This window comes from Rhinoderma darwinii, chromosome 6 (assembly GCF_050947455.1).
Source record: "Rhinoderma darwinii isolate aRhiDar2 chromosome 6, aRhiDar2.hap1, whole genome shotgun sequence".
NCBI lineage: Eukaryota > Metazoa > Chordata > Amphibia > Anura > Rhinodermatidae > Rhinoderma > Rhinoderma darwinii.
The window spans coordinates 32,856,216-32,984,872 of NC_134692.1; the positions used below are offsets into that span (position 1 = coordinate 32,856,216).

General features: G+C 44.4%; 1 protein-coding gene across 5 annotated transcripts; it reads left to right on the plus strand.

Annotated features, from left to right (window-relative positions):
• The first annotated feature begins 48,701 nt into the window (after positions 1 to 48,701).
• Positions 48,702 to 121,162, plus strand: ITGA6 (integrin subunit alpha 6). 5 transcript variants are annotated; one of them, XM_075829463.1, is made up of 26 exons: positions 48,702 to 48,976; positions 83,669 to 83,793; positions 84,968 to 85,047; positions 85,404 to 85,659; positions 86,984 to 87,115; positions 87,359 to 87,475; positions 88,670 to 88,883; positions 91,524 to 91,720; positions 92,674 to 92,765; positions 94,547 to 94,674; positions 94,764 to 94,859; positions 95,294 to 95,355; positions 95,446 to 95,594; positions 96,518 to 96,664; positions 97,935 to 98,047; positions 99,589 to 99,778; positions 99,868 to 99,951; positions 100,459 to 100,538; positions 101,475 to 101,552; positions 109,345 to 109,447; positions 111,399 to 111,572; positions 112,872 to 112,970; positions 115,332 to 115,439; positions 115,525 to 115,623; positions 116,740 to 116,865; positions 120,290 to 121,162. In XM_075829463.1, the coding sequence occupies exons 1-26, from the start codon at positions 48,795 to 48,797 to the stop codon at positions 120,449 to 120,451; spliced, it is 3,393 nt and encodes a 1,130-aa protein (XP_075685578.1). In that variant the 5' UTR covers positions 48,702 to 48,794; the 3' UTR covers positions 120,452 to 121,162. The 5 variants fall into 5 exon arrangements, with proteins under 5 accessions (XP_075685578.1, XP_075685577.1, XP_075685579.1 ...); XM_075829462.1 differs by lacking the exon at positions 87,359 to 87,475 and adding an exon at positions 118,968 to 119,098 and having other exon boundaries at positions 120,290 to 120,377; XM_075829464.1 differs by lacking the exon at positions 86,984 to 87,115 and adding an exon at positions 118,968 to 119,098 and having other exon boundaries at positions 120,290 to 120,377.
• Positions 121,163 to 128,657: the final 7,495 nt, after the last annotated feature.

Here is a 128,657-nt window from a genome sequence, read left to right on the forward strand (position 1 = left end):
AACATTTCATTCCATGTGCCTGCTGCAGCCTGTGATTGACTGCAGCAGTCACATGGTGACGCAGGAGCAGAGAGTTCTGGGTAAGTATAAGATTTTTATTTTTCCTAGTCCCAATTTTTGCAGTGGAACAGCAGCTTTTCCGCCACAAAAATCGCAAGATCTGCTATTTGTTGTGGGTATTACCTCCCTATTGAATTCAATGGGGAAAACTCGCAACATAAAAACTGGCAGCCAAGTGTACCGTAGGACAAAAATTACCTCTATATCTTTAAATATTTTCTGCAAAAATTCTATTTCAACGTATCATCTGGGCCATTTTTATTTGACCTTCATAAAGATATGTTATTAGCACTCCCTTAATTCAAGGCAAGCAATTGCACTTTGAAATTTAGTAGGCGGAACAGATACAGGCCTTATTGTACCGGATGAAATGTATACTATTATTTAGTGGCAATGATTTACTGCAGGCTGCAAATATATGTGATGGAGGAAGGCAAGACTTTACTACCCAATAAGAATTGATTGATGCAACGTATGATGGACGCTTGAGTGTTTACGGTTACACCAGCCTTTTAAAATGCCTGTCTGACAGGTGTAGAAGAAACAGCCCAATCTGTGCCGTCTGCCAGGACTACCTCACTTAGCACACAACATCATACAGTACACACTACTCGGGGCTATGTCTTTTCAAGTAGAGACAAGCCACAAAAAATCTGGGTGTTGGCTTAAAACAAGTCATGGGAGAGAAATTTTCCTTTAAGTCAATTACTTGTATCATTCTTGAGGCCATCAGTTTAAACACGTATTTCTGCGTTTATACTAGATCCCTGATAAAGAATGGTGCTTGAAAGATTTCATATGTATACAACGGGTATCCTTGGTGACAAAACAGTGGATCAGCTGAAGCATGCCATGTCTATAGATGTTCTAGTGTCATCGTGTAGAGGATCCCGCATGATTATATGGTGTTTAATGGGGAGAACCCTCTTTATATACCTGCAGCAAATGTGATATTAGTGCTGTTTTTTTTTGTCAAATAGTGGCCCAAATATGTCAAGGCTTCTTAGCGGCAGACACTGCAGAGAGTAGATGATATATTCAGATCCATGTATGTCACACTCTAAATGCTAGTAAAGAGCTGGTGGAGAATACTGATATGAGCCACCAGAAGTTCTGCCCCCAGCAATGCAGAAACAATAATGCCTACTGGCCCCTAAACTGGATGAGCAGTTCCCTAGGTAAGCAATTTTTGGGGATTTATTTTTGAATAAATCATGAACAAGGGGCAGCATGGACTTCATATCTTGCTGTTCTGTACAGGCTGCATTTACCACATAGGAAAACTAGACACAGGCCAACATCTTCATGTAGTCGGAATTACTAAGAGTGTACACTAAGAGGGGAGCCATAACAAATGGGGCCTTCCCCAGGGTGCCCAGGCATGCCTCGTATAGAGATCAGCAACTCTGTGGGTGATGTTCAGTAAGGGCAGCGGAATTGATGCAGATTTTCAGTGCAAATTCCGCACTGAAAATCCACAGCAATTTACAGTGCCAGAAGAGGTTTAAATGTAGCAAAAAAATATTTGAGCGGACATGAGGGCATGCTGCAGATTTTCTAATCCGCAGCATGACCATTCTGTTGTCAATTTTCACAGTCGTTTTACAAAGCATAGGGTTAAATCCCCGTTAAAATTACATGCAGATCTCACACTGTAGTAGGAAAGCCCCCAGCGTATACAGGATGTTAAACGTAACCATAGGTATATGTTGGTATACATTCTTTCTGCTATATGGAATACCCTAAAATGGTGGATTAGAGGCAGAGGGGCACAACTGGAGGACACCAGGTAATATTACTCCATGTGCACCATCATATTTAAAATGTTGTCCCAGGACCAGAGGGTCACTTTACTGCAGTAATAATATTTTATGTATTATAATAAATCCAGTCCTTTGTAATATGTTGTGTGTATATATATATATATATATATATATATATATATATATATATATATATATATATATATATATTAATATTTTTTAATTATTATTTTTTTGTATTTATTTTTTTGTTAGATGTTTGATAGAATATAAGACTCTTGTTCTGCCTTGTTTTTTTCTCTTCCTATTTGATTCCATCTGTCTTTGCACTGTGGTATTTCAGAGCAATGTATGGTATGAATAACTAAAATATGTCAAGCACTGCAATGACAAATGTCTGTGAATTAACTATTCATCTGAACAATGTCCCATTTTTGATTCACTGCTAAGATCCCACGCACTTAATGTATTTCTGAGCTCATTAAAAGGGTTGTTAAAAATGCAAACATGAAATGAAAAATCAGAATAGAAGCTCAGCTTGAATGAGCTTTTACCCACAAGTACTTTGCTGAGATTTTCAAAGTCAGTGGCAGAGGCTTACACAAAAGATAGAGGGACCTATAGCGAAAATCAAAATAGGCCCCCCCCCCCCCCATCATGGTGCTGGGTTTTGCCACCCAGGACAGAAGAGCCTTCTGTTTATTTCCCCCTCCACACCCTTTCTATGACTCTTAGGCCAATTATCTATTCCTTTGCTTGCTAACCATGCAGTTCTTCTGAAGAAGCGAGTCCTGCACAGGTTTTCACCACCCACTAGCACAGGGGATAGTCGGCCTCTATGGTATGTACTTACTTGGTCAATGGTATTCAAAAATCTTACAATAAAACCAAGAAATTTATTTAGCAATGATCCACTCTGTCAACTTCCGTTGTCTTTGACCTAATATAGTCTTTTTAGGACCAAATTTAGATAGACGCCCATAAGCTGACTACAAATTTATTCAGTCTATAATTGGAGGAGGAAAGGAGAACGCCAAATTCAGTAATTTCACATAGCTCTATTTTCAAAAAGTTGCATTTTTGTAAAAATAATATACTAGGAAATTGCTGTAGAAGCAATTCCCTAAAAACAAGTCAAAATGTAGTTCTAAATACTGGCATCCCTGCAATGTCTATACCGGAAGTTCTCAGACTTTACATGTTGAGTTGGCAGAAAACTGGTGTGATGAGCAGAATAGCCAAGAGGGCACTGGTGAACAGTTGTAACTGGCGAGGCCATCATCTCCCATTGGACGCAGGGGCCCTTTATGCTAATGAAACTTCTTGCAATTTCATATGAGCTCGTCTACATTTCCCAAACTGCCCTGCTTGGAGATATTTACTATTACCCTAATCAGTTTTGGTAAAATTCTCTTTTTATGCTCTTAGTGTAAATGTCAGTCATTGTACAGCTCATAATATAGTGTAAGCATGTTCTGAGGACATGACATTTAGAAGACACTTGACTCCCCCCCCCCCCCCCCCCGGATCACTATTTGCTGACAGATGGGATAGTAATGATATCTTTGCCTTCTGTCTTCTGGTCCTGTGGGGTTTTACATCCCCTGTAAAATTCTCACAATATAAAAGCTCTATATGGCCCTTAAGGCTACATAATGCGTGTATTGATAGCAAAAGATGGTCCCACGTGAGAGGCGAAGTCTAGTAATAGTGGTACTGAATTGGTAAATGACATGGTGCTCAGGGCTCGTTGCATATGAATGTTATGCAAAATTTATGTAGACATGTCAACATTTCTATTAACACAATGTAACATCCAAAATACAGATTATAGAAATGTTATAGAAAATGTGACTACTTATAAAAGAAGACAAATGAGAAGAGGGTGCTTTGCTCACATCATCCAGACTGATTATTTTGTCAGCTCTTTCTATCCTAAGATGGGGGGTGAGGTGGCATGAACATGCATCTGGAGTGCCAGAGCCACCCTCAGGGCAATACAGGTGGTACTGCTATCAGGGGCCCAGGCAAACAAAGGGCCCAGACTCATCTGTGTGCTGCCACTCACTTGCTACCCATGGGACTTACGAAGATTCATTTACAAAATAAAAGGGCCCTATTTAATAGGTGGCGATGGGTAAACCTGGTGTGTCTAGGGGATGTGTGCTTGTGTGCGTCTAGGGGATGTGTGCTTGTGTGCGTCTAGGGGATGTGTGCTTGTGTGCGTCTAGGGGATGTGTGCTTGTGTGCGTCTAGGGGATGTGTGCTTGTGTGCGTCTAGGGGATGTGTGCTTGTGTGCGTCTAGGGGATGTGTGCTTGTGTGTTTCTAGGGGATGTGTGCTTGTGTGCATTTAGGGGATGTGTGCTTGTGTGTTTCTAGGGGATGTGTGATTGTGTGAGTCTAGGGGATGTGTGATTGGAGTGTGTCTAGGGGATGTGTGCTGGAGTGTGTCTAGGGGATGTGTGCTGGAGTGTGTCTAGGGGATGTGTGCTGGAGTGTGTCTAGGGGATGTGTGCTGGAGTGTGTCTAGGGGATGTGTGCTGGAGTGTGTCTAGGGGATGTGTGCTGGAGTGTGTCTAGGGGATGTGTGCTGGAGTGTGTCTAGGGGATGTGTGCTGGAGTGTGTCTAGGGGATGTGTACTGGAGTGTGTCTAGGGGATGTGTGCTCGAGTGCGTCTAGGGGATGTGTGCTCGAGTGCGTCTAGGGGATGTGTGCTCGTGTGCGTCTAGGGGATGTGTGCTCGTGTGCGTCTAGGAGATGTGTGCTTGTGTGCGTCTAGGGGATGTGTGCTCGTGTGCGTCTAGGAGATGTGTGCTTGTGTGCGTCTAGGGGATGTGTGCTTGTGTGCGTCTAGGGGATGTGTGCTTGTGTGTGTCTAGGGGATGTGTGCCTGTGTGCGTCTAGGGGATGTGTGCCTGTGTGCGTCTAGGGGATGTGTGACTGTGTGCGCCTAGGGGATGTGTGCTTGTGTGCGTCTAGGGGATGTGTGCACGAGTGTCTAGGGGATGTGTGCTTGTGTGCGTCTAAGCGATGTGTGCATTGTGTGTGTTCACGGCTGTGTCTAGTTTAGCATAGCAATGTATGGATCATGGTTATAGATTGAAGCTGTACCAACTATACTGTGAGTGTGTCCATCTTGTCTGTGGGCATACGCTGTACGCCTATCGTCCTGGGCATTCAGAAGTACCATTGAGGGGAGCAATCTGCTATAGATCCCTCCTTACCATGCTGTTTCTGCTGACAGGCACACCCATTAGCCTTCCCTGAAGTTGCTCGCTGTTCCTAGCCACATTGATTCCAGCCATATAATCCAACAGGACCAAAAGGGGATGATAGTGGAATAATTTGTGCATTTTGTTAATACTTTGAGTTACAAAAACATGCCTTTCTTTATACTCAAAATGTCTCCTAAAAGTGGAGGGGCATTTTAAGCCAATTTGAAGTCAATGTCCAGTGTAGTCGGGCTCCATGTACATCCAGGATGTCTCTAATCCACCATTGTCTAGGGAAATTGTGCTCTATACTCATGCCATGTAGAGGTGCTTCACCTATCTCCAGTATAGCGGACCTTCATGTATGTCCATGGTGGCCGGATGATATAGAAATACACCACACATTATTTTTGTGCTGTGTGTTTGGTAGCGGTGTGGTTTGTGCCGGTTAAAATGTGTTTCTGGGGCAGCTGTGTGTTGGCTACAGCATGTGCGTATTAGAAAGCTGTTCTCTGTGTGCTCTTAGGTAGCTGTGCAATTTGTGAGTGCTGGGTAGCTACAGTATGTGCTGTGTGTCTATGTGCTGTGTGTCTATGTGTTGGGTGGCTTTGTTCTTCGTGAATGATCAGTGGCTGTGTGCTGAGTTTTCACCTTGTTGACTTCGCACATTTGCTCAGGTAGTTGAATAAGCATAAAATACTGTACGTGGAGGGGCGTGGCCAGCTATGGGAGAGTGAAGACGTGCTCTCTCCAGCTCCTCTCTTAGCGTTCCCGAAATCGGCTGACATCCGCTCCCAGCTATGGGGAAGAATTCAAAAAAAACGAAGGCAGCAGCCCCTACATGCCCCTCATCGCCCCAGCGCGATATCGGGGATTATTTTGGGCGACAGCCCCAGATGCAGCTGCGGGCTGCGACGCGGGCCGAGGCCGGTGGTCAAGATGGCCGCCCGACCTCTACATCCCCAACGGACCAGTGCACAGGGGTGCCGGAGATGGCAGCAGGACACGTCCACTCACCCTCTGAGGTGCAGATCTTGAAGGTCCCCGGTCCTCTGTCTCCTTCCCGGGCTGTGATGTATCCTGCGGCACGGCCGACAGCGCCTGCCGATCTCCAAGATGGCCGCCGGGACCATGAGGCGTGCGGATGCGGGCCTGCTCTGGAGAGCACGGCCCTCCTCTCAGCTGCTCCGGAAGAGAGTGTGCCAACGCAGAAGGTACCAGACCCAGAGGCACCAGATCCCCGGTCTAGCTGGGAGGCATTAGGGGCCCCTGTAGCGGCGGACGCCGTTCCCCTGTCACAGGACCATGTGGCCTCTCAAGATGGCGGCCGGCTTTCTCCGGAGGGCCTGCGCATGCCAGGACACCACCCTCCCCCGTCACTGCTCTCATGGCCTGCGGGCCCTCTCCTTCCGAGACCCGACAGCGGCCTACTACCATCCCCGGGAGTGAGAGACACCACACCTGCCCTGCCTGCAGTGCTGCAGTTGGAGGAGATAGCTAGGAGGCACAGTGAGTACCGAGGCCCTGAGCCTCCCATCACCCAGCTCACCTCACACGCTGTGGGACTGATAGCTCCAGATCTTCCCCTCCCACCCAGGGACCCTGGGCTGGCGGGGGCCTCTCCCTCTTGGTCCTCTGGCTCCGCATGGCACAGCTTCCCCAATGCCCCAACAACCATAGCCTCGACCCTGCCTATGGGAGCTCCCCAGCACCCTGGGGCTATGCCTGCACTACCTGCAAGTGGCCAAGGTCCTCAATTGCACCCACTCCCGTCGCCTGAAGTGGACACCCCAGCCAGTAGGGGATTAAGTTTTACTGACCCGTCGTCTGGATCTATATGTGAAAATCGGCCGGCGACTCTCTCAGATATCCGCCAGCTTGTTCAATTGTTGCCTACTAGGGCTGATATGACGTCCTTTGCCAGACAGATCGTTGAAGAATGCAAGCTGGAGTTTACACAGTTTCGTGCTGAACTTTCCTCACTTTCTACGAGGGTGGACACTCTTACGCAGGACCGGGTTGCTGATAATGCCACTATTGCAGATATCCAATCCACTATTCAGCAGCACTCAGCTCAGTTGTTCACTTTGCAGCAGCACCTTGATGATATTGAAAACCGTAATAGGAGGAACAACCTACGTGTTCGAGGATTGCCCGAATCTGTTCCTGCGTCTGAGCTGTTTTCGACTCTCTCCACCATCTTCAATACTTTACTAGGCCGTCCGCCGAATACCCATATAGAGATCGACCGGGCACATAGAGCTCTCCGCCCTGTAAGTGTTGATGATCCTCGGCCGAGGGATGTCATCTGCCGAATCCATTTTTACGCAATCAAGGACTCTATCCTCCAAAAAATCCGACGGCAGCCCATCATTCTCCACCAAGGCACGCAGTTGCGTATTTTGCCGGATTTATCTCGACACACGCTGGCGCAAAGAGCTGCTCTCAAACCCCTGCTGGAGGTGCTCCGGAACCGGGACATCATCTACAGGTGGGGCTTCCCGTTTGCCCTGATGGTTCGACAGGAGGGCCGTACCTATACTGTGCGATCCCCGGCCGACCTGCCTGGTTTCTTGCGGGACTTGAACCTTCCTCATGTTGCATTACCGGAGTGGCCCTCGTTGTTATCCTCTGCTGGCGGGGGATCGCGGGGGAGACGCCCGTTCTCTGGGCCCCTAGCTGTGGCGGAGGGTCGTCCTCCGCGTGGACCTCGCAGACGATCTAGACGCCGACAAGAACGTGACCCTACTCCACCCATGGAGACCGCCCGTTCGGCATGATGATCCGGACTGTCGCTCCTGGAATTCCTCCTTTTACTTACTTACTTGATGTCTGATTTCAAGATTGCTTGTTGCTCTGAGTATTACCTTCAGATGCCTTCCAATGTCTTCCTCTCTCGTTATTTAAAGTGTGCAAATGATGTTAAGCTGTTAATACTTATATTATTGTACGCTAGGGAGTGCGGATAACTCTTATGCATAGTTGTCACCTTCCCCCTGTAGGTTTTGGACCGAATTTTTGGTCTTCCGCAATTGTGCGCTTAGTTTGTGCGGCAGTTGTTTTCGTACTGCCTTTTTTGTTTGATTTTATGTCTGTGTTTTTCTCTAATGCTCTGTTCTTTACTCCTAGCTTGTTTCCCTCCTCTGCTTCCCTCCTGGTGATCCTGGACTCCGATCCTTCGTGCGCTACCCGGCATACCTCAGTGAGCCGTTTAGTCTGCATCCATGGCTGACCTTAATATTGCCTCCTTCAACGTGAAGGGGCTGAATGTTCCTGAAAAGCGGGCGCAAATCTTACACCATCTACACAAGCGTAAGGTACACATCGCATGCTTCCAGGAGACACATTTTAAGGAGGGACATGCCCCTACTATCAAGCACAAACACTACACTACGTGGCATTTCAGTAATAATCCCCTTTCCAGATCGTGTGGAGTTGCCATAGCCCTCCACAAGTCTCTCCCCCATCAGGTTGTCAATCTTGTTGTGGATCCCGAGGCGAGATACCTCATCTTAGTGCTTAATATTGGTGGGAGGGAATTCACGGTGATTAACGCTTATGCTCCTAACCAGGGTCAGGTGCCCTTCATTCTTCAACTTATAGAAACCGCCCTTCCGGTGGTCCGGGGGACTGTGGTGCTGTGCGGAGACTTTAACCTTACTCTGGATCCGACGGTGGATAATTCTACTGGTCGTTCTAGTGTTGCATACGGTGCTATTAGGCGGGCGAGGCGAGCTCTCCTACAACTTCAACTGTGTGATGCATGGCGCATTCAACATCCCACGGATAAGGATTATAGTTTTTACTCCCATCCGCATGGCACCTACAGTCGCTTGGATTACATTTTCCTTCAGCAACATGCTCTCCCCTGGGTAGCCTCTACGTCCATTGGCAGTATCCTGTGGTCTGACCATGCCCCGGTATATTGTACTTTACATCTCCCCTTCATCACTAAAGGCCCCTGGACTTGGAGACTGAATGAGTCCCTGCTCCTGGATGGGGTGTGCCATGCTGATTTGCTTCAAACTGTGGAACATTTCACACTTGATCATGCCCAGGATGACACGTCCCCCTTGGTTCGTTGGGAAGCCCTTAAATGCGTTCTCAGGGGGGTCCTCATAAAACACGGGGCGCGCCTTAAAAGAGAAAGGGCCCACTCCCTTAAAATTGCTCTCCAAAAAATTAGCGCTCTTGAACTGGCTCACAAACGTGCGCTGTCTCTTCCGATTTTACGGGAGTTACAGGTTGCCCGACAGGACGCCAGACGGCTGTTGGACTCTGCCCAGCAGCGCGCTCTCCAAGTCTGTCGCAGTAAATTCTACGAGTTTGGCAATAAGAGCGGACGTATGTTGGCCAGAGCTGTAAAAACTAGAATTGCCCAGTCACACATCCCAAATACTAAGGCTCCTTCTGGCCAAGTTGTTCACACGACCCCAGAGATAGCGGAGTGCTTCCATAGCTTTTTCTCTGATCTTTACAACCTTGACCCTCCCACCCCCGCCCCCTCCCATCCGCCGGACCGGGATTCTTTCTCATCCCCCTTCACACCGTTGTCTGGGGAGATAGCTGAGGAACTTGACTCGGACTTCACTTCCTCGGAACTCCTCAGGGTTATAACCGATCTTCCAGGGGGGAAGAGTCCTGGCCCGGATGGCTACACTGCCAAGTTCTACAAGGTGTTGGCGGACCGGTTGCTACCGCTTTTGTTGTTAGCTTTTAACTCTATTTCCCCGGAGGTCCTGTTTCCTCCTAGTTCCACCTTGGCTCATGTCGTAGTGATCCCTAAGCCGGGTAAGGACCCTCAATTATGCTCCAGTTATCGTCCCATCTCCTTGCTAAATGTAGACCTAAAAATGTACGCTAAATTGCTCGCCAATAGATTGAATAAATACCTGCCTGAACTAATCCACCCGGACCAGGTGGGGTTTGTGCCTGGTCGGGAGGCCCGTGACAACACCCTTAAAACCTTCGATATCATTCACCACGCCCAGACTAACCGAATCCCGCTCATGATCCTGTCCCTGGATGCTGAAAAGGCATTTGACAGAATATCGTGGCCTGCCCTTTACCAAACCCTTCGGCATGTGGGAATAGGACCTTCTCTCTTGGCAAAAATTATGGCATTGTATCGCACGCCTTCGGCCCAAATAAAAATAAATGGCTCCCTCTCGGCACCTTTCCCTATTTACAATGGCACACGACAGGGCTGTCCCCTATCCCCCCTGTTGTATGTCCTGGTTATGGAACACCTCATGGCCTCCATTCGGAGCAACACGGATATTAAGGGTATTAACATTGGAGGGAAGGAATACAAGTGCTCGGCATTTGCTGATGACCTATTGGTCTATCTCACAGACCCTCATGTCTCTCTTCCTTCACTGATGTCCGAGTTGTCTCGTTTTGGAACATGGTCTAATTTCAAAATCAATTTCTCTAAGTCTGAGGCGTTAAATGTTTCTCTTCCAGGCCCGTTAGTATCGCTTCTCCAAAGTAATTTCCCCTTTTCATGGCCCTCCAGGGGTATTACATATTTGGGTGCCCGTATAAGTGGGGACCTTACACAATTGTTTACAAATAATTTTATCCCCCTACTGGCCAAGTTTCGCACTGATCTTAATTCCTGGCATAAGACTGAGTTTTCCTGGTTTGGTCGTATCAATATTATTAAGATGTCTCTCCTCCCCCGCTTACTTTATCTCCTGCAGACGATCCCCATCTCTATTCCATCCTCCTATTGGTTGCGGCTTCAGCGATGCTTCGGCTCCTTCATTTGGCCGACTGGTCGTCCACGTCTGAGCCGGGCTCTGCTGACTCGTTCCAGGGGTACGGGTGGGGTTGGTCTGCCGGATTGTCGGCTCTACTATATGGCATCAACTCACGCACGTGTTTTAGATTTTTTTCATAACCGAGAATCAAAACTATGGGTCCGTTTGGCTCAACAACTATGTCCCAGTACCCTATCATCCCTGCCGTGGATCCTGCCCGGGAACAGACCGACTCAAGCCTCCTTTGTTGTTTACCATACCCTCATGGCGTTGAGGTCCTTAGGGCCTGGATGTTCGCTTATAGACCCCCTGGGTCCTTTAACTCCTATCACAGATAATCCAGCCTTTCCTGCTGGTAAGGCTGGTCGCTCCTTCCTAGGCAGGCCGCCCACCGGCCCCATGTATTTTGCTCAGGTCCTCTCCGCTTCCTCTCTTCTCCCCCTAACCTCCATCTGCCCCGATGCCGTGCCCCTCACTCGCCATATATATGAATATGCCCAGTTAAAACATTTTTATGGAACAGTTAACCGACGCGCACACCTTCACAGGTTGTTGACGGACTTTGAGCGCCTATGTGTCTCCTCCCAGCCACCTACCCATACCATATCCACAATATATAAATTACTCCTTTCACAGCGTTCCCAACAACTACCCTCCTTCTGCGGGGCCTGGGAGAGAGAATTACATACTACATTTACTGACGCACAGTGGAAGCGGTGTTTCTCCCTCTCACAAAAAGCCTCTATAGCCATTAGGGCCCAGGAAACTAGTTACAAAATTGTCTCTAGATGGTATAGGGTCCCGGCTGCGCTTCATAAATGGTATCCGTCTGTGCCTGACAATTGTTGGCGTTGTGGTGCTGTAGGAGGTTCTATGTCTCATGTTTGGTGGAGTTGCCCCTTGTTGAGGAGTTTTTGGGATGCGGTGCTTAAATTAATATTGGAGGTTACTGGAGTCTATGTCCCCAACTCTCCGGAAGCAGCTCTTTTATTCATGTTCCCGATGCCAATACACGTTTATAAAAGCTCCCTAACTAGACATCTCCTTCAGGCGGCAAAGTCAGTGATCCCGCGCAGGTGGAAAACGGCCATACCCCCAACATTAGATGAGTGGTTTCGGGAAGTTGCCTTGATACAGCGAATGGAACACTTGGTGGCCCACTCCCCGGCATCTGTGGTAAAATACACGTCTACATGGTCTCCTTGGATAGTGTTTCTTTCTTCTCCTTCCTACCTCACGGCGGTAACCTGAGTCGGCCTATACCCCTGTGAAATGTACTATGGCTTTTGCGCGCTGCTGATTTTCATTCATAATACGCCAGAACTGGAGTCCAGGATCCCCTTGTCCTCTCCCCTCCCTCCTATCCCTCCCTCTCTTGGGGCCTTTTTCTATACTTTCTCTTCCCCGTCTAGGGTAATGTGCCTCTTCTTCTCTGTTTGAATTAAGTGGTCTCGTTGTACATTCTGTTGTTATGCCTCTAGGATTACTCATGCTACTGTTGTATACCGACCATTCTTTTTCATGTTGAGATGTGTTGCACATTATTGATTTTCCTTTTGGTGTTTTGTTTGTTTTTTCTTTGGTCCACTGACCTTGTTTGTTTTTATTTAAGGTGTGGAGGCCTTCCCTCCACTATGTTTTGTAAATTTTGTGTTCTGAAACTCAATAAAAATTTTGAATAAGAAAAAAAAAAAATACTGTACGTGGTGTGCAACGTAATCCGCTCCACTGAAAGTTTCATAAAGGAGTCCAACACTGGATGCTGTCCGCTGCCTCCTCACAGGTTAATTGTTGGTGTCTACGAGGATACCAGCAGTTTGCTGCAAGCCACATGTTATAAATCGATCAAAGGGGATGAAAATACTTGCATATTACATATTACAGAAGTGGAGCATTTTAAGCTGTCATGGTGTGAATATGTTAAATGTGGTCAGGCTCCATGTACATGCAGTTTGCTTCCACTCCATTGCTCGGGTCCATGGTCATGCAAGGCTGTCAGGTCCATAGTAGCTAAGTTCTGGGTATGACTGGGGTGGCTGTACACCATGTGTATCCAGGGTGGCTGCAATAAATGTACATCCAAAATGGCTGGATGATCTCCACCCTATGTCTTGAAGTTCCTGATGGCAGATGGAACTGAGAGTAAAACATTATAGTGCTTACTTGATAACAGCAATTTGCTACTAGTACCAGAGAAATTGGGAATGACCGCAAAATGTCTTCTTCCTATATATTATAAAATGGCCTTTTTTTTTTATATATTTCCCCAGATTTTGGACGAAAGCTGATGAGAAGTGGAGATTCATGTTTTTTTGTTCATGTGTTTTGTGCTTTTGGTGTTTAGCCCTGCTGTGCACTGTGAGTGCAGGACAGCAGTGCACTGTGAGTTTAGGATAGCAGAGCACTGTGAGTTTAGGATAGCAGTGCACTGTGAGTTTAGGATAGCAGAGCACTGTGAGTGCAGGACAGCATTGCACTGTGAGTTTAGGATAGCAGAGCACTGTGAGTTTAGGATAGCAGTGCACTGTGAGTTTAGGATAGCAGAGCACTGTGAGTGCAGGACAGCAGTGCACTGTGAGTTTAGGATAGCAATGCGCTGAGAGCGCAAGGTAGCAGAGCGCTGTGTGTAGGGTAGCCGTGCGCTGTGAGTGCAGGATAGCAGTACGCTGAGAGTGCAGGGTAGAACTGTGTGTTGTGAGTGCAGGGTAGCAGAGGGCTGTGTGTAGTGTAGCAGAGCTTTGTGTGTAGGGTAGTAGTATGCTGAGAGTGCAGGGTAGCACTGTGTGTTGTGAGTGCAGGGTAGCAGAAGCCTTAGGTTATGTTCACATGGAGTGTTTTCAGCTGTTTTTCGGGCCGTAAACGTCCTGAAAAACGGCTGAAAAATCGGAAGCACAACGCCTCCAAATATCTGCCCATCGATTTCAATGGGAAAAACGGTGTTCTGTTCTGATGGGGCGTTTTTTATGCGGCTGTTTTTCAAAACGGTCGCGTAAAAAAACGGCCGCGAAAAAGAAGTGCATGTTACTTCTTCAGCTGTTTTTGGAGCTGTTTTTCATAGACTCTATAGAAAAACAGCTCCAAAAACGGCCGTGAAAAACGCGAGTATGATTAAAAAACGTCTGAAAATCAAGAGCTGTTTTCCCTTTGAATACAGCTTCGTATTTTGAGATGTTTTTTATTTTGTGTGTGCACATACCCCAAGTCACAAAACTAAACCAAAAGTAGCATGCCTTCTCTATTAGAAAATGTAACATTTGACTAATTTGTTGCAAAGTCAAAGAAACAAAAAACACAAATAAAAAATGAGAATGTCAATATTGAGACAATGTGTTTTTATAATGATGATGATGCTGGTAGCTATGGTAGTAATCTCACCCATGTTTCTTAGGCCCTATTCACACGAACGTATTATACATCCATGCTACGCGCGTGATTTTCACGCGCGTCGCACGGACCTATGTTAGTGAATGGGGCCATTCAGACTGTCAGTGATTTCCACGCAGCGTATGTGCGCTGCGTGAAACTCACAACATGTCCTATATCTGACCGTGTTTCGCGCAGCACGCACCCATTGAAGTTAATGGGTGCGTGCAAATCTCGCACGGCACACAGAAGCACTTCCGGGTGCCGCCGTGATGCGCACTACAGTAGTAAAATAAATGAATGAAAACAGAAAAGCACCTCGTGCTTTTCTGTTTGTAAACATAAAAACAGAGTGTCAGGGCAGATTCAGACGAACGTTGCGTTTTTGCGCGCGCAAACAACGCAGCGTTTTGCGCGCGCAAAAACCATTTGACAGCTGCGTGTGTCATCCGTGTATGATGCGCGGCTGCGTGATTTTCGCCCAGCCGCCATCATAGAGATGAGGCTAGTCGACGCCCGTCACTGTCCAAGGTGCTGAAAGAGCTAACTGATCGGCAGTAACTCTTTCAGCACCCTCGACAGTGAATGCCGAACACAATATCGAGAAACCTGTTAAAAAAAAAGAAAAAGTTCGTACTTACCGAGAACTTCCCTCCCGGCCGTTGCCTTGGTGACGCGCCTCTCTTGACATCGGGCCCCACCTCCCTGGATGACGCGGCAGTCCATGTGACCGCTGCAGCCTGTGCTTGGCTTGTGATTGGCTGCAGCTGTCACTTGGACTGAATTGTCATCCCGGGAGGTCAGACTGGAGGAAGAAGCCGGGAGTTATCGGTAAGTCAGAACTTCGTTTTTTTTTACAGGTTCATGTTTATTGGGATCGGTAGTCACTGTCCATTGTGCTGAAACAGTTTAACTCTTTCAGCACCCTGGACAGTGACTATCTCCTGACGTCGCGTACCGGGTTCGGCCAAAACGAGTTCGGTTCGATTGTCCGGGTTCGCTCATCTCAAAGACACTCCATTTGGATGTTTGGAAAGAGAAAAGCACGTGGTGCTTTTCTGGTTACATTCATCCTTTTGACAGCTGGTGCGCAGTCTTCCGTGCGACCTGCGTGGTTTTCACGCACCCATTGATTTCAATGGGTGCGTGATGCGCGAAATACGCGGAGATATTGAACCTGTCGCGTTTTGTACGCAGCGAACAAACGCTGCGCACAAATCACGCACGGTTTGAACTGCCCCATTGACTTCTATAGGGCTGTGCGTGGCGCGCAAAAAATACGCGGCCTGCACGCACGAAAATCACGCTCGTGTGAATACCCCCTCATAATGATGCCGGCTGCGCGAAAATCACGCAGCCACGCACCATATGCTGATGACACACGGAGCTTTTGTGCGCGCAAAACGCAGCATTTTTTGTGCACGAAAAACAGACACGTCCGTGTGAATAAGGCCTTAATGTGACTCAGGAATTCTGACATATATTTGTTTGTCTGGAAAGTCTAAGTCCCTGTTCACACAGTTTTTTGACACGTTTTGTAACGTCCAAAAATGCCTCCCATTGATTTCAATGGGAGGCGAAGTCGATTTTTTCCCGCAAGCGGAAAAAAACGCTTGCGGGAAAAAGAAGCGACATGCCCTATCTTGTGTCATTTAGGTCTCTGACCTCCCATGAACATCAATGGGAGGCAGAGAAAGCATATTTCGCTGCGTTTTTGCCCGTGGCACTCAATGGGCGCGAGCGAAAAACGCAGCAAACGGCGTGCAGGCAGATCAAAATCTGCCTCAAAATTCCAAACGGAGTATTGAGGCATAAATTTCTGCCAGCAAAAAACTGTGTGAACAGGGCCTAAATCCACCAGATTGTGGGGGCCCACTCAGATGTGTTTCGTCCCCCCCCCCCCGTACTAAACCCCTAGCTACGCCTCTGCTGCGGAAAACAGAGCAGGAAAAATTGCCTTCACTAACTTTGCCATAGATACACGTCTATCGTCTCAGTGCAGCTCGCCCTGCTTTGATGACACTGCAGCCCATGTGACCGCCACAACCTGTTATTGGCTGCAGCAGTCACATGGAATGAAACGTCACCGCAGGAGGCCAGCAGCACAGAGAACAGCCAGGGGAACAAGGAACCGTCGCTATGACAATGCCAGCAAAGTAAGTATTGACTGTCCAGTCCCTAAAAATTTATGGCCTAACCCCAGGATAGGCCATCAATGGCTGATGGGTCGGGGTCCGACTCCTTCAACCCCCGCCGATCAGCGAGTTTTACTTCTCCTTCATTTCTACTTGCTCACTGTGAATCGTCGACATGCACTTAGCAGCGATTCACAGGCATTGCAGCTTTCTTCTCCCCTTCACTTCCATGGGAGAAGGTTCCTCTACCTGTGAATCGCCGCTACATGTGCGTCGGAAATTCACAGTGAGCAAGTACAAACAGCTGATCAGTGGGGTCCCGGGAGTCAGACCCCAACTCATCAGCTATTGATGGCTTATCCTGAGGATAGACCATCAATTTTTTTAGTTAAACAAGATTTTTGTGGTTGAATTACAGCTTTTCTGCCACAAAAATCACATCTGCTATTTATTTTGCGTCTTTTACCTCCCAAGTGAATTCAATGGGGAAAAAACGCAACAAAAGTGCAACGATTCCGCAGTGTAAATCGACATGATGCGGCTTAAAGAACCGCTCCGCATGTCAATTTATGAACATTTTCTCAGCTGATTTTTTTCCGCTGCGTGTGGATGAGATTTGTTGAAATCTCATCCACTTTGCTGCTACGGTAATAAGCTGCAGATTATCTGCAATGAAATCCGTTGCGGAAAATCCGCAGCTAATCCGCTCAGTGTGCACATATCCAAATTAGGATTTCAGGCACTTAGTAAAGAAACCTAGAAGCTAAATGGAAAACTGTCGAGTAAATGTTCCACTTCCCATGTCGTATCACATGAATGTGTCATTCACAGCTCGCATTCCTGCTGCCAATATCAACCAAATAGTATTTAGCAAAGGTAAACTGTGTTTTAGGCAGGAGCACTGAGCTTCCTTTAACACCACACAAGTATCAGTGCTGAAAGCAATGTATATATCACCTCTTACTAGAATTACTCTATTCTCAATACATGGTTGACCTAATAGGAGCAATGTCATTTCTGCATAATTATGAGCCTTCACAGGCTGGCTGGCGGCTTTATGACTTTTCAGCCATATTAATGTTTTCCTATCTGCTCATATTTTATTGAAAGGTCGTCCAAGATGGAAAGCGATATGTTAACAAGAAATGCGTCTTCAAGTTTTAAAGAGAAAGTGTCTGACATAGCAAAATAATGAAACCAATAAGGGTACGTTCACACGCAGTAGCAAAATATGTCTGAAATTGCTTAAAGAGGCTCTGTCACCAGATTTTGCAACCCCTATCTCCTATTGCAGCAGATCGGCGCTGCAATGTAGATAAGAGTAACGTTTTTATTTTTAAAAAACAAGCATTTTTGGCAAAGTTATGACCATTTTTGTATTTATGTAAATGAGGCTTGCTAAAGTCCAACTGGGCGTGTTTAAAGTAAGTGTATGTTCACACGGCCTATTTACGGACGTAATTCGGGCGTTTTTGCCCCGAATTACGTCTGAAAATAGCGCCTCAATAGCGCTGACAAACATCTGCCCATTGAAAGCAATGGGCAGACGTTTGTCTGTTCACACGAGGCGTATATTTACGCGCCGCTGTCAAATGACGGCGCGTAAATAGACGCCCGCGTCAAAGAAGTGACCTGTCACTTCTTTGGCCGTAATTGGAGCCGTTATTCATTGACTCCAATGAATAGCAGCGCTAATTACGGCCGTAATGGACGCGGCGTTCAAGCGCCTGCACATGCCGGTACGGCTGAAATTACGGGGATGTTTTCAGGCTGAAACATCCCCGTAATTTCAGCCGTAACGGACGCCCTCGTGTGAACATACCCTAAAAGTACAACTGGGCGTGTATTGTGTTCGTTACATCTGGGCGTTTTTACTTCTTTTACTAGCTGGGCGTTGTGTATAGAAGTATCATCCACTTCTCTTCAGAACGCCCAGCTTCTGGCAGTGCAGACACACAGCGTGTTCTCGAGAGATCACGCTGTGATGTCACTCACTTCCTGCCCCAGGTCCTGCATCGTGTCGGACGTGCGAGGACACATCGGCACCAGAGGCTAGAGTTGATTCTGCAGCAGCATCAACGTTTGCAGGTAAGTAGCTACATCGACTTACCTGCAAACGCTGATGCTGCTGCAGAATCATCTGTAGCCTCTGGTGCCGATGTGTCCTCGCACGTCCGACACGATGCAGGACCTGGGGCAGGAAGTGAGTGACATCACAGCGTGATCTCTCGAGAACACGCTGTGTGTCTGCACTGCCAGAAGCTGGGTGTTAACGAACAGAAGTGGATGATGCTGATTCGTCAGCATCATACACTCCCATTCCTAACGCCCAGCTAGTAAAAGAAGTAAAAACGCCCCGATGTACGCACATAATACACGCCCAGTTGGGCTTTTACTTTAAACACGCCCAGTTGTACTTTTGCAAGCCTCATTTGCATAAATACAAAAATGGTCATAACTTGGCCAAAAATGCTCGTTTTTAAAAAATAAAAACGTTACTCTTATCTCCATTGCAGCGCCTATCTGCTGCTATAGCAGATAGGGGTTGCAAAATCTGGTGACAGAGCCTCTTTAACGCATCTGTCACCCATAGGCTATAATGGAATTTATTTAACAGATACATCATGAAAAGTGATTGAAAAATCCATGATAAATATGTTAAACGGATGCCTGTGACGTATACCATACAGTGGCATACATCACCCATAGGCTACCAAGCGGTATATATTGTTTTGCTGGATGCATAATTAACTAAGCTATTCCAGCCAGCAAAAAATATGGTATAAACTATATATACCACCCGACGGAGGTCAGAAGAACACTCGGTATAATGGAAGCCTATGATTACATTTGACGTATGCTAGTCGACTTTGCTTTCGATACAACTGTATGCAAAAAAAAAAAGTTTATACTGCGTGGCATACGTTTTGTTTTTTAGAATGGCAGTCAGTGGCAGATAAATGCACAGTTACATACCTTAGGCCCATAAATTTAGTGTATAGGTTGGGAGCATTTTCTGATTTATATGCCAAATGGTGGGAAAAACAAGTGCCCCTAAGCAGAACAAAATTAACAAATTTCATGCTGATAGTTTGTTAGAAAAAGACATAACAGTCGGTGTCCCCTAATTATACGATTGGCTCTGCATACAAATATTTTGTCGCTGTACAAAAGTCATGTGACCACAATCTGCCTCATTTATGAAAATGAGTACAAATAAGAGCTGGAGGTCTTGTCCACAGCAACCAATCAGATTTCAGCTTTTACTTTTACACAGCAGATCTGCCCGATTCTACAGCACGTTACTATATGGATTGTGCACGTGATTCTGGATCAGATCTAGAGCTTTGCAGTAATATAAACCTGATCGCAGCAGTTTGGTGCCTCCCGCATCCCATCTGCATGTTGCACAGAATCCTCTAAAATCAGTATTTCTGGTTAGATACGTGTCTACCCTCCAACATGACTACTCTGTCCCATTCACAGTAGTAGGTCATGGGTACAGCAATCGCACCTCTGTGTGAGAAGGGCTGAGCCGCCAGCAGACTGGCTATCTGAGGAATCACACCACACAGCAAGTTTTCTTCAACACCCGGACTCACCGTTTTATATACAGCACCTTAGTTTTTATCCAGTGTGTTATAACAATGTCTTACCAAATACAACTTTTACCCCTTATAATCTGGCCTATTTTTGGCCTTAAAGGGGTTGTCCACTTTCTGAAAACTGAAGACCTATCCACCGGATAGGTCATCAGTATATGATCGGTGCATGTCCGACATGCAGACCCCGCACCGATTCGCAACTCCGGCTGCCTCCGTGCGCCGGATGTTTGAAACGGGATGCAGTAGTTGGAGCCGGAAGCAGACAACTGCTTCGACCACTGCATAGCAGCCGTTCGGCAGAACTGCAGCTCTGCTCCTATTCACTTGAATAAGTTGAATAGGAGCAGTGCTGCAATACTGCAGCTCGGCCGCTATTCTTTGACCAAAGCCATCTGCTTCCGGGTAAAATCGTCCGGCGCTTGGAGGCAGCCGGAGTGGCGGATCGGTGCGGGGTCTGGGTGGATAGGTCATCAGTTGTCAGAAAGTTGAAAACCCCTTTAAGGACAAAGACCAAACGTTTTTTGTTGTTTTTTTTGTTTGTTTTTTCATCGGCGCATGGTAGCACAAACCCCACAATACTCAATCAAAATGAAATAAAACATGACAACAGTTTCTTTGGATAAAAATGGCCACGGTGTTTATTAAGGGTAACCTAAGATAAAATAATTCGAAGAGAATAACCATAAATAATCGAATAAATAATAAAATATAAATATTTTGACCAATAAAAACCAAGTCCGCCCAGCATTAGCTGGGTGACAAACCCCTCTAACAAACAACGTGACGTGAAGGAATTTAAGAACAATAGGGCGGGAGGGTGGGCGACGGTCCAATCTTCAAAAACTGGCTGCTTGACCACGATGAACTGCTCCTTTTATGTCCAATTTTCCCGCCTTTAGGATTTTATCAATGACCAATCAGCTGGCCTTCCACAAAACTGCCTGGAGATAGAATCTGCCAGAACCTGCTCATGCAATTGCACAGCTGACCTAGGTCCAATCAGCTGGGACCAACTCCAAACTGCCCAGAGACAGAAACATCTGGAAACCGGCTCGTGCCACCAGCACAGCTTACCCGGGGGACACCACGATGGTAAGTACCATTCTAATATAAAATAACAAATGGAGAAAAGAGGGAAAGGGGGAGAGAAAAACATACCAAGCAAAAAAACATATTTTATTAACAACTTATGGGGGGCCGTGCGACCATGTGTCCCCCAGGCAATAGCCTGGGGGGCCCCTGACATTCTAAGAGCCATAACTCATTGGGGGAGATTCATGAAAGCGATCTAACAGAAAAACTTTCTTTGTTGCCCATAGCAACCAATCACAGCGCAGCTTTTATTTCCCATAGTGCTCTTGAAAAAGTAAAGCTGCGCTGGGGACTGGTTGCTATGGGCAACAAAGACAGTTTTCATGAATCTTCCCCTTTATTTTTCAGTGGACGTAGTCGTATATCGACTTTATTCTACAGGTCGTTACGTTTGCGATGATTTTAAATGTGTATTTTTTTATTTAGGGGGAGACTTTTTTTTCTTTACTAAACTTTATTAAACTTGATTTTATTTATTTTTTGTCATTCTAGGGGACTTGAAGCTGGGTTCATTTGATGGCTTACCTAGTGATTTGGAAGTGTCTGTCAGTGTTAGGGTATGAACATACCACACAAACGTAAAATACGTCTGAAATTCCGGAGCTATTTTCAGGCGAAAACAGCTCCTGAATTTCAGATGTTTTTGCAAGTGCACTCGTTTTTCGCGGCGTCCATTACGTACGTAATTGGAGCTGTTTTTCAATGGAGTCAATGAAAAAGGCTCCAACTACGTCCCAAGAAGTGACATGCACTTCTTTGAGGTGGCCATCATTTTACGCGCCGTCTTTTGACAGCGGCGCGTAAAAAAAAGCCCGTCTGCACAGAACACCGTAAGACCCATTGAAATCAATGGGCAGATGTTTGCCGACAGTTTGGAGCTGTTTTAACGGCCGTAATTCCAGGCGAAAAACACCTGAATTACGTCCGTAAATAGGGCGTGTGAACATACCCTTAGGGTATGTTCACACGGCCTATTTTCGGTAGTTTTTCGGGCCGTAAACGCCCCAAAAACGTCTGGAAAATCGGAAACAGAATGCCTCCAAACATCTGCCCATTGATTGCAGTGGGAAAAACGGCGTTCTGTTGCGATGGGCCGTTTTTACGTGGCCGTTTTGACTCTATGGCAAACCGCTCCAAAAACGGGCGTAAAATAATTCAGCGAAAAACGGCGTGAAAATCGCTAGTGGCTTAAAAACCATCTGAAAATCAGGAGCTGTTTTCCCTTGAAAACAGATCCGTATGTTCAAATGTTTTTGAGTTTGCGTGTGAACATACCCTTAGACCCTTTTCACACAGAGTTTTTGCAGGCAGAATGAATCTGCCTAATTTTGAGGCAGATTTTGACCTGCCTGCGCTTTTTTGACGCTGTTTTCACAAAGTTTTTCGCCCACGGTCATTAAAGCTCATGCAAGGACCAAGGGCAAAAAAACGCTGCAAAAAAGCTCAGAAACTAGCGGCGTGTGTTTTTTCTGCCTCCCATTTATTTTAGTGGGAGGTCACAGGCAGAACCGACAAGAAGGGACATGTCGCTTTTTTCCCCCACGAGCGGCTAAAAGCCACCCGGGGGGAAAAAATGCCTCTGTCTCTCATTGAAGTCAATGGGGGGCGATTTCGGTGTTTTTTAGGCGTTAAGACACTGTTTCCACGCGGTTTCCACATCAAAATTAGTGCCAAAAAACTGGGCCTTACACTGACAGCCTTTCCTATGGGAGACCTGGGGGCTTTTGTTAGGATCTTAGCTGCCATGGAAACCCATCAGCCGATGGACATACAGAGGGGGCCCCCTTCCTGTGTCAGGCTCCTTAGATGCTGCGGGCACTATTGATTGCAGCACCTAAGGGGTTAAACAACCGGGATCAGAGGTTCTCTAGGTAAGACGTAATTTATGATGCACGTTTACATCATGGTGCCTTGGGGAGTTAAAGGACTAGGAATGGTATGGCACATCGCTAGCACATGCCATAACATTCTGATCGGTGTAGGTCCAACCTCTGGGACCCCCGCAAATGCAGAAAATGAAGGGACTGGGGTCCCTTTGGCTTTTTTTTTTGGCTCCCAGCCATCCACAGTGCAGGGAACTGCCACAGAGCTCCATTCAGGTAAAAACCAAGAGACTTGATATATATACCAGTGAAAGTGAAATATGTAGCTGTATAATGTGAGCAGAGTCATAGACGTGTGTAACATTTGTGAGATGAATGTTGTACAGGATGTGACTAATGCCAAGTGATTATCATATGGGTTGTTCCTACAGCAGGATCGTACAAATGCATCCTGGACATGAATAGAGACTTGAAATCATAATAGGTCACATATGAAGAAAGTCTAAGGTCAATGTAAAATAATTTGTTCTGCTATCACGGAAATCACTGCAATATCCTATTTTTTTTTCCTTCTTTGCCACTGAACCTCATTGTCATGCTAGTTTAGGTTGTGGTCACAAAAAGTTCAATTGGCAATTTGGCACATACACTATTCACATTAGTTTCAAGCAGTAGCGTTATCCATGCGGTAGCAAACATCACAATAGATCATGGTGATGCTCAGCGCAAAATCATATAAGGATGTCAGGGGCGCACGCAGGGGGGGGGGGGGGTACCCAGTTCCTTTTTTTTTTTAAACGCAGAATGTTTTAGGTAGGATTTTTTCTTTTCTAGCATTTTTCTATAGGCTTCTCTATAGGACTGCAAAAACGTCTGTACAAAATGACACTAAAGAAACCACCATAAGTGAATGTAAAAAAAAGGGCAAAAAAAATACACACTTAAAGAGGCTCTGTCACCAGATTTTGCAGCCCCTATCTGCTATTGCAGCAGATCGGCGCTGCAATGTAGATTACAGTAACGTTTTTATTTTAAAAAAACGAGCATTTTTGGCCAAGTTATGGCCATTTTTGTATTTATGCAAATGAGGCTTGCAAAAGTACAACTGGGCGTGTTGAAAAGTAAAAGTACAACTGGGCGTGTTGAAAAGTAAAAGTACAACTGGGCGTGTATTATGCGCGTACATCGGGGCGTGTTTACTACTTTTACTAGCTGGGCGCTCTGAAGAGAAGTAACATCCTCTTCTCTTCACAACGCCCAGCTTCTGGCAGTGCAGATCTGTGACGTCACTCACAGGTCCTGCATCGTGTTGGCCACATCGGCACCAGAGGCTACAGTTGATTCTGCAGCAGCATCAGCGTTTGCAGGTAAGTAGCTACATCGACTTACCTGCAAACGCTGATGCTGCTGCAGAATCAACTGTAGCCTCTGGTGCCGGTGTCCTCGCTCGTCTGACACGATGCAGGACCTGTGAGTGACGTCACAGATCTGCACTGCCAGAAGCTGGGCGTTCTGAAGAGAAGTGGATGATACTTCTCATCAGAACGCCCAGCTAGTAAAAGTAGTAAACACGCCCCGATGTACGCACATAATACACGCCCAGTTGTACTTTTACTTTTCAACACGCCCAGTTGGACTTTTGCAAGCCTCATTTGCATAAATACAAAAATGGTCATAACTTGGCCAAAAATGCTGTAATCTACATTGCATCGCCTATCTGCTGCAATAGCAGATAGGGGTTGCAAAATCTGGTGACAGAGCCTCTTTAAGTCATTTTTTACATGCGTTTTAAAACACTGGGGGAAAAAAGTGTGTGAAGGAGGTCTTAAAGGGACACGATCTAAAGGGGGAAAAAATTAAAGCAAATATAAATCTGTCCGCAAACTTCTTAAATAAAATATAACACAAAGAAGAGAGGGACCGGTCTCCTTCTAAAACCCTGCATCTGGATTGGACAATAATAAGAGGGCGAACAGACCAGTCATGAGGGTTCCTGATGCAGCAACCTATTTTACAGCCAGAGATTGGTCTGATTTGATGTCAATGAGATGAAGAGGGAAACGCAATTTTCACAGACTGTTTAGATTATGGAAAGGTACAGGGAATACGTACCAAAGAAACAGTCAATGCAGCTGCTATGGGTCCTGGTGGAAGGGGCACCCTGCCATGAGCGACCTGTCCTAAAAGGTACTGGAAAATGTACTTTAGTCATAAAAATAGGATGGGGGGCACCAGAACCTCATCTTGTGGGTGATTAGGGGTGTGGTGGTATCAAGCAGTGTCTGAAAGAGGCCTAGTTTTATCATTGATATGGGGCCCCTAGTTCTTTATGTACACAACTGTTTAGAGGAGGAGGATATTATGATGTTTTTACATTTAGTGTCCCCTTAAAGGGAAGGTGTCCTGTTTTGTTTTTTAAGTTTTTATCATATTGCTTTTAATATAATATTTTCAAGATTTTTATTTAATTGTGTTCTCATGTTTTACTTTTTAATGTATTCTTACTTTTACTTCTCTATGGGGGCTGACATTTTTTTTTTCATCTCTGTATGTGTCGATTAACGGCACATACAACCCCATAGAGAATGCGTACGGGAGCCGTTCCATTCTCAGTTGCGTGCGCCGTCTGTGTGGGAACGGCACATGCGCCGCTCCCACACAGACGAAAACAAAGCTCGTTCGTAGAGCAAAATCAGGCGATATTTTCATGTGGACCGGAAGCCTCTGCCGGACAGTAAGATGACGACTTCCAGCCGCGGCTTCCAGCCATATGTTCAACGAAGCGAAGGCGCAAGGAAGAAGAGTGTAGACCAGCGGAGGCGGCGGCAGGAGCAGGTAATTTATGCTCGTGTATGATGTGTGTATTATGTTCGTGTATGATGTGTGTATTATATTCGTGTATGTTCGTGTATGATGTGTGTATTATATTCGTGAATGTTCGTATATGATGTGTGTATTATATTCGTGTATGTTCGTGTGATACTGTCTGCTGAGCCCTGTATCTAATCGTCCTAGCACTGTGCAGACGCTCAGAAAATGGCGGCACACAGTGTAGTAGGTTTGAAGACATTGAAACCCTTCCTTCTCCTGGCACTAGCCAGAAGAAGGCAGGGGGTATTGTGTGAGGACACTAGAGCGAGTGTGTCCACCCCAACTTTGCAGCATAAATCAATGAGGTTGCTTTACCACACTGACCATGCTGCAATTTTATAACATGGAAATGTTATAAATTAGAATTAGAATCTAATTTATAATATTTCCTGACTTGTGAAAAAATAAAAAAAAATAAAACAATGTGTAATCACTTAAATACTAATTGTTTAACTGAAATTTTTTTTATAATTTCTAGCGACACATTCCCTTTAAAGCTGCCGTAGATAGGCAGATACCAGCGCAACCAGTAACAAGCATTTACATCCATAATCTGTAAATAACTAAATAATGGTTTCCAGACAATGAATGTCCTTTACATTTTTTGGACCATTTTAGTGTCCTAATGTATTTCTTTTTCTGCACAAGGTCATTATTGTGAACTCAAACTATGAACACCATTTAGCCTTAACATTAAAACCACTGATAGGTGAAGTGATTATCTTGTTACAATGGAGCCTGACAAAAAGTGAGGATATATGAGGCAGCATCAGTCAGTTCTTGAAGTTGATGAAAGCAAGAAAAATGGGCAAGCATAAGGACCTGAGGGCCAAATTGTGATGACTAGACGACTGGATCCTTTAATGGCAGTGGTCTCTTTCAGCAGGATAATGCGCCCTGCCACCATGCCACACTGCCAAAATTGTTCAGGAATGGGCTGAGGAGCATAACAAAGAGTTCAAGATGGCCTCCAAATTCCCCAGATCTTAATCTGATCAAGTATCTGTGGGATGTGCTGGAAAAACAAGTCTGATCTATGGAGGCCCCATCTCGCACCTTACAGGTCTTAAAAGATCTGCTGCTATCGTCTTGATGCCAGATACCACAGGACACCATCAGAGATCTTGTGGAGTCCATGCCTCGATGGGTCAGAGCTGTTTTGACCTTCACAAAATTAGGCAAGTGGTTTTAAGAGTGTAATCACACAGTGCGGTTTTGCCGCGGTTTACGTGTTAACTGCAAAATCGCAGCAAATCATGGTAAAACTGCAATAGTTTTTTTCAGTGAGGTTTTCGCCAAAACCGCACCGTGTGATTACACCCTAATGTTATGGCTGAATGGTGTAAATGGTGATCTGTTAATAACTTCCTATATGAGAAATGCAAGGATCATAGTCCATACACTTTATGGCAGGAAAAGCATAGAGTAAGATCTTCGTACTTTATTTATACAGAAGTTCTTCTGATAGTGAAAAAAATAGATTGTTATAAGGAGGGAGTGTTTTTCCCCATTAATCCCTCTATTCTATAAGATTTAAATGAACTTCCATGTTACATTTTATTGCAAAAACCACTTGTCTTACGGACATGTCATATCCGATCATTGGTAAACGAAAGCTCTTGAATTATCAAATATATGAATACATATAGCAAATATGGAGCAGCTGGGTGACGCAAGGTTTGACCAGGCACATTATCTCCTCTATACCCTCATGAAGGTTCCACATAAGCTGAAACCAGACAGGGCGAGCTCAGCCATTTACACATTTAAGTGTGAATTCATTGCAGATGATTGGTACTGGAGCAGGCTCATGACCCAGGGTATAGATTCAGTTTGTTGCCCTAGCCCTCTATCTAAATACATTGGTCGAGTCAGTGTGTCTTGTTGGTGCCCCTCCTGACATGATGTGCACCCCTCTTAAAAAAAAATGGGCGCATCTCTGGCAGAAAAATCAAATCTTTTCCAGCTATGCGTTTTCTGGCGTAAAATACAGTAAATTTATTGTGGCGCAATGGTCCCGCCCCAACCACTAAGTCCTGTACCCTCTTTTGAAAGTGGCAGAGGCGGCGTAGTAATAGAATCTTGTGCAAATAGTAACTTTTTGATCAAAATGCGGCTTTTCTATACCAGAAAACTGGGGTGGAGGGCTTCGTAAATTTTCCCCTAGAATTCTGCCATATAGTATTTCACTGATTCTTCAATATACCTAGAAGAGGCTTAACTTGAAGCTCCTGGTCCCCAGGAGAAATGTAAAACAGAGAAATGTAAAAATGATGATAGAGAAAAATGAATATATCAGAATAGGTTGTTTAGTTTTTTAACTTACACATCGCTTTAAAGCAGATCTGCTAAGTCATATATGCTGCCCTATCATAGGAAAGAGGGGGTCCGAGTCCGGCTTATGTTTGCCTAGAATCACCGATTTGAGCCCGCAAGTCTGGATTTCTCAAATCTCACACAATGATTGACATCTGTCCATGTTCACGTGGGCGGGGAATGTTTTTTTGACAAATCAGCTTCTCTATGCCTTATTTCCACTTGACCAGTTACTTAAAAGTCCATATATATTTTTGCAATCTAGTCTTCTATAGAGTCCATAGACCTAGTACCAAGGCTTTTGGTGGATTTAAGGGATCATGCACATGGCAATATTATGACTCCGTATAACCTCCGAGTTGTATAGAGCTATAATATGACACCCATAGACTTCTATGGGGCCCTACTATACATGCGGCCTTATTATGGAGGAGTCATTTTTCTAGTGCAGCCATACTGAGGCATTATACAGCCTATGGCTCTGCCATGTGCATGAGACCTAAAGCTGCAGGAAAGTATACATTTGCCTTATACAGAAATTACTGTAATCACAGTTACAATTACAGATCACACTTTGCGTAAATACTGAAGATTTTCTGTAACGGAATTCATTGCGGAAAATCCGCAGCATAATACAGTAGCAGCAACGTGGATGAGACAAAACAAATCTCATCCACACGCTGCATAAATACTGAGCGGAAAAAACACTCCAAAATTGACATGTGGTGCGGTTTTTTAATCCACAGCATGTCAATTGTATTTGAGTAAATGCTGCTTATTTGTCGCCGATTTTCCCTATCGAATTTAATGGGAGGTAAAACCCGCAACAAATAGCAGATGTTGCCGTTTTTTGCGGAGGAATCGCAGCAATTCTGCTGCAAAAAACTGAACTCAAGAAAAATAAAATGTGATACTTACCCAGAAGTCTGTGTTTCTTCCTCCAGGCCTTCCTCCTGGGATGACGTTTCATCCCATGTAACCGCTGCAGCCAATCACAGGCTGTGGCATGTAGGATATGATTTGATTGACGTTTCATCCCTTGTGACTGCCGCTGCAGCCAGTCACAGGCTGCAGCGGTCTTGAAACGTCCACAGGATAGGTCCTCATTATACAATCGGTGGGGGTCCGGCACTTGGTCCCTGCACGGGAGATATTTAGGGGTCGGTGTTGGAAGTAGAAGGCTTTTACCATTGTATAGCGACCATACTGCAGTACTGCAGCTCTGCTCCTATTCAAGTGAATCTCAGCAGAGCTGAAATAATCCAGCATGGACGCTATACAGTGTTCGGAGTCTTCTGCTTTCGTCACGGACCCCTGCATAGCTCCTGGTGCCCGCAGGCAGCTGGAACAGCTGATCGGTGTAGGGTCTGGGTGTGGGGACCACCCCCCCCCCCCGGGCCAGATTAAGGCTGCCAGCAGTAGGGTTCTCCACGACAATGGCATTTGAAGCTTAGTACAACCTATTATAAACTCAGCCCCACAAAATAGAAACCAGAGAGCTTGAGAGATTATAAACAAAGTCTACAAAGTTAAACATTAAAGGCAGTGACTTACATTTGATGCCCATCATTCTTCGCTCTGTACCCATAGATTGTGGGTGGCATGTAGTGAGTGTAGCTTCGACTTTGCTAAGTGATAAAAAGAAATGCAGATAACATTACACTCATTGCAGGATAGGCCGGTCGCTCTCATGAAACATAAGCATGATTAAACCAGGGGTCTTATAAAGAACACGCTATGCTAGAGGTCACCGAGACATCAGTGACCAAATGTAAAATGTACATTATATATAAAATATGTATAATTAAAGATGTTTTCTCATCTCATACATTTATGGCATATCCACAGGATAGCACAATGAGCTACACTGTTTTCGTAACTCGGGAGTCTTATACATTATCTCATACATTTATGGTATATCCACAGAATAGCTTGTTATTCTATTTGTTTAACCCAATTGACTTCTATTGGAGTTATGCAAACAGCTAGTTCTAACTAGTTCTGTACCTCCCATCCACTTTAGAAGACTTGACAGGTGTCAGGAGATCTGCGTTCTAGAGATAGTTGCGGGTCCCAGAAGTGGTTCCTGCATCTATCAGACATTTATAGCATATCATGGGGATATACCATGAAATTATGAGATGGGATTCAAAAAACCCATTTCATTACTGCAATATTTCTTATAAGCAAACAGTGAGGTTCGTGGCACACAGTTTAGTCAATGGTGGGTGATCTGATGACCAAAAGTAATACCCCCCCCCCCATAAACGCTAATATAGCGACTAAGTAAGAGAATAAGAAAACATATGTTAAATTAGTTTTAAATACTTTTTTAAATACTATAATATTACAAGTACACCTGTAAAATAGACAGTTATAAACACCAATTATAGGCATCAATTAAAGAATCCTTCTGTAATGGCAGGAAGGAGGTGAAGGGAAAGTGAGCCCTAATCTACCCACCGCCCTGTCCCTGCCTACTTGCAACGACCCGCCCTAGGCGACGAGGTACAACTGGGCGGCGGTCCCTACGCTGTCTAAGTGCACAGGAAAACAAACAGGGAACACGCAAGGGAAGGGGCAGTAGCCACGGAACGCCACGAGGAAACGGAGCGGCGAACGGACAGTCAGGACCAGGACGAAGTGAGTACCCCCAAGCGGGTAAGGAGACAGAAGCAAGCCAGGGGCAAAGCAAGCAGGTCAAGCAGAACTGCAGCAAGGCAGAAGCACGGCAGAAGCAGGCTGGAGCAAGCAGCAGTGGGACCAGGAATCCAAAAGAATTACAAGCACTGAGGGAGAGAACAGGGCAGGTAATAAAGGACAGGGGGCGGAGCTAACTCCGACAGACCAGGCCGCGATAGGCTCTCCCACTCCTGAGCCTGCCACCCTGGTTGGTGGGAGATGGTGTCAGTCGAACAGGTCTGGCCTCAGGTGTGGATTGATTAATCCCAGGAGTATACCTAGATGAAGTACCTGGCAGATCCCTAACAGTACTCCCCCTTTTATGAGGGGCCACCGGACCCTTACTAAGGGGGCCCGGTTTAGTGGGGAAGAGAAGGTGGAACCTCCTGATCAATACCCCAGCGTGAACATCACGGGCAGGTACCCAAGTCCTCTCCTCCGGCCCGTATCCTCTCCAATGGACCAGGTACTGGAGGGAGCCCTGGACCATCCTACTGTCCATAATCTTGGCCACCTCGAATTCCACCCCCTCAGGGGTGAGAACGGGAACAGGAGGTATCCTCGAGGGGGACCAGGACGGGGAGCAGCGTTTAAGGAGGGAGGCATGGAAGACGTCATGTATGCGAAATGATGGGGGGAGCTCCAGACGGAAGGATACAGGGTTGAGGACTTCAATGATCTTATAAGGTCCAATAAATCGGGGAGCAAACTTCCTGGACGGGACCTTAAGGCGCAAGTTCCTGGACGACAACCAGACCAAATCCCCGACGACAAACCGGGGGTTAGCAGAACGTCTACTATCCGCCTGAATCTTTTGTGCGCTCTGGGACGCCTCTAGGTTCTTCTGAACCTGGGCCCAGACAGTGCACAGTTCCCGATGAACATCCTCTACCTCAGGATTATTGGAACAACCAGGGGAGACGGAGGAGAATCTTGGGTTAAACCCGAAATTACAGAAAAACGGGGAGACCCCTGACGAGTTACTGACCCGGTTATTCAAGGAAAATTCAGCAAGGGGAAGGAATGAGACCCAATCGAATTGACAGTCAGAGATGAAACACCTTAAATATTGTTCCAGGGATTGGTTGGTCCTTTCCGTTTGGCCATTAGTTTCGGGATGGAAGGCGGAGGAGAAGGACAGATCAATCTCCAACTTTTTACAAAAAGCTCTCCAAAATAAGGAAACAAATTGTACCCCTCTGTCAGAAACGATATTGACTGGGGCCCCATGGAGATGCAGGATGTGTTTCACAAACAAAGAAGCTAACGTCTTGGCGTTAGGTAGCTTCTTAAGGGGCACAAAGTGGCACATCTTGCTGAAGCGGTCGACTACCACCCACACCACCGACTTGCCCTGAGATGGAGGCAAATCGGTGATAAAATCCATGGAGATATGGGTCCAAGGTCTCTGGGGAATGGGCAAGGAACGTAGTAGGCCCGCAGGTCGGGACCTAGGGGTTTTGGACCTAGCGCAAACCTCACAAGCGGCGACGTAAGCCCTAACGTCTTTAGGCAACCCAGGCCACCAATAGTTTCTGGTAATGAGGTGTTTGGTGCCCAAGATGCCAGGATGACCAGATAGAGCGGAGTCATGGTTTTCCCTGAGTACCCTCAGCCGGTATTGCAGGGGAACAAACAGTTTGTCCCCAGGGACGTTCCCGGGAGCTGCACCCTGATCAGCCGCGATATCAGAAGCTAAATCAGAATCCGTGGCAGAGACGATTATACCAGGGGGTAAAATACAAGCAGGATCCTTCTCGGAAGGAGGATTGGCCATGAAACTACGTGACAGAGCATCAGCCTTAATATTCTTGGACCCAGCCCTATAGGTAACCAAGAAATTAAATCTGGTAAAGAATAGTGCCCACCGAGCTTGTCTAGGATTAAGCCTCCGGGCCGATTCTAGGAAAACCAGATTCTTGTGATCCGTAAGGACCGTTACCTGGTGTCTGGCCCCCTCCAGGAAGTGCCGCCACTCCTCAAAGGCCCATTTAATGACTAGAAGTTCGCGGTTGCCAATATCATAGTTACTCTCCGTGGGCGAAAACTTCCTAGAGAAGTAAGCACAGGGGCGGAGATGGGTGAGGGAGCTGGTACCCTGGGACAAGACGGCCCCCACTCCCACCTCGGAAGCGTCAACCTCCACAATAAATGGCTCCTCTTGGTTGGGCTGAATCAGCACGGGGGCCGAGATAAAGCACTTCTTGAGGGTCTCAAAGGCCTGGACGGCCTCAGGGGGCCAATGGAGGACATCAGCACCCTTGCGGGTAAGGTCCGTAAGAGGCTTAGCGACGACCGAGAAGTTGGCAATAAATCTCCTGTAATAGTTGGCGAACCCTAAAAAACACTGTAACGCCTTAAGGGAGGCAGGTTGGACCCATTCCGCCACAGCCTGAACCTTGGCAGGGTCCATGCGGAATTCATGAGGAGTGAGGATTTGCCCTAAAAATGGTATCTCCTGTACCCCAAAGACACATTTTTCAGTCTTAGCAAACAGATTATTCTCCCGAAGGACCTGGAGCACCTTCCTGACATGCTCCACGTGGGAGGACCAGTCCTTGGAAAACACCAGTATGTCATCAAGGTACACAACAAGAAAATTACCCAGGTACTCTCTCAGGATTTCATTAATAAAATTCTGGAAGACAGCAGGGGCATTACACAACCCAAAGGGCATGACCAGGTATTCGAAATGACCCTCGGGTGTGTTGAACGCAGTTTTCCACTCATCCCCCTCTTTGATGCGGATAAGGTTATATGCCCCCCGTAGATCGAACTTAGAAAACCATTGGGCTCCCTGAACCTGATTAAAAAGATCCGGAATCAAAGGAAGTGGGTACTGGTTCCTTACGGTGACCTTATTCAGGTTACGATAATCAATGCACGGCCTAAGACCACCATCCTTCTTCCCCACGAAGAAGAAGCCAGCACCTACAGGAGAAGTCGAGGGGCGAATGAAACCCTTGGCCAGGCATTCTTGGATATACACCCTCATGGCTTCATGTTCAGGACATGAAAGATTAAATATCCTACCCTTAGGAAGCTTGGCACCAGGCACCAAATCGATAGCGCAATCGTAATCTCTATGGGGGGGCAACACCTCGGAGGCCTCCTTAGAAAACACATCGGCGAAGTCCTGAACAAACTCAGGAAGCGTGTTTACCTCCTCCCGGGGAGAAATAGTGTTAACAGAAAGACATGACATAAGACATTCATTACCCCATTTGGTGAGATCCCCAGTATTCCAATCAAACGTGGGATTATGCAACTGCAACCAGGGAAGGCCTAAAACCAGATCAGACGATAATCCCTGCATCACCAGTACAGAGCACTGCTCCAAATGCATGGAGCCAACCAGGAGTTCAAAAACAGGAGTATGCTGAGTAAAATAACCATTAGCAAGGGGAGTTGAGTCGATTCCTACTACAGGGATAGGATAAGGTAAATCAATACAAGGCATCTTTAGAGACATAGCAAATTCCACAGACATGATATTAGCAGATGAGCCAGAATCCACGAAAGCACTGCCCGTGGCAGACCGGCCAGCAAACGAGACCTGAAAGGGAAGCAAAATTTTATTGCGTTTCACATTAACGGGAAATACCTGTGCGCCCAAGTGACCTCCCCGATGATCACTTAGGCGCGGAAGTTTTCCGGCTTCTTATTCTTGCGCCTGGGACAGGTGTTCAGTAGATGCTTGTCGTCCCCACAGTAGAAGCAGAGACCATTCATTCTGCGAAACTCCCTACGTTGTCGAGGGGACATGGAGGCCCCGAGTTGCATAGGTACCTCCGAGTCCTCCGTGGAGGGGCGAGGAGACGGGACCTCGGGGGGGGGATCGCAGAAAAGTCAGAGGGGAGCACACTGAAGCGTTCTAGCTGACGTTCCCTGAGACGTCGGTCAAGTCGTACTGCTAGGGCCATAACCTGGTCAAGGGAGTCAGACGAGGGGTAGCTAACCAGCAGATCCTTCAGGGCGTCAGATAATCCTAACCTAAACTGGCACCTTAGGGCCGGATCGTTCCACTGAGAAGCTACGCACCACTTCCTAAAATCAGAACAGTATTCCTCAACAGGTCTCCTACCCTGACGTAAGGTCACCAGCTGACTCTCGGCTAAAGCAGTCCTGTCAGTCTCGTCGTAAATGAGTCCGAGGGCAGAGAAAAAACGATCAACAGAGGAAAGTTCAGGGGCGTCAGGAGCCAAGGAGAAGGCCCACTCTTGGGGCCATTCCTGGAGTCGGGATATGATGATACCCACCCGCTGGTTCTCGGAACCTGAGGAGTGGGGCTTTAGGCGGAAATACAGTCTGCAACTCTCCCGGAAGGAGAGAAACGTCTTACGGTCCCCTGAGAACCGGTCAGGTAACTTGAGGTCGGGTTCTAGAGGTGAGGTGAGGGGTACTACTAAAGCAGCGTCACCCTGATTGACCCTTTGGGCCAGGGCCTGGACCTGTAGGGAGAGGCCCTGCATCTGCTGGGTCAGGGTCTCAAGGGGGTCCATGATAGCGTCAGCGTAGGAGAAATGGTAGACTAGGTAATGGCTTGTAATTATGTAATGGCAGGAAGGAGGTGAAGGGAAAGTGAGCCCTAATCTACCCACCGCCCTGTCCCTGCCTACTTGCAACGACCCGACCTAGGCGACGAGGTACAACTGGGCGGCGGTCCCTACGCTGTCTAAGTGCACAGGAAAACAAACAGGGAACACGCAAGGGAAGGGGCAGTAGCCACGGAACGCCACGAGGAAACGGAGCGGCGAACGGACAGTCGGGACCAGGACGAAGTGAGTACCCCCAAGCGGGTAAGGAGACAGAAGCAAGCCAGGGGCAAAGCAAGCAGGTCAAGCAGAACTGCAGCAAGGCAGAAGCACGGCAGAAGCAGGCTGGAGCAAGCAGCAGTGGTGTAATGGCAGGAAGGAGGTGAAGGGAAAGTGAGCCCTAATCTACCCACCGCCCTGTCCCTGCCTACTTGCAACGACCCGCCCTAGGCGACGAGGTACAACTGGGCGGCGGTCCCTACGCTGTCTAAGTGCACAGGAAAACAAACAGGGAACATGCAAGGGAAGGGGCAGTAGCCACGGAACGCCACGAGGAAACGGAGCGGCGAACGGACAGTCAGGACCAGGACGAAGTGAGAACACCCAAGCGGGCAAGGAGACAGAAGCAAGCCAGGGGCAAAGCAAGCAGGTCAAGCAGAACTGCAGCAAGGCAGAAGCACGGCAGAAGCAGGCTGGAGCAAGCAGCAGTGGGGCCAGGAATCCAAAAGAATTACAAGCACTGAGGGAGAGAACAGGGCAGGTAATAAAGGACAGGGGGCGGAGCTAACTCCGACAGACCAGGCCGCGATAGGCTCTCCCACTCCTGAGCCTGCCACCCTGGTTGGTGGGAGATGGTGTCAGTCGAACAGGTCTGGCCTCAGGTGTGGATTGATTAATCCCAGGAGTATACCTAGATGAAGTACCTGGCAGATCCCTAACAGTACTCCCCCTTTTATGAGGGGCCACCGGACCCTTACTAAGGGGACCCGGTTTAGTGGGGAAGAGAAGGTGGAACCTCCTGATCAATACCCCAGCGTGAACATCACGGGCAGGTACCCAAGTCCTCTCCTCCGGCCCGTATCCTCTCCAATGGACCAGGTACTGGAGGGAGCCCTGGACCATCCTACTGTCCATAATCTTGGCCACCTCGAATTCCACCCCCTCAGGGGTGAGAACGGGAACAGGAGGTTTCCTCGAGGGGGACCAGGACGGGGAGCAGCGTTTAAGGAGGGAGGCATGGAAGACGTCATGTATGCGAAATGATGGGGGGAGCTCCAGACGGAAGGATACAGGGTTGAGGACTTCAATGATCTTATAAGGTCCAATAAATCGGGGAGCAAACTTCCTGGACGGGACCTTAAGGCGCAAGTTCCTGGACGACAACCAGACCAAATCCCCGACGACAAACCGGGGGTTAGCAGAACGTCTACTATCCGCCTGAATCTTTTGTGCGCTCTGGGACGCCTCTAGGTTCTTCTGAACCTGGGCCCAGACAGTGCACAGTTCCCGATGAACATCCTCTACCTCAGGATTATTGGAACAACCAGGGGAGACGGAGGAGAATCTTGGGTTAAACCCGAAATTACAGAAAAACGGGGAGACCCCTGACGAGTTACTGACCCGGTTATTCAAGGAAAATTCAGCAAGGGGAAGGAATGAGACCCAATCGAATTGACAGTCAGAGATGAAACACCTTAAATATTGTTCCAGGGATTGGTTGGTCCTTTCCGTTTGGCCATTAGTTTCGGGATGGAAGGCGGAGGAGAAGGACAGATCAATCTCCAACTTTTTACAAAAAGCTCTCCAAAATAAGGAAACAAATTGTACCCCTCTGTCCGAAACGATATTGACTGGGGCCCCATGGAGACGCAGGATGTGTTTCACAAACAAAGAAGCTAACGTCTTGGCGTTAGGTAGCTTCTTAAGGGGCACAAAGTGGCACATCTTGCTGAAGCGGTCGACTACCACCCACACCACTGACTTGCCCTGAGATGGAGGCAAATCGGTGATAAAATCCATGGAGATATGGGTCCAAGGTCTCTGGGGAATGGGCAAGGAACGTAGTAGGCCCGCAGGTCGGGACCTAGGGGTTTTGGACCTAGCGCAAACCTCACAAGCGGTGACGTAAGCCCTAACGTCTTTAGGCAACCCAGGCCACCAATAGTTTCTGGTAATGAGGTGTTTGGTGCCCAAGATGCCAGGATGACCAGATAGAGCGGAGTCATGGTTTTCCCTGAGTACCCTCAGCCGGTATTGCAGGGGAACAAACAGTTTGTCCCCAGGGACGTTCCCGGGAGCTGCACCCTGATCAGCCGCGATATCAGAAGCTAAATCAGAATCCGTGGCAGAGACGATTATACCAGGGGGTAAAATACAAGCAGGATCCTTCTCAGAAGGAGGATTGGCCATGAAACTACGTGACAGAGCATCAGCCTTAATATTCTTGGACCCAGCCCTATAGGTAACCAAGAAATTAAATCTGGTAAAGAATAGTGCCCACCGAGCTTGTCTAGGATTAAGCCTCCGGGCCGATTCTAGGAAAACCAGATTCTTGTGATCCGTAAGGACCGTTACCTGGTGTCTGGCCCCCTCCAGGAAGTGCCGCCACTCCTCAAAAGCCCATTTAATGGCTAGAAGTTCGCGGTTGCCAATATCATAGTTACTCTCCGTGGGCGAAAACTTCCTAGAGAAGTAAGCACAGGGGCGGAGATGGGTGAGGGAGCTGGTACCCTGGGACAAGACGGCCCCCACTCCCACCTCGGAAGCGTCAACCTCCACAATAAATGGCTCCTCTTGGTTGGGCTGAATCAGCACGGGGGCCGAGATAAAGCACTTCTTGAGGGTCTCAAAGGCCTGGACGGCCTGAGGGGGCCAATGGAGGACATCAGCACCCTTGCGGGTAAGGTCCGTAAGAGGCTTAGCGACGACAGAGAAGTTGGCAATAAATCTCCTGTAATAGTTGGCGAACCCTAAAAAACACTGTAACGCCTTAAGGGAGGCAGGTTGGACCCATTCCGCCACAGCCTGAACCTTGGCAGGGTCCATGCGGAATTCATGAGGAGTGAGGATTTGCCCTAAAAATGGTATCTCCTGTACCCCAAAGACACATTTTTCAGTCTTAGCAAACAGATTATTCTCCCGAAGGACCTGGAGCACCTTCCTGACATGCTCCACGTGGGAGGACCAGTCCTTGGAAAACACCAGTATGTCATCAAGGTACACAACAAGAAAATTACCCAGGTACTCTCTCAGGATTTCATTAATAAAATTCTGGAAGACAGCAGGGGCATTACACAACCCAAAGGGCATGACCAGGTATTCGAAATGACCCTCGGGTGTGTTGAACGCAGTTTTCCACTCATCCCCCTCTTTGATGCGGATAAGGTTATATGCCCCCCGTAGATCGAACTTAGAAAACCATTGGGCTCCCTGAACCTGATTAAAAAGATCCGGAATCAAAGGAAGTGGGTACTGGTTCCTTACGGTGACCTTATTCAGGTTACGATAATCAATGCACGGCCTAAGACCACCATCCTTCTTCCCCACGAAGAAGAAACCAGCACCTACAGGAGAAGTCGAGGGGCGAATGAAACCCTTGGCCAGGCATTCTTGGATATACACCCTCATGGCTTCACGTTCAGGACATGAAAGATTAAATATCCTACCCTTAGGAAGCTTGGCACCAGGCACCAAATTGATAGCGCAATCGTAATCTCTATGGGGGGGCAACACCTCGGAGGCCTCCTTAGAAAACACATCGGCGAAGTCCTGAACAAACTCAGGAAGCGTGTTTACCTCCTCCCGGGGAGAAATAGAGTTAACAGAAAGACATGACATAAGACATTCATTACCCCATTTGGTGAGATCCCCAGTATTCCAATCAAACGTGGGATTATGCAACTGCAACCAGGGAAGGCCTAAAACCAGATCAGACGATAATCCCTGCATCACCAGTACAGAGCACTGCTCCAAATGCATGGAGCCAACCAGGAGTTCAAAAACAGGAGTATGCTGAGTAAAATAACCATTAGCAAGGGGAGTTGAGTCGATTCCTACTACAGGGATAGGATAAGGTAAATCAATACAAGGCATCTTTAGAGACATAGCAAATTCCACAGACATGATATTAGCAGATGAGCGTGAATCCATGAAAGCACTGCCCGTGGCAGCCCGGCCAGCAAACGAGACCTGAAAGGGAAGCAAAATTTTATTGCGTTTCACATTAACGGGAAATACCTGTGCGCCCAAGTGACCTCCCCGATGATGACTTAGGCGCGGAAGTTTTCCGGCTTCTTATTCTTGCGCCTGGGACAGGTGTTCAGTAGATGCTTGTCGTCCCCACAGTAGAAGCAGAGACCATTCATTCTGCGAAACTCCCTACGTTGTCGAAGGGACATGGAGGCCCCGAGTTGCATAGGTACCTCCGAGTCCTCCGTGGAGGGGCGAGGAGACGGGACCTCGGGGGGGATCGCAGAAAAGTCAGAGGGGAGCACACTGAAGCGTTCTAGCTGACGTTCCCTGAGACGTCGGTCAAGTCGTACTGCTAGGGCCATAACCTGGTCAAGGGAGTCAGACGAGGGGTAGCTAACCAGCAGATCCTTCAGGGCGTCAGATAATCCTAACCTAAACTGGCACCTTAGGCCCGGATCGTTCCACTGAGAAGCTACGCACCACCTCCTAAAATCAGAACAGTATTCCTCAACCGGTCTCCTACCCTGACGTAAGGTCACCAGCTGACTCTCGGCTAAAGCAGTCCTGTCAGTCTCGTCGTAAATGAGTCCGAGGGCAGAGAAAAAACGATCAACAGAGGAAAGTTCAGGGGCGTCAGGAGCCAAGGAGAAGGCCCACTCTTGGGGCCCTTCCTGGAGTCGGGATATGATGATACCCACCCGCTGGTTCTCGGAACCTGAGGAGTGGGGCTTTAGGCGGAAATACAGTCTGCAACTCTCCCGGAAGGAGAGAAACGTCTTACGGTCCCCTGAGAACCGGTCAGGTAACTTGAGGTCGGGTTCTAGAGGTGAGGTGAGGGGTACTACTAAAGCAGCGTCACCCTGATTGACCCTTTGGGCCAGGGCCTGGACCTGTAGGGAGAGGCCCTGCATCTGCTGGGTCAGGGTCTCAAGGGGGTCCATGATAGCGTCAGCGTAGGAGAAATGGTAGACTAGGTAAGGGCTTGTAATTATGTAATGGCAGGAAGGAGGTGAAGGGAAAGTGAGCCCTAATCTACCCACCGCCCTGTCCCTGCCTACTTGCAACGACCCGCCCTAGGCGACGAGGTACAACTGGGCGGCGGTCCCTACGCTGTCTAAGTGCACAGGAAAACAAACAGGGAACATGCAAGGGAAGGGGCAGTAGCCACGGAACGCCACGAGGAAACGGAGCGGCGAACGGACAGTCAGGACCAGGACGAAGTGAGAACACCCAAGCGGGCAAGGAGACAGAAGCAAGCCAGGGGCAAAGCAAGCAGGTCAAGCAGAACTGCAGCAAGGCAGAAGCACGGCAGAAGCAGGCTGGAGCAAGCAGCAGTGGGGCCAGGAATCCAAAAGAATTACAAGCACTGAGGGAGAGAACAGGGCAGGTAATAAAGGACAGGGGGCGGAGCTAACTCCGACAGACCAGGCCGCGATAGGCTCTCCCACTCCTGAGCCTGCCACCCTGGTTGGTGGGAGATGGTGTCAGTCGAACAGGTCTGGCCTCAGGTGTGGATTGATTAATCCCAGGAGTATACCTAGATGAAGTACCTGGCAGATCCCTAACAAGTGGGGCCAGGAATCCAAAAGAATTACAAGCACTGAGGGAGAGAACAGGGCAGGTAATAAAGGACAGGGGGCGGAGCTAACTCCGACAGACCAGGCCGCGATAGGCTCTCCCACTCCTGAGCCTGCCACCCTGGTTGGTGGGAGATGGTGTCAGTCGAACAGGTCTGGCCTCAGGTGTGGATTGATTAATCCCAGGAGTATACCTAGATGAAGTACCTGGCAGATCCCTAACACCTTCATTACACCACTGCCCCTATAGATAGCGCCACACAGACCCCCTGTAGATAGAGTCACACAGACCCCCTGTAGATAGCGTCACACAGACCCCCCTATAGATAGCGCCACACAGACCCCCCTGTAGATAGCGTCACACAGACCCCCTGTAGATAGCGCCACACAGACCCACATCTAGATAGCGCCACACAGACCCCCTGTATATATCGCCACACAGACCCCCCTGTAGATTGCGCCACACAGCCCCATGTAGATATTACCCCATGTTGATACTGTATATACTGCCACACAGACCCCCATGTATATACTGTCACACAGCTCCCTTGTATATACTGCCACACAGACCCCCATATATACTGCCACACAGACCCCCATATATACTGCCACACAAACCCCCATATATACTCCCACACAGCCACCCCTTGTATATACTGCAACACAGCCCCCCTTGTATGTACTGCCACACAGACCCTTGTATATACTGCCACACACAGCCCCCACTTGTAGATAGCCACACACAGCCCCCATTGTAGATAGCCATACACAGCCCCCCTTGTCGATAGCCACACTGCCCCCTTGAAGATAGCCACACAGCCCCCCTTGTAGATAGCCACACACAGCCCCCCTTGTAGATAGCCACACACAGCCCCCCTTGTAGATAGCCACACACAGCCCCCCTTGTCGATAGCCACACTGCCCCCTTGTAGATAGCCACACAGCCCCCCTTGTAGATAGCCACACACAGCCCCCCTAGTAGATAGCCACACACAGCCCCCCATTTAGATAGCTACACACAGCCCCCCTGTAGTTAGCCACACACAGCCCCCCTTCTGGATAGCACCCCCATTCCCTTGTAAGTAGCGCCGCACAACCGCCCCCCTTCCCTTGTACTTAGTGCAAACAGAGTGGAGAGTGGTAGCCTACCGCTACAACTCTCCGCTCTGCCTGACACGACTCACCGTCAGGACGAGGAGGAGGTGGTCATGCGGCGAAGATCGGATCACTTTTGTTTGAGGTCGTTGACGGCACAGGACTGGACCAGTTCAGTCTCATGTCAGGTGACTGGATTGGTCCACTCCCGGCACCGACCTCACTTGTCAGCGGAGATTGAGAAACTTCCGCCCGCCGCACTGACAGTACCCAGGCTTAAAAGTTCAGTGAGCGGGGGGGGGGGGGGCCGTGGAAGGTGCACGGCCGCGCATCCGCGCACCTTTTAGGGGACATTGGCTGCAGGCCACTCAGTTTAGCGAATAGCGGACAAGGGAGCCAGCTCCCTGCAGTTCCGCCATTGTATTCAATTGCATCTGCGCCCTGACGCAAATACAATTGAACATGGAAGTCGCCGGGGGCCTGGGGCCCCCCTTGAGCAGGGGGGGGACGCGGGGCCTGGAGCTGGAGCTCCAAGATCTCCAATGATAATCCGGCCCTGCCCCCCCTGATCGTATACTGATGACCTAAACTGTGGAGAGGTCATCAGTATAAAGAACAGCCCCAAAACTGAACAATCTCTTAACCCCTTAATGACCAGCCTATTTTAAACCTTAATGACCAAGCCATTTTTTATGTTTTTCCATCGTCGCATTCCAAGAGCTATAACCTTTTTATTTTTGCGTCGACATAGCTGTCTTGTTTTTTGCGGGACAAGTTGTATTTTTTAATACCACCATTTTGGGGGACATATTATTTATTGATTAACTTTTATTAACTTTTTTTTGGGAGGGAATAGAAAAAAACCTGAAATTTCGCCACACTTTTTCGCGTCTTAAATCAACGCCGTTTACCGTGTGATATAAATAATACAATAACTTTATTCAGCGGGTTGTTAGGATTGCAACGATACCAAATTTGTATAGTTTTTGTATGTTTTACTACTTTTACACAGTAAAAACGCTTTGTTTTCAAAATTATTTGTTTTTGTGTCTCCATATTTGAAGAGCCGTAACGTTTTTATTTTTTCGCCAATGCGGTTGTATGAGGGCTTTTTTTTTGCGGAAAGACTTGTAGTTTTTATTGGTACCATTTTGGAGTAGATGCGACTTTCTGATCACTTTTTATCACATTTTTTTTAAGTCAGGATTCACAGAAAACAGCAATTTTTCCATAGTTTTTTATTAAATTTTTTACGGCGTTCACCGTGCGGGTTAAATAATGTAATAGATTTATAGTCGGGGTCGTTACGGACGCGGCGATACCAAACATGTGTAACTTTTTAACTTGATTTTGTTTTTTTAATAGTAAATCATTTTGTAAGGGGAAAAGGTGGGTTTTTCATTTTTTTTCAAATTTTTTTTTAAATTAACTCTATTAAACTTTTATTTTTATTTTTTTACTAGTCCCACTAGGGGACTTTAATATGCGATTCTGCGATCGCTATTATAATACACTGCAATACTTTTGTATTGCAGTGTATTACTGCCTGTCCGTTTAACACGGACAGGCATCTGCTAGGTCATGCCTCTGGCATGATCTAACAGGCATTCGCTCCAGGCAGACCTGGGGGCCTTTATTAGGCCCCCGGCTGCCATTGAAGACACAGACACTCGGCGATCGTATCGCCGGGTGTCGGTGGGAGAGAGAGGGAGCTCCCTCCCTCTCTCCAAAACCGCTCAGATGCGGTGCACGCTATTGTGCACCGCATCTGAGGGGTTAAACGAGTGAGATTGATACTTATATCGATCTCACACGGCAGCTGAGAGCAGGGAGATTTGACGGCTCCCTGCTCTGTTTACTCATCCTGATGCAGTGCCGTAAAAAGGCATATGCATCAGAATAAAGCCCGTTAGTGGCCGCCGTTAAAAGGCGTATTGGCGGTCACTAACGGGTTAAAATCTCCTGACCAAATACCCGGTTTCTCAATAACACCACTCGGTGTCTTCGAAGATTTGCAACAATGCCTTTAGGTTTGCATCCTATGTCCCCTGTGCTTTCTATACATGTAAACTAGGGACAGTCAGATGATTTGTTCCTGTAGGTTTTTGTTTCTGACAATGGTCGGATTCTAATTTGCATCTTCTGAAAAGAAGGTTTTGTTCACTTTTATTTAGTTGTCCAAGATGATGTATTTTCTTTAAAGCAGTTGGAAGACTTTGACCCATTGATTTAGCATTCCTACAGTGACAGACATTGGGGGAGATTTACTTAGACTGGTGTTTCATGTGCCAGTCTTAGGATGGATTCACACGGCACAGAAATGTTGCAGATTTTCCATGTAGAATTTCCGTGAGGAAAATCCGGGGCGAATTACAGTCCCATGTAGGATAAGATTTGCATAAGATTTGAAGAAATCTCATCCACATGTTGCGGAACATTTTTCAAACCACATCATGATCACTCTGTTCTGGATCTTCACTGCGGATTTCAGCCTTTTCAATGTAGAAAAGGTGAAACACGCAGCAAAATACGCACATAAAACCTGCCGATTTTGCTGCAGAAACACTGCGGAAATGCTGCAGATATGCTGTGAAAAATCTGCAGTACTTCCGTCCTGTGTGTATCTAGCGTAAGAATGATCGGTGCTGGAGTCTTAAACAATTTGACGCATCTTCGGATGTCCGTGCGCCAAAAAGGGAAATCTTTGCCAGCTATGAACTGGCATTGATAGTTTCTGGTGAAAACTATATTAAATGATCCTGCCCGTACAGCTAAGCCCCACCTGCTTTTTGGAAAAGTGGTAGAGGCACTGGAAAAAGCAAAAAGTCGCAACATTTTTGCACAAAAAACAAATTGCGACTTTTTTATGCCAGAAAACTGGCATATGTTGCTTAATAAATTTCCTCCATTATCTTTCGGAACTAACTAAAGGGCAGGCATTATAAGGGTATGTTCACACGGCCTATTTACGGACGTAATTCGGACGTTTTTGCCCCGAATTACGTCTGAAAATAGCGCCTCAATAGCGCTGACAAACATCTGCCCATTGAAAGCAATGGGCAGACGTTTGTCTGTTCACACGAGGCGTATATTTACGCGCCGCTGTCAAATGACGGCGCGTAAATAGACGCCCGCGTAGAAGAAGTGACCTGTCACTTCTTTGGCCGTAATTGGAGCCGCTATACATTGACTCCAATGAATAGCAGCGCTAATTACGGCCGTAATTGACGCGGCGTTCAAGCGCCTGCACATGCCGGTACGGCTGAAATTACGGGGATGTTTTCAGGCTGAAACATCCCCGTAATTTCAGCCGTTACGGACCCCCGCCGTGTGAACATACCCTAAGGGTTAATAGTAAAATCCGATACTTATAGCCTCCTGTTGTGGAACTCTTCATAATGACGAATGATACATTTTTCTTCAGAGTACTGTATTTTCCCACAAGTTCAACTCGTCACCCAGATTTGGGTGAACTTTGGCTATGTTCACACGGAGTATTTTGGGGGAGGAATATCTGCCTCAAAATTCCGTTTGGAACTTTGAGGCAGATATTCCTCTCCCTGCTCGCCGATTTTCGCGGCGATTATCGTGCCGTTTTTTGCCCGCGGCCATTGAGCGCCGCGGGCATAAAACAGCGAGGAATACCCTTTCTCCTGCCTCCCATTGAAGTCAATGGGAGGTCAGAGGCGGAAGCGCCCGAAGATAGGGCATGTCGCTTCTTTTTCCCGCGAGGCAGTTTTACTGCTCGCGGGAAAAAGACGCCGACGCCTTCCATTGAAATCAATGGAAGGCGTTCTCGGGCCGTTTTTGCCGAGTTTTGCGACGCGGTTTCCGCGTCAAAAAACTCGGCAAACTACCCCGTGTGAACATAGCCTTAAAGTGCAGCTACTCGCTAGTTCAAATATTTCACTTTAGGGCGCATTCACACTAACGTTGCGAACCTCGGACGTGAAAAACAAATGTTTTTCACGTCGGAGGTGCATCCGTGCTGTACTCGGCGGGTCACGTTATCACGCATCCCCCATAGACTAGAGTCTGTCCTATTTTCTCACGGACACTTCGCAAGGTCCGTTGAAACAACGGCCGTGTGAACGGCCCCATTGAATTACATAGGTCCGCTTGACGGCCGTTGTTTTAACGGCCGTCACACGGACGTATAACACGTTCATATGAATAAGGCCTTAAAGTGACTGCCCAGGATTCTTTCTGGACTTTTCCTTGGCAGTGATACTAAAGAACACTACAGTTAGCCTCTCCTCCAACTTGAACTGGCTGATAACAGTGAACAGCAACATATTGTATTCAAGCTGCACATCGTATTGGTGCAAAATACTCTTACTATGACATCATCCGTCACAGATTGTAATAAAAATAACACTAAAAAAAGTTAAAAGTCTTGTCCAGTACCTTGTAATTGAGGCGTATTCACCATATAGTGAAAAGTTATCCAACTTTCTAATATACTTTGTATTTCAATTTCTCACCATTTTCCAGATTTTTTTTGCTGCCAGTGAATTCGGAGGTTGAATACAGACCTGGTCCTTCTTTCACAAAGCTGCAGTTTGTTACAATATATCCAGTCATGGCACTCCCTACTGAGCTAAACACTCTGAACTCTGATACATTTTACCTACACTGATACATTGTAGCAAACTGTCAGAGCTGGAGAGAGATTTGTACAGCTGATATATCTAGCTTACATAGACAGTATTACATAGAATAGATACACTGTAACAAACCTCCAGATGTGAGAAGTAGGAGGTTTGTATCGTTTTTTTCAGTCTCCGGATATAAATAAGAATGTGTTCCTTTGCTCACAACAAACAGAGATCTTAGAAATGGTGAAGAATTGAACCCCAGTGGGGCACATTTCTCATAACACATAAAATTAGGCCAGATATGTAAATTAGCAAACTGACCAAAAAATCCTTGACACAACTCAGAACACACTAAACCGCCTCATGGCTGTCATAAAAATGTTGCAAATCTATAATAAATTTGGCAACAATCACAAATTGCTTTCCCACGCTTTTTTTATTTTGAACATTTTTATTTATTTTTTGTCCAAAAAAATGCTGCGGCCAGATGTTTAAAAAAAATCTATAGTATTAGATGTAAATGCCTACATGCACAGCATTTCGGTTTATAGCGTATTTGTTCCTCATTATCACAAAGTTGCAGAACTTTTCATTACAGTTATTAAAGGGGAACTCCATAGACATTTATGGCATATGCATAGGATATGTCTCGCATCTAATGCAAAATGTCTCCCTTCCCATGTGGGACCCCCATCAACAGCCTAACTAACTCATGGACCCCAATGCAAAATATGTAACAAAGCCCTCCTATGTATATGCCATAAGTGTCTATGGTTAGAATACCCCTTTAACACGTTATTAAAAATGTGCCTTACATGTACGGCGGTAGTCGAAGGGGAAGTATTAAGCGGGCTTAGGAGGTGATGCCCACTCCATATGCAGCGGGTGTAAGCTGTATATTACAGTTCACACCCTGCTCTAGGGGCTAACTCTGATCCCGGACATTTAGCTGAGGGTAAATAGCGACCGTAGCATCTAAGCCGATCGCCACAGCGATTTAGTGGGACTACAAAAATGTTATAAAAGGTTAATAAATAAACATTAAAAGTTCAAAAAATTCCCCTTTTCCCATTTTTTATGTAAAAAAATGTAAACAATAAAAAAAGTGCTGTTTTTCGGGTCACTTAGCTTCCAAAATAAAATTGAATACAAAGTGATCAAAAAGTCGTATGAATCCAAAAATTATACAAAAAAAACTACGATGCGGCCCCCGCAAAAAAATTGATGGAAAACGAAAAAATTTCAGACTATAGCGACACAAAACTTGTTTCAACAAATAGTTTTTATTATGCAAAAGTAGTAAAACCTAAAAAAAACACTTGGGTATTGCGTAATCGTAACGTGTCATTTTTAGCGCACAGTGAATGCCTTAAAAACGAAGCCCAAAACAATGGAGGAATCACCCAAAAAAAAATAATTATTTCAAGTTTCCCAGTACATTATTCGGTACAATAAATGGTGCCATAAAAAACGACAACCTGTCCCGCAAAAACCAAGCCCTACTACGGCTTTACCGATGGAAAAATAAAAAGTTATGGCTTTCGGAATGTGAGGAGGAAAAAACAAATATAAAAAAAATGCGGAGGGAAGGGGTTAAAACTAGTGATCACAATATAAATCCTACTACTGCAAATCCTTCTCCATCTTCATAGATACAATGTAATATTCACAGTAAATGTGTGCAGAATGCCCACACCCTGCTGCTCTACCTGTGGCACATGGGCATGACTTGGTGAAGCAGCCCAGCCTGGCTCTCTGCCCACATTTCCTGGCTGTGCCTGTGCATTGTGCAGCCCCTCCCTAGGACAGTACATAGTATTATCAGTCAGCCCTCACAGTCAAAGCACCTGCTGTAGTGCCCGGAAACTGGGCAGAGTCTGAGAGAAGTGGGCAGGGCAGGGAAACCCTGGAGAAGAAGAAGAGACCTTACCCCCAGGCTGCAGACAAGACGGGCGGGGTCTGCCTGCTCCTATAAAAGCCCCATCTCTCCAGAGAACAACGACAGCATTGAGCTGCAGAGTGGGACGGGGAAAGGGCACAGGGAGGGGGGCAGGAATAAAAAGTCACAGGGTGAGAAATACCACAGGACTTGGATACTTGGCACACACATGGCGACTCAGGGGAGGATGGCATGGCTTTACCTGCTCTGCTCTGCTGTTCTGCTTGGCACTGGGATCAATGCCTTTAACCTGGATACTGACAATGTCATCCTGAAGCAAGGAGAAGAGGGCAGTTTCTTTGGCTTCTCATTGGCCATGCACCGGCAACTGGAACCTGAGGACAAGAGGCTGTAAGTGCAACATTGCGTTCTGCTCTGGAGGTCCGGAAACTTTCTGCTACCTGTGATCATGTTGTATGTAATATCAGGGATGGAGATCTCTTCTGGAGGATATTAGGGTCATGATCACTGCTCCTGAGGTGATAGGCAGCAATGGGAGCCACAAAAATTATTTAAAGGGACAGTGATGTCAAAGTCTGTCTTGGTTGCTGTTGAATGCAATGTTATTATTTTCTGTTGTCAGCGATCTCAGACTGGGGGAGCTGACTGTAGGGTTATTCAATTTGGATTACTGATCTGAGGTCCAGAAAAATGTCTGCCCCCTTGATCACTACTTTATCTCACATAAGAACCTGAGATATTTGCATACACGTCTGATGTCAGGGGTCTGGCTGCTGGAACCCCTGGCGATCAACTGTTTATAGCCACCAGCACATTTACCATGTCAGAAGTCCACAAGACCAATAGTCAATAATTTGGCTAATAAAAGGGGTCCAAATCTGGCATATGGATGTCCTGAGGGATCAACCCTATTTAGACTAGATTCACACAAGCAGTTTTGGTGCAGTTTTTCATGCAGTGTTTTTTAAGATAAAACAAAATATCAGTTTTTCCTCTAGAATTTTCCTTCGTTTTGTATCCACTTATGGCTTTGGCTCCAAAAACGGCACCAAAAACTGCATGTGTGAGAATAGCTCTCTTTGTAAGCTGCAGAATTTGGGGCAGAATGAGAGTCCAGAATGAATCCAGTGTTTTCATGGTTGAATCTTCTGTAAAATTCCACCTTGTAGGACGAGACGTTCCAAACGGTTTCCTAAGCAGTTTATACGGTGACCCGCAGCTGAGCTCAGTACATGCTTTGTGTTCACTGTATATAAGACCATGATCACACACACAGTTTTTGATGCAGTTTTTGGCTCAGATTTTTGAGTCCAAGCCAGTGGATCCAAAATGAATGAAAACTATAAAGAAAAGACTGATGAATCTCCTTTCTTTTGTATCCACTTCTGTGTTTGGCTAAAAAAAAACAGAGCCAAAAACTGCCACAAAAGCTGCATCAAAACTGTGTGTGTGATCGTGGCTTTAGGGAATGACACAGATTACTGATTCACAGCACTTTTTGCCCAGTGCCTAGAATGTATTGGTGTATAGAGTTGTCGCCATTGTCTTTGAACATCTGCTTAGGTGAGTGGACTTTGTAACTGCGGAGTAAATGATTAAACTGGTGAATAATATATTAAACATTGCCCTTTATGACTTTTTCAAATCTCTATTCTTCATGTTATTCCAGAAAGACTGGAAAAATGTGTTATAAGTGAAACCTACAGAGCAAAATGACTTCATAGTATGCAATGAATGGGTCAGTTAGGACCATAGGAACTAAACTGTATTTCTATTGACTACAATCCTCATCATCTTGCTGCAGCTCAGTTTGCACAATAGCTTAAAAGCCACAGGTTACCCCAGTCTGAAGAGCATTTACCCCAAAATAAAAATCATATCGATTCTTGGGTTGTCCGCTTTTTTGTTAAAAATTCTACTTAGCAATTTTATTTTTTTGTTATCTTCATATGTGAGAAGACTGGGTGACAACAAATTATACCATATATCCAGCGATTCTGCGTAGTTTCCCTCCGGCGTGGTACAGAAACTGATGCCGGAACCGATCCCATTCTTTAACATAGGAGCAGTTCTGGTATCAGTTGCGTCCGTTTTTAACACCGGATGTCTACCTTCGCCAGACAGAAAAATGTTGCATGCAACTTTTTCATCTCCGACTTTTTTATCGCCGGATCGGTGCACGAAATTTAATCAGTTGTGTCCGACCCAGGCTAAAAACAACTGGCCAGACGCAACTGATACTGTATGTGAACCCAGCCTTACAGCTGACAGAGGAGTTGTCACTCAGCTGCCTCACGCTGCCGACCAGTAAACCTGCCTAGTTATGTAGTAATGCAGGAGTGTGTCAATGCATAACTAGTCAGATTCGCCATTAATCCGTCAGTTGGGTGTAACCCTGTGGGAGCTGTATTGGCCGCTATATTGGTTGTCACCCAAGTTTCCCAGGAAGCGCTATAATAAAAAATACTGATAAAATTTTTTTTTTAAGAAGGGCTTATTTACACAAGCATGTCGGATTTGCGTCTGCAAAAAAGAACAGTTTTTCATCCATATTAATGTCCGTGTCTGTGTGGTTTCCGCGTGTCATCCGTTTTTTTCCTCCGTTTTCTCTGCAAGCACTATCTAGGTCACTTTTCTTCTGCATTTCTTAGCAGATGATCCGTGAAAACGGACAACACGTGGATGTCGTCCTTGTGCTGTGTTTTTTTTTATCATGCACCCATAGACTCCAACGGGCGAGTTTCTCACAAGGGACACACACGCCATTAAAAAAACACCAGATGTATGATTAGCCCCATTGACTTGTATAGGTCAGTGTGCTGCCCGTTGTTATAACAGACAGCATACAAGCCAGAAATACGTTCGTGTGAATAAGGCGTAAGTTGATAGAAAACGACAACTTAATGATATAAAGGGATTTTCCAACTGTTTTTTTTTTTTGCAAAACCTGTAAGGGTATGTTCACGCTGCATATTTTCGGAACGCCTCCAAACATCTGCCCATTGATTTCAATGGGAAAAATGGTGTCCTGTTCCGATTGAAAAACGGCCGCGAAAAAGAAGTGCAGGTCACTTCTTGAGACGTTTTTGGAGTCGTTTTTCATTGACTCTATAGAAAAACAGCTCCAAAAACAGACGTAACAAACGCAGCAAAAACCGCAAGTGGCTTAAAAAACGTCTGAAAATCAGGAGCTGTTTTCCCTTGAAAACAGCTCCGTATTTTGAGACGTTTGTGTGTGAACATTACCCTAAGAATTAGCGGGGGAAAACTTTTCCTGTCACTTATTCACTAGGCCTCTGTAACATTATGGATAGTCATTGGATGACACAGTCATGTGATGTTATATCACTATGGACACAATGTCACTGAGGCCTAGTGGATTCACAGGCCCGATAGAGACTAGAGGTGGAAATTTTGTTCTGAACCAAGAATCACAGCAAAAAAATTTGCATTTTTTAAATTTACTCAAGGAAAATGCCGTTTTTTATGTTCTGTAAGGCCTTTTTGTACTGTTTGTATTACTTTTTTCTGTAATCTTTTTTTTTTTTTACGCATAAAAGTCAGGGTGCCCTGAACACATTCTACATTTTCCTGTCCAGTCACAGGTAGAAACTTGAAGCTGTGTTTTTCACACAAAATATAAATGGAAAAATAACTGGGGTGAAAAAAGCATTCGTGTGAACGAGCCGTAATGGGGATTTTTTAAATTAGATTTTTAGTTGGGGAAAATGTTGTAAAGAAGGGTGTCAGTCAGGGGAGCTGAGTCACCCATCACGCTGCACCCTAAATCCTGATCTTGCACCATCTGCTAAAGTCGGGTAACTTCATCCTGAGATCCATAAGAGAAGGGGTGGAAACTCTATAGGTAGAAGTTTTAATACATACATTTTGTTGGACCTCATCCTTAGCACAGTAATTATATTCACATTTGAAGGGTTAATTGCCCCCCATAACCCCTGCCCCCACTTGTAGTTTGTCCCTGTGGGAATTCTTTAGAGACTCTCTCTCCCCCATCCACTAATGTTTGCATTGTTCAATGTGCTTGCTTTGGCTTTTCACACCCCAATGACTTCTCTATGTGCTGACTGTCAGCTCTCTAATAAAACATCACTGTAAGATTAGAATAGAAATTTCAAGGCGGTCCGGAAACGACAGAATTTTTTTTGTGAAACCGCAGGTCTGTTGTGGCTTTGATGTACATTGTACATTCTTCATGTTTATTATTAGTCTTTGCTAAAGATTTATTTTCAACAGGGAATTAACATCAATTTATTTAAACTTTGGTTAAATAGGCCATTAATGTGTCACGAGTGTGGGTCCGACCCGCACTATCAGCGACGCAACCCCATCGCACATTGATGTAATAGAAAGCCAATTAAAGGGGGTTTACACTGGTTGATTATCTGGCAGACAATCGTTCAGGGTATGTTCACACGCTGAGCCAAAAACGTCTGAAAATACGGAGCTGTTTTCAAGGGAAAACAGCACATGATTTTCAGACGTTTTTTGAGCAACTCACGTTTTTCGCTGCGTTTTTCGTGGCGTTTTTCGTGCCGTTTTATCGACCGTTTTTGGAGCTGTTTTCAATAGAGTCTATGAGAAAACGGCTCCAAAAACGTCCCAAGAAGTGCCCTGCACTTCTTTTGACGAGGCTGTAATTTTACGCGTCGTCTTTTGACAGCGGTCAAACGACGACGCGTTAATTACAGGTCGTCTGCACAGTACGTCGGCAAACCCATTCAAATGAATGGGCAGATGTTTGCCGACGTATTGGAGCCGTATTTTCAGACGTAAAACAAGGCATAATACGCCTCGTTTACGTCTGAAAATAGGTTTGTTTGAACCCAGCCTTAGGGTATGTGCACACGCTAGCTGTCATTTACGTGTGAAAAGACAGGCTGTTTTCAAGAGAAAACAGCTGCCTCGTTTCACACGTAAATGCTCCTCCTCGCATTTTGCGAGCCGTCTGAGACGCTCGTAAATCTTGAGCTGTGCTTCATTGAGTTCAATGAAGAACAGCTCAAATTACGTGGCAAAGAAGTGCCCTGCACTTCTTTGCCGAGGCAGTCCATTTAGGCTGGGTTCACACGACCTATTTTCAGACGTAAACGAGGCATATTATGCCTCGTTTTACGTCTGAAAATAAGGCTACAATACGTCGGCAAACATCTGCCCATTCATTTGAATGGGTTTGCCGACGTACTGTGCAGACGACCTGTAATTTACGCGTCGTCGTTTGACAGCTGTCAAACGACGACGCGTAAATGGACTGCCTCGGCAAAGAAGTGCAGGGCACTTCTTTGCCACATAATTTGAGCTGTTCTTCATTGAACTCAATGAAGCACAGCTCAAGACTTACGAGCGTCTCAGACAGCTCGCAAAATGCGAGGAGGAGCATTTACGTGTGAAACGAGCCAGCTGTTAACAGTCTGTCTTTTCACACGTAAATGCCTCTCATCGTGTGAACATACCCTTACGCGTCGTCGTTTGACAGCTGTCAAACGACGACGCGTAAATTACAGGTCGTCTGCACAATACGTCGGCAAACCCATTCAAATGAATGGGCAGATGTTTGCCGACGTATTGGAGCCCTATTTTCAGACGTAAAACGAGGCATAATACGCCTCGTTTACGTCTGAAAATAGGTCGTGTGAACCCAGCCTTACAGAACGCTCATTGACAATAATTGCCCTGGGTAAACAGGGCAGCGATCAGCAGATGAACGAGCAAACGCTCCATCATCTGCTGATTGTATCGTTTTCAAAAAGTAAAATATTATCGTTGTCGGCAGCACATGTCGCTGTGTAAACAGGGAGACGCGCTGCCGACATGATAATAATGGATGGGGACGAGCGATCGGAGTAACGACCGCTCGTCCCCATCCATAGCTCCGTGTGAAAGGAGCAAGCGAGCACCGATCAACGATGTCTCGTTGATCGGCGCTCACTGCACCGGCCTATTGTCGGCCAGTGGAAATGGCCCTTAACGTACCAGTATGTTTTTTGGGTGTTAGGCCTTGTTCACAAAGTGCAGATTTTCATTTCCAGAAACCGACCTTAAACAGAAGAAATATATAGAAGGTCTTATAGGTCTGATCTTCTAGATCCAATTTTGGTTTTGTATTAAGAAAAATGCATGTAAAATCTGCAGCAAATCTATGTTAACAAGGCAAAAAGGCCCTTTTACACGGGCCAACGATTGGGAAAATGAGCGTTTATATGAACACTCGTTCCCAATCATTGCCCTGTGCAAACAGGGCATCGCTCAGTTTGCTCGTTCATCGGCTGATCATATAGTTTATGCAGCAAAAAATATTATCGTTGTCGGCAGCAAGTCTCCCAGGGAGATGTCCTGCTGACATGATGGTAATGTATAGGGTCGAGCGATCGTAGGAACTATCGCTCGTCCCCATAATTTACTGATCATAGCTCCTTGTGAATGGCGCAAACGAGCGCTGATCAACAAGCTGTCTCGTTGATCAGTGCTCATTGTTACAGCTTATATTGGTCTGTGTAAAAGGACCCTAAAGCTACATGCACACATTGCGTAATTTGGTGCAGGAAATCCGTATCTAAACCGCAGGTAATTCCCCAGGTAAAATCCACACATAATAATGCGTTTTTTAAATGCATTTTAGGCCTTATTCACATGAACGTGTCATACTTCCGTGCTACGCGCGTGATTTTCACGCGCGTCGCACGGACCTATGTTAGTGAATGAGGCCGTTCAGACTGTCAGTGAATTTCACGCAGCGTATGTCCCCTGTGTAAAACTCACGACATGTCCTATATTTGGCCGTGTTTCGCTCAGCACGCACCCATTGAAGTCAATGGGTGCGTGCAAATCGCGCACGGCATACGGAAGCACTTCCGGGTGCCGCGAGTGATGCCCGCTACAGTAGTAAAATAAATGAATGAAAACAGAAAAGCAACACGTGCTTTTCTGTTTGTCAACATAAAACCTGAGTGTCATAATGATGGCGGCTGCACGAAAATCACGCAGCCACGGACCATATGCTGATGCCACACGGACCTTTTGCGCACGCAAAACGCAGCATTTTTTGCACGCGCAAAACAGACATCCGTGTGAATAAGGCCTCAGGTGCAGTTTTGATGCGGAAATAGGTCCGTTTTTATGCTGCGGATGTTGGTGCATTTTTTTTATACACTTGTCAGATATAATTCACAAGCGGAAATGCAAGCTAAATTGACGTGCTTCGGATTTTAAAATACGCAACGCAGGTCAATTTATATCCGGAAAAATTCTGCAATGTGGAACTTGCAAAAATCCATAAACCTGTTGCAAAAGCAACCCCATTCAGAGAAATTAACAGATTTTCAGTCGCAGAAAATTTCTGCAACAATATGTCCAGCTCAAACTGATATTTCAGAGAGTGATTATTTGGAGTTACATCTGGCCAAAATATTTATGTCAAATTTGTTGTTGATGATGCAAACTATTTTTGGATTGCCGCAACCTCTTCAGTGTTGTTCCAAAAACATTGCTGCATCTGTACATGTGACTGCAACTGGCGCTGCAGTTCAGACCCCATCATTCTGCCTATTGATGGGAGTTCCAGAAGAGGCTGGACGCAGCTGCAGGCTTGAGGGAAGCCGACATGACCGTCCTGGTAGGGAAAGGGTTAATGTTAAGAGGTGAGGGAAAGGTGAAGGAGCTGAAGGAGGGACGGGGAGGAGCTAGGGGGGACGGGGGGGCCGTTACTGCGCTTCCCGCTGTTTCTCGGCATTGAGCCGGAAGCAGCGGGAGGAGTAATACACAAGAAGCAAAGCTCCCCGTTGCCCGGCTTTTTAGTATGGCAGAGGCCCTGATTTTAGAGCGGCTGCGTGCCGCTGCTGTGCACCACGGTCCCGGATGGCTGGAGGAGACCGTGGCTGCATTAACGCGGATCCCGGACGCCGTTTCGCCACGTCGGGCACGGCGTTCGGGGTCTGTTGTAAGGGACAGGCTCCCCTCCCCCGGCCCCCCTACGAGCATGGCTATGGCGGCGGGGGGGGAGTCGGCAACAACCGCTCCTGCGCTGGGCAGGCAGAGAGCGGTAGCAGGGGTGACGGCGACGCAGGCTGTGTCGACCCGTCCCTCTCGGCGGTCCCGACCTCCAGAGCGCCTGAGTCCGGAGGTAGTCCCGCGGACACGGCGTCGCAGAGGGAGCCCGATCCCGGACGCTGCAGGCCAGGCAGCTGGGAGGACCGCCCCTTCCCAGGCCCTGCGTCCTGGCAGGAATCCCAGGCCGCGACGGGGTCCGGCGGTAAGCAGGGAGTCGCAGGCCGGGCTCCCTGTCACCCCTCCCCCATCAGATGGAAGAGGTCGAGAGCAAGGTACGGCCGCCCCGCATGGTGATGTTCCGGCCAGGGGGCAGGCTTCGTCAGGATCGTCTAGACGGACGACTAGATCTGCAGCGACGTCGAGGCAACAGGTCCGGTCGGAAGTCTGGGTCCCGGCGGTCGGGCGGCAGGTTGCCGGCTCATCGGTCAGCGCGTCCTCATCCCCTTTCCGAAGAGGTCGTTGGGAGGGACAGTCGTCGGCGAGAGAAGAACTGGAGGAAGGTGAACTGGACGTCTATCGTCGAGGTCAGGATGGTCCGGCTGACGGGAACACAGCGCCTGTGCAGCCCGGTGAGTGTATAACTCCATTATTGTCTTATCCAGCGATTTTTATGTCGGGTGTCGGCGGGGGGGCTGCTAGCATAGCATCGGGGGCCGGTAGTGGCGCGGGCGGACGCGACGGAGCGGGTTTGGCGGATGTAGTGGGTTGCTTACGGGAGCTGGTGGGGCGCCTGGATAGGGCCGCGGCGCCGGTAGTAACGGAAGTGTCCCCTGCGGTAGTTTGGGAAGGCCCCAGGGAAGTGGGATCGTTGCAGGCGCGTCCTGTGGTGGCGGTTAGAGAGGCGGTCGCGGTGTCGGTGCAGACTGAGGCACAGAAGGACGGCGATCGAGTGCGCATGGACGATCGTGCTCGGGGGGAGGTGTATGTTTGTTTTGAGGGTCCGTTGGGGGCGCATTTAAAGCAGGAGGTGCGTGATCGGATCTGGAAAGATGAATATGTTGAAATTTTTTCTCTCTTGCCGCTGGCTAAATTCAATTTGGATAAGAGCAAGCGGGATGAGAGTAAAAAGGACGAGGAGGAACGGCGGCGGTATAGGCTTATCCCGCAGACGTTCGTTAATTGGTCGCAGGCGTTCGCCATATTGGCTAGTGTGATAGGGGAAAAGGCGCCGGAAAATTGTTCGGCGTTATTTTGTTATTTTGATGCTATTGGGGAGGCTCATAGGGCGTATGGGGGTCAGGCGTGGCTGCGATATGATGAGCAATTCCGTCAGCGGAAGGCGGTTCGGCCGGCGATTCGGTGGGACCAGAAGGATATTGCTCTCTGGTTACGGGTTACGGCTCCGGTTAGGCAGCCCTTTCCCGGGAGCGGTGGCCAGGGAGGCCAGACTAGTCAGAGTGGACCAAGCGGCGGGGGAAAGGCGGGGTTTTGCTGGCAATTCAATGAAGGCCAGTGCAAGTTCGGGGCCACGTGCAAGTTCAAGCACGTGTGCTCCGAGTGTAATGGGGCATCACACGGGGCGGCAAAATGTCTGCGGAAAAAGAGGTCCGGGAACCAGCACGGGGCTGGTCAAGGGGGTGTCGCCGGTGAGGGTGGAAAGGATGGCCCCTTATCTAAATGAGTATCCGGATAGGGCGGCAGCTAAGTTGCTTTATGAAGGGTTTAGTGTTGGTTTTGTTATTCCTCCGCCTCCTTATGAGGTTCCGGTTACGCGGAGAAATTTAAAATCGGCTTACTTGCATGCGGAAGTCGTGTCGGAAAAGTTGTTAAAAGAAGTTTCGTTGGGGCGCATGTCGGGGCCATTTGTGGAGTCGCCGGTGAAAGATTTAGTTGTGTCCCCTTTGGGTATTGTCCCTAAACGCGAGCCCGGAAAGTTTCGTTTGATTCAACATTTATCGTATCCCAAAGGTTCGTCGGTAAATGACGGGATTGATCACGAGTTGTGTTCCGTAGTTTATACCTCATTCGATAAGGCGGTGGGGTTAGTGCGGGCTGCGGGTCCGGGGGCGCTGCTAGCAAAAACCGACATCGAGGCGGCGTTCAGGTTGTTGCCGGTGCATCCAGAAAGCCAACGGCTGTTGGGTTGTTTTTGGAATGGGGCCTTTTACGTGGATCGGTGCCTTCCGATGGGGTGTTCTCTTTCTTGTGCATACTTCGAGGCGTTTAGTAGCTTCATGGAGTGGGTAACGAGGGGAGTATCCGGGGTCGATTCGTTGATCCATTACTTAGATGATTTTTTGTGCGTTGGCCCGGGGGGTTCGCCGGTTTGCGGTAACTTGCTTCATGCCCTGCAGAAGGTGGCGAGGGATTTTGGGATCCCTTTGGCGCCGGAAAAAACGGAGGGCCCGGTAGCGACGATTTGTTTCTTGGGAATCGAAATTGACTCGGTGGCAATGGAGTGTCGGCTCCCGGCGGATAAGTTGGGTGCTTTGAGGCTGGAGGTGCGACGGGCTTGTAGAAGGAAGAAAATGTCGCTGAGGGAGCTTCAGTCGCTGCTGGGGAAGTTGAATTTCGCCTGCCGGATTATGCCGATGGGGAGGGTGTTTGGTAGGAGGTTGGCGGCGGCAACGACGGGAGTGCGGGCGCCGCATCATTTTGTGAGGCTCAAGGGGGAGCACCGAGCTGATCTTCAGGTTTGGGATGACTTCTTGGGCCAGTACAATGGTCGCTCGCTATGGATGGCCCCAGCGCAGGATACGAGTGATCTGAATATTTTCACGGATGCGGCTGGGGCGGGTGGCTTTGGAGCTTACGGGGGAGGTCCGTGGTGCGCAGGTCAATGGCCGGCTAGCTGGGTGTCCAGTGGATTGACGCGGAATCTGGCCCTGCTCGAGCTGTTTCCCATCGTGGTGGCGGCTACCATTTGGGGGGACAGGCTCAGGGATAAGAAGGTCCGTTTTTACTGCGACAACATGGGGGTGGTGCTTGCCATTAATAACATCACGGCGTCCTCTCCTCCGGTAGTTCAATTGTTGCGGCATTTAGTGTTGGTGTGTTTGTCGCTGAACGCGTGGGTGGTGGCGGTGCATGTCCCGGGTGTACGGAATTGTGTTGCTGATGCTCTTTCTCGCTCGCAGTGGGACCGGTTTCGGCAATTGGCCCCGGGAGCGGAACGTCTCGGTTTGGCGTGTCCGGATCATCTATGGGATCTGGTATCGGTCCCGTAGAGCAGCTGTTACAAAGGTCTTTGGCGCGCACGACGTGGAGGGCTTATGCTGCTTGTTGGAGGCAGTGGGAGGAGTGGGTAAGAGAGTTGGGTGATGTTAATACGGATAAAGACAGGTTGGTGGCACTTTTGTATTGGTTAGGGGATGCCTGGGAGGGGGGGGTTTTCAGTAGCGAAGGTGAACCGGTTTATATCCGCGGGGAGGTGAGCCTTTTTGCAGATCGGTTGGAGGTATGGTTGCGTAGATCAAAAACTGACCAATTAGGGAAGAAAAAACTGATAGTTTTGTTCGCTCTCCCGGGGTCGGTCATGTGCCCAGTAGAGTGCATGCGGGGTTTTACAAAAAACAGGGGGTCTCCAGATTTGCCTTTGTTACGTCATGTGGACGGGTCGTTCTTGTCCAGGTTTCAGTTTGGAGCTGTTTTAAAAAATGTTTGACGGCGGTTGGGGTTGCGGCAGGCTCATATTCATCTCATTCCTTCCGGATTGGCGCAGCAACGGAAGCAGGGCGCTGGGGGTTGAATGATGAGGGGGTGAGGCGTATTGGTCGTTGGGAGTCAAAAAGGTTTAAGTCCTATGTCCGCCCCCATATGTTGTAATTTTGTTGTTTATGCTTGCAAATGTTATATGGTGGTGCCTAACTGTGTTTTCCGTTTCAGATTCGCCTCCTTGTCTGGTGTGGTTGATGGGTCATTCGTACGTGCACTGGGGGGCTTTGAGGGCGGACGTCCGCCCGGATGGTCGCCAGTTGCGCATTCCGCGACAGGATGCGGTTGTGCATTGGCTGGGGTTTAGAGGTATGTCGTGGAACAGGGTGTTGGCGGAATTCCAGACATATGTGCGGCTTGATAGGGTTCCGGAGGTTTTAGTGTTGCACGTGGGTGGGAATGACTTAGGAGTCCGCCCTTTTCGTGAGTTGGTGCGGGATATCAAACATGATTTGTTGTGTTTGTGGGTATCTTGTCCCAAGTTGGTGGTAGTGTGGTCGGACATAGTCCCAAGGAAGCATTGGCGGTTAGCTAGATCGGTGGAGAGAGTCAATAAGGCTCGGATAAAAGTTAACCGGGCGGTGTCCCGTTTTGTGGCAAAGAACGGGGGCATTTGCGTGAGGCATAGGGATTTGGAGTCAGGATTGGGGAATTTCTGGAGGAGTGACGGGGTTCATCTGACCGAGGTTGGCATTGATATTTGGAGCTTGGCTATAGCAGAAGGCATAGAAAGGGCGGTGGTGGTGTGGAGGAACTCACAGGCTTAAGGTGGTCAAGGCCTGTTTCGCGGTGGCGGGGGGAGTCCTTGAGGCCAGTCAGTACAAAATGGTGGGGGGGTCGCATCGGGGGTATGCGTCCCCCAAAAAAGGTACATGGTTGAAGACTTCATCGGGTGTTATCCCTTTGAAGTGGTCTTCTGGTAGAAGGTATGTCACTTGAAGGCTTCATCGGGTGTTATCCCTTTGAAGTGGACTTCTAGTGGTCGGTATATCACTTGAGGGCTTCAACGGGTGTTATCCCCTTGAAGTGGACTTCTAGTGGTTGGAGCCATCTGCAGAGGTGAACGGTGCTTCCGAGCTGGTTTACGGCTGGAGGTAATTAGTGGTTTGCAGATGGCTAATTCGGTGTGTTCTTGAAAGGAACATCTGAAGGGGCTTCAAGGACTTCCTCTGCTCGGGTTAATGTTAACGTTTAATTGTTATTTATGATTCTGACCCATGTTGGGTCATGTGAATTATTAGGAGGAATTCTCTGGTGGATTCCTAACTAGTTATCCGAATGTTTCGGATTTAAATTGTTTTTATAAAACTGTGAAATTAATAAACGGCTGCTGTGGCCATTTCACATCCAACCTCGGTGTCATGTGTCGTTACTAAATGGGGGTGGGGGATAGTATGGTTTAAGGTTAACACATGACTCTACCTAGGCAGGTCAAGAAGAGGCTGGACGCAGCTGCAGGCTTGAGGGAAGCCGACATGACCGTCCTGGTAGGGAAAGGGTTAATGTTAAGAGGTGAGGGAAAGGTGAAGGAGCTGAAGGAGGGACGGGGAGGAGCTAGGGGGGACGGGGGGGCCGTTACTGCGCTTCCCGCTGTTTCTCGGCATTGAGCCGGAAGCAGCGGGAGGAGTAATACACAAGAAGCAAAGCTCCCACCCTCCCACCCTTGTTTTGTTACTCCTTAGGTCTTCTGTACGTCCGTATATGAGCGTTGTGTTTTATTTTGTGTGTTTATTTAACATGTTTTTCTTTTTTCCGGAGTAGGTTCTGTTGTCATGGCAGCTGGCGGGGGGAGTCCTTGAGGCCAGTCAGTACAAAATGGTGGGGGGGTCGCATCGGGGGTATGCGTCCCCCAAAAAAGGTACATGGTTGAAGACTTCATCGGGTGTTATCCCTTTGAAGTGGTCTTCTGGTAGAAGGTATGTCACTTGAAGGCTTCATCGGGTGTTATCCCTTTGAAGTGGACTTCTAGTGGTCGGTATATCACTTGAGGGCTTCAACGGGTGTTATCCCCTTGAAGTGGACTTCTAGTGGTTGGAGCCATCTGCAGAGGTGAACGGTGCTTCCGAGCTGGTTTACGGCTGGAGGTAATTAGTGGTTTGCAGATGGCTAATTCGGTGTGTTCTTGAAAGGAACATCTGAAGGGGCTTCAAGGACTTCCTCTGCTCGGGTTAATGTTAACGTTTAATTGTTATTTATGATTCTGACCCATGTTGGGTCATGTGAATTATTAGGAGGAATTCTCTGGTGGATTCCTAACTAGTTATCCGAATGTTTCGGATTTAAATTGTTTTTATAAAACTGTGAAATTAATAAACGGCTGCTGTGGCCATTTCACATCCAACCTCGGTGTCATGTGTCGTTACTAAATGGGGGTGGGGGATAGTATGGTTTAAGGTTAACACATGACTCTACCTAGGCAGGTCAAGAGGAACAAGGAACCGTCGCTATGACAATGCCAGCGAAGTATGTATAGAATGTCCAGTCCCTAAAAATTGATGGCCTATCCTCAGGATAGGCCATCAATAGCTGATGGGTCGGGGTCCGACTCCGGCAACCCCCGCCGATCGATGGGAGTTCCAGAGGTCGGACCTCCACCGACCACAAATTAATGGCCTACTATCAAAGATAGGATAGGCCGTCAATGAAAATGACTGAAAAAACCCTTTAGGCTACATTCACACGAGCTTGACAGATTTAGGCACGTAAAAAACTCGTAAATCTGTCCATGTGCGTAGCAGTTTTTTTTTTGTATCAGTGTGATTTGCGTGTGTTTTTCACGAACTTGCAAGCACTACTTTTTTTTTTTCATGTAATTGATGCGCGAAACACGGATAACGCACGATGTGTGTGGTTCTGCTCTCCGTGGTTTTCACACACCCATAGACTTCAATGGGCGACTTGGTGCGCAATAACGCACCAATATAGGACATGCAATGAGTTTCATACAACAGACACTTGCTGCGTGAAAGCTCACGCATGTGTGAATAGCCCCATTGAAATCATTTTTTCAACGCACAGCACATGGACGAGAATCACGCTCATCTGATTGAGCCCTTAAGGGTAGGGACACATGGGGCAGATATGCTACGTAAAGTACACAGCGTATCCATCCTGGAAACCGCAGGAAATTCCGCCCGAAAAACTGCAGGGAATAAGTTTATACTTACCACCCGGGCGCTGTCATGATGACGCAATCCTCTGCTCTGAGTGCAGCCCGGTCTCCTGGGATGACGCCGTAGTCCAGGTGAACGCTGTAGCCTTTGATTGGCTGTAGCAGTCACATCGGATGAAACGTCATGCCAGGAGGCCGGGCTGCACTCAGAACAGAAGATCGCGTCGCTATTACAATGGCCAGGAGTAAGTATGAACCTTTTTATTGTTTTTCTAGCAAAAAATGTTTTGGTTTTTTTCTGAATTGCGATTTCTGCGGCGGACTCGCAAGTTTTCCACCGCAAAAATAGCAACATGTGCCTATTTGTTGTGGGTTTTACCTCCCTATTGAATTTAATGGGGAAAACCTGCAACAGAAGAGCAGCAATTCTGCAGCATAAATTGACATTCTGTGGATTAAAAAAAAAAATAATTCAACTGATATTTTCCAGTGCGGGGATGAGATTTGTTCAAATCTCATCCACTCTGCTGCTATTGTACTCCGCTACGGATTTTCCACAATTAAATCTGTTGCGAAAAACCTGCAGTGTATACCCTGTGTGTGTCCCTACCATGCTTGACCATTGGGCATTGTCACCATGGTCATACAGTTGAGGGGAAGTAAACTGTGGTCCATGTTCTAGTGCATGTTGGGGGTCCTAGTAGTTGAACCCCCACCGATCTAACATTTATAACCTACCCTTAAAGGCTGTTTTATGGGTACATGCATTCATCCCTACATATGTAACTACTTTGTGTCAATACTAAATTATCTGCGTCCCTAGATCGCATTCAATCTATTCATATTCCCAGAGTTTTCCATATGGTACATTGTATTGTGCAGTTGCAGAGTATTGTACGTTCAGTGCAGAGTGCGGTGTCATTCCTACCTACGTGGACATACAACTGCTTAGTAGAGAATTTCAGGACAACAAAAGGTCAGCGCTTTGAATGATTCGGCCTAGTGTTGAGGCAGGAATCTTTTGTTATTCAACAGGCTTAAGTTGGAGGAGAAAATGCAGACGATTGTAGACTATTCGACTGAAAAATTTACTACTCCCCCATCATGAAGACACGACACATAATAGTTGTGATTTTCTTCTAAGAGTGTTTATGTAATACCTTCTACTCCAGCTATATCAGGGATGCTCTTGTTTAATGCCAGGATTAAAATGTAATGTTTTCCTGTTTTAATAATCAGCACAAGGTAATATAGAGCTATAGCCTGTTCCAAAATGTACTGAAAAAACCGCCGGATGTCCGGTAAAAAGTCTGATAAACTGGCTATATACAATGGGATTTTATGGGCAAAGTGGATGGTCGGACAGAGAGTGTAATTGTGATTGGGGAGCTGTGAAGAACATTATTTACAATTATACAATCCTTCTGATGTTTTTGGATTTCCATTGCAATGGCAGCATGGCAGGCGTAGGGTCTGAGAATGAAGAGTGATCTCACTGAACAGACTTTGGGACTTGCTTGGTAAAAGCTTTTCTTTATTGCTATTTTTTTTATTAATTTAGTCAGTTTCCGTATCATTATACTGTATTAGTGAACATCAGAAATGTGATCATTGGAATTGGCTGTGTCTGAAGATCTGGAGATGTCGGCTGGCCATTCGGGAAAGTACGTGTTTTTAGGAACAAATATAAAAATGATGGAATTGACTTGTGGAGAACGCCCTCAACGCCATACAGGTTTTGGGGGTGGCAAACTGGGTAGTAGCCCAGGACACCAAGGATGAGACCGCAGGAACAACCTGAGGGTGGAGCAAGAAAACATTCGACTCCACTGTCCGTTCCAGTAGTTGGGCACAACACTAATTTACATGGACCGCTGTTCCTTGACCATCGAGAGAACTGTGGCTACAGAATCACAGCCCCAGTCCTCCCTGTCACCTGCATTACACTGATCTATATAATGGTGAGCGGGAGTGAGTCTACCATGAATAACCATCATTCATTCATGTGTTAGATTTCACCTATTTAGGGTATGTCACACGTAGAGTCAAAAACGTCTCAAAATACGCAGCTGTTTTCAAGGGAAAACAGCCCCTGATTTTCAGACGTTTTTTGAGCAACTCGCGTTTTTCGCTGCGTTTTTGCTGCGTTTTTTACGGACGTTTTTGGAGCTGTTTTCATTGGAGTCTATGAGAAAACGGCTCCAAAAACGTCCCAAGAAGTGTCCTGCACCTCTTTTGACGAGGCTGTAATTTTACGAGCCGTCTTTTGACAGCAACGCGTAAAATGACAGGTCATCGGCACAGTACATTGGCAAACCCATTGAAAGTAATGGGCAGATGTTTGCCAACGTATTCGAGCAGTTTTTTCAGACGTAATTCGAGGCGTAAAACGCCTCCATTACGTCTGAAATTAGGTCGTGTGAACCCAGCCTAACTGTCATATGGCAATTATTCATGTATATAGTTGCAATATGTTAGGATTGAGTATTGATTGTCCGGTAGAAGTAACTGGTATTGAGTGTGATGAATCTTTCCGGCGGCACTGACAGGGACCACTCCCTGCTCTGTATTAACCTGCTGTAAATTTTCATGGATTTCAATCTCGCATTCCATCTGACACAGCGGAATGACTTCTATTGACTCTAGAGCTCTGATGACTATGGAAATATTCCTGCATTCTGCAGGGTTTAGTGATTTACTATTAGCCTAGGCTATAACAATCTTTATGTTGTATGATTTATACAGTTTAGATCCCATATACCCAATGACTTTTATGTTTAATCCATTGTGTCCTTAGGTGTAGCAGGAAGACGGATGCTTTGTCTCATCTTTGAAGAAAGTACAAGGTTATGCCCATCATAAACTTATATTAGTTGAGCCAAGACATTTTTGAAATGTAGTAGATCAGAACATATGATATTTAAATGCCCATTTGCTGTACAGAGTTGCTGCATTTGTGTCCTGGGTAATGTTATGTGCGTTTTCAATCACTCTTTTCTGCATCTAGAGTTTTTCCTTTTTGAAAGTTGTTTAAAAAAAAACAACAAATGGGCACAAATGTATGGGGAAAGAATGAATAAAGGATCCATTACCGACCACCCGGAATATTTGAACTATCTTTGGCCATCTTTAGCCAGTTACAAATCTTCCGCTCCATTGTAGTCAAGGACAAATGAGATATAGCACTTAAAGGGCTTTTTCTTCAAGGGCATATAGATGTCGGGGGTCCACCACTTGGGAGCTGCTGAGTAAGAGCAGTTTCCAGACTGGCGGGCTGTGACTGGCCTTGTATTACATGCTTGTCCATTCAATTGCCAGCCTCTAAAGGAAATATATAGCCAGACTAATATTCCATCGGGGATGGCAAGAGATTTCAGGAGCTGGACCAGCAGTGATCGGCTGATATCTGGGGATGCTGTTCTAAGGCTACATTCAGACGAGCATGTCCGATTTGTGCACATAAAAAACACTGCTTTTTCATCAATTTCATGTCCGTGTGCGTTGTATACTAGCATCAGTGTGCGTGTGGCATGTGTTTTTCACGTCCGTGCAAGCACTTTTTTTTATTTTTATTTCCCTGCATTTCTTTAGTAACTGATGCGTGAAACACGGACAGCACACAGATGTCGTCCGTCTGCTGTACGTGATTTTCACGCACCCATGGACTTTAATGAGCGACTAGGTGCGCAAAAACGCACCAATATAGGACATACAGTGAGTTTCACGCAACGGAGGCTTTTCCTGCCTTCCATTGATTTCAGTGGGAGGTCAGAGGTGGAACGGCTATAAGCCGTCAGGGATAAAAACAGCCTCTACCTCCCATTGAAATCAATGGGAGGCCGTTTCGGACGTCTTTAGGCGCTGATTTTGACGTGGTTTAAGCGTCAAAATCAGCGCCAAAAAACTCAGTCTGAACTCGGCCTAACAGTCCAACACCAAGAAAGATACACAGAATTTTGGATCGATTTAGGTATAAAAAACACTTTGGCCATAACAACAGTTTCATGGACAGGTGTCCATAGACATTTATCTTATGTTGGCGGATCCTGCCAGAAGCAGTGTGATCTCCTGACAGTCTAGTGTCTGCGGCTGCTGGCAGATCCTATCAGTCCAGAGGATCGGTCACGTGTTTTGTTTTACAGCCAGTCCTTTTTCGTTCGTCTCAGGTTTCGGTGATTTTTGTTGGTCCAAGCTGAACATGTAAAGGGTATCAGGGGGCAACAACCAAACAACTTTCAGCTTTCTAATGTCTAATTTTGTAGCTGTCAAACCAAGTCTAATAGAAAGTTTCATAACATTGTTATCTTGTTCTTTTCCGCTACATAATTTTGATCAGACTGTAGTTATGGGTACAGGCAATTTCTTTTTTAGAAATCGCTGGCACATTGATGCTGATAAGGGTTCTTTTTATCAGCGGGGTCTGGTTAAATAAATACAGACAAGGTGAATAGTGACCGGTCTGGACATATATGAAGTTTGTCTTATCTTGTCTGACCAACATTCCAGTGAAGGCGACGTGTAGGAAATAAGCAGTTTACACACCTAAATATTTGTAGGGCTAATAATGGAGACTTTCAATGAGTATAGTGTTACCCAGAACAGACATTATATCTTTGAACCAACCACATAAGGCCAGACACAGGGATAAGTGCTACAATGTAACCGAGTATGTCGGATTGTAGCAATGATCGCTATATGTAAATGATCATGATGATCGGAGAAGATAAAATAACATATTGGATCCTTTGTTTTGGCGCAACTGGATAAAGCAAACTCTGTTTTTCAAACGGATTGACACTAATCAAAGAGATATTGATATAGGAAGATTTATTTGTATACAATAAAACGACACGTTTCGGAGCCAGACCGGCCTCTTCATCAGGTAAAATACAAATACAGCAATGATAGAAATAGCATACTTTATATAGGACAAAAAGTAGGAGGAAAAAAGGAATTATCGAGTGAGGGTCGGAGGTCACAGACCTTACAATCAAACCAGAGTCTGAGCGATGCATCGCTTGTAACAACTTGTTTGTATAAGGTTATATAATTTCAAAGCGATGCATCCCTTTTGATGGTAGATTCCATCCTCCAAAAAAAGGTATGCTGACGAATACAACCTCAAAGGAGGCAAAACAGATACACTTTTGGCCTCCGTCAGAACTAATGGAGCCCTATGGACATGTTTAACTTGTATGTCTGGAACTTTCCCGATGTATACGCCAAATGTAGGGCAAAAACGTGATGTGCACATAGCTTTATGTAAATAAATAGAACAATTCTATTAATGTTATAATTATACAAGTCTTTAATTGTAACATTCCCAAAAGAATCCTCCCTATACAGGGCCAGATTATTGCCTAACCATTAAATTGGACAATCTATTTGGGCCATGTAGGCCCCAGCTCTACTAGTGAATGGCAGAACAATTCTAAAATGTAGAGAAGTTGAGAAATTGTTAGAAAAATGGGTAACTGAAATCTGATTGGTTGCTATCGGCAGCTCATCTTTTTGTTTAGACTAGTTGTGAGTGAGGCGAGTGTTTCTATGTTATTGCTATTACTGGTGGTACAATATTATTTCATAATAACAGTAGAAATATTCAGTTTGGTTGGTTAAAGGGGATATGAGCCAATTTTTTATGCAAAAATCTAAATAATATTGCAGTGAGAGGCTGAAAAAGTGTGATAGTGCTGTGCTGAATAATCGGACACAGACTGGTTGCTATGGATGCACTCCTTGACAACTGTATTTAAAAAGCTGCAGTATTAATCAGATTTTTCTAAAAATAAATGTAGGTGGAGAATGAAAAACCTCTGAAGTCAATTATGAATTCAAGTGGAGATATTAGATATTATATAAATGCTAGTTTCCATATTTATTTATACTTTCTACTTTCTTTCGACTCTCCCCTGACTGCAGACCTGGGGGAAAAAAAGTATCAGACATATTGGATTTAAACTTACCGATCCTTCGTTCCTGCAGGAGATAAGCCGAGTTGAGTGGCATGTTTATGGTGGAGCTAGGAGAAATAGCTGTTCGGACAGCTTGATGGAGTTGACTGGGCACAGGGCGGTTTTTCATACTGATGACCTATGCACAGGATAGGTCATCAGTATATGATCGGTGGGGGTCCGACACCCGGACCCCGCATCGTTCAGCTGCTCCGGCTGCCTACGGGCATCAATGTCTGTGCCGGAAGCAGTTGGCTCTGGTTACAGTATAGTAGCTGGGCTGCAGTATTGCAGCTCTGCTCCTATTCAAGTGAACAAGAGCAGAGCTGCAGTACCTCAGCACGGCCACTATGCAGTGTACAGAGCCATCTGCTTCCATCAGCGGCCACTGCATAACATCCGGTGCCCTGAGGCTGCTGGGACAGCTGATTGGTGCTGGATCAGGGTGTCGGCCCCCCGCCCCCACCGATCCTATACGGATGATCTATCCTGTGGATAAGTCATCAGTATGAAAAACCACCCCACGTCCATACAACCCCTTTAAGTTATAGATGCAGATGAGCATGCGAGTTATCACGGCATACATGCACATATGTTTGCCTATAATCTGAATAAAATTCCCACCTTTGAATTACATTCTCTGCATTAATCGTTGTTACGTACTAAAATGGCAGAGCCAACAAGATGAATGTTTTAGAAGATCTAGCAAATGTCACTACTATGGAAATGATTATTTTGTATTGACTGTAATTTCGTAATGTGAATGGTCACCTAATCTACTGTGAGACAATTGTGCTAATAGAGACTTCTGACTTGAATGGCTGTAAAACAACATCTGGCCCGTATGCTTGCTTTGTACGCTTTCTTTTAGGAATAAAAAAAAACACAGACAACATGTGTGTGCTGGAAAATACTGCAAATCAGTTGTGTAGAAGGAAACTTGTGTTTTATCTATGCAGACAAGGCTTGGAATGTTTTCACAAGAGCTATAACTCCGCATTATCTCCTATGTCAGGCTTGTTCTTTTGTGTTGGTGGCTTTGTCTTTATTTAGCATAGTTCATTCCCTCTGTCCTCAGAACTGACAATTCCTTTTTCCACTGCTGTTTTTGTTTTTCGTACAATGCCACCATTTATGGAATCCTATGTCTCCACATACTTTCTTAGCTATTGTTTAAACGTAGCTATAAATATTAGTTTCATGCAGTGTACTGTACCTCAGTTCCAGAAATATCATTTTATGTCTTTGTCAAAATGTACATTTGAAATCCACAATTAACGCATAAAACTTGTACATGATAGAGCTCGGAGTGAATCCAGAATAATAGTGGCACGCTGGTTACCACTGTCTGCAATGGTTTCACTCCTAAGCACGACAGCATTTAAGGATATTGGGGATATTTATTAAGACTGGCATTTCCTACGCCACCTGGTGTGGCGTAGGAAACTGTGAATTTATTGGATTTGCAACTTTTTTACACCAGAAGACTGGCATAGAAAAGTTAATAAATTCTTCCTAGTATATAAATATATATATGAAGAAAACATTTAGCACTTAGTTTGTCTTAGCTCCCAGTCCCATGTTTTATATTATTATACAGGGTGGGCCATTTATATGGATACACCTAAATAAAATGGGAATGGTTGGTGATATTAACTTCCTGTTTGTGGCACATTAGTATATGGGAGGGGGGAAACTTTTCAAGCTGGGTGTTGACCATGGCGGCTATTTTGAAATCGGCCATTTTGTATCCAACTTTCGTTTTTTCAATGGGAAGAGGGTCATGTGACACATCAAACTTATCGAGAATTTCACAAGAAAAACAATGGTGTGCTTGGTTTTAACGTTACTTTATTCTTTCATGAGTTATTTACAAGTTTCTGACCACTTATAAAATGTGTTCAAAGTGCTGCCCATTGTGTTGGATTGTCAATGCAACCCTCTTCTCCCACTCTTCACACACTGATAGCCACACCGCAGAAGAAATGCTAGCACAGGCTTCCAGTATCCGTAGTTTCAGTTGCTGCACATCTCGTATCTTCACAGCATGTGTCAGGGTGTCAGGTCCGAGCATTCCTAGATGAACAATTTCCTGGAAAGTGGATTGGTCGTCGCGGGCCAGTTGAATGGCCCCCTAGGTCTCCCGATCTGACCCCCTTAGACTTTTATCTTTGGGGTCATCTGAAGGCAATTGTCTATGCTGTGAAGATACGAGATGTGAAGCAACTGAAACTACGGATACTGGAAGCCTGTGCTAGCATTTCTTCTGCGGTGTTGCTATCAGTGTGTGAAGAGTGGGAGAAGAGGGTTGCATTGACAATCCAACACAATGGGCAGCACTTTGAACACATTTTATAAGTGGTCAGAAACTTGTAAATAACTCATGAAAGAATAAAGTAACGTTAAAACCAAGAACACCATTGTTTTTCTTGTGAAATTCTCGATAAGTTTGATGTGTCACATGACCTTCTTCCCATTGAAAAAACTAAAGTTGGATACAAAATGGCCGACTTCAAAATGGCCGCCATGGTCAACACCCAGCTTGAAAAGTTTCCCCCCTCCCATATACTAATGTGCCACAAACAGGAAGTTAATATCACCAACCATTCCAATTTTATTTAGGTGTATCCATATAAATGGCCCACCCTGTACATTATATATTCATGCTCTGAGGTGCTGTTATCTTTGCATATTGAGATGTCTGATATGTAACTAAAAGCGGAAATAATAACACAGATTAATGGCTCTATATGCAAAATGTGAGTCCTGAAATCTTGCGGAATAGAAAACACCAAAGAAGAGGAACCCATGGAGGACAAGAAGAATATTTATAAAAGTAGATTTTTTATTAGGTCAAACAATAAATACATGGAAAAGCATACAGATAAAAAGTTAATGCACACACAGACTAGACAGAATTAACAGCGGGCTTTCCTGATGATGCATATGCAAGGTACATGCGAAGTAGCCATGGGCTAGCACCCACATACTTGTATAAAGGGAACACATCTCTATGCAGAAGTAAATAGAAGTGTTACATGCAAAAGTCTCATAAGTACAAAAAACACAACCTCCAGGGGAGTAAGGCTACATTCACTCGCGTTAATCTGTGCGTGTGCGCTGCGTTTTTGCATCAGTGTGCTTTGCATGTGGTTTCACGCACTTGCAAGCACTTTTTTTTCCCCATGTAAATAATGCGTGAAGCACGGACAGCATATGGATGTGCGTCCGTGTGCTGTCCGTGACTTCAATGGGCGACTAGGTGCGTGAAAACGCACCAATATAGGACATGCAGTGAGCATGTGTGAATGGCCCCATTGAAATCGATGGGTCCGTGTGCTGTGCATTGTTTCAATGCACAGCACACGGACGAGAATCACGCTCGTCTGAATGAGCCCTAAGAGTGCAGCATATACCAATGGCAAAAAAATCCCTAAGCAAGGCACCAGGAGGTCCCACCACACGACGCACGTTTCAGATTAATCCTTTTATGTTAAACGCGCGTCGGATGTGCTTCAAAGCGAAAATAGCGCAGTGGAAATAGCTTAGCTCGCTGTGCTACGCTGTTTTCGTAACGCCCATTCATTTCTGTGGGAGTTACAGAAACAGCGTAGCTCATGGAAATCGGCTGTTTCCGTACTCACGACCACCTTGTCAGACAGTGTCCGGAAAGCAGGGGGAGCAGAACAAGGTAGCAATAGGGTCAGGGGGCACGGTTCTTGAGATAGATGGGACCCTCACCTATCGGATATTTATGGCATATTCTGTGGATACGCCATAAATGTCCTAGATGAGAAAACCTCTTTAAGGGTGTCCAAAGTTGGTCAGATGTCTCACCAACATGCATGGTCAATAAGACATCTGCTTGTCCCATGACACCTGGTGTGCTGTGGTCCACAATATAAGTGTCTGATCCTTTCCACTTCATTAAGAAAAGGCAAAAATATGGTCATTGCGCAGAGATTAAGTGCATCTGAATAGTGTCCTTTATGTCCCCCTTACATGACCTTATTATCATATGGTCAGATTGGGCGAAGAAAGTCAGGCCTTATATAGGGTAGCCATCTTCGGGATGAATTATCTGTATTTCACAGTTGTTTAAACAGTCATTCGAAAAAGGCGCAGTGACTCCTGCGTGACACGTTCCCAGGCGGATCAGCCCGTAGTCATATTATATTACATTGTTAAAGGACTTTCCTCAATCCTCACTGTGGCTGATGGTCTTTCAACCAGTGGTGGCTTTCAGAAACCCGTTTAAAATCTCAGGTTGTCATAAAGACCTTGTGCTTTAAAGATGAGATAGGGCTGTTATATACCAAGCCATCTGTTATCTACGTCCGTACTAGAGATTTTTGCTTTTCAGATTAGAAGTGTTTGTAATCTGAGCAGATTTCGGTCACTCTTTTATATTCCAGCAGCTGTTTCACGGAGGGGGGGGGGACACCAAGATGTGTATGCTCATACAGTGGGGTATTGCATAAATAGTCATTCACTAATATTTTCAAATCCCCCGCCACAGTCCGCAGACTACAGACAGCATTATGACTGCTGCACCATGGGCAGAATACAAGCTGCATGAATAAATCTGCTTTCTTCTGACAGATTTGCAGGGCAATAGTATAAAAATGATAATTCCTGGATGCTCAGTCGTGCTGGTATTCAGATTGCTTCAGCTTGTAACGGTAGCGCTTTCAGATAATAATACATATGTAAGCAAATAGCTTTTTAATGCAATTCTGTAATATCTGCCTTCCTATTGGCCGTCATTATGTCTGATGTCACTGCTGTTTCTTAGTTTCCTGTATCATAAGGTATCCATTATAATTTTCCTGGGTTGTTGCTTAGCAACATTCTGTGTATGCAGTGGGTGACAACAGCAAACCTCAGTCATGCTGTAGGGTTTGTTATTGTCACTGAGGGATGTTTTGGCAAACTTGCCTGTCTGTTAAGGCTTATTTATAGCTATTAGTCCCTGCAGAGGCGCTCACTCCGTCAGAGCTGTGGCTTGATGCCAAGTATTGATGCTGCCCCGCTCATCCCTGCTGTGGGAATCCATGATGATTTCCGCATTTTATATGGCAGCCGGAAATTGGGTTAGACTGTTAAAATAAATAGGTTAGATGTCTGCACACTTGTCTGTGCTCATCTTTTGACATCTGCACACTGCTCCCCACATCTCTTGTAGTAGGGAGAGGCGCAGTCACTTTCAGTTCGGTTTCTCCCACCTGTGTTTGCAAACGTTGCGGTGCTTGTGGTGAATCCGAGACGTTGGGGTTGCTGTAGCTGGAAGGAACGTACTTTTTCAGACAGCAAGTAAGTACAGAGAGTATGTAAAAAGGAAGTTGAAGAATAGATATCACATCAAGTAAAAGTTCAGTATATTGTTTTAATGCCCTTCTCTAAGTATTCAAGGCCTGTTGAAAGACGTGACCCTTCTCGAAAACGTAAAGTGGTTGTGAGAAGGACTCTATTAGCCAGAACAAAGAACTGTTGGAAATAACAGCTTTCTCCCTGCCGGACTCAGCTCTGCCATGTATTATGTGGTCACTCATTCATCTAAATTGGCAGTGCAAGGCTAGATTCACACGAGCGTTGTGTATCTTGGACGTGAAAAACTGTAGTTTTTCACATCCAAGGTGCATTCGTGCTTTTCCCTGCTGGGATGCGTTATCATTCATCCCCCATAGACTAGAGTCTATGGAGGGATGCGTGAATCACCAAAAAATAGGACATGTCTTATTTTCTCACGGACCCTTCTCACGGTCCATTGAAACAACGGCCGTGTGAACGGCCCCATTGAATTGCATAGGTCCATTTGACGGCCGTTGTTTTAAGGGATGAACATAACACAGTTTTTCCCATTGATTTCAATGGGCAGATGTTTGTAGGCGTTCAGCTACCGTTTTTTCAGGGGCCCGTTTACACCTCAAAATACGTCTGAAATCTCTGTGTGTGAACATACCCTTTTTCATTGAGTCAATGGAAAAACAGCTCCAAAATTGGCTCCAAAAAACGTCTCAAACATTTTTTGCTACAAAAACTGCTGAAAATCATAGGCCGTTTTTCCCTTGAAGACAGCTCCGTCATTTTCAGCCGTTAGTGATTTTGCGTGTGAACATACCCTTAGGGTACTTCAGTCAAAATGTAATTATACATGGATGCAAGTAGCCTCCTATAATTCTGTTTTTGTGGTTCTGAAACAGATTGGGCACCAATTTCAACTAGCTGCTAACCTGAGTGAGTCTTCTAAGGCTCCATGCACACAACCATAAATTTGATCCGGAATTACGGACTGTAATTGCGGATCAAAATACTGATCCATTAATTTCTCTGGCCAACGGACACCTTCCCGCATATTTACGGGTAGGTGTCCGGGCTGTAGAAAGCATCTGTAAAAAATAGGACATGTCCTATTTTTTGATATTACGGACCATGTTCCCATACTTTATAATGGGAGCACTGCCCGCAAATGCGGATGACTGTCCGTGGCCGGCCGTGCCTGTAATCTCGGGCTGTGCACACGGCTACGGTCGCGTGCAAGGAGTCTTACCTACAACTCTGCTTTCCCCATTCACTCCTGTAGTAGCACCCATACCAGTTATAATTTTTAACCTCTGTAACCCTTACTCGGAGGTAGACATGCATTGTCCATAGAGGATATATATTTTGAACAAATCCCATAAAAAATAAGCTGATTACAGGACTTCCTGCTGCTGGAACTCCTAGCAATAGCTGTAATCTGCCAAATAGTAGCTTTTCAATTCAATTTGAAATATCATGCATGGACGTGCTGGGTCCTCCAGAGAAGGAGACTCTTTGTAGCTCTTCTCTTTTTTGGCTTATTAGGTTTCTGAATGAGAGGCTACTGTCTATGAACAAATAGGGTACTTGAAAATGGGTTTTGTAAAGCAGACCGTGGTTAATTTGAAACTGCATGATCAGCAGGATCTTGCAAATTGTTAGGCCCCATGCACACGACCGTGTTTTTGCGTCTGCAATTCCCCCGCAAATCCACGGGAGAATTGCGGACCCATTCATTTCTATGGGCCCATACACACTATCCGTGTTTTCACGGGCGTCCGCAAATCCGTGCCGCAGAAACTCAGGACATGTCTTATTACGGGCCGCAAATTCGATGCGGACATGCGAATAGAAGTCAATGGGCCCGTGGAAATTGCGGATACACCTCCGTGTGTCATCCGCAGTTTTGCGGAAGTGTTGCTAGGCGACGACCGGGAATGAGTTCTGTCGTCATCCTGTTTTACCTAGGCTTTTTTTTACATCCGCATTTTGCGGATTACATACGGATGAACTGCGGATTACATACGAATGAACTGCGGATGACATTTCACGGAACACGGTCCTTGAATTTGCGGACCAGAAAAACACTACGGTCGTGTGCATGAGGCCTTAGTAACATTTTTGTAACAAATAATATTAATGCCTTATAAATATTAGATAGTAATAATTATCAGGAGGGTGCAGGTTCATCGTGTGACACACCGGTCATTAGAGATTGTGTTTTCAATGTGATCTCATTAGTCAGGTGATCGGTCCTCCCCAAGCTCTCCTCACATGAGGAACGAAATTAAAGTTTTTTCTAAATTCTTTTCTAGTGTTGGCAAGTCTGGACTTTCCATCACTTATCTCTTACTTTCCCTGGCTTTGTAAATCACTCCTAGCAGTAATGAATGTGGAGCGAATACCTTGTTTTGATGTAACCAGACACCTCTAATGCCAAGACGCCAACTGTGGTTTGTGCTCTTTGTAGAGTCTGTGCTCCACAAATATGAGGCTTAATGAAATCTTATCTTCTCGCTCCACTGGTGACAGAAAATACCGCATTGTGTCCCATTGTTTTTCAGGATTTTTCTCTCTCGTATGTTACCTATTCAGTTCTTTTTGAACATTATGCTCTATATAAGACAAAACACATCACAGAATGAGATATACAAAAAAAAATAAAAAAAAATTGGGACATAGAATGTAATTAAAACCACAGAAAAGGCCATACTCACAGATTAGGTGGTGGGTAAAATACCCGTTCCAAATAGGACGCAACCAGGTCAGAGAATGCTGTTGATGGGAAGTGCCCAGGTGTGTTTAAATAATGATAGCCACTCCCACTAACCTTGAGGGGAGTGGTGTGTTGGGCATGGAAGTAAATGTGTAATAATAATAAATAAATAATAAAGTACTGTGTATAGTGCACATGTGAGGTATAGGGGACATGACTAAGTGTAGTGTGTAGAAATCAGGGCTGTGAGTGAAACAAAAAAAGTGAGTATAGAGTGTAAAACATGGAGGCATAGTGTTTGGATAGTGAGGCACAGCATATATCGCCGAATAGCAGCCTATTTATAGCGCCCATACTGTAAGAGAGCGGGCTGCCCTGCATGCAGTGCCAAACATCCGCACACCAGGCTATCCCAGCATCATAAGACCCGGGCGCGTCCTGAAAAAAACTATGCACTATACACAGTACTTTATTATTTATTTATTATTATTACACATTTACTTCCATGCCCAACACACCACTCCCCTCAAGGTTAGTGGGAGTGGCTATCATTATTTAAACACACCTGGGCACTTCCCATCAACAGCATTCTCTGACCTGGTTGCGTCCCGTTTGGAACGGGTATTTTACCCACCACCTAATCTGTGAGTATGGCCTTTTCTGTGGTTTTAATTACATCACAGAATGAGTCCATTATGAACAAAGGTTTAAAAAAGATCACAATATCTTATATACAAGTTAAATAGGCTCTGTCACCACATTATAAGTGCCCTATCTTGTACATAATGTGATCGGCGCTGTAATGTAGATTACAGCAGTGTTTTTTATTTAGAAAAACGATAATTTTTTATGGAGTTATGACCTATATTAGCTTTATGCTAATTAGTTTCTCAATGGACAACTGGGCGTGTTTTACTTTTTGGCCAAGTGGGCGTTGTACAGAGGAGTGTATGACCCTGACCAATCTGTGACCAATCAGCGTCATACACTTCTCTCCATTCATTTACACTGCAGATAGCGATATAGCTATATCGCCATGTGCTGCCACATAAACACACTATAACGTTACTGCAGTGTCCTGACAATGAATATACATTACCGCCAGCCAGGACGTGATGTGTATTCAGAATCCTGACACTTCACTAACACAATCCCGACACTACAGCACAGCAAGCGTAATTTTGCGAGATTATGATGTAACCTGTCATTTCAAACGAGAGTACGCTTGCCTTGCTGTAAATATCACAGAGACGCTACAGAAGTGACAGGATTCTAAATAGACATCACGTCCTGGCTGGAGGTAATGTATATTCATTGTCAGGACACTGCAGTAATGTTAGTGTGTGTGTATGAGGCTGCACATAGCGATATAGCTATATCGCTATCTGCAGTGTAAATGAATGGAGAGTGTTCCAGCCCAGCTTCTTTCACTGCACAATCACACTGTGCTGTGGATCATGCTGAGCTGGAACAATGAGAAGTGCAGGACACTGATTGGTCACTGATTGGTCAGCGTCATACACTCCTCTGTACAACACCCAGTTGGTAAAAAGTAAAAACACGCCCAGTTGTCCATTGAGAAACTCAATAGCATAAATCTAAACTAGCTCATAACTTGCTCAAAAATGATCGTTTTTCAAAATAAAAACCACTGCTGTTATCTACATTACAGCGCCAATCAGATTATGTAGGAGATAGTCAAGTTATAATCTGGTGACAGAGCCTCTTTAATTTACCCATTAGGCGTCTATGAGGGACAGTGTCAAACGCCTTTGCAAAGTCCAAAAACACTATGTAAACGGCTGCCCCTCTGTCCAGGCTTCTACTCACCCCTTTACCAATTCTGCCATTGTTTTTTTGCGTTTAAAATTTACACCGTTCACCATGCGGCATAAATTACGTGTTGGCTTTATTCGATTTGTCGGTATGATTATAGTTCTACCAAATATGTATTATTTATTTTATGTTTTACTACTTTTGCACAATAATGGCAGATTTAATCGAAAAAAAACGTTTTTTTTTTATCGCATTCCAAGAGCCATAAAAATTTTTATTTTTCTGTCCATGTAGCATTATGTGGGCTTTGTTTTTTGCGTGACAAGTCGTATTTATAAATATATATGACTTTTCTATATCCAATATCTATAAATTAGCTTTTTTTATTAGGATTGTATACATTATGGAAGTCTAAATTTTTAGGGAAAAACTGACAATAAAGTATTTCTATGCTCCATGTCTTCTGTCCTGTGGCAGAATTGGAGTCTTTGTTCATGTGTTTATTAATTCCTTGTAGTTAATTGCATTTGCACGGACAGAAGCATTTATGTGTGAAGGTCATATTACTAAAGCAGATTGACCTTATTTTTCGAGAATGAGATTATTAGTGCAGAGACGTGCAAATATCATGTTATGTGCTCACAATTCAGTCTTTATGAGTAAATCTTACCTGCTATTAATTTTCTTCAGTGCTGGCTGATTTTTTAGCATTGCTCCCTCCCTGTCATCAGTGGCTGCAGCTTAGCTGAATTGTGTAGTGGAGTCTAATGTCGCATGAACTCCACCTCCTGTCTCATCAGAGGCTCAGACTTCTTTACTGCCCCCTATGCTTTAGGGTATGTTCACACGACAGTGTCCGTAACGGCTGAAATTACGGGGATGTTTTCAGGAGAAAATATCCCCGTAATTTCAGCCGTAACGGCATGTGCAGGCGCTTGAACGCCGCGTCCATTACGGACGTAATTGGCGCTGCTTTTCATTGGAGTCAATGAATAACGGCTCCAATTACGCCCCAAGAAGTGACAGGTCACTTCTTTGACACGGGCGTCCATTTACGTGCCGTCATTTGACAGCGGCGCGTAAATATACGCCTCGTGTGAACAGACAAACGTCAGCCCATTGCTTTCAATGGGCAGATGTTTGTCAACGCTTTCAAGCTGCATTTTTCGGACGTAATTCGGGGCAAAAACGCCCGAATTACGTCCGTAATTAGTGTGTGTGAACATACCCTTACACTGCAACTTTGCTCATTGGCTGCTTTGTATTAGCTCAAGCTCCCCAGGAACTCAATCTACGGAGAGCTGATTTCCATAACAGAAAGGATAACACCAAGTAACTAAACCACCAAAGAGGAAAAAGATTATCCGGTAACTGCTTGACATATACTAAAGCAAATTATCCTCAGTAAGGCATAAGTTAGATATCGGTTTTATTTTTTTTCCAGCTCATAGCTAAAAGTATACTTTAAAGAGGGAACGCCCATAGCAAATTGTAAAGGGCACCACCCTCCTGGTGCAAACACACAATCAGAAAAATATAAAATCAACAGCTAAGCCCACCATCCACGCCATCCACTTTGTGCCCGTAAGGGTATGTTCACACTACAGCGTCCGTAACGGCCGAAATTACGGGGCTGTTTTCAGGAGAAAACCGCCCCGTCATTTCAGCCGTAACGGCATGTGCAGGCGCTTGAACGCCGCGCCCATTACGGACGTAACTGGAGCTGGTTTTCCATGGAGTCCATGGAAACGGCTCCATTTACGTCTGAAGAAGTGACATGACACTTCTTTGACGCGGGCGTCTTTTTTACGCCCCGCCTTTTGACAGCAGGGCGTAAAAAAAATGACCGTCTGAACAGAACATCGTAAGACCCATTCAAATGAATGGGCAGATTTTTGCCGACGCTATTGAGGCGCATTTTCGGACGTAATTCGGGGCTAAAACGCCCGAATTACATCCGTAAATAGTGTGTGTGAACATACCCTATAAAACATTGAAAAAGTTGACTTTGGTTGCAATGGTGCCACCTGTCCAGGAATGGGGTAAGCCATTTGTCAGGCAAATGGATGACTGCCATTATTGACAAGTCACGTTGGGGCAAGTAGGGATCTTGGGGGCAGGTTGGGCTAGGTTTGTCACTTAGCGCCCCTCTCCATATGCTCCCTGTGAATAAGAATGTATAGGTTTCTGAAGTAGCAATACTGTAGTTATGCTGTAAAGCAGAGTACACATTTTTATGCATACAGAGCCTAATAAATGTCCACTGCATGAAATGAAATCAGTTTGTCAATTCAGTACTCGGCACTAAGGGTGGATTCATACGAACGTGTATTGGGTCCGTGCGGGCTGCCTGGTTTTCACGTGCCACGCACAGACCAATACAAGTCTATGGGGCAGTACAGACAGTCCGTGCTTTTTGCGCAGTGTTTGTCCGCTGCGCAAAAAGCGCGACATGGTCAATATCTCCGCGTATTTCACGCATCACGCACCCATTGAAGTCAATGGGTGCGTGAAAACCACGCAGGTCGCACGGAAGCACTTCCGTGCGAACTGCCTGTTTCGTGCACCAGCTGTCAAAAGGATGAATATAAACAGAAAAGCAGCACGTGCGTTTCTGTTTACAAACATCCAAACGGAGTGTCTTTGAGATGAGCGAACCCGGACAACCGAATCAAACTTCACCGGGTTCGGCCGAACTCGTTTTGGCCGAACCCGGCAAAAAAATTTCCGGTACGCGACGTCAGGAGATAGTCACTGTCCAGGGTGCTGAAAGAGTTAAACTGTTTCAGCACCCTGGACAGTGACTTCCGATCCCAATATACATGAACGTGTAAAAAAAAAAAGAAGTTCTGACTTACCGATAACTCCCGGCTTCTTCCTCCAGTCTGACCTCCCGGGATGACAATTCAGTCCAAGTGACAGCTCCAGCCAATCACAGGCCAAGCACAGGCTGCAGCGGTCACATGGACTGCAGCGTCATCCAGAGAGGTGGGGCCCGATGCCAAGAGAGGCGCGTCACCAAGGACGCGTCACCAAGGCAACGGCCGGGAGGGAAGTTCTCGGTAAGTACGAACTTTTTCTTTTTTTTTTTAACAGGTTTCTCGATATTGTGATCGGCATTCACTGTCGAGGGTGCTGAAAGAGTTAACTGCCGATCAGTTAACTCTTTCAGCACCCTGGACAGTGACTGACGTCGACTAGACTCATCTCTATGATGGCGGCTGCGCGAAAATCATGCAGCCGCGCATCATACACGGATGACATACGGAGCTGTCAAGTGGTTTTTGCGCGCGAAAAACGCCGCGTTTTTTGCGCGCGCAAAAACGCAACGTTCGTCTGAATAAGCCCTAACAGATAGACTGGTGGAACAATTTCGGAACATTTCTATATCAAATGTATAGAATAGCGATCTAATTAAAAACATCATGATCCATTACTTCCAGTTATATAAATCAGTAGACACGCGGATAACCGGCAGACCTGTTCAGCCATCTGGACATAAACAAGTCCTGACAAAATTCACAAATGAAAACCAGGAATTTCTTCTATTTCTAACTTAAGCCGTGCAACAATGTGTCTCAGACTTGACTCAAATTTACCATAGTTTTTACATAGTGCTATAACTTGTCTATAACATTATAGATGCATATACCCTGTAAGGTTTTGGGCTTGTCAACAGAATTTCTGCACTGAATTTTTACAGAGCGTGTGGATGGGCTTTGTTAAATCTCATACACTATGCTGCTACTGTATTCTGCGGCGTTTTTTCCATCCGCAATTCCAGACGGAAAAAAAGCAGCAATTCTGCAGCGTGTGGACGAGCCCTAATACATTTTATTAGGGGGTAGTGGTATATTTCTTACATTCTGGCAGCCTGCAATTTCCCACTTTCTGCCTCCAAACGCTCTGTTCGAAAACCTCCTCAGTCTCCCTAAAATCTGTCTAGAGTAAGGGCCTGTTCACATCACCGTTCATTTCCGTTCCGGGGTTCCGTCGGAGGGTTCCATCGGGTGAACCCCGCAACGGAAAGTGAAACTGACAGCACAGCTTCCGTTTCAGTCACCATTGATCTCAATGGTGACGGAAACATCGCTAATGCTCAATAGTGTAGTTGACTGCGTTATCCAGAGGTGCATTTGAAATCACAGTGTGGCAGTATCTTTAGATTACGACTCAATTCTAAACTCTGCATTTTAATTCTCTGCGGCCTCTAGGTTTACATGTCGAATATATATGGAAATATTATCAGGAGCTCATCTATATAAAACTACTTGTATATTAGGTTTATGAGTAACCTTAGGGTTCTTTTACACCGGCCAATATTGGCTGTAAAAACAAGTGCTGATCAACAAGACAGCTCGTTGATTGGCGCTCATTGCTCCTTTCTCCAGGAGCTATGTATGGGGATCGAGCGATGCATTTTCATCATGTCAGTAGCACGTCTCCCTGTGTGATGTTAGACATTGAATTCTTATAACTAAATAGGATTTTCTTATCTTTTATAGATTGCTGGTTGGTGCACCTAGAACAAAGGCCTTTCCAGCTCAGAAAGCGAACGTATCAGGTGGATTGTTTTCCTGTGATATTACATCCACCGCTCCGTGCACAAGGGTTGAGTTTGACAATGAAGGTAAATTAATTACAACCATTTCCATTCTATTGCATATCAAAATATGAAAGAAAATGTAAATGACAATATAGCACAGCTCAAAAGTGATATTGACCTTCGAGACAATTCAGTGGTATATATATCATAGAGATAGACCATATGGCTGCTCCTTGAAGAAAGAGGGCCTTGGTGGATCCCATCCACTTTGCTACTTGGTGTCAAGAACCTGTGCAGGCCTCCCCTCTGCAGAGGAATTGCATTTCTAGAAAACAAGGGGGTGGAAATTGGCCCATAGAAAGGTCATGGAGGGGGAAACAAACACCGGGCCTTTCTGTTCGGGGAGACAAATCCTGGGGCCCATTTTTATCTTTGCTATGGGCCACTGGAACACTCAAAGAACAATCTCAAACAGATTTGATATATGAAATCCTTATTCAATACAGTGTTCTATTCATTGTACTTTATTTTGACTACTGTGAAATTGTAAGCAATGACCGGCTGGAATTGAAGGCACACCACTTATACATATAACATAAAACTCTGGGCACAGTAAATAGTAGCTGCTACTTACTATGCAGCTCACCATACATTGCCATAAATAATAAATATCCCATGAGTGCTTCCATTATCTAATTTGATAATTGATGCAATGGGTGTATTAACATGTGCCTGTTAGGGTATATGCACACACACTAATTACGTCCGTAATTGATGGACGTATTTCGGCCGCAAGTACCGGACCGAACACAGTGCAGGGAGCCGGGCTCCTAGCATCATACTTACCGGTATGTACGATGCTAGGAGTCCCTGCCTCGCTGCAGGACAACTGTCCCGTACTGAAAACATGATTACAGTACGGGACAGTTGTCCTGCAGCGAGGCAGGGACTCCTAGCATCGTACATAAGTATGATGCTAGGAGCCCGGCTCCCTGCACTGTGTTCGGTCCGGTATTTGCGGCCGAAATACGTCCGTCAATTACAGACGTAATTAGTGTGTGTGCACATACCCTTATGTGGCTTTTCTTTGCTGTCATTTGTGCAAAATTGTAGTAAAAAAGTGGCTGTTACACAAACCATGGCAAAAAAACGCAGGGTAATAAAAAATCACATGCTGCCCCATAGAAATACACCCAAAAAGTCACCTGCATTGAGATGGACACTTTATCGCTTAATAAACTAATACTCACCTCTACAGTGGACCTGACATCGGAGAGTAAAGAAAACCAATGGATGGGTGTAAGCGTTCAAAGTCAAGGACCAGGAGGCAAGATTGTGGTACGTATTGGAAACATATTTTTCTTTCAATGAAAGCTTCAGAGAAGAAGTAGCTACAATATAGAAATATGTCCTATCGACATACTTTAGTGATGTCAATGGGACAAAATAGTAATATATTTCTAAAACTTTATACTAAGTAAAAAGTTTAATACATTTATGAAGCCATTTATCCAAGGGAAGAAATGGAAGATGATGTATATGTTGGTACCATATAATTTTTTTATTTTTGTATGCATAGTCACAGGATCTAACAATAGGCGTACATTCAAGGGGCATGGGAGTGGTGGGAGCAGGGTTCTGAGCGGACAACCCCTTGAAGTACTGATTGTAATATGTCCTTTCTTTAACAATAGACTTGTGCTCACCGATATGAAAGAAGGAGATTCGTGAATACACCCCAAGAATCTCGTGACATCACCGGAAGGTGTTATGTGCTGAGCCAAGACCTCTCTATCTCAGATGAAATGGATGGAGGAGACTGGAATTTTTGCGATGGTCGACTCAGGGGTCATGAAAAATTTGGGTCTTGTCAGCAAGGTGTTGCTGCAACGTTTACAAAGGACTACCACTATGTTGTGTTTGGTGCACCTGGGACATACAACTGGAAAGGTACTTGTATGTTTGTGCCATGTAAGCAGCTTCAGAGAACCAGCCTTTATTGTGCTGTCCACTCAACTATGAGCAAACATGGTGTAGTTTTCAAGTAGTAGTACCATTGAAATGGCGATGATCCATTTATACTTGTAGATGTCCGTTATCTAGACTGGTTACCATCCTTTACAACAACTTTGAACATCCTTTTATAATCAAGGTGTATTTAATTTGTTACAATGCAACCACCTTTCTCTGTAGGCTTTATTTGAGCTGCGTTCATCACACATGTGCAGAATGTTGACTGCCAGATTTGGTTACATACAATATAAGTGGAAACTCTGAGTCAACATCAATCTTTTCTTAATTATTAGATCTCAAAGTATTATACAACTAGCTTGAAATACTGGCCAGGGTCTGTTATATTAACCTTCTAGAGCAGAGTATGATCCTCAGGTAGCTGTATACTTTACAGTACTTTGATATGGAGATCAATTTGATTTACACTGTCTATACTTCCGCATACCTTTTTACAGGACATTTTTCTACATGTTTATATGCTGCATGCTGTGTGATAGAAAGGTACAAAGATTAGTGTTTAATCGACAAGTTTAGAAGACTCAGGTCCATCATAAATAAGCAGATGCCATGGACACCAGCAAGTCATTCACCCGTCATTATACCCACTTAGCAGTGAACATCATCTTTCCTTTGTGTATTAGAACAGTAAACAATGGTAAAGGGCTTTTCCCACAAATAGACAATATTGTATATCATTAGCATCCACAGAACACAGGCGGAACTTGTCTGCACAGGTCTACTCCCGGCCCCAAGTGGATGGCAGTGTTGCACTACCTGCACAGTACTGAATGGCCTTGTGCAGGGGAAAAAAAATCGAAAGTGGCCACTTCATTCTAATAATTGGTGGGGGTCAGACCCATTTGATCAATAAGTAGGGCGATATATATCGTAACTTTCTGTTAAATCCAAGGGTGTAGCTAGGACGGGGCATGAACACAGGTGCCAACATGGCCCTCTGCCAGAGTGTTTAGAGGGCTGGGGTAGCAAACAAAATTTTCGCCCTAGGTGAAGGAAAGTATAGCTATGTTTCTGGGAAAAAACATTTGAATCATTGCATGGTCATGTAGGCAGATCTAGGGAAACGTCAATATTTAGTGCTTCTGATAGTCCGAAGAGCTCATTATCGCCATTATTCTTTTCAGTTTAATTGCTCCATTACATTGCAAAACCATTTGCAGCATAAATTTCACTTGTTCTGTTATATTATTTGCCATGTTCTTTGCCTATTTTAATTTTTTATTTCACTCGCTCATTCATTCAGGTTTTGTTCGAGCAGAACACAAAAATAGTTCATTTGATGACCTGTTTATTTTTGAAGATGGTCCTTATGAGACTGGTGGTGAAACAAAACGCAATCCAGATTTAGTACCTGTTCCAGCTAACAGTTACTTAGGTAATTCACTTCTGATTGTAATGAGGGTGCCTACCTGTGTACCCCTCTGTGGTAGCTACCGTTTTATGAACCACTGTACTTATTAGGAATTAGTTAGGAAGCGCTACATCACTTAACGTTCAACTTCATCTGTCTTCGAGAACTGATGAGTTGTATGATGAATTGTTTCTTTGTTGTATGTCACATTATGCATTGAATATCTTTCTTCTTTTTCTGTCTTCTTGCTATTATAACTACATACAGGTCTCCTTTTTATGACCACAATGTCCAATAGTGATCCAGATCAGTTTGTCTATAAATCTGAACCCCCAAAGGCCAGGACTCCTAAATCCTTTCATGTGGCAACTAATAGTTACTTAGGTTTGTGGTTCATTATGGAATGTGCTATGTTCTGGTGAAATCACCCATCATTCATTGCTGTGGATTGAAATCTTCATACAGTGAAATGTCAACACCATGATGAATTCACCAACATGTGCATGAAATGGAACTTCTATAGTTATCAGCTCTCCATATAGATTTCATTGCAGCTTTTTAAAATTGTGAAACACTGTTAAGACCTCATTCACACCTGCATATGTAAATACAGTCATAATATGATGTGTAATACAGAACCATATTGCACACTGTATTGCGTTGCATATAGTTCAGTTTAGTGTGCCAGTATATAGTTTATAGTATATATTGTGCCCTATTTTTCCTAGAGGCACTGAAGCACTGCTTCTGGCAAGCAAAAATATATGAAAATATTGAAGCAAGAACACCTGCATAGAAAAATTTTGTATCTACTCTAAGTATGGTAGAATATGGAGCCAACATATTCAGGTGTGAATGAGCCCTTACAGCAATGCAGTTGGAGAGGTAGAATTTTGTGTTTTTAGAAAACATCATGTTGGAATACCAGTACCCTTTAGGAAAACCTCTGCCCGTATACCCTATTATGTTCATGTCTACTAGCCATAGCAGAGAGCGCACTACATAGAGCGACTCTCACTCTAGAGGACTCCATTCGTCCACAAATTACAAATATATTAAATGAACTCTGGCCTGGTGATACCACAATTTCCCTGCGTGTACACGGCCACATCTTCTCCCGAGAATTAGTTCTTTACAATATGGGCTAACCGAAATAATAGTAAATTCCTGCCCCCACGCCCCAAAAAATCTTACCTGAAGATTGGCGATAGAGAAGTCTTGTTTTTTTTCTCTAAAGCATGACCATGAGGGGTTTTCAACGTAAAACATGACAACGAGAGGCTTGATACGTGAATGCAACCAGCATTCAGATACCATTTTTACAACCCTCCAAAGTTGTTACATTGAAAGCAATCCAGATGTTTTTGCCACCTTGTGAGGTATGAATGAGCCTATACAATATGAATGTTATATATGTGAAGACTGGGGGTAACTGAGAGGTGGAATTTTTTTCATACCCTTCCGCATGTCACAATATATGTTTACATTTCACTCATATTGCATACACTTTGTAATATCAGTCACCATTGCCTTGTTCTATTTAATATTTATTTACATTCTCTCCGCTCCTATTCTTAGGGTTTTCTTTGGATACTAGCAGAGGAATTACCTCACAGGATGAAATGACGTTTGTATCAGGTGCACCCAGAGCCAATCACAGTGGAGCTGTGGTCCTTCTGAAGAAGTATCCACCCAATGAGAGAATGTTGTCTCCTGAGTTTGTCTTTGAAGGGGAGGGGCTTGCTTCTTCATTTGGTTACGATGTGGCAGTGGCAGATCTCAATGGTGACAAGTAAGATCAGTGATCAATATGTTGTCAGAATGAAGTGATATATTCTAAAAGAGCAAAGTGCCCTATCACTGTTGCTGCGTTGTTGCTTACGAGGGGCTGAATGGATCATGCATACACCATCAATCCTTATCTAAACTCAGACCCCTATTCTTTTTCTCGCAGTTAACCTGAATTAAACTTCAGAAGAGCAACACTTTAAGTCCATAGATTTGTTTATGCTTCCCATGCTTTATCATTTCAGTTGTCCTGTTTCTTCTTTTCCACATTTAACTACCTTATTATTATTATAATTCGATTTTTTTTTTATCATTTTAAAAAAAGGCAGAACCACATGGCTCTTCTAGACCTTCTATAACTTCTTCTTTATTCTTCACTTTCAGCCGCTCTCATCCTCCTCAGGAGATCCTAAAATGTATCTCTATTCTTTCTGCTTCCAAACTCTAGAGACTTTCTTTTCATCAACTCAAAGGCTCTTTGTCTAGCTCCAAATCCTCTCCTACCAACTCCAGCCCCCCCACACTCCCTATCTTAGTAGTGGCCTACTTTCTCACCAACCCTCCCCCAACAAAAAATAAAGTCTCTCTTATATACTGACATGTCCTAAATCTTTTCTTTGGTTCTTAGCTCCTTAATGATTGTGTTCTTTCACGTTTTAATTTCAGACTTTTTGCTGTTTTTTCCCATTGCCTACTTGACCGCTGTGTCCAATTTATCTCTCAACAACAGCTCCTTTTCTTCCTTTTCCTAGTTCCTGTTTTACTTACACAAGCTCCATAAAAATTCCGATAGCATCAAGCTACTCTGATTGTATACTATAAAAATATTAAGGTAGACACAGCTTTGTTATTCCAAAATATAAAATCGGCCAAGCAGTTAAAATTCTTCACTAACGACCTTAAAGTTTAAGAACTTATCCACAAGTTACAAATATCTGCAGAAAGAACAAATAAGTAAGCTGGAAAGTTTACTGTGTATTAACAAGTATCTATATACATTTGGTATCCACTTGGGAAAGAAGAGGGAATGTCTGGTCCTGTGTAAAGTCGGCACCTCATATCTATTATGCGTTCCAGGTCACAACCTGTGTGCTCCTTTGTTTATAGATTTGTGTAGGAACACCACCGAACCCCCTGGAAGGGAAGGGGCCTATACTTTCAGCAATGTGGGGTATGGACATATGATTCACGTTCAGGGCCATCACGCCAAAAATAACACAAATTACTATGACTGATGTTCCTATGTCAAAATTCATACAAAACAAGAAAATTGTAGTATTCATCCTTGAGAATAAGCAAAAAAAAAAAAATCTTAATTCACTAATCATTTGCCAAAGTGACACTTCGGGTTAAAGACTCGAAAATCTCTTTCAAGCCTAAACATTGAACATTGCTCGACTGTCATTTCCTGTTAGATATTACAGCTTTCGTCTGTGGTTGTTGGATATGAAGGTTGGGTCACACCTTATAATGTTGGGTTCCTAATGTAAATATATCATAATATAGTGGGGTTGTCATAACTTTGTTGGTATCTAAAAGCCCTATTACACGGGCCAATGATCAGGCAAACGAGCATTCATATGATCATTCGTTCCCGATCATTGCCCTGTGTAAACAAGGCAATGATCAGCCAATGAACGCTCGTTCATCGGCTGATCTGCTTATTTATGCATCATTAAATATTATCGTTATCTCTCATCCCCATACATAACCAATCATTGCTCCTTGTGAAAGGAGCAAACGAGCGCCGATCAACGAGCTGTCTCGATGATCGGTGCTGATTTTTACGGCCCATATCAGGCTGTGTGATAGAACCGCTCCTCACCTTAATTTACACTTCCTGTTGCTCCTTTCTTCTACTTCACTGTAGGGAATCTAATGATCTGTTTTTTTTTCCATGTGAATCAAGCAGTGAAAATATAACATAACCGCATTTTCTACAACCATGAGAATGTTTGTGATTTTGTCTAAATAAAATGTAATTCTGTAATACAATACTTAATTCTAAGAGACCAATACTTGGATGATTGTTTCCCCAGTGTCCTGTATTGGAGCAGTATTCAAGTCAAGTCCCATTAAGGAATTTCCTCCAGAGGAACTTATGTATTTGTCTTCTATTTTTAAAGGAGGCGATTAAAGCCTTACCCTTATTTTCTAGCTGTAGGGAGTCTGCAGCTCGCCTCCACTAATGTGACTGTACAACACACACCGACGACAGCAGCTGATAAGAGAGTTGGCAGCCGATAACAAGGACCCTATGTCTAACACCGTGCTGGAGATATATTCATATTAAAACCCACAGACTTCACATCCTTCCTATTAGTCATACTCTCATTCCTCCGCTGTGTACATGAAATAAAATGCACGTTGAAGTAGATACTAATTTGAAGCAGTTTCTTCTGTATCTAACCATAATTGAATTTTAAAAGTGGTGATTGCAAAAATAATTAAAAAACATTTTAAAGAAATAAAATAGCTAAGAGTCCACTGGTTCCAGGGAATGTCTGCCCTAATGACTTTGTTTTTGTAAAAGAGAAATTAGCACTCTATCGTCTGTTAACTCTAGAAGCTTTGGCTTTGCACTTTCTGTATAAGTTTGTATGCATTGCTTGTTAGTAATGACCTGAATTTGTCTTGTCCACAGGTGGCAGGATATTGTTGTTGGCGCCCCTCAATATTTTGATAAGGATAACAAAGACATAGGGGGAGCTATCTATGTGTACATGAATCAGGAGGGAAAATGGGAGGACGTTAAGCCAATCCGAATTGAGGGTCGTAAAGATTCCATGTTTGGAATTTCTGTGAAGAACGTCGGAGACGTAAATCAAGATGGATACCCTGGTAAGAGAATTCATTGCTAATGTATGGTGTACAATGTTGTGTTGCTGTTGTCCATTTTCTAGCTAAACATGTGTTCTATTGGGATATTTTAAGGCCATATCATGAGATCTTTAAGTCATTAATTTACAGACAAATGTTAGTTTAGTCTACAAAATGTATGACTTTTTCATATCAAGAATAAATTGCCTCTCGGAAGATACTGATTGTCCTTGTGGAGATTCCTCTGGTAGGGAGTCCATGGGAAAATATGCAAAATAGCTTTTCTCCGGGAGGGAGCACACTCTCTCTTGTGCCACCTATAGGTTGCTACCGTGGAAGTAAATGTCCTATACAAGAAACTAATGATCTTATTCAAATAAATTCTTATAGAAATTGATGTGGAAGTTGTAGCTACTTCTATAAGTACTAAAAAAATGTCTTTAGCTAATAACGGTATACATGCACGTAGCTTTCAGACCTTCTGGCCGCTTCTCTGCTGTTGCATACAACACTGCAACAGCAGTGGGTAGCCCATTGTTGTAAGGGAACAGGGTTGTAAGGTTCCATCATAATACAGCCACGTTGCGTCTCACCTGTTTTCAGCAGATGTAATAAAACGCATACATATATGAATGGATGTGATGTTCCTATATTACAACATCAGATCTCATTTTATCATTGGCTCCAGCCTTACGCAGAGCTCTTATTCAACCATTAGGAAGTTGCAAAGTTTACTATAAAGATAGAGACTTATTTACCTGAGCACTAAAGGTCCCCAGATTTTTTAATGTACTAAACAATTTATTGAAGCAATCTGACAATGAAGCCTTCTGGGGAAAAAAACTGCACCCTTGATATACATGTTTTCCATACATCTTCTAGCATTGTGGTCTTTTTTTTTTACATTTAGTAGAAATAATTGCTAACAAGAACTGTTTCATCTTGGGGTTCTCACAAATTGTATATTTTGTTAGACATTGCAGTTGGAGCACCTTATGCTGATGGTTTTGGGAAAGTCTATATATATCATGGCTCCAAAGATGGCATCATTCAAGAACCAGCACAGGTATATGCTTCTTAATTTTACTTTTACACAACAAAGATTATTGTGATCATAGTCAGTCATGACCCAAACATAATACTGGGTTGTTTGGAATGAGTGAATGTTGGTACTTCTATCCTCCATTAAAGCAGTGGTTAAAGTAGTTGTCAACTTTTGAAAAACTTTTTAAAACCTTATATAATATATTTGGCTAACCCCTCAAAATACCACTTTATTTGAGTTGGATTATAAATCACACCGTAAATGAATATAATCTGTTTCATAATCTATAGTATTTCTTCTAAGAACCCTGTTAAATCTGATTATATGGATTGCAGTATCCAGATGTGGGCTTCGTTTTGCATTGATTAATTACCATCATTAGTCGCTTTAGGAAAATGGAGGGGGATTTTTCCCATATTTGCTGCTTGGGGAGAGTAGCCTTTTAAAAATGTGGTTGGTCCATTGTGAAAATTTGTTCACCTTTAGACAACATGTTTTAAAATGATGCCCCCTGCTCTAAGCCAGAGGAGTAAGTTGAAGCTCCTGGGCCCCTAAGCAGAAGATGTAACAGGGCCCCACCTACCATGTGCCATTTATAATACTGGTGTCTTCTTATATGTACTGGTGTCTCTGGTACCAGGGCCTGGGTGTGACTGCTGCCTGTGTCCCACGTTGCTAGAATACAATTTTCTTTATATCTTGCCTCCGCTAGGAAAACAATGCATTTTGACCATAGTATTCCGATCTTTACTATAAATGGACTATTGTCAGATTTGGGCTTGTTGATGACATTGGATGTACAGTGTTTTCCTAGGAAGTTGAATGGAGTCAGTGCATTCTATTTTCTTGCATTGGATCTGACCATGGCCGTGATTTGTCAAAACTTATTAAAAAGGAAAAGTGGAGCTGTGGCACATAGCAACCAATCAGCTTCTAGCTCTCATTTTTCAGGGACGCTCTTTATACATAAAAGCTGCAACTTGATTGGTTGCTATGGGTAACTGCTTCACTTTTCCTGTACACCAGTTTTGATAAATCTCCCCATTTGTGTGCAGTCCAATGTGGCCACAACTCAGCTGCGTTGACTTCATCTTCTGCATGATACTATCACGTAAAAGTCAGTCAATAAAAGCCAATGTAGATATCAGTGCAACAGTAGCGTGGCAGTCACGTGACATTTATCATTTATTTTTGACGCTGTGAAATGTATGAAAAAGAAATTCATCGCCTTTTACATGGACAAAAGTTTTACTGTGTGATCCAATTTGCTAGGCTTGTGTGCATTAGTACACAATGCACAGATAAATGTGGCTAGCCTGGGCCCCTTTTTTTTTTCTTTTTTGAAGGTCGGTAACATAAATATAGGATTTTTTTTTTATTTTCATCAGGAAAAGAGGTCCATCTAGTCTGTCTTTTCTTTTTACATTTCTCCTATTTTAGAGCAGATTTGTGTTTATTCCAAGCAAGCTAAAAAATTGCATAATCCTTGGTTCACACCAGCATTCGGTATTCCATAACAAGGGGAAAAACGAAAATGCAGGTTCCATTTCACAACGGACACACCCAGCGGCCAACGGAACCCGTTGACTTTAATGGGTTCCATCCGGTTTCCATCAAGGTGCCCGTGGTTTCACCAAACACAATAGCGCAGCATTTGGCACTGTTTCCGGTATTCTCGGCTAGATTCGCGACGGTGGCCCCTAATAGAGCCTCCAACGCACATGTGAACGGGGCCTTAGTCAAAGGCTTGTAGAAAAGTGAACTAGACTATTGCTACTAACATTGCGTCTATTTTAATGAAGGTCATTGATGGCAGAAGCACAAACACCAAATCCTTTGGCTACTCCATTGCTGGAAATATGGATCTAGATAAGAATTCGTATCCAGATATTGCAGTGGGATCCTTGTCAGATTCTATAAGTGTATTCAGGTAAGTTAAACTTTTCTATACTGTCTGATCTATTCAAATGCATCCCCCATTTTTCTAACTGGACCATTTATGTATCTTTTTATGTTTAGGTCACGTCCAGTGGTCAGCATCAAGAAGAGAATTAAAGTGACGCCAGACAAGATAGATTATAATAGGAAAAACTGTGCAGAAGCCAGTGGAATCTGGTAGGCTATATAAACACGATTGGCCTAATACACACAACCGTAATTTTTCGGATAGCACACAGACCCATTTATTTATATGTCGCCAAGCACACTACCATGATGTTCACGGATCCGTGGGAGGAAGCCGTGAGTCTGGGCCGCAAAAAACTCTGGACATTCTACTGTCCTTATTTAAGGATCATGTGACCTACTCAGGTGGTTGGGACAAACTGGTGACATCAATTCCAACCTTCCTGTTTGCGGATCTGTGAATACTAATGACACATGGATGCACTAAGTTTTTTTGCGGATAAATGGTCCGCAATACAGACAACGAATCCGTGGTTTGGGGGACTGCGAAATCACCACGGTTGTGTGCATTAGGCCTTTGACTTTGGATTAAGAGTTTATAAATAAATTATACATGACCTAATTTTAAAAACTCTATTTTTCAGCTTGACAGTAGAGGTCTGTTTGTCATATACAGCAGTACCTATAGACTACAATCCAATTCTAAGTAAGTTAATTTTATGTATATTATTTTTCCTGCAATTTCTGAAAGCTGCTATGAAAGATCTTATAATCGTTTTCCAACTCTCTTTTGTAGCTCTTGCCTACACACTTGAAGTTGAAAGTGTAAGACAAAGTTTAGGCCTGTCCTCCAGGATTGCCAATTTCTCAGGTCCGGTAACAAACACAATGGAACTCCGATCACAAAATAAAGTTAAATGTTCTGACACCGTTCTCCATCTACAGGTAAATGGACTGACTCATGTAAATAGGTGTTAATAAACTTTTCTCTACTACCAAGGTGGAAGCTATAGAGGCAGGCTAGTCAAAAAGGATTGTTTGACCTTTCACTGGTTTCTTATCAATCTCATGATAAAGTTCAACTCTCTCCTACATTTCTCACCTCATCCATGAACACTCCCCGTACTGCCGACTCCACTAATCCACTTACTACTGCCTTCTTCAGAGGAGTAGATGGAGGAAGTGGCTGGTGGGGCAACTGCCGAGTGCCAGGATGGAGGCAGCCTTGGTCAGGCTATTTAGATACAGACTATTTAGATACAGGGCTAAGACGGTGACGTGCCCTGGGTGAAGTAAGAGTGGCTACAACTGGTCTTCTCATTTCATACCCTCCACCCACATATAGCTACAGGATTTCTCTTGTACTGCAGGAATTCTCTTCTTGCCGAATTTCACTTGTTCCAACCTTCAAAAAGTTTAAACAGTTACTCAAAACTCGCCTGTTCTGCCTCGTCCAAACCTCTACCTTCTGTGATCATGCATCAACGAGTCACCAATACCTAATATGTCCAGCCATTCTTCCTCACATATTTTATTTAGCGTCTGTCATTTTCTAGATTGTAAGTTTGTTTGGGCAAGGGTCTCTTCTTCAGTATTATCTGACTGTAAGTATTTAGATGGACATTAAGCACCGCTCCATTATTTAATGTGTAATTATTAATAATAATAATAATAATAATAATGATAATAATTACAATTCTATTACAATTCTGTTCTTGTTGGTTTATTTTCTACTTCGCTTTATTTATCATGTAGATCACTATTTTTGCAAGAATGTTGAATGGGACTCTCTAAATTAATACATCTCTCATTTACTTTATGCTGTTTATATAGAACTGACCATATACGATTTTTTTTCACGCTAATAGGACAGTATTAAGGACAGGCTGCGACTGATTCCCGTATCCGTTACTGTAGATATTAAAAATGTCCGCCGGAAAAAGAGGCAGAGCAGTTCGCTGCCAGAACTTATGCCAATCCAGAATGCTAATGAGCCAAAAAATGTTACTGCAGAGGTAAAGTATTTAGCATGTTATATTACAATAGTATAATAGCACAAGGAAAAATGTCTAATTGAATTTAGGGGCAATTATATGATCTACCCAGTGCACCATTTTTTCCAATCCTTGGGAAAATGTAACCTTTATAAACAGTGTTTAATTTGATGCTCTTTTCATTAACTGAGTGGAACGCTCCAATCCTCCAGTTTCTGAATGTTTTGCATTATTTTATTTGGAACTCTTTTAATTCATCATTTAAAGGAGTTCTCCACATTTAGCAATGAGCTGCAATCTGTGGGTCAATCTGGCACCTAGTGCTCAATTCGCCTGCACCACCACTACAGGGGAAATATAAAGGGGTTATGTAAAGGATCTGCCAGACACAGCTTCTGTGTCGACGCCCGTGGGTAATCAGTCTGCACCTGCTCCTAAGTCTGAGAGAGTGACTCCATCTTCTACCAGTCAGGCTGGGAGGCTTAGGAGTGGGAGAGCCTATCACAGCCTGGCCAGACGGAGCTAGCTCCCGCCCTCTGTCTATTTATACCTTCACTTCCTGCTCCTCCTTTGCCTGTGCTTCTCCTGTTTCCTGGCTCTGCTGCTGCTGCTTGAACTATTTGTCCTCTGCTTCATTTTGACCCTGGCTTACTGACTACTCTCCTGCTCTGTGTTTGGTACCTCGTACACTCCTGGTTTGACTCGGCTCGTTCACTACTCTCCTGCTCTGCGTTTGGTACCTCGTACACTCCTGGTTTGACTTGGCTCGTTCACTACTCTCGTTGCTCACTGTGTTGCCGTGGGCAACTGCCCCATTTCCCTAGCTTCTGTGTACCCTTGTCTGTTTGTCTGTCGTGTACTTATTGAGCGTAGGGACCGTCGCCCAGTTGTACGCCGTTGTCTAGGACGGGCCGTTGCAAGTAGGCAGGGACTGAGTGGCGGGTAGATTAGGGTTCACCTGTCTGTCTCCCTACCCCGACATTACAGGTTAACTGGTTTAGAAAAAAATATATTTGAAATACCCTATTAAGGAATTATGTCCATTCAGGACCCTCATCTAGTAGCTAGAATGGAGAGGGGCTACAAGGAGCATATCTCTCTCTCTCACAAGAGGCCCTGGCACGTCTGAGCATTACATGGATAGACATTGATTTCAATGGGACTTGTGTAATGCTTAATTTTCCCTGTGGTGGCCCTGAAGGAGAATTGTGCTACAAGGTTCCTCCAAAATTCAAATAACAGAGCACAGATAGCATGCATTAATGGTGATTTTTAATCTTAACCTTTTTAGGTTCAGTTTTTGAAAGAAGGATGTGGAGTCGATAATGTCTGTAATAGTAATATGAAGGTCTCTTACAAATTTTTCACTGTGGATGGACAAGACTCCTACAAAGAACTGAAAAGGTATAATTTATTCTCATTCTAACAAAGTCTGATTTACCAACAAAGACTGAATACTGTAGTGTACTACAGTACTGACTAAATTTGTGGCACAGTAACAGCTATCTGGTTGGGGTCCCATCTTGTAATATATTCCCATCCCAAATCTGTCTCATTGTGGGGGAGGGGGTGGCAGTGGTGAAGAACTTAAAAAACATATCCTTAACTTTAATCTAGGAAGTGTTCTCCTATGTTATAGCATGACTGCTACTGCATGTAGAAAAGCACTTCTTGGATGACACGTCCAGGATAGGCTCTATAGCAGTCCGACCCTGTCTCCAGGTAGCCTGCATTTTGTGGAGAGAGACAGAATCAGGACAGAGTATATATTATCAAGATGCATTCCTTCTCGCTATCCCTGGGTAACTATTTTATTAAAGAGCCCCTTGTAGTTACTGCAATGCTTACCTCAGCAACTTTTAAAGCTTACCTTCAGCGATTTAACTTAAAAACCACCTAAGATATCCACCTCGATGTGTAAGTCTAAGTTAGGCCCCATACACATGACTGTAGATTTCATCTATAATTGCGGACTGTAATTACGGACCCATTCATTTCTATTGACCATGGACACTTTCACATAAATTTGCGGGGAGGTGTCCGGGCCGTAGAAAGCCTCCACAAAAGACATGTCTTATCTTTTGCTTTTTACGGACCCTGCTTCCATACTTTATATGGGAGCATGGGCCAAAAATGTAGATGGCTGTCCACGGGCACCAGCGGCTGGCCATGCCCGTAAACACAGCTGTGTGCATGAGGCCTTATTATATATTGTTTATAAAAAAAAATATATATATATATATATTGTTTATAAAAAATTGTACTCCATATTGTTTGGTAGATTCACTTGCTGACCTCACACTCCATTAATTTCAATATAGAAGAACAAAGAAGGAGGAGACTTGAATTATTGCAGCCCTTTACTTCCTCCCTGCTGAGAGAAGATAGATAGATAGATAGATAGATAGATAGATAGATAGATAGATAGATAGATGGAATTACAAGCTCTCTGTGTATCTGTAGAGAGAAATTGCTAGTTGATAAAGTCCTGTGATTACAGCAGCATAAGCACTAATTCCAGTAGTATCTAGGAGTTTATCAACATAGTTGCAAGGAGTGGCTCGTGTAATGTAATCTACCAGGCGTCTAGAAACAGTGAGGTCTCTGCAGCTGTATTTATAGTGTATTTATAACATGGCAGACAATTATAACATCTTGCTGTTAGGGAATTACAAAGAAGGAGCGATATGTAGCACAAACTGCTGAGCTTTGAAGGGAAAGACTTCACATAGGTACTGTACCGTTTTGTATGTACTATTATTTTTCACTGAAGGTATGCATTTAAGAAAATTAACCATGTAGAATTGAGTCATATATACCAAAACCTATTTATATAGCCCTTAAGCCACGTACCTCCGACCGGCTAAGTATTTGCTCAGATTACAATAATGGTCAATGGCTGCTTACTTCTATTCTGATTGTTATTATTACATTTGACAACCCAGTGAGAATGGTCTTCCAGTTCTGTCACTTCAGAATCAGAAAGCTATCGCTCTCGAAATCACAGTGACCAATAAACCCTCAGATCCAAACAATCCCCAGAAAGATGGTGACGATGCCCATGAAGCAAAACTTATTGCAGATCTACCAAACTCCTTATCATTCTCATCATTCAAGGACCAAGCAAAAAGCCCCGTAAGTAATAAAACTATTAAATAGCAGATCGTAAATAGTAGCTGCTACGTGTAGAGTAATAATCAGGTTTTTTTTTAATGAAAACACAGGAGAGAAATTTTTTCTGTACATCCAACCAAAATGGATCCAAAGTGGAGTGTGAGATTGGAAATCCTTTCAAAAGAAATTCTAATGTAAGTGATTAATCTATTCATTATACTCATGTTTGGATCAGTGGTGTTTACTTGGCAGGTGCCTGCTGTATATGTACTTGGAAGGTGCCTGCTGTATATGTACTTGGAAGGTGCCTGCTGTATATGCCTATCCACTAATGTCCCTGAAAGAAATGAAGACCACCTTCTTATCTCAGCCCTGACTGAACGGAAATTTTTTAGCCAACCAAATCTTCCCCAGGCAAAATAAGCTGTTTTCTTGGGATCTCGAGAGCCAGACCTGCGGCGATCAGCTGATCACCACTGGGGCTCTCATATTTAAGGGAATGTCTGTGATAAGACAATAAAGTCCCCATGATGTGGCAAGTTGACTGTCCCTGGACTGAGTCCCTTTTGTATTCATTCTTCCACTTATGTTCATGTATGATCGTGTTTATTAAGTTAAAATTAGGATCATGGGCTAAAAATTCTGGAATACTACAAATATGCTGGGCTATACACGTGTAACAATGTGTTATTTTCTTCTAGGTGACCTTCTCACTGATTTTGAGTACAAGTGCAATAACAGTTGACACCAAGGAACTGCAGATTCCTCTTACTATAGAAACGTATGTGATCGCAAAATCTAATTTATTCTAAGAATGTTACTGATATTTTAGGGAACAATTTCGAGTTTACTAAACTTTGTCTGATCTGGAATAAATACATGCTATTTAGTGACTGATGAAATGGTACAATCACCTATAGGGCTTTACTTTGCCCAAACTATTGGGCTCGATTTGCCATCTACAAAATTTGAAGTTAAAACAGACTAGTAATGCCTAAAGAATTCTGACTTGATTCATCTCAACAGGAAAAAAAGGTAAAGCCTTTAAATGAGCCCTTACCAAAACAACCTAATTCCAAGTTTTGCACCCTTTTGGGCTTCGTTCACATCTGCGTCAGGGTCCCGTTCAGGCGTTCCATCTGAGCTTCCCGTCAGAACGGAACCCTGACTGAAACAAAAGGGAACCATAGGTTTCCGTTTGTCTCAGTTGTGCAAGGGTTCCGTCATTTTGACGGAATGAATTGATTCTGTCAAAACGACGGAACACTTGCACAACTGAGAAACAGGAGCCATTTGCACCGGATACGCCACCACTAAAATCAGTGGTGATGCAAACAGAAAGCTTTTGGTTTCCGTTTGTTTCAGTCAAGGTTCCGTTCTGACGGGAAGCTCAGACGGAATGCCAGAATGGATCCCTGACGCAGATGTGAACGAAGCCACAGTTGTAGAGATGTTTCTGGTGTGACTGCTACTATATTTCTCTGTAGTTATTGGAATAATGTCTTTGAAGAGACTCTAAAAATTTATTTTAGTACAATGAATTATACCATCTTTAGATGCATTTCAAGATACACATGTTCTTCATTTCAGTTTTTGGCTACTTTTTAGGTGATCTACAATAGTAAAGATAACTATGGTCATTGTTGGACTTTTTATAATACAATCCTACTATTACGAAAGAAAATAATGTACATATACATTTCTTACAACCTTATAGAACCAGCTCTCAAGCGGATCTGGGACCTGTAGTTGCTAAGGCTCGAGTGGTGGTTGAACTCCTGCTTTCCTTATCTGGGTAAGTTTATCGCCTAATGCACACGACCATGTGTGCCTCCTAAGTCCCGTCTGTGATCCGTGGAAAGATAGGAATTGTTTTCATGGACCCGATTCACCCGCTACAGTGAATGGGTCCGTGCAAACTATCGGGTGCCACTCGGATGCCGTAAAAACGGCCTGCGTTGGACTCGGTCGTCTGCAACTGGACTATGTCCCCACTTGAAAAATCCAATATAAGCATCAATTCCACCTGATAGGACATGTGGGTCTTGCAAAAATATAAGCAATGCAAAATGCGGAAGCGCTGGATGCAGATACTCCCTGTTTGGAAGATGTGATCAAGAAGCCGTGTTAGTGTAAGAATTGACTACCTCAGTGCAGAAAACATGGTTCCACATTGCATGTTATTGTGAAAGTCCTATGAGGATATCATTAATGCACTATGAGGTATATGGTTATTCCATGACTTCTGCTGTGATGCAAGAGTGACACTTTTTGTCTCTCCTGAAACCTAAGTAAATAACTAAAAAAGAAAATTAGAATGCATCTAAAAAATGTCCCAGTCATGTCATAGTCTACCTTCTCATTCACACTAGGTCAGCAAACACTATGTCACATGGACAGATTTGCTATATACTAAATATTGCTATATTGAATGTAACCACAAGCCATTGGCCAAGTTGAAATGTGGCCGTTTTACTGTGGAAAAATACATAGTAAATCAGTGTCAAAGTCACTGAGAACATTGTGTATTTATGCAGATTTTATGCTTCTGAGCAGGGCCGGCTCCAGGTTTGTGTGGGCCCTTGGGCGACACAGACTTAGTGGGCCCCTTTGCGGGGGAACTCACAGCGGCCGAAAACTGCAGTTTGTGCCCCCTTATAGAAGTTAGTCCCCCTTTATGTTCCCTTATAGAAGTTAGGCTCTCAGTTTGTGCCCCCATGTATACAGTGCCACACACCCTCTGTAGATAGCCCCCTTGGGTGTTCCCTCTAGGAGTGGAATCCCCAGCCAGAGCATTGCTAATGCTCTGGCCGGGGATTCAGGTCCCAGAGGAGCCCCTGATGCCACTGTCCATGTATAGACAGTGTAATGGCAGGGGGTACGGAGACGGACAAGTGAGCCCTAATCTACCCGCCACTCTGTCCCTGCCTACTTGCAACGACCCGCCCTAGGCGACGGGGTACAACTGGGCGGCGGTCCCTGCGCTCAGTAAGTGCACGACAAACACGACAAACATACAAGGAACACAAGCAAGGAAAAGGGGCCGTTGCCCACGGCAACACCGTGAGCAACCAGAGTGGTGAACGAGCCGAGTCAAGCCAGGAGTGTGCGAGGTACAAAACGAAAAGCAGAAGAGTAGTCGGTAAGCCAGGGTCGGTATGGAGCAGGATCAAAAATAGCAGGAGCTGTAGCTGGGCCAGGAACCACAAGGAAAGAAACAAAAGCAATAACAAGCACCGAGGGACAGGAAGTGCAGGCTTAAATAGACCGAGGGCGGGAGTTAGCTGAGTCTGGCCAGGTTACGATAGGCTCTCCCACTCCTAAGCCTGCCAGCCTGAATGGTGGAAGCAGGAGTCAGTCTCAGGGATGTATTCTCAGGTGCTGACTGATTAGTTCTGGGAGTTAACCCCGCTGTGCCTGGCAGATCCTTTACAGTACCCCCCCTTTTATGAGGGGCCACCGGACCCTTTCTAAGTGGACCTGGCTTACTGGGGAAACGCAGGTGGAACCTCCTGACCAATACCCCAGCGTGAACATCCCGGGCGGGTACCCAAGTCCTCTCCTCGGGCCCGTATCCTCTCCAATGGACCAGGTACTGGAGGGAGCCTTGGACCATCTTGCTGTCCACAATCCTGGCCACCTCGAATTCCACCCCCTCCGGGGTGAGGATGGGAACAGGAGGTCTCCTCGAGGGAGCCAAGGACGGGGAGCAGCGTTTGAGGAGGGAGGCATGAAACACGTCGTGTATCCGAAAAGACGGGGGTAACTCCAGCCGGAAGGAGACAGGATTGAGGACCTCAATGACCTTATACGGCCCAATAAACCGGGGAGCAAACTTCTTGGACGGAACCTTGAGACGCAAGTTCCTAGACGACAACCACACCAGATCCCCGACCATAAACAGGGGGTTAGCAGAACGTTTTTTATCAGCCTGAGTTTTTTGTACGCTCTGGGACACCTCTAGGTTTTTCTGAACCTGGGCCCAGACTGTGCACAGTTCCCGATGAAAGACCTCTACCTCAGGATTGTTGGAACTATCAGGTGAAACGGAGGAGAACCGTGGATTAAACCCAAAATTACAAAAAAAAGGAGAGACCCCTGACGAGTTACTGACCCGGTTATTAAGGGAAAATTCGGCGAGGGGAATGAAAGAGACCCAATCAAATTGACAGTCAGAGACAAAACACCTTAAGTATTGTTCTAGAGACTGATTAGTCCTCTCCGTTTGGCCATTGGTTTCAGGATGGAAGGCAGAGGAGAAGGACAGATCAATCCCCAACTTCATACAGAAGGCTCTCCAAAACAATGAAACAAATTGTACCCCTCTGTCCGAAACAATATTGACAGGGACCCCATGGAGACGCAGGATGTGTTTGACAAACAAGGTAGCCAACGTTTTGGCGTTGGGTAGTTTCTTGAGGGGCACAAAGTGGCACATCTTACTGAAGCGGTCCACCACCACCCACACCACCGACTTGCCTTGGGATGGAGGCAAATCGGTGATAAAATCCATGGAGATATGTGTCCAAGGTCTCTGGGGAATGGGCAACGAACGCAGTAAGCCCGCTGGTCGGGACCTGGGAGTCTTGGACCTAGCACAAACCTCACAAGCGGCGACGTAGGCCTTAACGTCTTTAGGCAACCCAGGCCACCAATAATTTCTGGTAATGAGGTGTTTGGTACCCAGGATGCCTGGATGGCCAGATAGTGCGGAGTCATGATTTTCCCTAAGTACCCTTAGCCGGAATTGCAGGGGAACAAACAGCTTGTTCTCAGGAAGGTTCCCGGGAGCTGCACCTTGATCAGCAGCAATTTCAGAGACTAAATCAGAATCGATCGAGGAAATGATTATACCTGGAGGCAAAATACAAGCAGGATCTTCCTCAGAAGGAGGGCTGGCCATGAAGCTACGCGACAGTGCATCAGCCTTAATATTTTTAGACCCAGCCCTATAGGTAACCAAAAAATTGAATCTGGTAAAAAATAACGCCCATCGAGCTTGTCTCGGGTTTAGCCTCCGGGCAGATTCTAGGAAAACCAGATTCTTGTGGTCGGTAAGGACCGTTACCTGGTGCCTAGCCCCCTCCAGGAAGTGGCGCCACTCTTCAAATGCCCATTTAATGGCTAAGAGTTCGCGGTTGCCAATATCATAGTTACTTTCAGTTGGCGAAAACTTCCTGGAGAAGTAGGCACAGGGGCGGAGATGGGTGAGGGACCTGGTACCCTGGGACAAGACAGCCCCCACTCCCACCTCAGATGCGTCAACTTCCACGATAAATGGCTCCATTTGGTTGGGCTGAACCAGCACCGGGGCCGAGACAAAGCACTTCTTAAGGACCTCAAAAGCCTGGACAGCCTCAGGAGGCCAGTGGAGGAGATCAGCACCTTTGCGAGTGAGGTCTGTAAGGGGCTTAGCGATGACCGAGAAGTTAGCAATAAATCTGTAATAATTAGCAAACCCCAAAAAACACTGTAACGCCTTCAGGGAGGCAGGTTGGACCCATTCCGCCACAGCCTGAACCTTGGCGGGGTCCATGCGGAATTCATGAGGAGTGAGGATTTGACCCAAAAATGGAATCTCCTGTACCCCAAACACACATTTTTCGGTTTTGGCAAACAGTTTATTTTCCCGAAGGACCTGGAGCACCTTCCTGACATGCTCCACGTGGGAGGACCAGTCCTTGGAAAACACCAGTATGTCATCAAGGTACACTACCAGAAAAATCCCCAGGTAATTTCTCAAAATCTCATTTATGAAATTCTGGAAGACCGCAGGGGCATTACACAACCCAAAGGGCATGACGAGGTATTCGAAATGGCCTTCGGGCGTGTTAAACGCAGTCTTCCACTCATCCCCCTCTTTGATGCGAATAAAGTTATACGCCCCCCGTAGATCCAATTTAGAAAACCATTGGGCCCCCTGAACCTGATTAAAGAGATCAGGAATCAAAGGAAGGGGATACTGGTTCCTTACCGTGACCTTATTCAGGCTACGGTAGTCAATGCATGGCCTAAGACCACCATCCTTCTTCCCCACGAAGAAGAAGCCAGCACCTACCGGAGAAGAAGAGGGACGAATGTAACCCTTGGCCAGGGATTCCTGGATATACACTCTCATAGCTTCACGTTCGGGACAAGAAAGATTAAATATCCTACCCTTAGGAAGCTTAGCTCCTGGTACCAATTCGATAGCGCAATCGTATTCTCTATGAGGAGGTAACACTTCGGAGGCCTCCCTAGAGAAAACATCAGCGAAGTCCTGAACAAACTCGGGTAGCGTATTCGCCTCCTTAGGGGGAGAAATAGAATTAACAGAAAAACATGACGTACAACATTCATTACCCCATTTGGTTAGCTCCCCAGTATTCCAGTCAAACGTAGGATTATGCAACTGCAACCAGGGAAGACCTAGAACCAAATCGTACGATAATCCCTGCATCAACAGTACAGAGCATTGCTCCAAATGCATGGAGCCAACAAGGAGTTCAAAAACAGGGGTATGCTGTGTAAAATAACCATTAGCAAGAGGAGTGGCGTCGATACCCACTACCGGGACAGGTTTAGGCAAATCAATAAGAGGCATAGCAAGGGACATAGCAAATTCCACAGACATGATATTAGTAGAGGACCCTGAATCCACGAAAGCACTGCCGGTAGCAGACCTACCACCAAAAGAGACCTGAAAGGGAAGCAAGATCTTAGTACGTTTCATATTTACGGGAAATACCTGTGCGCCCAAGTGACCTCCCCGATGATCACTTAGACGCGGAAGTTCTCTGGCTGCAACCTTACGCTTAGGACAGTTGTTCACTTGATGCTTGTCGTCCCCACAGTAGAAGCAGAGACCATTCTTCCTGCGGAATTCTCTACGTTGTTGGGGGGACACGGAGGCCCCGAGTTGCATAGGTATCTCTGAATCTTTCGGGGAGGAACGAAGCAACGGAGCTTCGGGAGGCATCATGGGGGAGTCGGAGGAGAAAACACATAAACGTTCACGTTGTCGTTCCCTGAGACGTCGGTCAAGTCGTATCGCTAAAGCCATAACCTGGTCTAGGGAGTCAGAAGAGGGATAGCTAACTAGCAGGTCTTTCAGGGCATTCGACAGACCCAACCTAAACTGGCACCTTAAGGCAGGGTCATTCCACCGAGAAGCTACGCACCACTTCCGAAAGTCAGAGCAATACTCCTCAACAGGTCTCTTACCCTGACTTAAGGTCACCAGCTGACTCTCGGCAAAGGCAGTCCTGTCAGTCTCGTCATAAATAAGTCCGAGAGCAGAAAAGAAACAATCAACGGAGGAACGTTCAGGGGCGTCAGGTGCCAAGGAGAAGGCCCACTCTTGGGGCCCTTCCTGGAGCCGGGACATAATTATACCCACCCGCTGGCTCTCAGAACCTGAGGAATGAGGCTTTAAACGAAAGTAAAGCCTACAACTCTCCCGAAAGGAGAGAAAAGTCCTCCGGTCCCCTGAGAACCGGTCGGGCAACTTGAGGTGGGGTTCAAGAGGTGCGGTGAGGGGAACTACCAGGGTAGCATCAGGCTGGTTGACCCTCTGAGCCAGGGCCTGGACCTGTAGGGAGAGACCCTGCATTTGCTGAGCCAGGGTCTCACGGGGATCCATAGTGGTGTCAGGGACCAGGGGTAGACTAGGTATGGGCTTGTTATTATGTAATGGCAGGGGGTACGGAGACGGACAAGTGAGCCCTAATCTACCCGCCACTCTGTCCCTGCCTACTTGCAACGACCCGCCCTAGGCGACGGTGTACAACTGGGCGGCGGTCCCTGCGCTCAGTAAGTGCACGACAAACACGACAAACATACAAGGAACACAAGCAAGGAAAAGGGGCCGTTGCCCACGGCAACACCGTGAGCAACCAGAGTGGTGAACGAGCCGAGTCAAGCCAGGAGTGTGCGAGGTACAAAACGAAAAGCAGAAGAGTAGTCGGTAAGCCAGGGTCGGTATGGAGCAGGATCAAAAATAGCAGGAGCTGTAGCTGGGCCAGGAACCACAAGGAAAGAAACAAAAGCAATAACAAGCACCGAGGGACAGGAAGTGCAGGCTTAAATAGACCGAGGGCGGGAGTTAGCTGAGTCTGGCCAGGTTACGATAGGCTCTCCCACTCCTAAGCCTGCCAGCCTGAATGGTGGAAGCAGGAGTCAGTCTCAGGGATGTATTCTCAGGTGCTGACTGATTAGTTCTGGGAGTTAACCCCGCTGTGCCTGGCAGATCCTTTACAGACAGGGATGTCAGGGGCTCCTCCTGGACCGGAATCCCCGGCAATGCTCTGGCTGGGAATTCCACTCCTAAAGGGATCCCCAATGGTGCTATCTACAGGGGGGGGGGTGTGTGGCACTATCTACAGGGGCATAGCTAAAAGCTCATGGGCCCTGCTGCAAGAATTCAGCTTGGGCCCCCCTACCCCTCCTCAACACCACCAGACCACTGCGTACGCCTATGCCCAGCCCAGTCACCTTGCCCAACAGCCCCCATGGATGCCTCCACAGTATAATGCCCCCATTACTGCCTCCACAGTATAATGGTCCCTATAGCTGTCCCACACAGTAGAATGCTCCCCATAGCTGCCCCCACACAGTATAATGCTCCCCATAGTTGCCCCCACACAGTATAATGCTCCCCATAGTTGCCCCCACACAGTATAATGCTCCCCATAGATGCCCCCACACAGTATAGTGCTCCCAATAACTGCCCTCACACACTATAATGTCCCCCATAGCTGCCGCCACAGTATAATGCCCCCATAGCTGCCCTCACAGTATAATGCCCCCATAGCTGCCCCATACAGTATAATGCACCCCATACAATATAATGCCCCCCCATAGCTATCCCACAGTATACTGCTCCCTCAGCAGCTACCATATCAGCCCCCTCCCATACCCAGTATAATACCCCCATCCCACACCCAGTATAATGCCCCCATATATGCCTAATAGAAAAAAAATAACATAATTACTTACCTATCCTCGTTCCCACGACGGGTGGAGGAGATCCTTCTCCTCCTCTGCACTGTGCTGTGAGTGACTCGGCGCAGACATGCGCGATTACGTTACTACATCCCGCCTGCCTTCGCCCGAGATACGGCACAGTGAATGCTGGAGCAAGGCTCCAGCATTGACTTGAACTGTATCTGCATCCTGAGGACCCAGATACAGTTGGAAGTGGGACCAGCGCGGCCAGCGCTGTGTGGCAACAGTGGCCCTGTGGGCCCCCCAGGCCTGGGGGCCTGGTCGCAGTTGCCCCCTCTGTAGCTACGCCCCCGGCAGCGTAAAACACCTGGCGGCCGAGTGGGCCCCCCCCCCAGGGCTGTGGGCCCCGGCACTTCCCTGGGTTCGCCGGGTGCTGATGACGGTCCTGCGTTCTGAGTATACATTTTTGAGTATTAACAATCTCCACATTTAGTAAACTGAGGCCATAGTTGGGTTGATGGATGTAGAATTTCTTAATGGAGCTCCAAAATGTTTCTAATAAAGAGACTCTTAAGAGTCTAAATGTCTGATGACTTAATAGAATTGACGTCTGTCTCATTATTGGCCCTCATGTACAATGTCAAATGTTTTGTGCTCAATAGGATTGCAGATCCTTCTCAGGTGTACTTTGGAGGCAAAGTAACTGGAGAAAGTGCTATGAAAACAGAAGATGATGTTGGAAGTTTGGTTAAGATTGAATTCAGGGTGAGTTTTTAGCCACATGACAGATGTCTTGATTTAATTTATGAGGTTATAGCGCCCCCTGGATGCTATATGCTTCATTTACATTTTGGTATCAGTATTTTATTTCTTTCAAACTGAAAAACCCAGGTCATATGTATCAATCTTTCCCAGAAAAATGGTGGAATTATGTAGAAATATTGTTTATGGAAATTGTGCTGTATTCATTAACACAGTTGCACCATTTTTCATTACTACTCCGATTTCTTTTTTGCTTTTATAAGTAATTGTTTTCATTTATTTTGTCTAAGATTTTTTTCATGCAATTTTGTAAGCCTCTATTGGACTCTATTGACTGATGCGCTATTTTTACCATCTAAAATGAACCACAATGGATGCTCATAACGGCAATGTGAACAGATGTATTATCCTTTCATGCCACTCATGACTCTATAACATCTCAGACCTGTCTTGAAAAAAAAGTTAAAGGGGACTTAATATCTTAGACTCCTTGCTCAGCTTTTCCTGTAAATACTATAGATAGAATTGAGAGAGCCATCACTCCATTCATGCTCGGAATAAATGTGGCGGCTCCCGGTACCTGGGCATCCCATAGTTGGATATGTGGATACGAGATAGCTGTCAAAAATGGGAAAACCCCTTCAATTATATTTATGTTCTCAACTATATATTTATGCAAGTGATTTTCAGTTGTACAAGTAAACCACATGCATATTATCATGTAATGCCCAGGAGGTTGAATTATGAATTCAGGTCAGGTCTAGAAAATATAGTTCATGTGCCTAGACATTTTGCTGGGGGCGGCAACATTTTTGGTTAGTTCCTGTTGATGTCTATAGAAGTTCTAATTGCCTGGCTATTTAAAAAAATAATAATAATTAAACTGGCTTCTGCAGTGGCCTTAACGGCTACTAAAGTGAACAGTAATTTGTCTACGCCAGATGCTATGACCAGCAGGTTGTAGACCCACTGGGCTACTGTACTGGTTGGCTTGGGGCCACCTCTAAGGGCGTTATCTAAGTAGCCTCCCCGGTCTTCACCCTTTAACCCCTATAAAAAGATCTGATCTCTGCTGCAGGGAGGCTACCAGGTTGCTACCTCTTGAGGTGGTCCCGGCGGAGTAGCTGCTGGCCCGGCGGACCAGGAACAGACATTGGCAGATGGTACCTTGATGGATGGAAGCTTCAGGCTTGTCACCGACAATAGGACGCAGACTGACAGTGGGCAGTTGGATCGAAGCTGATAGCAGATCGCTGGACGCAGGCAGGTAGCGAGCAGCTGGGCGTTGGCTGATGACCGGTAGCTGGAAACAGGCAGACATTGGATATCTGGATACAGGCTGACAACAGACCGCAATAGCAGACTGGATACAGGCTGGTAGTGGATAAATGGATACAGGCTGACATCAGAAATCAATAGCGGACTTAATACAGGCTGGTAGCGGTTAACTGGATACAGGCTGGCAACAGATGGCAATAGTGGACTGGAATCAGATGCACCCAGGAACTTTTGCAGGATACAACAGGTTGTGCCAATGTTTCTCAGGCACCAGGTGGATAGTGGCGGTTCCTTAAATAGTCGTGGGAGTAATAGGGGTTAGATAAGTGAATTTTGAATTTCGCCCACTGGCCCTTTAAGAAGCATCTGGAGCGCATAAGTTTTGAGACATTGCAGTCATGAGCGGATGACCCCAACCTGAGAGAGGCAGGCCCACGCCGGAGGAGGTACAAGGCCCGGCGGCGGTGACCGCCAGCATAAGCAGGACCTGCCACCAGCGTTACACCAGATTTAGTCGATAATGTGTCTGATAGAAACTGCTCCTGTCTCTAAGCACAACACAACATGTACCCTTATCCCACCAAACTGTTTCCATTTGTTTCAAAATTGGACAGTCTGCTGACATTTTCAGTTTAACTTGCCATTTTGATCACTTTAAATGTTTATTACATTTCAGGTCTTAAATTTTGGACGGCCACTTAAATCACTGGGCACAGCATTTTTAGAAATCCAGTGGCCAAAAGAAATCGACAATGGAAAATGGCTTCTCTACATTGTAAAAATAGACTCCCAGCGACTGGAAAAATTTGCATGTGAACCAGTTAATGAAATTAACAAACTAAAATTGCTGGTAAGTTACCACTGACCGGTCTGTGAGGGAAATGTATACATGTCAGCCACATGATCATGATGCCAAGTACTGTCCCAGAATCTCTATTTAGATACCTAAATAAGTGTTTAGCTACACTCAAGAGACCCCAGAACAGTAAAGTTTTGAGTTACCGCCATATTTTCTTCTCTGTTCATCTACAAAGCATTCTGCTGGCTTCCTGTTACCAATGAGCAATGCATTGTGGGAGCTGAGAAGACCATTATTTATATATATTGAGCTATGTTTATAGGTCACATGTCTGACAACAGGTTGAAGATAAACTGCTGTCTGTTTCCAAGGTAATTCAGTGTCATTTTGAACTGAAAACTATATGAAGGTTAATTCACTTTCTATGGAGCTGCCGGAGATAGCTCACGGTTAGCCGTATATATGAAATGAATAGAGGGGTGGCCAAACATGCGCAGTACCGCCCCATTTATATGTGGCGCACAGGGACGACCAGGTAAGACCTTTCTCGGGATCGGTGGGAGTCCTAGCGGTCGGACCCCACACCGATCAGATATTTATCACCTATCCTGTGGATAGGTGATAACTATCGATTATGGAAATACCCCTTTAAGTTTTCTTAATAATCCAGCAGATTTTATTTGATATCATAGATTCCAATTACCAGGTATCACTACTGGCAGTATTTCTCTTAAAAATGGCTATGGTCTATATGGGAACAGAACTTTCACAAATTGATCCTTTTCACCCCAGCTATAAAGACCTTTGAGAACTATTGATAGGTGACAGAATCACAGTTAGCCCTAATTTACACGAGCGTGTGCGTTTTGCGCACGCAAAAAACGCGGCGTTTTGCGTGCACATAAGGTACAAAACAGCTGCGTGTGTCATCAGTGTATGATGCGCGGCTGCGTGATTTTCGCGCAGCCGTCATCATTATGACACTCCGTTTGGATGTTTGTAAACCGAAAAGCACGGGGTGCTTTTCTGTTTACATTCAGAGTTTGACAGCTGTTGCGCAATTCACGCAATTCGCACGGAAGTACTTCTGTGCGGCATGCGTGGTTTTCACGCACCCATTGACTTCAATGGGTGCGTGATGTGCGAAAAATGGCGAAATATAGAACATGTTGTGAGTTTTACGCAGCGGACTCACGCTGCGCAAAACTCACGCACTGTCTGCACTGCCCCATAGACTAATATAGGTGCGTACGACACGCGTGAAAAGCACGCGCGTATATATGATGCCTTATATTGTTTTTTTGTTCTTGTGACATTGTGAAAATTTATGCAATTTTCTCTACGTGGCAGGAGTCCGGTAAAAGTCGGAACAGACGTGAAATAGGGGAAAAACAAACTGATTCGGATGGCAAATTTTCATTTTTCTCGGATCGGAAGTACATGAGACTGGTAAGATTAAGTAATCTGTTCTCATACTTACCTTTGTGTCTGGACTTTTGTACATGTAGTATTGTAAAGATAAAACAAAAGAGTTCTGGGAAATGTCTTCTTTGTCTTTCCTTTAGGCCGGGTTTACACGAGCGTGTGCGTTCTGCGCACGCAAAAAACGCGGCGTTTTGCGTGCGCAAAAGGCACTTAACAGCTCCGTGTGTCAGTCCCGTATGATGCGCGGCTGCGTAATTTTCGCGCAGCCGCCATCATTATGACACTCCGTTTGGATGTTTGTAAACAGAAAAGCACATGGTGCTTTTCTGTTTACATTCATAGTTTGACTGCTGTTGCGCGAATCACGCTCGTCCCACGGAAGTGCTTCCGTGTGGCATGCGTGATTTTCACGCACCCATTGACTTCAATGGGTGCGTGATGCGCGAACAATGCACAAATATAGGACATGTCGTGAGTTTTATGCAACGGACTCACATTGCGCAAAAATCACGGACAGTCTGCACGTCCCCATAGACTAACATAGGTCCGTACGACGCGCGTATAACACGCTCGTGTAAATGAGCCCTTAGTCTGTATATGAGTTTAAGACATGTCTTTAGGGTTGTATTGGTAGAGATCTAGAAGCTGGGACCCCAAAAATAAATGGGTCACCCTTGTCAATGGCAAATACAAAGACTTCTGACTTCCATGTAGAGGTCATATATGTACGTCAGCGTCGGTGGGGTCCAATTTGTGGCAATTTACTTTGTAAATAGGATTCATAGCTTAGGCAATTCATTAATTTGTGAACCCTTTTTTGTATGCCATTTACTTTGACCAAAACAAAGGGGGGATATAGGGCTTTGAAAACAAAGAAAACAACAGCTCCTGAATTTTAGAAATTTTTACAAGTGCACGCATTTTTCGCGGTGTCCATTACGGACTTAATTGGAGCTGTTTTTCAATGGAGTCAATGAAAAACTGCTCCAATTACGTCCCAAGAAGTATCCTGCACTTCAACGCGGGCGTAATTTTACGCGCCGTCTTTTGACAGCGACTCGTAAAATGACAGCTCGTCTGCAAAGAACATCGTAAGACCCATTGCAAGCAATGGGCAGATGTTTGCAGACGTAATGGTCTTTTCAGGCGTAATTCGAGGCGTAAAACGTCTCCATTACGTCTGAAAATAGGTCGTGTGCACATACCCTTAGGACTCATCCACACGTAGCGGAATTACTGCGTATTTTCCGTCTGGAATTGCGGACGGAAAATACGCAGCGGAATACAGTAGCAGCAAAGTGGGTGAGATTTAACAAATCTCATCCGCATGCTGCGTAAATATTACGAGCAGGAATTCACCTCCTGTGCGTCAATTTCTGCTGCAGAATATGGACTGAATTTCTGCGTTTTTCATTGGAGATGTCACCGTCTCCTATCATTGTGAAAAATGCAGAAAAATATGCACCATTTTCTGCAGTCAAAAACACAGGAAATGGTGCGTTTTTGTTGTCGCAAAGGAAAGTCTGCTATTTTCAACAGAATTGCTGCAGAAATTTTCTGCAGCAATTCTGTTACGTGTGGACAAGCCCTTATACTACTTACTACCTATGTATCCACTCCTGAGTTTAGCTTAAATAACTGCCACAAAAACTGCACCGAAAACTGTGTTTGTGAATTCTTCTAAGGCCAGAACCAGATGTGCAGTTTTGATGCAGTTTTTGGCTCAGTTTATTGGGTCAAAGCCATGCACATGGCCGCGGACATTATTTTCAATGAGCCCAAAGGTGCGGGCTCCCGGGCCATGCACGGACCGTAAAACTACGGTTGAGTGCATGGGCCCCATAGAAATTAATGGGGCCGGAATTCTCCCGTGGATTTTCGGGGGAATTGCGGCCGCAAAAGCACACAAAAAACGGCTGAAAATACGGTGGCTGAACACCTAAACATCTGCCCATTGATTTCAATTGGAAAAACGGCGTTTCGTTCCCACAGGGCATTATTTTACGCTGCCTTTTGTAAAAACGGCGCATAAAAATACGCATTGTAAAAAAGTGCATGTCACTTCTTGAGCCGTTTTTTGAGCCGTTTTTCATTGTCTCAATAGAAAACCAACACCAAAAACGGGTCGTAAAAACGCATCAAAAAACGCTTGATGCATAAAAATTGTTTGCCGTTTGAACATAGCCTTAAGAGGGCTTACGGCACTGCTGATTTGTGAGAGGAAGCTCCTTTCTCCCACTGACCACAAAAACATGAGCAAGATCCAGCAGCTGTTGAGTCTGCAGACCAATTAACTTTTTTACAGACGCAACTTATAACATGCCATTCTTCCTTCTTGATTTCATACATATGATTCATTGTTAATATTTCTCTTATTGATTCTAGGACTGTAATACTACCAAGTGTGTGAAAATTAGATGTCCCCTTCAAGGTCTGGATAATAATGCTGTTATAACCATTCACTCCAGGTTATGGAATAGCACATTCCTTGAGGTACCATTGTAGCAATGTACTTAAGGCTTCATTTACAAATTTCTTGAATTCTATTCGTTCATCTTGTATTTTTTACTTTTAACAGGAATATTCAAAAATGAGCTATCTTGACATAATTGTGGAAGCCTCACTCAGTATTGACACAACAACCGACAACATTAAATTGGCAAATAAAGTTCATCCGGTAAATAAACATATGTTTAGCTTATGAGTTGTAATGTAATGCACAGACTTGCACGGTGCCCTAGAGAGAGAAATGCTCTTCTCCCCTTCAAGGGTACTTGAAAATTGGATTCTACTATAGAATGGAGGAATTGGCCAGTTGGGAGGAAATTAATCGTTCTAGATTTGAGAGGATATGGGCTCTCTGGAAATCCTTCAGGGCTACATATAGGCAACAACCCTAGCCTATCAAGCAACATGCCCAATGCACTCACAACCTGATTCTCCTCATCCTGGGGGTTAGAGTGTCCCACAGCTATCCTACGAACATTGAAACTTTCCTATTCTAGATAGTATGGTATGAATCAATGTCAGCCTATATTTTTCTGAGTTATTTAAAAAAATAGGCCGATGTAGGAGGGATGGAAAAAAAAATAGCCATTACTCACCTCACAGATCCCCGTCGTTCCAGCGCCGCTCCGTTCCTCCCTGCTGCTGTTTATTGACGTAGCTGCATCGATGACGGGCCCGTATACTCATGTGATCGCTGCAGCCAAGCACTGGCCTCAGCGATCCTGTGCCGTATACCCACTGAGACTAGTGGTTGGCTGCAGCGATCATGTGGGTATACAAGCACATCATCGCTGCAGCTATGTCAATACACAGCGGCAGGGAGGAACTAAAGCGGCGGCGCTGGAACAACAGGGATCCGTGAGGTGAGCAATGGCTCCTTCTTTTTTTTTTTGCATCCCTCCTACCGTTTCTTAAATAACTCTGAGAACCCCTTTAAGCCTTTATGAACATTGCTGTATTTAGTTTGCTGGTAACTATACAGTATGTCCACTTTCACTTATTTTAACAAGCTGTTTAATTCAAATAATATATAATATTAAAACTATATATATATATTATATATATATATATATATATATATATATATATATATATCATTTTGACTAAGCCATATTTAAAATTAATCTGAGTCAGATGTAATAAAGGAATGTCACTTGTTAAACATGTCCTTTAATATATCGAATGGACAGGTATTAATTTACAAAAGAAATATAAAATTAAAATGTGCACGATTGTTAGTTCTGTGCAATGGCTGCAGAACACTTATCATATTATCTATATATAGGTTCGTGTTACAGTTTTCCCAGAGAAGATACAGGTGCAATATACCGGAGTGCCTTGGTGGATTGTATTGGTTTCTATACTAGGAGGAATCTTATTGCTAGCACTATTAGTTTTTATATTATGGAAGGTGAGTATATTTATGGTTATTTATAATATTTACCACTGTATCTACAGCCTAAGGACTGACTGTTTAAAGCATACAATGTTATTGAGTGGCACATTTGGCTTCACTCAATCTGTCTGTATGGTGGCATGCAGGAAGGGTTTACATTACAACATCAGGGTCACTGGCACCATGGAAATTAGTGGATATGTCACACGTCCATTATGACCAGTTAAAAAATGGAGGAAAAATAAGAATGCTGACACCTGACCTGCATCATAATCACAAATACATCAACAGCTCATTTGCAATCTTGCCTAAATTTGCCATTTGTAATCCCATACATTTTATAATAACCATGATATTGGACCATTCTTCATCAACACATTACGGTTTCCTCTAAGCTGAGCAGTATAGTCATGAATCCGGTAATAGTTAGGGTATGTGCACGCGGAGTGTTTTCAGGTGTATTTCAAGGCACTTATGCCTCAAAAATCGCCTGAAAAGATGGAAGCAGAACGCCTACAAACATCTGCCCATTGAATTCAAATGGAAATATGGCGTTCTGTTCCGACAGGGCGTTTTTTTTCAACGCCGCATTTTTGGAAAGCGGTGCATAAAAAGACGCCTGCAAACAAGAAGTACATGTCACTTCTTGAGCCATTTTTGAAGCCGTTTTTCATTGACTATAGAAAAACCGGCCGTAAAAATGGCTAGAAAAACACGAGTTGCTAAAAAAAATGCCCTTGAAAACAGCTCTGTATTTTCAGATGTTTTTGGGTTTGCGTGTGCACATACCCTTAGAGGCCAACTAGGACTGATGGGGTGTACAGTCCCACTATTAATAGTTTTATGGCTGATTGGGTGCCAATAGTGCCAACTAGTTGATTGACAGGTCCACTTTAAAGGAGACCTACCAGAAGAAAGTTAAAAAGGCCTTTAACCTACAATTAAAAAAAAAACAACACTTTTTAATATGTTAGTTACTTCTATTATAGGTCCAAAGGAAGAAGAGATTTTAATGAAATGTACCCATCGGATTTCTGTCAGGTGCAGTGGACACATTGTGTGTATCCAAACCACCAAATACAATAATATCTCCATTGACAATATATTTGTAGACGTTGACGTAGTTGAAGATTTTCATTCAAACCAGGTCTTCACGACAACACTGCATTTGACAGAAATCTGAACATAAATAGTTATTGGTACTGGCAGTAACGCAGTTTAGGCATTAGGTCTGTAACTTGACGTGATCATGTCTAGACGTAAAAATCTGGGTAGGTCTCTGTAATGATGCTGAACAAAGTGATATACAGTGTAATTCTGCAAGCTTGTTCAAATGATAAGGTCAAAGCCTAACTCCACTCATGACTGAAACCCTCAGTCAATTACCGTCATGTCCATGAAGCTAAGATGGGGTAAGATGTTGGGTGAGGTTCTCACATTATAGAGTTTCATTAGCCCTCTCTGTGTTTGTGATATTGAGGAAACAATGTGGTCACCAGTTGTTTTCTACCCCGAATTGCAGATTTAAGTGTCAATAATTATTTTTTTCTTGACTCTGTAGAGTTGTCGTTTGGTTTAGTCAGGGAAAAAAAACTAATGGTGACCACTGAGTTAGGTTAAAACTTTACATTGTTTCAGTGATTTTCCTCATTAAATACTATAAAATTGTCTAACAGTTTTTCACAACGTCCCTAAGTCAAGTACCCCCTACACAAACAAATTACATCAAAAATACCCCCATCATATACTGTGTATGAGTACATTTACTCTTCTCCATTGTATTAAAATTAGATGTAGACATGAAGATAATTTGGCTGACAATAATTTGTTCCTTGAGTTTGAAAATGTATCAGTAAGTCACATTGGGGGAGTCCAGGAGATGAGACCCCCAACTATTGTACTGGATCAACACCGGACCCTGCACATGTGGAGGTGCAGTCATTGGAGGTCTAGGAATCCTATCTTCTCCACTGGGAGACGCTGATAAAGGACGTCGTCCGGCAGACCCTAACCACTGTCACAACCGCTTCTCCATGAGATGTCTGATTTTTTTGATTTGCTTTCAAATTCCTCAAATCATCATGAATCATTCGATGTGTAACCTTGATTCTTTATAGTGTGGCTTTTTCAAGAGAAGTAAACAAGATGAATTTGATGCCACTTATCACAAGGCTGAAATCCATACTCAGCCGTCTGATAAAGAGAGGCTGACGTCTGACGCATAGTATTGATCAGCGTTCTGTGATTGGTAATTGACTATTTAAATCACTGCTTTTGGGTGTTGGATTGGCTGCTGGATTTCCTTTAAGAATAACATATCACATCTGCTGCAGATATCTTTCATTAATCATTGAATTGCCTATCCTTCTTCTTGCTTTGTCATCTGGCACATATATGTAACATGTTGATGCATGGAAAAAGTACTAAAAAAGATACCCACTGTCCTGTATATATTCCAGCCACTGTTGACTGGGAGCTTTTATGATCTTTTTTTATTTTTGAATGAAGATGGTTCTATGAAGGGGGATGGACACTTTGTTAAATTTTTAATTAAAAAGCATTTCTCCACCAAATTGAAATATCACCTGGAAATATGGGTCTTATAAATTTTCCAATTGGCTGGTTTGATTAAAAGGGTGGACAATTATTTTAACATTTTCTGCCAACCCCTAATGACAGTCATTATAGTGCCCATTGGAATTGTCATCTAGCTTTACAGAGACCACAAATGCATTTAAAGCTGCATTAGGCTAGGTTCATACTATATCTGGCTGGATCATATAGAACGTATGCCCCAAAAATATGCAATTGCATGCCTATACAGATGCATACACCTGCTATTTATTTATTTATTTATTTCAGTTACTTATATAGCGCCAACATATTACGCAGCGCTGCACAGAGGTCATCTTTTACTGTCCCCATTGGGGCTCACAATCTAAATTCCCTATTGGTATGTTTTTTGGGGTGTGGGAGGAAACCGGAGTACCCGGAGGAAACCCACGCAAACACTGGGAGAACATACAAACTCCATGCAGATGTTGTCCTTGGTTGGATATTGACTCCCATTGAAAAAAAAACCATAGACCATGCGGATTGAGTTGTATTGAAAAATGTAGTTGACTACAGTTTTCAATACAGTTGAGGCAAAGGTACACCCATGTATGCCAAGAGGACCGTTTTGGCATACGTTTGACTAATGAGCACATTAGTCTATATATAGATTCTAGATTCGTATTTTTTTCCAGGCAAGTAGAAACACTTCATTTTGGTTGGCCCTTTCCAAAGTTTCTTATATTTCAAAACTTTTCCTTTTTTCGCCTAAGTGGTTGTTTTTTTTTCTAACGACTCCTAAGGCTTGGTAATGCGCTTCTGTGTTTATGTCCAAATCCAGAGTTATTTTTTTTTATAACGACTCCTATCTTGTCTCTCTTTCCAGTTGGGATTTTTTAAACGTTCCAGGTACGATGACAGTGTCCCGCGATACCATGCTATACGAATCCCCAAAGAAGAACGCCAATTCAAAGATGGAAAATTAAAACAAGACAGTGAAAAAAAGCAATGGGTCACCAATTGGAATGAAAACGAAAGCTATTCCTAAAAAAAATTATTTCATTTTTTTAAAAGATTTTTTAAACATTTTTAACAAGAGTTACTTTGGTAGGAAAATGGCGCCACAGTTATTGGCTTAGGTATGTGCCAAACAATAGACTTTATTGCTGTCTGGATATTACTTCCAAGACAAACGTGACTTTCTCTGCGAAATGATATTGGATTTTGAGTTTATGAATTGATGGCAGCAAGTGAAATATTGAATTAAAGGGGTCGTCCCATCAAGACAACCCCTGTTCATATGCAATATAAGGCATATGGACATCATGGAGAGCCCTTATGTATCAGACGCTCCCACTCAGGGTGACCTGGCCCTTTCTTGTATTACATGGACGGCTATTTATTTAAGTGGCCACCATGTAATTCTACATCTTCCCTGTAGTGGACGCTGCAGTGAAAATCCGTTCCCGGGCCTGCTTATAAAAAGGGATCGTCTTGGTAACCATTTTATTTGACATGATGATTATTACCTTGTAATGATTTTATTTCTACATCTACTAAGTGTCGGGAAGAAGGGGGTGCTATGTTTTATTTAATGCTGATCTGCTGTTATTATGCAATAATGGAGGAGTCAGACACTGAATTATTTTAAGTGCATTAAAAATGTAAAGAGGATTTTATAGCTGCTGTAAGACCTTCTTACAAAATCTGATGAGATCTGTGATCTGTTTGCCTTAAAAACGCATGTATGTGCCATTTACCATATGATATCATATTTCTTTGTATAAAGATCTCAATAGTTTGCATAGGTAATATGACCAGTCATTTCAATGGCGCACAGCTCTGTTTTCCAATGTAGGCATTTTGGTGTCTACTAGGATTGGTACATGGTGCCTTTAACCCTTCACTGCATGGAAAACCTTAAAACATAGGTTTGCATAATACTGAATGGTTATGTGCTAGGCTAGGTGCACACCACGTTTACGCCATACAAGTCTTCCGGCGTAGATCTGTTTACTGTGCCTGTAGATTTTCATTACTCAGACGTATGTAAAAAAACATGTTCATTCGGCATATAGTACGATTGGCCATAATATTGTTGCTGTTTTTTTTTTTATTGGATATTCGACAAACGTGGTGTTAACCTAGCCGTGCTGAAACAATAAATCACACATTTGCTTCCGCTCTCAATACACATTCCTTATGGTTTAGAGGCTGCAAAATGATCTAAGTGTAAAAACTGAAAATGTGCAATATGGTTCTCTGTCCACATGGTAACATTTTGTAACTCGGATTTCAAACCTGCTTCAATGATCTTTTTGTATATAGCTTAACCTGTATGGTATTTATTGCTTCCTTTTACCTTTAACTTTAAAGTATATATATCATGTGTGCACCATGGAGGCAGCCATTTTTTTTACTGATATCCCATATGTCCATGTAAAAATGGCCGACTCCACTGTGTTAAGGGATAAATACACTTTGAGGCCAAAGATTTATTTTCTGCTTTTCCGTTCGGGTGTAACTATAGTTAAAATCTAAATGGTCAACTCTATACTAATGCATTTTTCTTTTATGACGTTTTTTTTTATAATGCAGTACTACTTTTTATGTTGTGTTTAGTGTGCGAATAGATCTCCCTACATTGTTTTCATGAAATGTCCTAACTGCCAAGGCCTTCTCATTACTTTTTGGCAGGCTGACAATGTGTAAATACGGTGATGTGTATATATAAAATTTTATTTCTGAAGAGGGACACGTGCCTTACATGTCTACATGTATCCGTTTACTATGTCTTTTGAATTCTAGGTCCGTAACCCTTTACTGGACAAGTCAGCAGGTTCTGTACTTTTTTTTGTTTTGAATACCCTACTCAGTTTTGCTGGGGATAAGCATTATGATTTGAGCACATTGGGGGGAATTTCTTAAAGGCTTTACGCCAGTTTCTTGCGCTTAAGTTGCACATTATGGCGCACGCCATAATTGTACTCAATATGCATCTTTTTACTTCTCTAGCCACTTTAAGAAGTGGCAAGAATAGGGGGTGGGACATAGGGCTGGTGGTGGGGTCTCCCAGAGACCAACAAATTTACCATATTTACCATTTCTGCCGCACAGACAGCCAAAGATGCACCAAAGTTAATAAGAGGCATGCACCTCAACAAATTTGGCCCGTTTTACACCGACGTACTTTAGTATAATAATAACTTAATAAATTCCCCCCCCCCCCCCATATCTTTTTTTCCTGAAGGAAAGTAGCTGCTTTAGCCCTCATGCATTCAAGCATATTACGACTTCATACAACATCTGAGTTGTACAGAGCTATAATATGGCACCCATAGACTTCTGTTTCGCCATACTGTACCATTATGTGCATTGGATTTCATATGGAGGCATATGGAGGTTTTTTGTATCTAATTCTCTGTGAATACAACCAAAAAAAAAAATTGTGCTATTCTCAATTGGATGCCGTTTTATGTTACTGTGTGCATAATGCCTTAGTCATCACGTAGCCCGAGCCCTAGTTACTATTACTTCTGTTTTATACTACTTTCAAAGCAAACGTTTTGCTCTTCCAATATTCCAATCCAATTTTAATTGATATTCCACCAGCCACCTACTGCACAAAACGGCAAAACACGAAGTACGTACATTGTCGCCGCTGGGACTTTGTGTGCCTTTGTACAGTCTCTATGCACATGGCTCTAATATCTGCATGAGGCTTTAGACTAAGGCCCCATGCACACGACCGTAGATTTTATCCGTAATTACGTTCTGTAATTACGGATCTATTCATTTCTATGGCCGACGGACACCTTTCCGTATATTTATGGGAAGGTGTCCGGGCCATATAAACCTTCCGTAAAAAAAATAGGACATTTCTTATTTTTTATTTTACGGACCGCGGCCGTCCGTGCCCGTAATTATGGACCGTGATTACGGGCACGATCATGTGCATGGGGCCTAAGTGTAACTAATGGGCACTCATCAGCGGCAAAGTCCTGTCTGTAGTCTAGCGATTATTAGTTGCACTCAGTCCATTGCAATTGCCTTTCCAGACAGCAATAGACAAGTCATGGGAAAATTAGGGTTTTGCTTTGCAAATAAATAAAATAAGTAGGAGACCCCTGAAATATCCCCTTTAAGCAACATATACAAGATTTTACAGTGCTATTGCTTCAGAACAAGAAAATAAAAAAACTGTTACAAAACTACTGAAAAAAAAACAAAACGTAAGTTAGAATAATTGGTTTGCACTAACATGGAACATGAGGGATACGTAATTCACCCAGACATAATAGAGGAGATATATGAAAATTGCTGCAAAGGAAAAGTGGAGTAGTTGCCCATGGCAACCAATCAGATTCCACTTCTCATTTTTTCAAAGGCCTTTTGGAAAATGAAAGCAGCAACCTCATTGGATGCCATGGGCAACTTCTCCCCTTTAAGTATCAAAACAAACTTATAGAAAAAGTATAATTTTTTAACACAACAACCAATCAATACAGCTTTCATTTTCTTGACTGTATTGGAAAAATGGAGCTGTGGTTGGTTGCTCTTGGCAACTAGGCCACTTTTGATCTGCCAGTTTTGATACATGAGGCCCAATATACTACCAGTGCACTATAAGTATACTTTTGCTAAATATTAACAGTTGTATCCTGGAAACCGGTTGGGCCTCCTCATGTATCAAAGCCGGCTCAGAAACGTTTATCATGGCTACCGGAGTTCATCATTTATTTGCAAAACTGCACTGGAAACATTAAATTATTAGATTCTGGTTGGTTGCTATGGGCAAAATTGATTGGCAAGACCCATTATATGTTTTAAATAACATGCTGCCCATACCTACGGTGCCCACTGGCCTGTAAACATTGCAGTGGCGCTCGGATCCATACACGAGCCCTCCCCCCCCCCCCCACTCTTGCTGACCTGGCGTGACACAGCCGCAGCAGGGACACCCCTACCATACATTTCAAATAGAGGGTGGGGGAATGTACGGATCCAAGTGCCGATGCAATTTTTACATGCTTGTCAGCAGACATTGTAGGGAGGGAGGGAATGTTTTTAAAAATATATATTGGGAGAGCCCTCCTATTAGTATGTGACATGGCCGCAGCAAGACCCCCTCTCTGTGCAAAGAAGGGGTGTCCTACAGACCCGAGCGCCACTGCAATGTTTTCATGCAGTGAAGCTCAGGTTAGCAGGCATCGTGAGGAGGTCATCATTTTTAAAACCTATAATGGGAAAAACCTGGAAAACTTTAATAAACTGATTATTGGTTATCTTGCACAAAGGTGTATATGAAAGTTTTTTCTAAAAATGTCTGTATACATATCCAATACATATCCATTTTTATATGACTGCAAAGTGGAAAATTAAACTGGAAACCCTTTGACATCCCTGCTAATGAGAGAAGCCGTTTTCAAGTGTACTGTGCATTTTCTGAGAGGTCTAAGATGTACAGATGTAGCAGAGCTGAACTTAAATCTAGTTATCTAATAAAGGGTGTCAGTTTACGATGTTTCTAATAACATAGAGGACATATTTTTGGATGGAACTGTAAAAAATAGTGTCGTACCGTGTTAGCCAGAAACAATTTAGCAATTTTAATGGAACAGTCTAATTTTTATGCTATTCCATATATATATATATATATATATATATATGTGGTGACATTGTGTGCCTAAAAGGTCAAAACACGCCACATAAGGGAAGCAGGATTATCATTCTCTTAATTTACCGTAAATGTCACCTGTAAACTTTTATCTATATACCAGCATTGGCCATCTCCATGACTATTAAATTATACAAAAATGATTCAAGGGAGTTGGATTCTCAAACGTATAAGATGTTGATCTAGAAAAATTCTAGGTTCAGGGCAGTTTTATAAAACTTAGGCCTTCTACACCTCTGAGTTTTCCATAGTCGTAACAATGACCCCTTCCTAATATCTCCTTAAAGAGGCTCTGTCACCAGATTCTCAAATCCCTATCTCCTATTGCATGTGATCGGCGCTGCAATGTAGATAACAGTAACGTTTTTTGTTTTTTTTAAAAACGTTCATTTTTGGCCAAGTTATGAGCAATTTTATATATATGCAAATGAGCTTTGAAATGGACAACTGGGCGTGTTTTTTTTCGTATGTCCAACTGGGCGTGTATTGTGTTTTTAACTGGGCGTGTTTACTTGTTTTACTAACTGGGCGTTGTGAATAGAAGTGTATGACGCTGACAAATCAGTGACCAATCAGCATCATGCACTCCTCTCCATTCATTTACACAGCAGCATCACGTTCTTACTACTGTAGAACGATGTGCAGCCACATACACAAGTGTCCTGTTAATGAATACACATGACCTCCAGCCTGGACGTCATGTGTATTCAGAATCCTGACACTTTTGAATCTTTTCTGTGAGATTCCACTCTAAGTGCCTCCTGCAAACAACTCTGTGAATGTGGTGCACATGGTAAAGTGTGAGCAATTTACCACGTTCATTCCAAAGGAATAGTGATGACACAGGTAAACAGGTGCAAGGTTGCGTTGACACAGTGAAGTTTATGTACTATTGTTTCTTTTTTAGCCAGAGTCAGGAGTGAATCATAAAAAGTCGACAAGTATAAAGAAATGTTTTACACTTCTCCTATTTTTTTGGATCCATTCTTGGGGATAAAATCTATACATACCTTATCGAAGATTTCCTTTCCTGACCCATAGTAGTAGACAACATGTAGTATTTAAATGGTCTAGATCAGACTCTCAGAGGAACTTATATCACTTGTGTAGGTGATGGGTACACCTTAAATGTAGTTTTTTTTTTGTCTAATTATAAATTGACATAAAAATAAAATAAAACGATGCTGTAATAATATACTATGTATATGGGAAACAGGTGACAAGTAAACACTGGATTTTTTAAAACTATTTTGACAATTATATAGGCTATTGAAAACTACATGAACCTTATTTCAGTGGTCTTGCTTCTCAGACAGGTGAATGATTTGTGTACATGCTTTTTCCTATAGCAAAAGGCAGAATGTGCTGATATATCAATGTGTAGCAGCCTAAATAGAGAAACTAATGTCATTCAGGTTAATTTAAATTAAAGGTGAATTCCAGCCATTAACATTTATCACTTATCAACGCTATAGGTGATGAACGTTCGATTGGTGGGTGTCCAGCCGATGGGACAAGCATTGACCGCTAGAATGAGGGTGTCTAGTCCACGTCCCTCACCACTGGCATGACTGTAGTGGGAACAGCTCCGTAGGGCAGTGGTCAAGCATATAACTCTATGGGAGGTACAGAAATATTCCAGTCGATGGGGAATCCTAATGGTTGAGTGATAAATGTTAATGGCTGGAATACCCCTTTAACTCCAAGAAAGGGCTGCTTGAATCCTGGCACATAGAAATTTTCTACTGGCTCCTAACTTTTTGGGCTGTTTTCTATGGATGTCTTTGGAAGTTCCTGTTGTGGGGACAATAAAGCAGTCGAAATGGCTCCTGGAGTGGTCTAAAGTCTACAGTATTGTGAATATACCTGGTCTAAGCTTTTTGTTTTTATGATTTAATATTTACGTATTATTATTTTTTAAAGCAACGTGGGAATCATTAAACAATCATTAAAAGTGTTTCACATATTTTTATAGATTCATATATATTGTTTTACATTCAAAAGACAATAACAGAGTTAGGGCTTATTCACACAGACGTAGAATACGTCCGTGTGACGGCCATTAAAACAACGGCCATCAAGCGGACACATGAATTTCAATGGGGCTGTTCACACGGCTGTTTCAACGAACCGTGTGAAGGGTCAGTTGAAAAATAGAACATATCCTATTTTGTTCCATTTACACAGATCCCTCAATAGACTCAAGTCTATGGGGATCCGTGAAAATGGGAACCGCACGGGTGCAACTCGGACGTGAAAAACTGCAGTTTTTAACATCCGAGTTTCCCCACGTTCGTGTGAGCTTAGCCTAAGGATGGAAAAACACTAATAACAGATATGCAAACAGTTATACCACCTTCGAGCCCTTGGTAATAACATTAGTTGGCTAGAGGAAGCTTCTTTTTTCTTTTTTTTTACGATACAAAAAATCTTGACAAAGCCTTCAATAATTTAATAAAGAAAAGTTGTAATCCATATGATGTATAGTCTTACTTAGAAAGTAAGACGTACTGACTGCCTTACATTGCCCATAGGCTTTTTCTTCTAGTTTTTAAAATGAAACAATTTTTTAAATTTAAATATTTCAACATTTTGCGTTAATTCATTTTTTTACTATATCTTTACATCGGTCAGAATTCTATTTTCCTGATACAGAGCTTCTAAATATACATAGAGTTCAATTATAAAATTCTGGCTGACTGCATACAATGTTTACATTGGACTCAATAATACAACAGTATGCAGGAAGCTCCTAAGCTCCACCTAGTGGTGGCTTCAGGCAGTCGGAATGTTATAATTTAAATATATGGCTATACAGATTGAAAAATCTGTGTCAGAAAAACAAAACTCAAACCACTATAAAGATATATTATAAAATGAATCAACACAATGTTGGATCAAAAATTGACATGGTGTTAAAAGGTGAACTAAACATTATGAACAATAAAATAGTTGTTTTCCTGGACTTTTTCTGTCTAAATATGAGTTATCCGTCAGAACTTTCTAAAATAGAAGTAGTGATGTGATTGGTTTCCACGAGCACCTGTTCCACCTTTTTTTTTTTTATCTGAATTTGTGCTTGTGTTAATTGTATCTCTGTAGAATTCAACTAGTAAAGTCTTAGCAATAAAAACAATTTGCGATATTGATCTAATGCAGAATTTCACCTCTGGGCAGGTCAAGTTAATATTTTACCTATTCACTATAAAGTGTCCACGGGGCAGTTACACGGCTTGTAGTATTGCATTTTTCTAAATAATTTTTTAACATTGTATTTTCTACTTTAGTTGGTTTTTTTTCCAGCACGTGTACCAAATCCACATGTTGCTTTTAAATGAGATGTACAGTGTTAAACGCAGGTTTTGTGTCACATTTATTTCTATTTGCAATTCATTTTGTACTAACTAGAAATGTTGAACAATTCTATACCGTGAATATACATACCTGTGGATATTTGTAAAATAAAAAAAGTGAAATAAAGATGTTTTTGTAAAAAAAGAAATGTGAGATATTCTTAAATTATACATCTAGAATGCGTTGGATTTACAGCAATGGCAGGAAAATGTTGGAATTTTTT

Coding starts and splice junctions, on each gene's coding strand:
- ITGA6 (XM_075829463.1), top strand. CDS start 48,795: ATGGCGACTCAGGGGAGGATGGCATGGCTTTACCTGCTCTGCTCTGCT. Junction 92,766..94,546: donor TCATTCAAGAACCAGCACAG/GTATATGCTTCT, acceptor ATTTTAATGAAG/GTCATTGATGGCAGAAGCAC. Junction 116,866..120,289: donor TAGTTTTTATATTATGGAAG/GTGAGTATATTT, acceptor CTCTCTTTCCAG/TTGGGATTTTTTAAACGTTC.